General features: G+C 40.7%; 2 protein-coding genes across 2 annotated transcripts; both read left to right on the forward strand.

Moving 5' to 3' along the window:
- Positions 1-26,527: 26,527 nt before the first annotated feature.
- Positions 26,528-30,687, forward strand: LOC140650519 (transient receptor potential cation channel subfamily M member 6-like). Its single transcript, XM_072858908.1, has 5 exons — positions 26,528-26,657; positions 27,020-27,233; positions 28,090-28,214; positions 29,001-29,172; positions 30,509-30,687. The coding sequence occupies exons 1-5, from the start codon at positions 26,592-26,594 to the stop codon at positions 30,685-30,687; spliced, it is 756 nt and encodes a 251-aa protein (XP_072715009.1). The 5' UTR covers positions 26,528-26,591.
- A 3,997-nt stretch (positions 30,688-34,684) lies between these two features.
- TRPM6 (transient receptor potential cation channel subfamily M member 6) lies at positions 34,685-90,305 on the forward strand. The gene is given in 29 exon segments (XM_072860933.1): positions 34,685-34,777; positions 41,341-41,475; positions 42,013-42,066; positions 44,462-44,602; positions 46,337-46,471; positions 47,521-47,801; positions 48,846-49,074; positions 49,679-49,834; positions 51,049-51,159; positions 52,623-52,757; positions 53,776-53,904; positions 56,019-56,277; positions 58,970-59,135; positions 60,844-61,043; positions 63,380-63,512; positions 65,268-66,412; positions 67,158-67,267; positions 68,208-68,334; positions 69,246-69,343; positions 71,716-71,774; positions 73,239-73,264; positions 75,045-75,095; positions 77,376-77,441; positions 79,787-80,073; positions 80,337-80,419; positions 80,960-81,165; positions 83,094-83,145; positions 89,074-89,180; positions 90,111-90,305. Coding segments are annotated over 29 exon segments (4,896 nt in total). The 3' UTR covers positions 90,233-90,305.
- The last annotated feature ends 18,471 nt before the right edge of the window (positions 90,306-108,776 follow it).

Consider the following 108,776-nt stretch of genomic DNA (forward strand, 5'->3'; position numbering starts at 1 on the left):
GTGTTAGTCCACACCAGGCACAACTGCCTGTAATCGCTGCAGGTGCTTGTTTTGTTCCAGTAGGTGTGGTCCTCAACACGTTCAAGGGCTCCAGCCCCGCAGGAGACAGTGATAACTGCTGAAGGGGTGCTGAGGTTCCTCCTTTGAGTTTTGTTTGTCAGTGTGGAAAAAGTGATACAAAAGGTGTGTGAAGAATAATAGGAAGATCAAGAACCTGAGTATTCAAAAGTTTGGGTTTATATCCACATTTAATCACTTTATGAAGATTTTAATTAATACACTGGTCGCATACTGGTTTCCTTGTACACAGGTTGAGTTGTTCATCGTCATGAGCTGTAATCCAGTTACTGTTTCTTTTTCACCTTTCGCTTTTCAGTAATGTGCTGATTACATATGATTCAAGTCTTCATAATTCAGGAGAGAATTGTTGGTTTCCTCTTGGCCCTTCCTGTTAGGTTTATCGCGAGTGCCGTAACCTTACCTTACACCATGAATTCATTTTCACAGTACCCTAAAAAATGACCAGGGAAAAACCTCAGGCTTTGAGGGGGGAGCAGAGGTGCAGACAAACCCGAGCTGAGTCTGGGATACTTGTGATCCGGTTTCTCGACGCGATGAGGAGCTCGGCAGGGACGAAGCAGAGCGCCGCTGGGCCCGGGGGGGAGCGTGTCGGGGCGGCCGCCGAGCGGGCGCTGAGCCCGGCGGTCGGGGCTCCCCGGCAGAGCGGCGGCGAAGGCAGCGCCGGTGCTCGGCTGTCCCGCACGGGGAAACCTCGCCTGCTGCCTTGGGGCAGCGTGCACCTTCCAGTACTGGGGAAAAAAACACGCAACCAACAAACAACCGAAAAGCCGGGGGTAAAGGACGGCGCCCCGGGAGCCGCCGCGCCCCGCCGAGGCGCCGCCCGCCCGCCCCGCCGCCGCGGGACAAGGATCGCCGGCGCCGGCGGGCATGGCGGCGCGGCGGGACCTGCTCTTCTCGCAGCTGGGCTCCGTCTGCCGCGGCGGCCGGGACCGGCGAGGGGGCGGCTGGCGGCACACGCCCCGGGAGCGCTGCGGGGCGGCGGAGGAGCGCCGGCCGCGGGCACCCCCGCGCCGAGCCGGCCGGGGCGGCCGCGAACCCGCGGCCCCGCAGGTGAGGGCGGTACCGGCGGGGACGGGACGCGGGCGGTGGCGTGGCCGGGGGCCTCGCCGCTCTCCGCCCAGGGCCGGGCTGCGAAGTCCCCCGCGGAGGGCGGCTGCCGGAGGAGCAGGACCTGTTGGGGCCGCTCCTCTTCGTCCTCGCCCGGGCCAAGCCCGCCCGGCCTGAGGGAGAGAGGCACCTTCGTGCGGAGCGGGTGGCGGGGCGGCCAGCTCACCCGAGCACGGCGTCTCGATGGGCGCTTCTGTTCCCGGTGGTACACGTTGCGCTCGCCGTGTCGTGCGCGGCATTTGAGCGCGTCTGTAAATGGCATCAGGCTTCGTCTGAAAGTCCAGGCGACCTGGGCAGAGAACAGATCTGTTGGACTGATGGCAAAGAGAAAACCTCAGGCTGCAGCGGGCTGTTTTGCCAATGACTTCATGTCCTGGTGTCGGTGCCGATTACCCCCCTGTGCTTCTGCAGACGGGGACTTGAGTGATTTTATACACGCACATTTGCTTGTATTCTAGTAGCCATGAGCAGCTTCCAGCAAAAAGGATTGCCAATGCTCCGAGCAGGACATCGCACGGTGATTTTCTGGTAGTGCCATTTGAATGCCGTGAGGTGTACAACGGTTATATGTAAAGTGAGAAAAACGCCTCTGGCTCTAGTAAATTTTCACTTCTTTTTACCATGATGCTAACTGAAGCCTTTTTTTTTTTTTTTTTATTTTAAAGATGAAATGTGTGTGATTCAGATGTCAGGGTTTTAAGAACAGAGCTCTGCTACTATAGATAAAATTGTGAGACTGGATGGTATTTCACACAGATCATGCTGTAGCAACATATCTAATGTATCCATTTCTGATATACTTGCTGATATAAGAAATATGTTTGCAGTGGAATATTCTTTATGAGTATTTCTGTTTATGAATATAATTTTCACAATACGCAGTATCTGCTTGTACACTAAGAAAAAAAGAGCTAGTGTTTTAAGTTGTGAACACCAGAAGTTAAACCACAAACTCCTTTTCTTGGTACCAAAATGGAGTGGCCAGTTTTTAGAGATTTAGTGTGTTTTGGAACTCCCAGAGGAATTGCAGCGTTACCTATAAGAATAAGCTCATACTGGTATGAGGCTAAAATGAGTTTAAGGAAGCATCATCATCATTTTTTAAATGAAAAATGTGCTCTGAAGTTGTGAAATCAGTTTACAGACTTTTCTTTGATAAGTTTATATTATACCATAACAACCTTATTTAAAGTAGTGTCAGGCTTATATAGTATTATTAAGAAACATGATAAGCAGCAAATAGGTTAGGTTATGTTTGAACCTAAGTTTCCTTAATCGTTCTGTGGCTTGATAAGGGACAAATGCTGAAGCTTTCTTGGCTGTTACAAGGTCAGGGGCACAGAAATTACCCAATAGTGAATGTGCTGAAGTACATTGTGCCTGGAAGTAACCAGTAACCAGGAGGAAAAGAATTGTGCAGAACTACCAGAGAAAGAAATTTCTCTCTGAGCTCCACCTTCACTTTTTTCTTTTTTAAAATATTGTACGGACAGGGAGAAGGTAATTGTTACCTTCCCCCCCAGTTTGTGACCACCTAATTGGAAGGCAAAAAGTCATGTAGTAGTTTTAAAAGAGCAGAAGGTAGGCGAGTGTAAAATTTCTACAGCTTGTAAAGGAAAATGAGGTCTCAGTAAACATCTGTGTGTCCATGCATGCACGCAATTGTGCAGTGCACACAGTACTCCACTCTGGGCTGCAGGTAACGTTTTCAAAAACATTTAAATGATGTATGTGCGTAGGTCCCAGTTTTCAAAAATGTTGTTGGCATGTAAGAGCATAGATCCCTCTGGGACCAGTCAAACTTTGTGTACCTCGTGGCTACTTTGTTTGTGGAGAACCTCAGGGGCTGGGCAGCTGCAGCATGTCCCTTCTCTGTCATCCCAAGGAGTTCTTGTTTGCCTCTGCATAACCACAGTGGCAGGTGCCCAGAGATAATAGAAAACAGCTTTCAGTGGTCATGGGGCCAGCATCGTCCTCAATTTACAGTATTGTCTTTAAAGTGGGGTTGCGGTACAGGATAGCATGTCAGGGGAAGGCTGCAGCGGTAAGAAGAGAAGGTCAATCCCTTCACATTGCTCTGAGCACAACCCTGAACATGACTGGTGTTACAAACAGGATGGCAGAGACCATGCTGGACTGCTGTGTCCCATCTACAGTGTCTATCAGTGTGGCTCTAATCTGGTTACATCTGCCAAAGTTGAATGAAACCTTCCCAGGAGGAAAAATCTATGTGAACTATGTGCAATACTCTTCCTACTTCTTTTCCTAAGTAAGACACTCCTTCATCCTGCCTTTTCATGGCTTGATTAATCTTAACTTTATTTTTCACTCAGTAGCACCATGTCAGCTGAAGAGGTGGGTCCCCCCACCTGTGATGCCCAACAAGCCGAAATATAGGCTCTCAGATGCTATCTGGGGAGGTGGTAGGTCCAAGCTGAGTAATCCAGTTTTTTGAGAATTGCACTAATGAGTTTGAGACTCTTCAGGCAGTTCACAGCACAACGGGAAGCTGAGGTGGCCATGATTTAGCGAGTCTGGATCTTCCCTCGGTTTTGTTTTCAGGCTGGCCCTATCAACTGTTGTGTAAAGCTTCCCTGATTCTTGTAATACGTAAACATATTTTTGTGTAACACGCATACTAGGTGAACCCTTGTGATCCACTCTGTATGCTTTGAATTACCAGTTCTTTTGCTTTATGTTCTCATCTCTAACATTTTACCTCAGTTTGTGAGAGCTGGTCATACCTTCTTCTCCTGCCAGTCCTGAAAGAAAAGAGGCCCCTTTGAGGGTCCATAGCTCTAAGTAAAGTGGTTAAACCTCAAGAAAGGCAGGATTTATTAAGTACTTGTCTTCATCCTTTCCTTGGAGCTGGCGTTGCTTGGTGTCTCTGCCATAGTGCAGTTGCTGGTGAGTGCTGCTCTGAGTTGTCCAGTTCCCTCTGTCCGTTGTGTGGGAACAGAAGGAGGCATCTAAAAACAGTTTCTGGCGTTTCTTGATGTTCTTTTCACTGGGACAGAAGCTGGGCACTGTCGTGCTGCATGTTGATAAATGCAAGTGAGAAAAAAGAGGTTTTTAAAACCCACTGGTGGTGTGACATCTTGTCACAGTTTCCAAATCGAATGTCCTTGGATTGCTAATGAAATGCATGCTTCTGTTTTGTTCTAATTGTTAAGTCTCAGTGATGCAAATTGAGTTCAGCCCCCTTCAGCGTTGTCAGTAATGATGAAACTCTGCACAAGAACCGTGACAGGGCAGATGCTCGCCTCCCAGCCTTCGTGGTTGCAGGTGTAATGGTCTGGAACTTGGTAAACAGCCGTGGCTGTGCCTTGGTGCTAGTACCGCGGTGTCAAAAAGTAACATATTTTCATTATAAAAGTGGTTTCCTCGCTGGATGTAGTGCTAGGGATTACAGAGAGGTGATGAGGGACTCGGTCACATCCGTAAAGGGTTGGTAGCCCGTTATGACTTTAGTGGCAGTTGGGTTAGGCTGCATTGCTAAGGTTGGACTGCAGATAAAAATTTTTACCAGCCTGACTGGGGTGCCACGAACCCAGGTTTGATCACAGCCCTACTGCTATAAACTACTGCATTTGTTTACATTTTATTGGCGCAATTTAACCCCCAAAGAGGGGTAGAGGAGCTTCTACTAGTACATCCCAAGTGCTGATGAAATATATTTGTCCCTCCGCCTGCTGGCTCACCAGCAGTTTGCAAAGGCTGGGTGGCTGTGCTGTGCAACCTCAGCCCTCTCTGCAAGCTCACCTTGTCCCCGCTCCTTGCAGCTCTCTCCTTGCCCCGTCTCCAGCCCTTCCCTCACCCCTCGTGCTGGCGCAGCTCACGAGACTCCAAACACAGATGCACCGGGGCAGCTTGGTGAGCAGGGCGTGCTCCCGGGAGGCTGGGTGGGCTTTGGGGCTGCCATCCTGCATAAAGGAGTTGGCAGTGGGATGGAGCAGAGTGCTTGTAGGTTGCAGGTGAGTGTGCCTGGGGCTGCAGCCTGGCGTGGTGAGGGCCAGGAGTCGCAGCCTGGCTCGGTGCCAGGAGGGCAATGGCGATGGCTGCTGGGTCGTCCTGTTCAGCCCAGCATAAACAGCAACCGCAGCTGCTCCTTGCTGCCCGGCCCTGGAGAAACCCAAGCCTTTGGGGGTCCCTTTGGCTGCTGTTGCAAACTCCAGTGCAACAAACCAGGTGATAAGGCTGGCGTCGCAGAATGTGCCTTGGCACACGAGGCCAAAGGCACAGAAAGACTCGGTGGAGAGCTCAAGCGTGTGTTCAGATGGCCTCTGTGCCAAAGGGGCAGGAGGACATTTCTGTCCCCACAGTCCCCGGCGGCTGCTCCCAGGCCGTGGCTGGCTCTTCATCCAGCTGGGTCGAGGCAGCTCTTTGTGGGTCTGTGGCGTTCAGTGGGTTAACGGTGTGGCTTACATTTGAAAGCAAGACAGCAGCGCAAAGGAAACATTTTTTTTTTTTGCAAGGTGGTGGGGTGGGCAGAGCCGAGAAGAGTGGTGAGCCGCGGCCAGGTGGGAAACACAGAGGTGGGACCATGCCTTCAGCCTCCTCAGAAATCATCTGAGCTGTGCTCCCTCTCTCTTTGGAAAATGAGATTTCAGTCCCGTGACAGTCTGCCTGTCTTGCAGCGTGTGCAAAGGCTGCTGTATGCAGCTGTCAAGCCCATGAAGATTTTATTACTGTGTGAGACAAGCAATGGAGCAAAAAGAGCAATGCTGGCAGGAGTGACAGTGAACAGTCATGTGGCCCCAGAGGTGAGCTGTATGGGTCACTCACATCGTTTAAACTTCATAGGTTTACAGATTGCTATCAAGCTGTGACTTACTGGGGCCCTCCGTGCTTCCTCCAGCTGAATTTTGCAAACTGCATTTGTTTTCCACTTTAGGTACTTTAGACATGTCCTGTCTTCAGAGAGTCACCTCTCTAGTCAATATTAATCCCTGTGTTGTGAAAATATAAAACAAACAAAAGAAAGCTCTGAAATTTACCAGCAGGTGATTTTCTTCTCTTCCTCCTCCTGGTTTAAACTGGGAAGAGCTTTGTGCTGTATAATTTTGAATCCTTTGATGGAGGAATGCGTTTGTAACCGCAGTGGGTGGTTGACCTCTGTGATCGCTCAGTGCCCGGTAGGTGAGACCCAGTTTCAAAAATAGCAAGTTGATTAGCTCTTTGCTAACATCAAGTGCTGAACAAAGAAGCAGCGCTGGCTGCCATTGATCCCCAAGTGGAAATCTGAGCAAGACTTGAAGCATTGTATTGACCCTCTGAGTAATACACCTGAAGCATCATTTCCTTATGGCTGCCTGGATTTTCACTTCTTTAAAATGACTTGCAACAAGATCATTTCAAAGAGGACATGTAACTTGCCTTGAATTTGTGGGATTTTCTGATTATATTGCATTAGTTAATAAAAGAAGACCAAATGCTTGATTTTCTTTGGGATATGGATGGTACTGGCGACTTCAAAAACATTGTTAGTGAGACAGGCGGGAGTGTTCATTAAGGAAACTCTGCAACTTTTTTTTCTGAAAAAGACACCGTAAAATAAGGCCGTTCTTATGTTTAAGGATTTATAATAATTTGCAAATATAGTTTGGATTAATTTGCCATTTCTTACTCTATTACTGTTGACTGCTCTTGTTTGCCAAAAGTTTTGTGTGTCTTTTATAATTTATTCTGCAATTTAGACTGTTTTCCATCAATTAAAGTCTTTAGAAGATGTCTTTCTGTATCTTTATGTATGACTAGCTTGTTAAATAATCCACATTTTATGCTGATCATTGAATTGGCTTTATAAGAGGAGATGATATACAGTATTATATTGTATTCTAATGCTGGCAATGTAAGACAAATGTCAGCTTTTAGCAAGATAGCTGCCGTCAGCTTTAAGCACAGATTTTGTCATTGCTTGTGTGGGCCACAGTTATGAAACAGCCAGATCCAAACTTTTCTCAACAATCACTGTGCTTCTAGAACAGTGGGTTTTGCAGTGGCCTATTTTAGGCAGAAGGCCAAATTATGTTTCCTGTCACAGAGACTTTTTGTCATTTCCAGCTGGGGAATGGACCAGGAAACCTGTTTTTAAGTAATTTGCAGATGTCTAATGCCAATATAGGACTTCTAGCAATGCTTTTGGGGCCTGTTTCAAGGATAGGGCTGACGAAAATAAATTGTGATTTCAGATATCTTGTGTTTAGCTCATTTGCAAAAGCCTGGGCTGTTGGCAGAAATATTAAGGTGAGCGCCTCTGTGGCCTTCCCCCTCTAGTCCAGTGCCATGGGCTGTGCAGGGGGACAGGAGAGTCTGCTTGGACCCTCCAGCTGCAAACCAGGGTCCCTCCATGAGCACCTGCACCCTGAGCTGGGTGTGCTCTTGAGGCAATGCTGTTTGATGTGTTTTTCCAAAATATTATGTGTTCAGGGATAGCAGAAGGGCTTAACTGATTAGTTAATAAACTTAAAAAGTAATAAATTAATTAAAGTTCTAGTCTTTCAGACTGGGCTAAGCTTTCCATTAGTTGGCTACCTCTGTACTCCAGGGGTCAAGCTGGAGCTTCTTTGACAAGGAGAGAATTTTGTATTTAGTGTTTCCTGCATTTTGTTGTAATGAACCCACTGCTATTTGCATTCAAAAATATTCTTCCAATTGTGTTGCGTGGTCTACTCTGAGATTGGAAGCAACATGTTGGAAAGCCCATTACAGTCAAAGGGTTTTTCTTTTCTTGGCTAAGTTTGGGATCAAAATATTGAAAACACTTTTATGAGCCTTTGATGTAAGGCCCCAGTCCAGAAAAGCTCTTAGGCGTACATACTCAGCTTTTAAGTGCAATTAATTAAATGTGAAAGAAAATGCCATAGCATGCTGTTGGTTGAAGGCTGAATTTATATATTTCTGAGAAGCTGACATGCTCCATTTCTGCTAAGGAAAATAATCTAAAATCTCTCTTCAGTATGACTGAAGATTTTTAAAAAGTTCTGCTGTCCCTCTCTGACTTGGGTCTGCATTTACCCTGCTAGCACAGGTGACTTCTCGTCTGTTAGTGTAGGTAGTCTGAGAATTCAGACTACATAGAAACATATTCTCATCTGAGAATATGTTTACAGTGGATGTGTTTGAATTAATTACTAGGAAATAATCACAGAAATTCTGCTGTGACCTGAAATGATATGTTATCTTTAAAAGGGGAAAACAGAAACTTTTCAGTGCTATTGAATCTGCAGTCTGCCTGCAAAGGCAGTTTGGGACTAACTGGTAGTTGTTTTACCGTTGGGCATGGTGAACTGGTGAACAACAGTGGAAGCATTCAAATGAAATTATTTGCATAATATTTTTGAAAATTAGTGATTAAAATTTTCTTGCAAATTCAATTACTTATAGTGCAGTATTTCCACAGATGTGCAGAGTCCTGAACACTTGGGCAAAGGAGTAGGTAAGAAAGATTGGAAGACCAAAAGATGCTAGTTAGTAACAGGTGTACTGATGTACTGTAGTGATGAAGATGAGGGGAACCACAGCATGTCTGTGTTACAAAGACAGGCTGTTGTCCTCTGACAGCATAGCCTGAACACAAGGAAATTCTAGAAGACCTGAGAGTTTGCTGAAAACCTCACATTAGGTTCATATTTTACTGCACTTGACCCTGGAATTTTACAATGCGTTTCTACCCTACATGGATCCAAAGTGGTGTTCTTTGTTACAATCAGTTGTTATATTACTTCATACCATAAGCATGCATGTAATGGATGCTGAACCAGAAAGTTTCTCCCCTGAAAAGCTTATTGAAGACAGCCTGTTAAGTTGGAAATCTCTTTAATGCTGGCAGTAGTTTACCAGTTGCCATGGGATGCAGAAATACTGCTGAAGTCCTGTTTTTCACTGTCGTGGTTTAGCCCCAGCCGGCAACTAAGCACCACGCAGCCGCTTGCTCACTCCGCCCCGGTGGGATGGGGGAGAGAATCAGAAGAGCAAAAGTAAGAAAACTCGTGGGTTGAGATAAAGACACTTTAATAGGGAAAGCAAAAGCCGCGCACGCAAGCAAAGCAAAGCAAGGAATTCTGTCACTACTTCCCATGGGCAGGCAGGTGTTCAGCCATCTCCAGGAAAGCAGGGCTCCATCAGGTTACTTGGGAAGACAAACACCATCGCTCCAAATGTCCCCCCCTTCCTTCTTCTTCCCCAGCTTTATATGCTGAGCATGACGTCATGTGGTATGGAATAGCCCTTTGGTCAGTTTGGATCAACTCTCCTGGCTGTGCCCCCTCCCAGCTTCTTGTGCACCTGGCAGAGCATGGGAAGCTGAAAAGTCCTTGACTGGTGCAGCAACAACTAAAACATCTCTGTATTATCAACACTGTTTTCAGCACAAATCCAAAACATAGCCCCATACCAGCCACTATAAAGAAAATTAACTCTATCTCAGCTGAAACCAGGACAGTATCCACCCCTTATTCCATACCATTTACGTCATGCTCAGGTCTCACAGTATCCAATACATTCTCATTACCCACCATCACCCTTCCCATCCTTTGATATAATACACACATATCATTCCCTTAGTCTATGGACCACCCCTACAAAATATTTGTAAAATGTCCATAATGTCCACAAAATGTCCACTGAGTTCATTTAGTCCATAACTTTGGGCTTCATGTCTTATGGTTGTTACTCAGGACAGGAGAGGTGGTGTGTTTCTTGGAGTTATTGGGCACCAAAGCCAGCTCAGCTCAGGTCACTGCTGCACTTGCACTGCTTCTTGTAAGGCTTCTCCTCCATTTGTTCAGGTGGTTCCGGCTGTAGTAATTCCTATAACATGCAACTCAAATCATGGGTTACAACAATTTAAAGGTATATCCATTACAATCTCCACCCCTGGTCCCTTTGGACCAGGATATAGGGTTTAACATCGCAACAAACTCCTCCCCTTGCCCCTAGCCTGGCTAGCAACAAGGGGTTCCTGCTATAGTAATTCCCACAACATGCAACTCAAATCCCGGGATACAACAATTTAAAGCTATTTCCATTACAATCTCCACCCCTGGTCCCTTTGGTCCAGACCATCAGGTTTAACATTGCAATGAAGTCCTCCCCTTGCCCCTGCTCCAGCTTGGACTTATCCACAGAATGTAGCCCCTTCAGAAGTAAACTTGCTCCAACATGGCCTCATGCACAGCCACTGATGCTTCAAGGTGTACCTGCTGCAGCATGGACTTTATCCACAGCCACAGATGCTTCAAGGTGTACCTGCTGCAGCATGGACTTCATCCACAGCCACAGATGCTTCAAGGTGTACCTGCTGCAGCATGGACTTCATCCACAGCCACAGATGCTTCGAGGTGCACCTGCTGCAGCATGGACTTCATCCACAGCCACAGATGCTTCGAGGTGCACCTTATCCAGCGCGGACTTATCCTTGGGCCACAATCCCATCAGAGGTATACCTGCTGTGGCACAGACATAACCTTGGCCACAGACTTTTCAAGATATACCTGCTCTGGCAGGGGCTAATCCATGGGCACAGACGCTTCGGGGTGTCCTGCTCCTGTGGACTCATCCACAGGTCACAGTCCCTTCGACTCGAGTTCACACCGGAGTTCCAGCCTGTCCAATACAGCAGCACAGAAACAGCAGCGATGCCCTGGCCATCTGCCAGCCCAGGCGCAAGGCCATCGCTGTTATCAAAATGTTCCCAGGCACAGCAGAGTAAGATGATCAGCAGTACAGCAGCACGGCAAGCAGTGAAAGCAAAAAGCAGCCACTAACGAGCCCTAGACTCTAACATACTGTAAGGCAGGCAAGCCTATGGCAAGCACAGAAGCCTGCTGACTAATAGCTAAGCAGCAATAACAGCTATAAATTCTATCTAGCACATTCAAATCAAATCTGTCGTTATCTCAAACCCTTCAAGCCCCACATTGGGTGCCAAAAAGGACTGTCATGGTTTAGCCCCAGCTGGCAACTAAGCACCATGCAGCCGCTCGCTCACTCCGCCCCAGTGGGATGGGGGAGAGAATTGGAAGAGCAAAAGTAAGAAAACTCGAGGGTTGAGATAAAGACAGTTTAATAAGGAAAGCAAAAGCCGCGCACGCAAGCGAAGCAAAGCAAGGAATTCCTTCACTACTTCCAATGGGCAGGCAGGTGTTCAGCCATCTCCAGGAAAGCAGGGCTCCATCATGCATAGTGGTTACTTGGGAAGACAAACGCCATCGCTCCAAATGTCCCCCCTTCCTTCTTCCCCAGCTTTATATACCGAGCATGACGTCATGTGGTATGGAATAGCCCTTTGGTCAGTTTGGATCAACTGTCCTGGCTGTGCCCCCTCCCAGCTTCTTGTGCACCTGGCAGAGCATGGGAAGCTGAAAAGTCCTTGACTGGTGCAGCAACAACTAAAACATCTCTGTATTATCAACACTGTTTTCAGCACAAATCCAAAACATAACCCCATACCAGCCACTATAAAGAAAATTAACTCTATCTCAGCTGAAACCAGGACATTCACTTAAGAATTATTAAGCATAAATTGATGATACCTGCAAGTCCACCTTAGCTTTTATAGCTCAGGAGGAGTTCCCAGGGGTAAAAGTTCAAGAGATACCAATGTGCTTATAGGCTGACCTCTTGTGAAATAGTCTTGAGTGTTAGCTTACAAGAACTCTGGCTGCATTTCAGGTATCTAATGTTCTTGCAAGTGACTTGCTCTATGTGTAGTTAATTTTTAAAAGGGTTTAAGATATTTTGAGACACTGTGCTGAACACAAAGGCTGGATTCTTGCAGTGGCTGTAATAAAGGGAAATTCTTCTTTCCCTCCCCTCACTGTGCATTTGAATAAGGGTTGGTCACACACTGCCCTACACTGACTTCTCACAGGTATACTTTCAGCTGAAAATGGTGTCTCCCTCCTTCCCAGGCACTGAAAAGCAGTTTTGGATCTGTTGGGTATTTCTAATTCTCGCCATCAGCAGTAAAGGCTCCTGAGGCAAATCTATTAGCCCCAGGATTATCTGTTGCTATTTAATGAGTATTTGCTTTCATCTAATTATTTTGAGGGTAACAACTAATTTCTTAACTGGAAAAAGAGTTATATGATGTGTAACTATACTCTTTTTTTGTGGAGATTCTGCCAAACCTGCTCAGTGATGCAAAGATACTGGCTCTAATAGTTAAAATCTTTAGGAAAACCCAAATTCTTGAGAAGTGACTGAGAAAAGTGGTTGTGTGTAGTGGATTCCCTACACACACAATGTGTGCAGAGCTGAGGTATGGTGCTTGAGAGCACTTTTCAGCTCTTGAAGTAGTGTTTTGGCTAAGACACAAGAAGGAAATTACTGCTCTCTGTTACGAGTATAAATTTGTTGCAGTTTTAGTAAGCAACTTAAAACTTGATTGTTCTGGTTAGTTTCCAGCATGACTGTACCTTGCCTAAATGAGCTAGCCTCTTACTTAAACTGTCTAGTCATTATATGATTTCTCATTATCTGCCCCTGTTTGGATCTACACAATGTGTCTATTAGGGGCAGTTGCTGCTATTTTGTCCAATAAATTGTTATATTTCAATAATGGATGAAATTTTTCTGACACAATGTGTGCCTTTTAATTTCCTTTTGCAGGGAATTGAACAGTGTCCGGAGCAGCATGCTGTTTCATTAGAAAATGTGTGTATCTGTGCCTTTCACACCAAAAGGGACATAAGTACTAAAAATTTGTTGTTTAGTATTGGCAGTGTAACCTAGTTTTCCTGAGTTTGGTACTCAACCAATGAACAGTGCTTATTGTCTGGTCTTGAAGGGGCTGAATGTTTCTTGCAGATCTTGGTTTAGTAAAGCTAATTCCAGAGCAGGACAAATACACATTAGCCTCTACTTATCAGTGTTTAATTGGTGCAGTGCATCTAAAGGCTTTGACTCTGGCAAAGAGGCCCTTCACGAGGGGGTGGGGTGGCCTGGGGCAGAAGAAAGCAGCAGCAAAAAATTGAAGCCTTCACCCGTTTGTGCTGGATGGGTGGGTGGTGAAAGCAGCGTGGGCACCAATACAGCCATGACCGCAGGGCTACATTGCCCGGTCTTCTGGGACAGGTGAGCCAAGCGCTGCATACCTGCTCGGTGACCCCAGTGGGATGGCAGCACGGTCACTTGTCTCGCTGATGGCACCCCTGGGTTTTGGAGGACAGATTACCTCTGTGCTAGGCTGGATTTTTAGGTTTTGTCTGCTCTCACTCCCCGTCAGCAAGGATTTGAAAGAAACGAGTGGTGCAGGTGTTTCTCTAAATCTTATGCTCTGATCTCTTTCTTTATTTCTGGAAACCTTAATTTTTGAACAGTAGTTATGTTTAACCAAATTTGACCTGACACTGTCCCTTTAATACCATCTTATGCAAGGATCTCAGACATTAAAGATATTGGAGAAGTGATTAAAAGCAATTTTCTAAAAACTACTCATGTGCCTTAAATTTCAGAGCCAAACTCTTGCCACTCCATTGACTAAATCAGTCTAGAAATCTCCAAAGCCTCTTCTGTGGCAGGGAAGTATAAGCAGCAATCCTAATCCTCAGACTGGCGAGAAATGAGAAGGCGAAACTCCCAAACAAAGATCTCGGGACTGTCTGGAAGGAAAATTGGAAGGAAAAATACAATATAAACTTGGATTCAGGTCTTCTGTATATCAGAACAGAAATTTGCAAGTCAGAAGGAACATGTAGGTGTATTTTTGTCTCCTTTAGGGGTTGGTGGTAGAAAGGATATGGGTTGATTCTGGCTGAGGTATATATACCTCACTGTAGTGACAGGAGAAATTTTAATTTGTTGTTGAAATTTAATTAAATGACAACAGTTTTGAAATGTTAGCCAGAGTTTTATGAAAGAAGGTATATGTTGCAGAGGTCTTTTACAAAGCTAGGAACCAAGAGCAAACAAACAGCAGTTCAGAAGTCTCCTCTTCATTTTTACTTGCCCAGCCCTGAAGTCATGGATGACGGTAAAAAGCGTAAAGGTTTAAAACGCTTTTCGTGATTACACAATTAGCTTAGAAACCTAAGTAAAGCCTTAGATTAAGAAATGAATGTTATTGTTATGGTGTAAATTTTACGTACTAAGTGAAGATTTCACCATATATAAAATTGAGAAGAGTGGTAAATGTGTTGCATCTCACAGTGTTTCAGTTTTGAAATTTGTGCTTCACAACATGAAATACAGTGATACAGTCTGGTATTTTATTTCTTCCTATGGTTGACTGGAATTTCTATATCTATTTTTAAGTAGTACCATCTGTTCAGGAAATTAATGAAAGAAAAAAATGGTGGACTTTGCAAACAATGTTTTTTTGCTATATTCATGTTTAACATTTGGGATGAAAATAAATGTTAAAGTTACAGGCTCCATCAGGATCATATCCAGATGATATGCTACCTAAGTACTGCTTTTTAAAATGTAAAAATACAGGAAGCAAGGAGGTGGAAGAGCGCAGCATAGGCAACACTCCAGCAAACTCTTTATGTAAATAAGCAAAGATTAATGTTGAAATACCTGTATGGGAAGATACTATGTTTCTTTGCAGGGCAGGGTGAAAACTCCCAGTACTGTATGAGTTGCACTTTGAAATGTTGTTTTCAGTCCTTTTTACTGAGAACCCTGAAGTGGAGTTAACTGCGATGAGTGTTGTGCTAGGGGAGTCTCTGTGCCACTGGGTGAGGTGCATCCCTGGAGCTTGCAGATTCAAAGGTCAAATAAATTTCATAGTCATCTTGTTCGTCTGAAATAAATGGGAATTTTGTCAATGAACTCTATGTAGCAAGGTCAGATTCATGGCACATGATCTGAAGCTGTAAGGTTTTTTTTCCTTTGGCTTTGTTGGACCTTGAGCCCGACCCATTGTGACTGGAGTGGCCTGTGGCCTGTCCTTACTGCCTCAGTTGCAGAAAAACACAGATGATTTTGGACCAAACTGAAAAAGGTTACACAAAACATCCAGAATTTTAAGTGCTGGTATTTTTGTCTTAATGCCTAGCCACCCTCCAAAATCCAGAAAAAGAGAATTTTTTGAAACAAGGTATGCTTTTTAGGAGACAGCTTAGATGTTCGAAAAGCTGATACTAGAGAAGAAGCCTTTTCATCTCCCATGTTAGATGTTGTAACTTCAACTCATACAGTGTATTGCCATCCCTGAGGACTGTAAGTTATATTTTGGTTTGAAATAACCACACCAAACAGCTGTTGTGTACCAGATGATCCCTCCTCCCTTTAAAATTACCAATTTGTGTTTCATCTTGTACTGTGTAACTTTATGATGAGGAACACTGAGCTTTGGATATAAAAACTTCTTTGACACCCCTTTTCAAGTGTATTCACATATGGATTAGCTGAGTGCCAGTGCCTTTCTCAACTGGCAGCATGTTTTGCTGTTGGTGCCTAGGCTGATGCAATGCTTCCCTGTTACACTGGGCTGTATATCTCCAATGCTGGCCTTCACACCTGGAAAGATACCCAGAGAATGCTTGATTTCCAGAATACGTCATGCTGGGGGTAAAGTAGCGCAAGGGAAGCTACCTGAGACTGGGGGATGCCAACAGCTTGCTCAAAATTACTTTGAACTACTAGTGCTCTTACTAAATTGAAGTGACAGCAGTTGGATGTTCTTCTCTCACAAGGCTGAGCATGTTGCCTCAGCAAATGCTGTAAGGCTTGTCAACCTCTTGGCCATTCTGTCACACCCTTTCCTGTTAATGAAAAGTTTAGTGAAATTCATTCTTATCCAAGGCATCCTATGACATAAAAAGATTTTTTGTTCCCTAGTTCTGATTGAAAACCAATTACCAGAAATAGTAACGGGTTTCAGAAAAATCAGAGTCCTGGTGTATTGTAGTATTAGAAAGATTTCACTGTTTTGCTTGGTAGCTCAAACAACTAGAATAAAGTGGTTTAGAAAGCGTGAAACAATACTGATTGCTAACAAGAATACTGCTGAAGGGTTTTTGAGAGCAGTGTGTACCTGCCCTCAGGTAATTAAATTTGCTTCACTGTTTCCAAGGTTTTTCTCTGGATTTAATTTTTGCACCGTGTCTTCAGTAGGTCTCTTTCTAAGATAATTAATTTTCTCGCATGCCTGTGCTGTGTCCAGCCCTGCGGATCTTCCACGCTGTTACTTCTTCATTCGAAGCTCAACCAGACACAATTCAATTAGTTGCTCCCAGAAGAATACGCATGCACACCAATACCAGCAAACTGCTTTTTAATGATCTCTTTCATCTTTGTCAGTGGGGGCCTGTTTCAGAGTGCTTTAAAACCAAAGGTAGGACTCCCATTAGTCTTGGTAGAAGCTGGGTCCCCACCTACAGACAAGCTTATAGTTCACTCAGGTAGCTTGTGGCCCTCCATAACTGCGTGACTGGCTGGGAGATTATGCGGCGGTATTTAGGGATGTGAAGCTGAAGTGAAAAAAACTCGAACGGGCCTGCTTTATTATGGATCATAATTCCATTCAGGAGATAAAAGAGCGGTAGTCTCTTTTATAAGAATTATTGCTGAACTCCATCCATGAAATGCTTCCAGCAGTACTCTTAATAAGTTGAATTACTGGCATTCTCATGAATTTAATTCTTTTCTAAGTCATTGTACGAAAGACGCATTTTACAAGCAAGTATGGAGACAAGTACTTACCATAAGTATTTTTACAGGGTAGACATTTTGCAGAGGAACAATTGGTTTTAAACATGAGGAGTAAGTAAGGAGTCAATATTTATTATTTGATTACTGTTTGCCTTGTATGCCTAATCATAAACCAGAACCCTACTGTGCCCCGTCCTAGAGAGCTTGCTGTCTGTGTATAAGGTAGACAATAGATAGACAGAGAGCGAGGTGAACATGAGAAACAATGAGACAATAATGGTCAGTATAATTGTAGTTACTCTTTATGATGAAATATCTGTCCATTGCATGTTTCATTGTGGGGGTAGTTCCCTGTGACGACAAGAAAAAATCCTTTGCTTCGTTTACTAAATTCAGTCCCAGAGATTTCAAAGTTCAGCATCCAAAAACTATCATTCCTTTCAGGGAATTTGATCCTGGTAGACCTGAAGAGAAAGAGGTTCAAAGACTCCCAGGGAGATTTTTTGAAAAAAATCTGCGTACCACAGTGGCTGCTCACTTTGCTCAGCTGCAACAGGCTTCACTGAGACAGTTTTCACAGTGTGCCAGGATGCCAGTGGAAAAAACCCACCTGACATGCAGTCTAAGTGCTAGGTCTTTGGTTCCTGCTTTTGCACTTCACTGTTGTCCTAGTTCAGCAAACATATAACCAGGATGAATCTATTCTTAACTCTGTTAAGAATAATAAAAGAAGGAATCAACCATCTCTTTTAGGTAAAAAGAAAATCTTGCTTTTTTTGACATTCACAGTTTTAGTAAGATTGCCATTTGCTAGTCTTCTGGCAAAAGGGAAGTGCAGTCCTTTAAGCAGTTCTGATTCTTACCATTTCCTCTATTGTACATGTGTTTGACAAATCCTCTAAATAATTTTCATGTTTATTGGTGAGGGGTGGGAATATATTTTAATATTGATCTTTCTGTGGAGCTGTGTAAAGCTTGGGGGTGAAGGGCTAGAACTGTTCAGAGCTGTAGCTTCAGCTTATAGTGTTTGGTTTCATCTAACATCATGACGCGAATCATTCTGAGTTATGTGTTATGCTTATACAGCTGTGTAGACATTATAGTGTGATTTTTGGCATTATGTTCTTAAGTTCAGGAATACAATTACATTTGAAATGTCTTTTCAGTCCCCCAAATCTTGGATTGAAGAGGTCTTCAGTAAAAGAGAATGCGCACACATCATTCCCAGTTCAAAGGATCCTCACAGGTAAAACAATGAATTTCACTTCCTTTCTGTTACATTGAGAAAGAATCAGAATAATTTTTTATGGGCATGATGTGTAGCTTGGATGAAGTCCTTTGCAGTTTTGCAATGCCCCAGTTAGTGCCTGCTGGTGTTTATGGGTTTTCACAGATACTGTCACCAGTATGTTTTAAATGAGGCTGTTTGTTGAGTTAGAAGTTGGCAACAGCTGACCTTCCTTGGCTCCCCAGATGTGTTGCTTTCAGCCCAATAACCAAAATTGTGGTATGGCATTCAACTGAGAGATTGAGTTACATGGAGTTACTGCTGCACAGGAATTCTTAATCCTGTACCACCATTTTCTCCCTGCCTCAGGATCATGCCTGCTGCTGATCACAGTCTTCTGAGATAGGGGTTTCTGCTCAGGCTGGCGTAGACTGTGGAAAGAGTAAGGAAAAGATCAAATCCTCGACCTGAGAAAGCAAACATAATTTGGCATTCCAGATTGTGTATCTAGTGGCTGGTGTTGCCTAAATAGACTTGGTGAGATCATGTTCTGAGGATGTAAGCTTGTAATTTTTATCATATTGTTTTGAATACATGGATAGTGTAGAGTAGATAAGATAGATAACTCATCTATGAAATGCGGATTTGACATACAGTCTGAGATGTAAAATGCCAAAGAAATCACTGAAATTAACTGGTACATCTTCCAGGGGTGAGTGCAGAAAAACACAGCCTTTAATGCTGTTGATGAGAATTTTTTCACAAGTGAATTGATATTTTATGAATACCAATACAGATGTTTTCTTTTATACAAGCATGTATTAATTATGCATCTTTTATCACAGGTGTCCTGCAGGATGCCAGGTGTGCCAGAATTTAATCAGGTAGGAGTGCATAAATATATATCTATGATTTTTATAATGAACTAAAGTTAGTGATGGGCATTCCTAGTCAAGGAAGTAATGACAACAAAAATAACCTTGCTCTTATATTGTCAGAGCAGCATTTCTGAGGGTGTGCTGGAGAATGTTTAGCATAAATCCGGGTAAAATAAATTGTATGATAACCTTTAATTTATTTGCAATAGAAAATTTTATCCAAATACTTTGTGTGGATGCGTGTGTCTTAATCTTCTCCTGAGGAATGAAAGGCAGAAAAGTGCCTTTAAATGGGAGCTATGTCCTGGGTGATATGAAGGCGAGTGAGATGAAAGCAATGGAGAACAGTAACAATTACGGAAAGAGGAAGAACAAAATAAAGGGAGAAGAAAGAGGGTAATAGAAACATCCCTGATGACAGGTTTTCTGAAGATTTTTTCATCTTCTCTGCAGTGGGCATTCTGCTTTTGGGAAGGCAAGCGACAAAAATAACATCACTTTGGTGCTTTTAACTCGTGTGTGGGTTTTTCAGACAGCTAGTATTTTGTGGCTTGTATTAATTAGTCGTTTGCAATCCAACATTTATTGTTCAGCTGGTGTTCCCAAACAGGTTTCAATACTGTATGTTTATGATAATAAATTATCAGTTGTTGGAACAAAAATTTTAACTTCCCTTGATATTTGTTTTGTGTTAAAGGCCTCTGAAGGCTGAAGCAACAGAAAACAATGAGTTTCCGGTAACTAACAAATAGCAAGCTGGTGCTAACTAGTCTTGTTATCTGCATGAGCATGATTATTTGCCTTTTCATGATGTTTCACATTTTATTTTGCTTCTAAGATTTATGTGAAACAGGAGTCACATTTTCCAAAAAGCAAATAAATTACTCCTTGAAATCAGATCACTGTAAAGGGCCAATATACAGAATGGTGTTGGCCTTGTAAGGCAAGTGATCTGCGCGGCATCTGTTCAGAGACAACTCCCTCTGAGGGAATGGTCGCCTGTTTATTTTGCTTTAGAGCAGAAGAACAGAGATTCAAAGATTTTTGCAGGTGTTCTGTATGGAGAAATGCAGGGAGGATTTTAATGCTTCCTGCTAACCTGCAGATACCCAGGTGGGTATCTAAGCTGAAGTTAACTTGTGCTTGAAAATATGGTGGTTTAATCTTGTCTAAATTGCAACTACAGCAGTTCTGCAGTCCTTCCCCTTCCCCGCGCTGAGTGACCGTGTTGTTATGTTGTCTGGGAAGCTCATTGGTATGAAAATTAACCTGGGGGGGTGGAAAACGAAACCAAGATTAGCTTTCCACCAGATCAGCCTCCTAATCAAATACCGTTTAGCTGCATGAATGAGAATACTACAGTGGGAAAGGGAGGAAGAGAAACTGGAAATGTGCACCCCACAGGGTGGGTTTGTTTTTTTCTTTCACCTTTTTCCGTAAAGACATCCCGTACCTTTGTGGGTTTTTTAATCTTGTAGTTGTTTCTTTCACTTTTTGTTGAGCATTTTCATGCTGTTTGAATTCATGTGAATCCTGTTTGTCCATCTGTCTATATATGCAGAATGTGTGTGGGTGTCTGGTGTTCATTTCAGTCAACCATTGTCTTGCAAGTACATTTTCCCAAATATTAACTCTTCTTGTCTTCTTGTGTATTTTAAGGTGTACACAGAGCTTTGTTCTAGGAGAATTTTTCTGTTCCTAAAAAGGGGAAACAATTTTCACATGAGTGTTATAACTGGTTATATTGTATTTATTAGATCAGCAATGAAACAGGTTTTGGGCCTCCTGAGATCTGTCATTTTCCACAACAGTCCAAAAGTGATGTGAATGTACTTGATGCCTACTATAATTTAACCTAATATTGTAGGCAAATGAAATCTGTTAATGGTTTCTTACTTGCAGAGAACTTCCAAGGTTTGCAAACAATTTATGAGTGGGTAATGCAATTATTTGCTAATACTAAGTAGAATTACTCAATTTAGTAGTTACTAATCAAAGTTGAGTAACTTACTGGCACCTTTGTCTATGCTTCCCTGGTGTATTGAAATGGCTTTTATCTACTCTTCAGTGCAGTGCTCACAAACACATCCCAGACAGCACCTAGACCAATCTCACTGCATGAATATTCAGGAACGTGGTGCTGAACTTCTGCATCCTTACACATCTGAGATGTTCTCACAAATTATCTCTATATCTGACCTTTTAGACATGTTTTTTGGACACAATCTGTAAAGTGCTGGCTGCTAGGGCACTGGGTTTTGTAGTCGGGCTACTGCAGTTTTTTTTACTTCAGTGTTGACCCTCCAGGTTTTCCCTTGTTGTTCAAAGCGTGACTTTTCCAGGAGTCTGCTTTTGTGTTACTGACATTGCTCCCTCCTTCACTAGTAGCTTAGTGAGCCTTTCAGGCAAAGAAGGTAAAGTCATTGCAAAGATGCTTTGAATCAACGCATATGATATATTTACAGGATCACAGGATAACTCAGGCTGGCAGGGACCTGGGGAGGTCTCCAGTCCCAGCCCCTGCCCAGAGCAGGCTCAGCCAGGGGCCCAGACTGGGCTGCTCAGGGCTTCACCCAGTCAGGGTGTGAAACCCCCAAGGCCGGAGAGAGCCTACCTTCCCCAGGCCCCAGCTCCACCGCTGGGCTGTCCTCCTGGAGAAAAGGCTTCTCCTTATCTCCAGCCAGAGGCTTCCGTGTTTCAGCTTGTGTCGCTGCCTCTCGCCCTCCCACCACGCACCACTGTGAAGAGCCCGGCTGCGTCTCCTCCATCCCCTCCCCTCGGTGCCAGGGATGCTGTTGGGTGCCCCCAAAGCTGTCCCTCCCCCCGGCTGAACCACCCCCGGTGCCGCAGCCTCTTCTCTGAGGGCAAGGGCTCCAAGTGACCATCACCAGGATGGTCACTCTCCCTGAAGTCCCTCCAGTTTGCTGGTGTCTCTTCTGTCCTGGGGACCCAAACTGGAGGCGGTACCCGGCGGGGTCTGACAAGCATCAAGCACAGTGGACAGTCCCTGCCCTCCCCTGGCTCTCGGGCCATGTCCTGCTCACACCACCCCAGGCACCGCTGGCCCTTGTTGCTGCCCGGGCACACGAGTGGCCCCGGCTCAGCTCGCTGCCCACCAGCACGCAGGGCCATGCCCAGAGCTGTCCCCTCCCAGGGCTGCACGTGCCCTCCGTCCCCTCCTCCGGGTCGCTGGTGGAGATGCTGAACAGGACAGGCCTCGCACAGACTCTGCGGGACCCCGCTCGATAGCGGCCTCCGGGCAGTGTCCGACCCATCACCCACCACCCTGTGAGCCCACCACCCAACCACGTCCTCACCCGCCAATGTGTCCTCCCTCCCAGACCGTAATGTCCCCGCCCAGGTACAAGAACATTGGGGAGACAGTGCCGAAAGCCTGGCTATAGCCGAGGTAGGTGGCATCTGCTGCTCTCCTCTCGTCCCCACGATTTTGTCGCAGAAGGCATTCAGCTGGGTCAGGTATGATTTACCCTCGGTAAATCCTTACCGACAGCTCCCCATCACTGTCTTCTCCCTGCTGTGCCCAGACGTGGGCTCGAGGAGGTCTCGCTCCTTGATTTTACCTGGGACTGATGGGAGGCCAGCCAGCCTGCAGTTCCTCCAGGTGGCTTTTGCCCTTTTTTGAAGGCAGGTGTAACATCTGCCTTTCTGCAGTTGTTGGGGACCTCCCTGATCTCCATGACCTTTGAGAGCTGATGGCGAGCAACTGCACAAGGGCATCAGCCACCTGCCTCAGCACCCTGGGGTGCAGCCCGACAGGTCCCAGGGACATGTGTGGGTTGAGTGCTCCCAAGTGATCCCAACTTGACCATCATCCCCAGCTGGTAGCTCCTCTCCTCCTTGAGCCCTGTCACTATGCACACAGCACAAAACTTTACAGAAAAAAACCCCAAACAGCTGTATGTAATGTTCTGCTTTTGTTTCCTCAACCTTCCTGAGAGCCTCTTAGTCTTGGCTTTTGACCTCCCAGGTAGTTCAGGAGTCCTTAGCACCTTGTCTCTTCCTGCTAGATGTCTAGGGAGAGCAAGCATGCCAGCGTGGAGCAGAGCATGAGCAATTTGGGAGATTCCAGTCCTTTTGAGTTCATACCTCTTGCTGTGGTAATCTCTGAGGTAAAAGCAGCTGCATGTACCCTGCACACCTGTGTGTTAGGTCTGTGTGCAGTTCCTCCACTACCTGCTCAGCATAACTGAGCTGAGTGCAGCTCACATCTGGGTGCATTCACAAGTAAAAGTTAAGTATGCAGCGCAAATGATGTTAATTACTAAAATAGTTCAGTGTTCATTGGGCCTCTCAGTTTCAAGGTTACTGCACTGATTTGTCTTGTCAGATGGTTAGTTCCTTTCTATAGGATCTCAGCTTTGAAAAGGCAGGTTGCTCTGGCTCTTGCTGCTCTAGGATGGGCTGCTGATGTGACCCTGTACGGAACAGTAACATATGAGATAGTCATTCTGTGCTCCTATTTTGATGATGGGCTGAAATTAATTCAGATTTTAGAAAATGTAATCCATTGATGATGAGCCTGATTGCTTTTCAGTGCTGTCCTTCCAAGCATTGGTATTTGCCGAGTCAGACAGTGTAATGTGGTATCTAAGTGGGTAATGTAAGGTCATGTAGTATTTAGTTGGGACTGCTATTGGTTCTCTGTCTTTCAGAATGACTCCTGGATGAAAGGTCTTGTTATTGTGAAACCACTCTAGAAGCAGTACAGTGACCACAAGGTATTTTCAGGACCAAAGAACAACAGGGTATCTATGTTTTTTCTCATCTTTCATCTAAAGATCACTTTTTCCCTGACATTTGCTGTCTCTTACCCTTGAGTCCCCACAAAAAACAGGCAGAAAAATCTGGAGCAAGGAGGCTAATAGCTCAGCTGTAGAGAAATTTGTCCTCTGAAGATCAATGATAAAATAAAAACTCTTTCTTCTGGTCCTTCCTTTGAGGTATGCGGGGAGAATCTTAAACAAGTATAGTCATTGGCCTTGTGCTCTTTGTGGGCAGATTTTATCCAAATCTGCTTCCGTTGTGCTATCTGCTTTGCAGCTACATTGCCCTGAAACACTTTTAGTTTAGGTATGTCTCTGTAGTGACTCTGAGTGTGGATTCTGAGTCTACATGTTATTTGACAACGTGATGTCAGCAATGATCTTCCAACTGTGTTGATCCCTCACAATCTTCTGAAATAGTGATTTAATTGTATATCTGTAAGTGACTTGCAGAATCACAGAATCACAGAATCATATAGGTTGGAAAAGACCTTTAAGATCATCGAGTCCAACCGTAAACCTAACACTACCAAGACCACCACTACACCATGTCCCTAAGCACCTCATCCAAACGTCTTTTAAATACTTCCAGGGATGGCGACTCAACCACTTCCCTGGGCAGCTTGTTCAAATGCTTGATAACCCTTTCAGTGAAGTAAAATTTCCTAATATCCAGTCTAAACCTCCCCTGGTGCAACTTGAGGCCATTTCGTCTCGTCCTATCACTTGTTACCTGGGAGAAGAGACAGACCCCCACCTCTCTACAACCTCCTTTCAGGTAGTTGTAGAGAGCGATAAGGTCTCCCCTCAGCCTCCTTTTCTCCAGGCTAAACAACCCCAGTTCCCTCAGCTGCTCCTCATAAGACTTCTGCTCTAGACCCTTCACCAGCTTCGTTGCCCTTCTCTGTGTGACTTTGTGTGACTGACTTATTCTCCAAGTTCCAGCTTGGATACTTTTTGCTTAGTTCATGAGCCTTGACCTGCTTGTCTTGGTTTGCCTATGAGGAGGCAAAATTACAACGGGTTTTTGATTTTGGTGTCATCAAAATGGGGTCCCTAGATCAATAGTTTGTTTCAGCAGCTCTGTGCCCTCTCTGCTAATCCCCCCCTTTTTTTTTTCTGCCACCACCACAGTGCAAATGGTTGTGGAGTCATGCAGTGAGCCAGACCGGGCAATACCTCCGGTTAGAGTAACTTGGCAATAAAAACCCCTCTGTGAGGCTTCCCCCCACCCCAGCTAGATCATTTCCTCTTAATTTTTCAAGGATTCAGTTGTGACCACATGCCTGACTTCTTTCTGGCAAGTCCCTGTATTTGTGTGATATTCTGCTATTTGTCTCAGCTAGGGAAAAGGTGTAGGTGGTCTAGGTTAGCTAATCCATGTTGAATTAGCTTGACAAAAATGTGGGCATTTTCCATAGTCCCTATTGCCTTCTGACTTCTAGCTAACCATCATCATACATGTGACAATAGAGCTCAAGTATTTTCTGCAGTGCTAGGCTTCTACAACTCTTTAATTCTACACTGAGTAAGATTGTTTAATTGAGTTATTAATTCCCCAAGAGTGTGGGAGGCTTCCTTCTCCAGTCTGCTTTTGCAGAGCATTAAATCTATCAAATGTAACTTGCCTGCGTTGAAAAACTGGAGTGCAAACATAATTTCATGGTTTCTGGGTATCAAAAAGTGCCTTTCTAAAGCAGTTCGCTTCCTTAATTTGCTTAGGGTTGTTTTGGTGTTTGTTTTTGTTTGTTTGTTTGCTTGTTATTTTTAATCTATTTCTCTTTCACCAGTTAGTTCTCATTCATCTCCACAGAAAACTCTCACTCTTTCTGAATATACCTCTTCAGGGTTTTGCAGATGTTGTTTACATCTAACCTGCCCCTAGATCCACAAGTAATACATCCGAGTCCCAAGGCAGTCATTGAGTTTGGGTTATTGGAGGCTGTTTGGTATCTTAAAAGACTAAAAGTGAAGAATTTATCTCCATTTCCCAGGGTATATTAACTTCTGAAATGTCTAAAGGAAAACTGGACTGTCAGATGTCACTATAAATTACATTGAAGTTAATCCTGTAGAAGAGACTGGAGCCTGTTGAAGCCTGTATGACAGTAATACTGATTGAATTTGGAATCTGGATTATTTAACCAGTTGCAAATGTTTAATGCTAACTGAGCTTCTGCTAAATTTCCCTTAATGTTGCACTTCAGTCCATTTATTTTGTATATTCACTTTGCTGGCATCCAAGGGTTAGTATAAAGGTCACCCTGAAGTTCTCTCTAGACTGAGGGTTGCGCCTCTCCTCCTGATTGATGATGGTAACTCCTAGATCTTTCTTCAGTACCTAGAATAACCTCTGGTAATAACCATAGCAAACCTTGGTGTCCTAAGATACTCCTCTGAAATCTCACATATGAGACCAGTAAATCTGAGTTGCATTGCTCGGGTCAGAATTGTTATATGGGACTCTCAAACTGTTACAGAGTCACACAGAATCACAGCATGGTTTGGGTTGGAAGGAATCTTTGAAGATCATCTAGTCCAACCCCCCAACTGTTATCAGTGTTTCTCAGGTAGAGAATAAATTATGTATCCAACAAAACATATTTATGATTTAAAGCAATGTCATTTTGCCATTGGTGAGATTTTTTCATCTGAGTTAATTTTTATTATATTCCGTGACAGCAAGCTACAATATCCTTCTTTGTAGAAGAAGTATTTGGGCTATTCTGATGAAGATCCTAGAGTTGCATGCAAGTGTGTTTGGTATAAAATAATTTGTTTATTTTTAACATGAGATGTTGCTGTGGACGGCTGATTGGAGATCACCCAGGAGTAGACTGCAGCTGGCCTGTTTATCCGGCTGCCCCACACAGAGATGGTGGAGAATGGTCTGTGCAAAAACACACAAAGATGAGTCCAACGGATGCATTTGGTACAATCAATTTTCAAGATGGAGATCACACCTACCATGCCAAGGTAATAGATGCTGGGTATACATGTCTGACTTCTTTTTATAATTTCAGCATAAGAAAAACAAAAAGTGGTTTTGGGTGAATATCAGATTGTCTTAAGAGAGCAGGGGAATCTAAAAGTAAGTCAGGTTAGAGTGTGTGTATGGTATTTTTACGTTGAACTTCACTGTGATCAAGCATAGTTTGTCTTGCTGTCTGTATTGCTCACTGATGTATTTTTGTGCTATCGTGTTAGTGGTATTCTGAAAGTTCTAATCCTTCACAAAATCTTTAAGACATTAATGCTGAGAACTTTGTAAGATGTTGCAGTTTCTTCTCTTGGAGTATGTAAAGGATGTTTATTTTATCCATTATTATTTCTTCCAGTATATTAGACTCTCTTATGATAGCAATTTGGATCAGCTGTTGCACCTAATGGTTAAAGAATGGCAGATGGAGTTGCCAAAGCTAGTGATCTCTGTTCATGGAGGCATTCAAAATTTCAAGCTTCCCTCAAAGGTCAAGCAGGTTTTCAGCAAAGGATTGGTGAAGGCTGCGGAGACTACAGGAGCATGGATAATTACAGAAGGCATCAACAGCGGTAGTATAATTATTTTTCTTTGTTTCAGTCTTCCTCTGGTGTTCTTTCTCTGCATACAAGCATATACATTTAGGGCAAATATAATTAAATTTTTTGATAATTTGTGATATTTTATCACAAAATGAAACTTTTTTTTTAAGGAACAATGCATAATTCAAAGAGTGACATCACATTCCTCTGCTGTTGACAAGCATTCTGAATATTTTAAATATTTTTTTTATTAAAGAGCAGAGTATTCTGCATGTAATAAGGAACACTGATAGTAGATAACCAGAACTCATTTGCAGTCAATTTTATCTGCTTCATTAAAATGTTTAGGTTCTGAGGACTGTGACTGGTGTTTTGTTTCAAAAACGGTTTCAAGTTTTCAAACCTAAATTTAACTTGTGTCTTATAATTAAGAAAGTTTTGAATTATGGTAACCCATTAATTAGCCTATTAGTATCTGAAACTCCCTGTAGACTACTCTCAAAAACTGAGGGGGTCAGTAAGCCATGGAACTGAAACAGTTTTACTTCTTTAGCTTTTATTCAATCCGGTGACTTTACAGGAGAACTGTTCTGTGCATTTATGTAAATAATAAAGGTTTTATGGGGGTAGAAAGCATGATTAGCAACATATATGAGTATATGTATTACACATATTACAGATATGTGTTGAGTTTGAAGCATTGGTGCATTACGTCTGAGCCTTACAATTTCTGCAGTGCATGCCAAACATACAAGTGGGGGGGGTGGTTTGTTTCTGCTTAAAACACAACCATAGAATAAATTAAATGATGAGAAACTCTTTTGTTGCTGTCCTGTAGCAGGTCTCCGAAAGTAAAAGAAAAATGATGATTTAATTATCTGTTTAGGAGTGTCCAGGCATGTGGGGGATGCACTGAAAGGTCGTGCCTCACCACACCTGAGAAAGATCTGTGCTGTTGGGATTCCGCCATGGGGCATCATTGAGAACCAGAGAGATCTCATTGGAAAAGATGTGAGTTGGACACATTTTAATAGCAAAAGCCATCATGTTCAGGGAATGTTATAGCTTTCTTACATACTTTATTTTATCCTTGCTTCATTTCACTGGTTTGATATTTTTTCTCAGTAATAGAGGCTTAGATTTTACTCAGCAGTAGAATTTTGTGGCACGTTGAGGCACTGTATTTTGCTTTTTTGTATATAAATGAATAGTTTTAAAGTATTTCTCTTCTTACAGGAAATTGCCATTCCTTTTTGAAATTTCATAATTAATTAGGCAATTCTCTTGCGGTTGCAAATGATGTATTTCTATATTCATGTGATTCTGGATGAGCAATCAGGTTAATTGTATACACAAATAGGCTATTAATATGTGAGATTTTTATTAATAAACTAGAACTTTATGTGACTGCCAATGTGAGGGCACAATCTACATTACTGTCTAAAAACACTTGACAAGTAAGGTGAAATCATTCCTGATAAATGATAGTTCATGTGTTTTTAATGGGAATACACCCAGGAAAAATATGCCATTGTGTTTCGACTGTTGCAAAGAAAAGCAGGCAGTGACTCTGCCTAAGGACTGCAAGCCTTATCAGAAATGCTTTCTATGGTATTAATTGTGGGTTTGTTGCTGTTAAGAATCAATTGAAAACCTGTGTTTGAGTAGAGCAGCAAAAAGCATGATGGAGGCTTTCAGAAGATCACAATATGATGAAGAAATACATACAAGCGAGGTAACACAAATGATGATACTTTGTTGGTTTCTTTGAAGATCTTTTTATTTTGCTTTTCTTAGGTAGTTTGCCTGTACCAGACTCTTGGTAATCCACTCAGCAAGCTAAGTACCCTCAACAGCATGCATTCTCATTTTCTAATGGCAGATGATGGGACAGTAGGCAAGTATGGGAATGAAATGATGCTAAGGAGGAATTTGGAGAAGTACATATCACTTCAAAAAATACACACAAGTGAGTACTGCTGTGGTCAGCTTTATGACAGTAAAACCTGCCCTAAAAGTTGTGGAAGTACTTGACATTCCGTGTTACATCTTGTACATCTTCATTTGCCATAGATTTCACTGAGGTCGAAAGTTAGTAATTGCACGTGTCTTGAACTCTGAATATCAGGAAAATGAAAAGAACAGCATTTTTATAAAGCTTTATGCATTTGGGCTAACTTGCATTTTGGTTTCTCAGTTGTAGAGACACCTAAATGACTCAGATTTTTTAGTAAGTATTCATCATTTACTCACTTCACAGTTTTGTGTGGTCTCTATATCAGCACTAGATAGTTTCCCAGTATTTTGCCAGGTGGAAAAATTGTCACATTCAGTGGAATTTGAATCCTCCTTTGCCTGTTCATTACTTTTATCCTCATCACTCTTCTGTATTGCAAGCCTGTGACCTCCTCATGTACAGAAACAAAGACTGGTTGCGAAAGGAATACCTTCAGCCAATGTTTGTTTGTCAGATTGTGTAACTTCCATTGTTTGCCTATACAGTAACTTAGTTATGGTATAGAAATCATGAATGAAATATTTATTACATAGACAAGTATTTCTTTTTATGCACTAGATTGTATAAATTATTTGTGGAAGTTCACTCTTACCTAGATTTACTGCTACTACCAGTCTAATAGATTTAAATCTAGATTTAAATCTTCAGTTATGTTAAAAAGACATTAGCAGAGCTATGTTGAATCCTTGTTTCCTTTATCTTCTCACATTATAGTATTTACAAACTTAGAAACTTACCCAATTTTTAATGTGTTCATATTTAGAGCTTCTTAATCACCCTCTTATCTTTTCTTGCTATGAATTTTTGCAAGTCAGACTTTCTGTTGTTTTTCCATTTCTATTGGATCTTATTTGAAATTTATTTCTGATTGTTAAAAAAAACACCCTGCTACTGTAAAACTTGAGAAAGTGTGTAAAGAAGTGCCTGATTACTTTTCTATGTGTGTAGCTAAACAAATTAATATTGACGACATTTCACATGCCGTCAATGTCCTTGTGTGTGAGGGCTATTGTAAAGGGCAGAGGGATATTCTGAAGGATGCTTCTTCTTTCCAGTGCTAGGGCTACTTACAATTTCACCAGGAGGTTTTCATGGTCTTTTTGATCTGGTTGCAGAAGTTCTGTGAAAGTCTTAAAAAGTACAAGTCAAATTAGACATATTGAAAGCACGATTTCCTCTCCACTAAACCATGTGTGAGACTCCTTCATGAGTATTTATTTACAAGATGTTCTGATTTCTTTGTGTGACTGAGACCTGCTTGTAACTGGTTAGGTGTGTTTTGAAACAGGAATGGGCCAAGGTGTACCCGTAGTTGGGTTGGTGGTGGAAGGAGGCCCCAATGTGATCCTAATGGTGTGGGAGTACGTGAGGGCCAGCCCAGCTGTCCCTGTGGTGGTCTATGAGGGCACTGGCAGAGCTGCAGATATCCTGGCTTTTACCCACAAACACATGGGTGATACGGGGTGAGTAGTGGCATAATGCTCCTCCTGCTTGGTCTGTTGTATTGGGAGGGACCTGAAAATGCCTGTCTCAAAACTGCTGAGATAATTTCTAATGCTTCTAGTAATGACCCCGCCATGGTCTTTTGCTGGCTTTTACTTCTGTGAAGTGAGAGCAGAGTTTCTTCCTTCCCTGCTTCAAACTAGCGCTGAAAGAATTATTCTGCCAAATTTACTAAGGCTTTTTTGAAGAGGAAAAAGAATCTGCATCTAGCTCTTTTGAGTTATTATAAAGTTTCTCACCTTTGGCAAGGGACACTGCTGGGTGACCCCAGAGTGCCTGCTTGGGTTTTGACTCAGTCCTTTCTCCTGCCATCAGTATTGTGTAAGTGGGCTTGGATTTGGGTTGCACAAAGCTTTTGAGACTCAGGCTGGGGCAGGAGAAGGACTAAGGTTCCTTGGCTTTGGCTTTGGTTTACCTGGTGGTAACCCAGATCTGTCATCCTCGTCTAGGTGTAACTCTTTATGTTACCTCCAGTGCAGCCTCAGCTGCAGACTGTGTTAAACCTACCTTGATGAAAATTTTATGTCCAAAATGGAAATGTATATATATATATTTGTATAGCAAATTAATATTTTTGTGAAGGTTTTTCAAAACCAAAAGAGCTTTTTAAATAAAAAATCAAATTTTAAAAAGGTGGCCTGGGCTCGTTCCAATGAAAAAAAATGAACAATTTAATAAACTTCATATCCTAATTGTTTATTTATTATAATTTCTAAATATTCTTTTGGGAGGGTGGTATTTTTCCCTAGTGTGTTGTATTGAGAGCTTTTTTCTTTGCTTGCTCTTTCTTCCGTATTTTTGATCTTTAAAAAAAAAAATCCTGCCATTTCAAAAGAAGAGGAAAATATGGACAGAAAGGTTAACAGAAAGATAAATGAGGGGAAAAAAGATGGGAGAGGTGTGAAGCCTAATGAACAAATAATGAAGAAGTTAATTTTATCCCTATATAATTATTGAAAGAAAGAAAAAGTTTTCTAAACTTTTAGTGATTTTTATCTCTATATTCACAGACAATCCTTTGAAAATTGTTAACCTTTTCATTTGTCCTGTTTCCAATAGTATATATGCATGGTCAGAACTAATGCCTGTGTGAGTAATAATTTACGTTATGAGACGCCTTTGCTTTGTGTTGTTGAAAGAAGGCAGGAATATGTCAACAGAGAAGTAGAAATAAAAGAGATTTCTCATATGTCTCTGCTTAGCACAAGTTTCATCTTTTGCTGAGGTGTCATTTGGGCTGGTAAGAAGTAGCTAAATATATACTTATTCTTGCTTCCATATTTGTTTTTCAGGGAGCTGCGCCCTCAAGTGAAGGAGGAGGTCTTAGTGATGATTCAAAACACATTTAGCTTGGGGCAGAAACAGTCCAGTCATCTATTTCACATTTTGATGGAATGCATGGAGCACAGAGAGTCCGTGAGTGGGGTTCACGCTCTGAGTTTAGGACTTCTTCATTTGTTGTTACACTTTTTGCTCTTTCTGTGCTGGGTTGATGTGGGCACAGCAGTTGTAGAAGTAATAGTGTTATTTTGAATATAAAGATTACACAAAGGTGTCTGTGCTAATTTATATAGTGTAGCTCCACAGAACTTGTTTAGTTAACTTCTCAAGTCTCAGTGGTTGCTTGTGAAATGACAGCCTTTCTGATTTTAGTAAAAGGCCAGACATCTTTGGTTTTGCAGGAAGGATCAAATAGTTCCTACTTTTTTTCTTCTCTAGTAGTGTCTTATTTGTAATTTAGAAATTTTTTGCATCCATTCTTCTACTCATAACAGAATTGTGCTAGAACTTGTCTCTGACTATTGAAATATACTTCTGAAATGTGCTGGCATGTTTAGCGGCTCAGGTGCTCTTTTGCAAGTAGAATCATAGAATCACAGAATGGTTTGGGCTGGAAAGGACCTTAAAGATCATCTAGTTCCAACCCCCCTCCCATGGGCTGGGACACCTTCCACTAGATCAGGTTGCTCAAAGCCCCATTCAACCTGGCCTTGAACACTTCCAGCAATGGGGCATCCACAACTTCTCTGGGCAACCTGTTCCAGTGCCTCACCACCCTCACAGTAAAGAATTTCTTCCTAATATCTAATCTAAATCTACCCTCTTTCTGTTTAAAGCCATTACCTCTCATCCTGTCACCACAATCCATGATAAAGAGTCCCTCTCTAGCTTTCTTGTAGGCCCTGTTTAAGTACTGGAAGGCTGCTATAAGGTTTTCCTGGAGCCTCCTCTCCTCTAGGTTAAACAACCCCAGCTCTCTCAGCCTGTCCTCACAGGGAAGGTGCACCAGCCCCCTGATCATCTTCGTGGTCCTCCTCTGGACACGCTTGAGCAGGTCCGTGTCTTTCTTATGTTGGGGGCCCCAGAACTGAGCACAGTACTCCAGGTGGGGTCCTATGAGAGCAGAGTAGAGGGGTAGAATCACCTTCTTTGACCTGCTGGTCACACTTCTTTTGATGCAGCCCAGATGCGATTGGCTTTCTGGGCTGTGAGTGCACATTGCCGGCTTATGTCCAGTTTTTCATCCACCAGTACCCCCAAGTCCTTCTCCTCAAGGCTGCTTTCAATCCACTCGTCGCCCAGCCTGTATCCATGTTTGGGATTGCCCCGACCCATGTGCAGAACCTTACACTTGGCCTTGTTGAACTTCATGGGGTTCACATGGGTGCACCTCTCTAGCCTGTCAGGGTCCCTCTGGATGGCATCCCTTCCCTCTATCAACCACACCACTCAGCTTGGTGTCATCCACAGACTTGCTGAGGGTGCACTCAATCCCACTGTCCATGTCCCCAGCAAAGATGTTAAATAATACTGGTCCCAATATGGACCCCTGAGGGACACCAGTCGTCACCACTCTCCACCCAGACATTGAGCCTTTGATCACAACTCTTTGAGTGCGACCATCCAGCCAATTCCTTATCCACCTAGTGGTCCACCTGTCAAATCCATGTCTCTCCATTTTAGAGACAAGGGTGTTGTGTGGGACAGTATCAAATGCTTTGGACAAGTCCAGGTAGATGACATCAGTCACTCTTCCTTTATCCATCAACGCTGTAACCCTGTCATAGAAGGCCACCAAATTTGTCAGGCACAATTTGCCCTTAGTGAAGCCATGCTGGCTGTCACAAATCACTGCACTGTTTTCCATGTGCCTTAGCATACTTTCCAAGAGGATCTTCTCCATGATCTTGCCAGGCACAGAGAGAGAGACTGACCAGCCTGTAGTTCCCCAGGTCTTCCTTTTTAGCCTTTTTAAAAATGGGGGTTATGTTTCCCCTTTTCCAGTCAGTGGGAACTTCACCAGTCTGCCACGACTTTTCAAATATGATGGAGTACCAAGTATTTGTTATGGGAGTAATGAAAATTGTAGCAATGATCACTAAAATGGAAACTACCCAATATTTTTTTATTATTTTTTGTTTTACTTTATTTGAGTGTCTGTTTTCTAGTTGAAAACTGAGTAGGTAGCAACCATGTTGCATTTTTATATTTCTCAGCTTTAAAGGCTAATCAAAAGGAAATAGACTCATGTTGTTATGCAGTAGTTTGCCTGGGAGATGCCAGTTTGCCTGGGATGCCATTGCATTAAAAAGCAAAATGGTACATTTTCTGTCTGAAACAAAGGAAAATCACGTCTGGACCTTTGCCATTGTTTGTGTTGAAATGTGTATGATTTAATCTACCACAGCCCTTACCAAGAAGAAATAACTGCAGACTTCTCTGCCTCACCTCAAATAGTATACTTCTGCAATTCTAACAGATAACCATATTTGATGCGGAGTCAGAAGATCAGCAGGACATTGATTTGGCAATTCTGACTGCACTCTTGAAAGGTACCTATCTAAAAGTATGACCTGTTTTCATCTGACATACAGTCCCATTGGCTTACCTTTTCAAAGCAAAGGAGTAACATCAATGTGTGAAAACTGCTAGGTCCTTTGCTTGTTTCCTAGGTACAAATATGTCTGCTTCTGATCAGCTAGATTTGGCGTTGGCCTGGAACCGGCTAGATATTGCCAAGAAACACATATTGGTTTATGGACAGCACTGGAAGGTATTATTATCTTTTAGTTTTCAGAGTGGCTTTACACTTTATTATGATGAACTAATTTTCATATCATTCATGATTTGATTCATGATTTCATATCATTCATTATTTCAAATAATTTAATGATTTACATTTGTCAGGCTTTAATTAAGGAATAGTCTGATGCTTGGGGTCAGTCTTCTGGAGTAATCATCTTGGATTTTGGAGAGGCCTTATTCTTAAAAATGCAAAGTATTCAACTGCAGAGTGCATCATATGAAAAATCAAACACATTTGTTTCCCCAGAGAAGAACTCATATCTAAAATTCTTGTAGTTTTTGCTGCTAGCTTTTCCAAATAGTTTCAGTGGTCCTTCTGGATGTGCATTCCTCAAGCCTGTGTTGACAATCATTGGTGATCAACAATATTTCATTGTAGCCCAGAGTACTCTTTTCTCCAGGGGAGTAAACTCCAAAGGAGTGTTGCCTCTATTTTCCTAGCTCTAGACAGCAATACAGAAATCATGGTCCTTTATGGTGTTACCATGTAAAAAAAAGTCAAATTAACTATGGTAACATGGCATCATGACATTATTTCAGATACTGTTTCATAGGAATAGCTACAATCAATGCAAGCCATGATTTAGACCTACATTAACTATATGCGTGTGAAAGAACATACAGCAGCAATTGAATCAGTCTTATAAAATGTGTTTTTCAGGTTTTCAGATGTAATCCGGTATTTAAGTATAAGCCTCCCTAAGTGAGATTTTATGTACATACTATGATTTTTATAGATAATGAATATAAAACTGTATGTGCCTCAACACATGCTATTCCCATTTGTTATATGAGTAAATATTTTCTTCAGTAAATTATATCTGATGCTCCCAGAAGTACTTTTTAAGTTTTCCCTTCCAAGAATTACAAGATTGATTTTTCCAGTCCCGAGTGCCTTTTCCTCTTTACAATGTAAATTTTGGAAAATCGACAGTGAGTATATTTTTTTTTTGAGTGACCGTAGCTGGTTGTTTGACACAACAAAGGAGCTGAATTTATTGATTGTCAGTCTGTATTTTCCTCTGGTGTATAAGGCTGAATACATAGAGGACTATGCCTGAGATGTCTACAATTGGGCATCCATTAATTAAAGGATTTTTTGTTGTTGTTGTTACGTCTTTGGGCTCAGTTCACTATCTGTGAAGTGGAGATGATCATGTCATGTTCTTGCACAAAACCTGGTAAAAATAAATGGCGTCAAATGCCCACTGAAAGGCAAAGAAGGAAATTGCTGATTTCATTTTCAGGATTTGAACGGTGTGTGAATAATAAGGGATGTGCCAAGCCTGGAACAATAAAGTTAGAACAAAGTGTTAAAGAGCTCCCTGCTAAGAGAGCATCATTCACTCTGTAAACTGAGTAAGAGTAAGCTCTCTGGGGAAACATAGTGTATGATTGAGCAATGAATAATTGTACCATTATTCATGGTAATGAATTATCTGATAACTTTTGAGTGTTTGACTGCGTAACCTTAACAGTGTTTCTGTCCAACAGGCTTTTGTTTTTATGGAATATAAAAAAAAAATTTGTATACACAACCACATGTGCATATTTTTGCCTTTATGATTTTTTTTTACAATACCCTGTTATGTTTTGACTCTATGAAGAAAATGTGTTTTTCCTATGTCTTCTTTCATTGTTTTATAGCACATACATTTTTTTATTTGTGTTTGTTTAGTTTTTTGCCTTCAACAACTCTTCTGTGAACTGTTGATAAGCTTTATTGAAGCACATCTGTGTAAGATATTAAAGAAAGGGGGACACCATCTATCTTACTGCTTGAAATTCTGTACTGTTGGAGTAAGAGAGTAACATTATGCTTTTGCCATTTTTATCAGTGAAGATATATGTTGGCAAGGCCTGTGAGTCTGCATCATTCCTTTGCGTTTGTATGAGAAGTGTGGCAGGTGAAACTTGCTTTGACTGGTGAATTAATATAAATGATATAGTAATAGAATCATAGAGCCATAGAATAGAATCATAGAATCATTTATGTTGGAAAAGACTTTTAAGATCATTGAGTCCAACCATAAACCTAACACTACCAAGTCTACCGCTAAACCGTGTCCCTAAGTGCCACATCTACATGCCTCTTAAATACCTCCAGCGGTGGTGACTCAACCGCTTCCCTGGGCAGCCTGTTCCAATGCTTGATAACTGTTTCAGTGCAGAAACTTTTCCTAATGTCCAATCTAAACCTCCCCTGGAGCAACTTGAGGCCATTTCCTCTCATCCTGTCACTTGTTACCTGGGAGAAGAGACCGACCACCACGTTTCTACAACCTCCTTTCAGGTAGTTGTAGAGAGCAATAAGGTCTCCCCTCAGCCTCCTTTTCTCCAGGCTAAACAACCCCAGTTCCCTCAGCTGCTCCTCATCAGACTTCTGCTCTAGACCCTTCACCAGCTTTGTGGCTTTTCTTTGGACACGCTCCAGTACCTCAATGTCTCTCTTGTAGTGAGGAGCCCAAAACTGAACACAGTATTCAAGGTGTGGCCTCACCATTGCTGAGTACAGGGGAGTGATCCTTTCCCTAGTCCTGCTGGCCACACTATTTCTGGTGCAAGCCAGGATGCTATTGGCCTTCTTGGCCACCTGCGCACACTGCCAGCTCATATTGAGCCAGCTGTTGACCAACACCACCAGGTCCTTTTCCGCCAGGCAGCTTTCCAGCCGCTCTTCCCCAAGCCTGTAGTGTTGCATGGGGTTGTTGTGACCCAAGTGCAGGACCTGGCACTTAGCCTTGTTGAATCTCATACAGTTGGCCTCGGCCCATCAATCCAGCCTGTCCAGGTCCCTCTGTAGAGCCCTCCTACCCTCAAGCACATCAACACTCCCACCCAGCTTGGTGTTGTCTGCAAACTTACTGAGGGTGCACTCGATCCCTTCGTCCAGAGCATTGATAGGGATATTAAACAGAACTGGCCCCAGTACTGAGCCCTGGGGAACACCGCTTGTGACCAGCTGCCAACTGGATTTAACTCCATTCACCACAACTCTTTGACTCTTTGGGCCTGGCCATCCAGCCAGTTCTTTACCCAGTGAAGAGTACATCCGTCCAAGCCATGAGCAGCCAGTTTCTCCAGGAGAATGCTGTGCGAAGCTGAGTCAAAGGCTTTACAAGAGATCTTAAACTGAGAGTGTTAAATTTTGGTGGCTGTTTGCTACCTGATATTTTCATTTGATGCCTTCTGCTCTTTAGTGAAAAGGAGGCTGATGGGAGACCTTATCGCTCTGTGCAACTATCTGAAAGGAGGTTGTAGAGAGGTGGGGGTCGGTCTCTTTTCCCAAGTAGCAAGTGACAGGATGAGAGGAAACAGCCTCAAGTTGAGCCAGGGGAGGTTTAGATTGGATATTAGGAAAAATTTCTTCACTGAAAGGGTTATCAAGCATTGGAACAGGCTTCCCAGGGAAGTGGTTGAGTGACCATCCCTGGAGGTATTTAAAAGACGTGTAGATGTGGCACTTAGGAATAGGCTTTAGTGGTGAACTTGGCAGTTTTAAGGTTGGACTCAATGATCTTAAAAGTCTTTTCCAACATAAATGATTCTATGATTCTATGTGTATGGGAAATAATGAATAACATTTTCCTAGTCCCCATGGCTTTGACAAAGATTTTAGAGAACTATTGCATAGTCCCCCCTTCTTCACTCCTGGCTTTCCCAAGGTGATTATCTGTTCAGTGTTTCCATATTTCTGACAATCTTTTCTGCTCTTCTGTGTACTTTTTTCAGGTCTTAAAGTCATCTTTTGGGATAGGCAGACCAGCAGTGTACCCAGTAATCAAGCTATGGAGGTCTTCACTGAGACATTTAGTGAAATACTAATATTTTATACATTATTCTGTATACATCTAAGTATAAATCCCAATAGTCAATACGCCTTTTTTACTTGTTTCCAACTTATATCCAGCTTACATTCATGCTTTCAGAAGATATGTCCACTAACATATTTTCTGAGTTAATTTCGAGACTGACGTGCAGGTAGGGTTGTTTCCCAAATGCGCATTATTTCACATTTACTAATACTGAATTTCACCTGTTTTTCTGTCTGGTTAGCCCATACTATGAGATTTTTATGCATATCTTCCCAATCAATTTTATTATTATGAATATTTTTGTGTCATCAGCAAATATTGTCAAGTCAGTATTCAATATGTGGGATTTTCTTGGTCTCCTGCCACTATTAATAATCTTTTTCACTACCATTTGATCAGTTATTAAACAATTGGAAAACCTTTTGCCTTGTGACAGCTTAATTTGTTTAGAAGTCCTTCAAGAAAGCCATCATCAAAAGCTTTTGTGGGTATACAAACGTACTGTATCAATCGAACAGCCTTATCCTCATTGTCCCTGCCAAAATTCTGGTAGGGTTCTGATTTTGTTCTACAAAATAACTGCCTTGCTTCCTCCTACTCTACTGTATTTGCCCATGTTGCTATTATTGCTGTTCTTTATTGTAGTTTCATTATATTTGTCCTTACAAAGTTCTAACTGTATTGATATGCCATACTTTGACAACTTGTACACTCCTTTGTCTTTTTTAACAATTGGCATATTTTCTACTGTTCCGTTCTGCTGTTAGCAGGGCTGATTTCAGCTATAGTTCAGTTCCCTGGGAACTCTTAGGTGAATACCACCTGGTCCTGATAATTTGCTACCACTTTACGGATGACTTCTATAATCTTTTCTACTGACACTTCAATTTGACACAGTTCCTCAGATTTGTCTGCCATGAAGAACAGCTTTGATGTAGGACCTTTCCTAACATGTTATGTAGCGAGCAGTGAGGCAATGAATTAATTTACTACTTCTGCAATAGCCTTATCTCCTTGCGTGTTTCTTTTATACCTTGATCATCCTCTGGCCTTACAGATTCACTGGCAGTCCCCCTACTCCTGCTCCTCTGCTTCTGATATGTTTGAAAAAGATCTATGTACCTGTCCATATCTATTTCAGTGCAGTTGTTCATTATGAATGAAAAGTCATTGTCAAATAATGAGTATGTTCTCCCCTTCAAGTAAGATGTAAAGAGCTCGTAATAAACAAGCCTTACATCTCTTGCTGCTTCTCCAAGCAAAAATTAGAATGACATAAATAGTCCTTAAAGTTTTTCTTTTGACTAAGCAGGAAAAAAAATCTTAAATAACAATATTTTCTTCATGCATTGTAAAGAATAAAAGAAAAAAGAAGAAAATGCACAAGCACAGTTTTAAAGTTTGCTTTTGACTTAGTTGCCTTCTTAATTAAAGAGGAGTACCCCTCCGACTGTCAGGGTCTGCCAGACCTGCAATTGTCAGGGTCTACAGTTGGTGCATGGTTATCGTGGTTGTGTGTTCAAATTTTGAATTAGATATTTAAGCAGCAATTTTTAGGTGATTGTCCATGCAGTCTTAGTATTTTTCTGTCTATTTAAGTGTTTTAAGGAAATATGCACAATTATGCACAGATTGTGGCCATTTCTTTTTAGAACTCTGGTCCTAAAAATTCAGAAGGTAAAGGTTGTAATCAGCTGCAACTATGTTTCTGCTTAAATGTCAGCTCAATCTCAAATTGACTTTACAACAAAGAATGTCATTCTAGTAGTTACCAGACGGCTGTCTACACCTCTTTAGACACACTGCCAGTGCAAGGAATGACTGCTCGAGGAAATTTAATACAAGAATGGTCACTTTGAGATATTTCTGGAAGAAACACTGATAATTCAGGAACAGTGCCCAAGTTTTCTCTTCACGTGTGACAATTCTGTAATATTTATTGGTCATCTTTTAATATCACTACCGCCAAATGTTAATATGTACATGGAAAGGACTAACTTCATATGCCAAGTTAGCACTAGCACCTGCCCCATTTGTGTGCCAGCATCCTCATTCTGCTCACCCTACTGCGTTTTCTGTGTATACGTATTCTGTAGAAATTCTTTATATGGATTTGTATGAACCTCACATGTCCAACTCCTTTGCTATTTTGCATGTAGAAATCCTGATGAGCTCTGTGCAAGTGCCATCAGTAGAGTGCTTTCACTGTTTGGACACTGTTGTAAGTAGAGCTCTGCTTCATGGTGTCTTTGAGAGAGTTTATCCTAACGCAGATTCTCTCTCATATTTGAAAAGAAGTCTGCTTTAAAGAACTTCAAGTTCTATAGAGAGATCTTGAAATACAGTACCTTGAAATGGCTTTGTTATATGTCAAAAAAGAAAGGCTTCCCTCCACCCCCTGCATTATCATACATTAGCTTCTGAAGTGAATTAAATAGTAGAGAATGTATTATCAGAGTCTGGTTGTAAAGTTAGATTTGTAGAAGTCTCTACAGACGTTGGGTTTATGGAGACTCAGTTTTACTCCCCCTCTCTGTTGGATTTTTTACTCAGATGCTTCCTCCAGCATATTTTTCTTTTGTACTATGCACTTTAAATGTATGTAAAGACAAATCATTGTGATAAAGAGATCCCTAGCTGTTCAGGAATGTTTTATTTATTTCCAAAAGAAGATAATAATTTTCTAAGCTTTTCCTTCATCTCTGTCCTTCTGGAGGTTGGTGCCTTGGAACAGGCAATGCTGGATGCTTTAGTGATGGACCGTGTGGATTTTGTGAAGCTGTTAATAGAGCATGGAGTGAACATGCACCGTTTTCTTACCATATCTCGTTTGGAAGAACTCTACAATACAGTGAGTATTCAAAATCCCAGTGTACAACTTTAGATAAGAATGCCTAGAAAGAATACTCTTTTGCTTAAGAGATTTGATAATTAGGCCACATTTTTATGAAGGATTTTTGAAAGAAAATTGAAAATTAACGGGTTTTGATAATTTTTGATTGTAACGTTAGATTTTTTGATTGGTGTCCCAGCTTTTTATTTTCAATTTATTGACATGAACGAGACTGATTACTCACCTGAAGCTCACGAGAAATATGTTCTGATTTTAATCTGGTATGTGATACATGCTTTTCTCTCTGAAAATGATATGTCATTTAACCAAAGTGTTACCAACTTCTTTCTAGAATATGTCAAGATTTAAGATGGTAGAGGTGTTGCAGATTGGTGTTGAAATGTTTTTGAAGAGATTTGTGGGGAGAGTTTGAGTGGGGAGAGTTTGAATCACAGTAGCTTATCCTGAAGATCTTTTAGCTGCTTTCTTTTACTGTATTGATTTTCTAATGTAGAGTGACATGTTTGTTTACTGTCTTTTCTTTTCACACCACAGAAACAAGGACCATCTAATCTACTTTTGCACCACCTAGTTCGAGATGTGAAACAGGTAATAGACATAGGAAAAGCTGGGGAGCAAAAATGGTAGATTAGAACTTCAGTGTCCACTGGCACACTGCTGTTAGGTAATACAGGGGAATTTTAGGGATAGAAGTGATGGGTTCATGCTACACTCCTATTTCTACTAAATGGTTTTATCTTCATCCGACTGATCCCCCTAAGCAATTAACTAGCATACTACTACTGAATGCTCCCAAGGCTCCTGTACCTTAATTTCAAAGCCAAGCAGTTTGTGTAGATAAGACTCTCTCAAGTTACTGAAGTGACATTATGAAGAGATTGTACAAAAGACTTAGTGAATTAGTGCAGTAATTATGCTCATTGCTTTAAGGTTTTCTTTTTTTCACCAAAGCTAAAAAAATCTTTCTTTGTTGAGCAGTAACAAAAAGATACTGTGACAAGTTATAATATTATTTTAATGTGCTGCATTGCCTAGGAGAACAGAAGGTGGCAGTGGATGACTGCTGCATGGAGCACTGGCTCCGTTAGTAGTTTAGTGGCAGCTTTGTTATTTAGCTACACAGTTAATTTATTTAGTGTTTCTGCTATCTATTGTACCTCACAGCGCTGCTTAGGCAGGAAGGGATGAGCTGTTCCTTCTGCATCTAGTCTCCACTGCAGGAGATGCCTAGATTCAAAACTAGATTAATTGGCTAATTCTTTCCAGGGTATGAATGCTAAGATAAAATCATATGGTAAGTCTGACTATTTGCAGAGTTCTGTGATCTCAAGTAGTGGGTTTTCTGGTATGATTTTCTTATTGTGGGTGACTTTCATGTCAGTCCCATTGATGGTTCTGTAGATAGGTGTTAGGGTATTCTGGTCTCCACAGCACGCTATTTTCTGTGTTTTCCCATACTGATGGACATATTTGAGGTCTAATTTATGTGCTAGATCTGGACGATCTCAGTGTTGAAAATACATTTAACTTTTCCAGGCTGAGAAATCTGTCTTTCTCACTGATACTGAAGTGATTTGCTCCTTGATATGACCCCTCTCCTAAAACCCATGGCCTGGTTACATCTCAGGACACTCTGGGAAAACTCAGGGTGTGATCTAAAGGGAAACTTTTGTCATTTGAAATGTAATAGTGGAATTTAGGTAGAAAATGGGTGCACAATTTCAAAACTTTCTATGCTGTTGGGTAAGCTAAACTCAATTGGGACCTGCAAACAGGTCTAAACACTGAAAAGCCTTTTTCACCTGAGCTTCTGTAAGTACACATAAGTGCTCTGTGAATGAGTTCACAGTAGCTAGGACAGTCGCCAGAGTGATGTGACCATGGATTTCAGAATATTTCCTCCGTTAGTGTGACCAGCTTTGCTGCTGCTACATTTGAATGGAGATACATTGCAGTGTGCCCTGATAGCATAAAATATGCTTTTTAGTGCAGAGAAGTATCTACAAGTATAGCTAGTCAGAAATACTTGCCTATCTCTCAATGACAGAGCTGGAAAGCTCTATCCTGTGAGATGTGCTTTTTCCCCAGAGTGCTCAGCATGTTGGTGCCTTTTGTTCCCCAGAGCTGGGTGGCCTTAGCTGGCTGTACTGAGCCTTGCCACTAAAGTCTATTGAAAAAAACCTCAGTCTAATGAAGAAAATGACTTTTCACAGTCTGAAAGGCATACACCGCTAGGAATACATAACATCTCTGATCCGATCTATGTACAGGCCCATTTTTCACTTCCAAGAGTTGTGGTTTAAGGTTTTACCAATAATCTTTAAAATCTGCACGGAAGATAATCTGTTCTTCAGAGAATTTATCACAAACCTTGTGTCTTGGAAGGACAGTGGAGGTAAACTGGGAAGCAGTGTTGCTTTAAACACAAGTGGTGAGAGACTCGGAAGGTACAGCTAATGCATGTGCAGCTGCTGTCCTAGTTGTCATGACAGTCTTGAGCCTCTACAAGACATTACTGGTCTCCAGGAATTACTCTACAACATTAAATACATGCTTCATCCACTTCTTAATTTTAAATTAATGAACTAGTTTAATGAGAAAATCATACCATGCTAGTTTTCTCTTGTTGTGAGAAGAAGACGATTTTTATCAGTCTGTCTGGCTGTTGGTGATTAACCTGAAGAACCGTTACCCTCACTGTTGAATGCAGCTGGTCTTGTGAACATTGCAATATACATCCCTATGCGATGTGGGTGCAGTGGACTGTAGGCATCACACTTTTCAGGCTGAAAATGTGGATCTGCCTGTGTTCTCCCTCCTAGGGGAGTTTCATATGTGTAATGAATGTGTATGCTTTCCTGACAGATGCAGGAGCTCTCAGCTGCATCTTCTTCCAGACTGTCCTCATAGTCGTCGGGCTCTGACATGGTTCAATGTTGCATATAATAGCATCATGAAATGCTTGTGACATTTGGTGTTTCAGAATACCCTTTCCTTGGATTACAAGATATCACTGATTGATATTGGGCTGGTGATAGAGTACCTCCTTGGTGGAGCTTATCGGAGCAGCTACACAAGGAAGCATTTCCGAATTCTTTACAATGATGTCTACAGAAAACACAAGGTAACTTCTGTGAAATGGCTACCACTAGTCACCAAGAAAGGCCAAAATGTGACACCTGAAAATAGCTCAGGTTGTCATTGTGGTTTGTCTGAAGAGCATCAGTTAAATGTGTGCCATGCTTGGCTGTTTTATGAATCTCTTTGCCAACTGTGGAGAGATTGCAAATAAAACAGACAAATCCCTCCCCAAACTATTCCCTGCTCCCCAAGACCGCTGGTGATCATTAAATTAACTATTAGTTCAGTAACTTTACTGTCATGTCTGGTAGCCAGGTTGTGTTCTTTGTCTGTCATCCATCAATAAAGATTGACAAGGCTGTACCAACCACCATTTTCCATTTTGTGAAGCAGTTGCATGTTTCTGCTCTTGCAACTTGAACCACATCACAGAAATACTGAATTCAACAGGCATTGAACTAGACTTAGAGCATGTCAGCATGGCATAGTGAAGAACAACATGGAGATCTCTGACCCAAGTTTTGAGCAAATGTCTTACCTTTTAGAAGTAGTTCAGTGCTAGTGGTGCGTATTCCTGCCCAGGCCAATGAGCTGTGTTTGCCTGGCAGAGCTTTTTCTGTGATGCACTGGTCATCACGGGGCAGTCTCACGCTGGATGTGCCAGGCTGCACCCATGGTGCAGTGGCTTTGTGCAGGCAGAGGGTTGTGCTTGGACATGTGTGCTGTTCTGCACCTTCTAGATGCTTAAGGTGTTTCACTGTATGGCATAGCATTGTGCCATGTTTGCATATCAGTAGCATCACCTCTACAAACAAACTGCCTCAGAACAACAGTGTGCAAACATACTAGCACTTTAATTTTCCCCATTGACTTCCCAAAACCAATAACTTGAAAACAGCCTGAACTTATCAATAAATTCGCTGAATATCATTCCCAACATCACAGAAGGAGCAGATTTACCGCGTAAGCATTCTCCCCAGCTTTCGGGGTAGAACTGGACTTTGATTAAAGTACTTCCGTATGTTAAAAAACAAGCAACAAAAGCCTCTTATCCCCATGTACTGCTTTCATGACTAATAGAAGAACCTCAGGGTGATGAGGGAAAATGAGAAGAACTAATGAAAACCATTACTTAGAGTGAATAGAAACACAGAGGCAGAGCTTCCTGTGTGTCACTGGCTTAATACAATGCTCAAAAAGGGATATTTGAGCAGTTGTAACACTCTTCACTGTATCTTCATGAAATATGACCTTAACAGGGATGGCTGAAACCACATGATCATATAACTAGGAACTGCAGGGAAGAGCGTTAGTGATTCAGCTGGTAACATTCTTCCCTCTCAGTCAGCACTGAACAATACTAGGGATGCTAGACATGCAATCCTTTGGAGGAAATGGCCAGCAAAAAGTTCAGAGAACTGTCTTTTAAAAGGCTTATGGCACTTTTTGTAAGGTTAGGCAGTCAGAAGAGCTTCCAGGTTGGGTGATTCCAATCTGGTGCAAGCCCTGTTGTTGTAATTGGTGGATGCTATTGGGGAAATCAGTATTTTGAATTTAGAGGTTCAGAAAAATATATATTTTTTAAATTAGATGTGAAACAGGCTATTTTTTCCTTGATAGTATAAACTCCAGTAGTAGTTCTAGTGATTGCTGACTCACTAGTCTTTGAATAACATCAATTTCTACAGGCACCATTGCAATCAGACATAAGTACAGGCAAACTTCTCTCTAATTTGCATTTGTTTCCTTGTGTTTTATGGTATGCCTTTGGATCTAGAGAGTGCTCTCCAGCTTTTCTCAGAGCCTGTCTCATTCCCTTCATCAGAGTAATCAGACAGGTAGCAGAATGGGATCTGCTGAAAGTACTTTGCATTCTCAGTTCTTCAGAACAGCACAGCCTTACAAATACAAGGTAATATAATTGCTTATTCTAGACCTTGCTTCGGACATATTAGGCTGCTAATGATTTTACTGAGAGATTTTAGACATATGTTGGTCAGGCTGCTAGTTATCATAATTGTACTTAAATTCCAGTGGAAGCAATGTTTTATTGCTCACTTCATGAAGTACAGGTCTTGCAATTTTGATGTTGAAATCAAGCTCATACTCCTCCTGTGATACTTTTTAACTTCCATCCATTTGTTGCTAAGGTCTTTCGTTCACTGAAATGTAGTCTCACCAAATTTCTGAACATCATGCATGGGTTAAAACTCTTCTTATTTGGAAGCAACGGTAGGAATTCTCTGACTTTCCTGGTGTTTTCTCATGATTGCTTATTAAAGTAGCTACAGTAAGCCTGCTAACAAGAGATACAGTTCTGATATCTGGAAAATGATGACAGAGTATTTTCTTTCAAAGAAAGAATGATAAAAGAGCAAAGATCGTCACATGCATATATCTGACAGACAAGACATAAAGTAGAATGAACTTAAATGGCTTTATTGGAATTAATCTGAGCCAAAATGAACCCATTATAGCACTAAGACAACCTCACTTATACCAGTAAGACTTTTTCTTTGCCTTTAATGGAGAAACATCCAGACACGGATGTATATCAAGTTTACATTACAAGTGTGGCAGACGGTAAAAATTGTCTTTAAGTATCACAAGTCCATGGTGTATATTTCAGTCTACTGATTGCTTTTTCTCCTGTCATGCCACAAGTACAAAAAAAGAGTGAAAGTAGGATCTTGGTATCATGGGGTTTGGAGACTGCCTAACACTATGGAAGTGGAGGCTATAAATGGCATGGGTACAGAGCAAGGAGTGTTTTTCTTCCACTACCAGCTTCTTAGCACTGATAATCTAAATACGATCCTAGCTGTGCTTTATGACTTAAATGTATGTAATGATCAAATAGTTTGCTACTTGCAATTCAGATTTGCGTGCAGTTTTATTTACATGAATCTGAACCTCAGCTGTTACTGAGATTTTCTTTTTTTTTGAAAAACAAATTTATAGGAAAAATCCACTGCTTTCCATAAGTGTAAGAAGAAATCAAAAGAGGATATAAACTTTGGAGAGAACTACGAGTCATCTGGCTTTATCTACCCCTATAACGACCTCCTGGTTTGGGCAGTATTAATGAGAAGGCAGAAGATGGCAATGTTCTTCTGGCAGCATGGAGAGGAAGCCATGGTCAAAGCCGTTGTGGCTTGCAAACTCTACAGGGCGATGGCACATGAAGCTAAACAGAGCAACATGGTGGATGACACTTCAGAAGAACTCAAGAAGTACTCAAGGTATGAGTTCTCCCTTCACTTCAGTTAATAAAGTTCTACAGTGCTTAGAATGGTTCGATATTTTCCTAATCCACTAAGAGTTTGTAAGGTTAGTGGTGCCATGGACTACGGAATGTAAAAGAAATACTTTCAGCTGCCCACTATTCATATTATATAATGGAGCTATGTATTAGCGTGCAGTCTGGTCAAGAGTTAAAGGAAAGCTATTAGCATGTTATCTAGTTGCATATTTGAGAATTAAAATATAGGTGAGTAATTTGTGGCTCACTGTCTGCTAAATGGTCAAGGGGAAGATTGAAATTTCCCTTACAGCTTCCCTTCCAGTTCAACTTGTTAAAAAGCCATATGGTACATATGTGTGGTGATAAGCAAACTAAAATTAGTGCTTAAATGCTGCTCTGTTTAAGACCTAAAGAAAAATGTATGCTGAAATAACTGAGTGAATAAAAAATGAAGTAGACCAAGAATGTTCTTCAAGTTTGTAGTTTCATATTAGTGTTTTCTGGTAGTTTTTCTTGTTAATGACATATTGTATGCTTTGTAGACATCATGCCTCAGATTCAGAGTACAATAAGATGTGCTGTCTTGTTTTGCATGCAGCTCCAAAGCTTAATTTAAAGGAAGGTGTATCTTCCTTGAGGAGTCTTCCCTACAGAGGTGTTTAAGAAGCAGTGTAAAAGAAGAGGCTTTTGCAACTGCCTGCAATGCTTGCCCACAGGGGTGATGAGTCTGTTGTTGAAGGAGATACATAGAACTTCATAGGGTCCATTTTGATCGTTGAGTGAGATTAAGAATAAAACAAGAAAATAGAAAACAGGATGACCCTAAACCTTGTGATTAGGACTAAATAGTTAGATTTACTTCCCAAATTATTTTTCACTAGATATGTTGATAAAGCAACAGGAAAAATGGGAGGAGGCATACTTACTGAGATTGTGAGCTGAACTTTAGTTAATGGAGTTTTCAAACCAACCTCTTTGCAGCAGTGATTCTGAGTTTTGACTGACCCCAGTTATATTGACTGTTAATTCCTTTCTGCTCTAGGGAATTTGGGCAGCTTGCCTTAGATGTGCTGGAGAAAGCATTCAAACAAAATGAGCAGATGGCCATGAAGTTGCTGACCTATGAACTGAAAAATTGGAGCAACTCAACTTGCTTAAAACTAGCCGTGTCTGTGGGGCTGCGGCCTTTCGTATCCCATACTTGCACACAGATGCTGCTGACCGATATGTGGATGGGACGCCTGAAGATGCGGAAGAACTCCTGGTTTAAGGTAACATCACTCTAGGTTTTTCTGAGCATTTAGATGCTGTTTAGATGCTTTATACCTGTCTTTGTGGTTATGAGTTTGTGGTTATGTCTAATGCAGCTTCAGACAGATGTGCTTAAGCATGGATTGGAATGTGCACATCTGGGAGAGAAAAGAAAGGCGGGGAGGGAAGACAGTACTTGCTTCTATTTTAATTCTTTGCAAAAGCAGCTGTGGGATGACATTAGGAGAATGCATTTTGTGAGGATTTTTTTGCTGTTCCCCTTCTCTCAACACCCTTCAGTCTCTCCTCACCTCCTCTCACTGCCCCGCATTGCTGGTTCTCCAGCACAGCTGCTGATGGGAGGAATGCCCTCCGGACATAGGGAGCAGTACCTAAAGTAACCCAGATACTATGACACTCTTCAAAGCCACAAAACAGTCAAGAGCAACACACTTTTTTGGAGGCTGTAGGAGTGTGATACAGAGATTTCCTGCACCAGTGGCTCCCTCCCAGGCCAGTGGAATTGCACTGGGTTTGTGCTGGCACCATGCATGGCTGACTATGGCCTCAGGTCTATGCTATCACTGCTGAATTAATTTCCTGAATCTTGTGTGTCTCTTTTAGGTCATTATGAGTATTCTCCTGCCTCCCACCATCTTGATGCTGGAGTTTAAAAGCAAGGCAGAAATGTCTCATGTGCCTCAGTCTCAAGACTTCCACCAGTTCACATGGTATCATGGGGATCAGAGCCCAACCAGCTCTAAAGACGCCTTGTCTCTGGTTAGTCTGTGATGATCAGTCATTTGTGTGTTAGAGTCTGTCTGTTTACCACAGTATAATCCTGAGGAGTGAGGAGAAGGTGATGAGCTGGAAGTGTTGGGGCCCAAGTCTCAAGAAGTAGGGGTTTGATCCCTTGTTTGGATACAGTCTGAAGTGACCTTGCACAAGTCACTTCATCTGTCCTCGGTGTTGCTTCTGTACTGGTCATAATGAGAAAATCCTTCCCAACCTCACAGAATTATAATGAGATTATAATTATCTATCAGTTACACAGGTATTTTAGGGCACAAAGTCTAAGCTGCAGATAAATACCTACATAATCTTGTATACCAAATAATCTAAGAATGGTTTCATATCATACACAAAATCACATCCATAAAACTCAATTCAGGTTGCCCAGTCAAGCTGTCCAAAGCAGGGAAATAGCAGAACTGGGGCAGTCCAGGTCCCATCTTCTTAAACTCACTCCTTCCTCCCACTCTGCCTGGCCAGCAGCCTCTGCCCCTCATCTCAGCCACAGCCTCTCCCCCTCTCCATGTCTGTCCTTTGCTCTTAGTCTCTGCTTGAGATTTTGTTTCCTGAATTACATCCTAGCCCTTCCAGAGGTCTAGCTCCTGCCCTCCTTGTTGCAAAACAGGGTATCTCTACTTCTGCATCGCTTGAGCCTAGCAGAGACGCCATTTAAAGCACAAGAGAAACACTGTGCTTTTGATTTAGTCACCTGAACTGAGTCCTGAAACACTCTGCAGGGACCTGTGGTTGTGCAAAAGTCCTTCTTAGGCCTGTCTGTGGAGAGTCTCCAGCATAAGTGAAGTCTTTGCCTTTTAAGATCTGAATTACCCCAGACTTCTGCTAAGCAGAATTGCCTGTCCTTTCTTTTTCTCATTCTCCACAAAGCATTCCTGGAACTGAACATTTCCAAAAGTTTTCAGTCTGAGGTAGACAGCAGACACAGGGAATTTCGATCCAAAAGGGTAAATGTTGGTGAGGTGCTAACTAATGACAACAAGATTGAAAATTGAGAGCTGTAAGACAATTTTTTTTTGCTCTGCTCTGCTTATCTTACAGCAGATAAGCATTGTAGATTTCTTGGGACCTTCTCAGTTAACTTGCAATTTGTGTAAAATAATAGAGAGCGGATTGTCATTGAGGGCTTTCCCAGCAGCATGGTAAGCCTTTCAATGCCATGCTTGTGTTTTCTTTCTCTGATGCAGAAAAATGCTCGAAGCCGTTATCTCCTGCAGTGCCTGTCTAGAATAGTCAGTTCAAAAATGCTTTTTATGGGTATCATAGGTAACAGCTATGATACAGAGAACAGGCCAATTGTAACTATTTGCAAAAGGACCACCCCGGCAATCTGGTAGACGGCAACACAGCAATGTGCGTAAGCACTTTTCTGACCTGCCTCAGGCAGCTCTGCTTCCTTCCTGCCCTAGCAGTAAGCTTAACTTCAGATTTTATCTAATATAGAGTGTTGTTTAAAACAAAAGGCTGAGCTACCACTTTTTCTTAAATACCCTGACATGAAATGTTATAGAAAAATGTACAGAAAATTTCAACAGTGTACATGTGCCATATAGACCATCTGTCACACACAGTCATAAATTCCAGTGACCTGCTGCAGCTGGAAATTGCACTCTTTCATGGGACTCTCTCCTTCACTATGGAGGATCTGATGTTAACACATTGGGATGATTCTGTGTATCAAATTCTCTGGTTTAGCACTTTTCTGAGTCAAATGTGGTGAAAAAGAAATCAGTTTTCCCATGATAACCCAAGGAAATGTTGTGTAGTAGGGATAAATATGTCACATAAAAAGTGCTGTACTGCAGATGTCTAGTAGCAGTTTTAGCATTGATATTAGCCAAGGCAATTGGTCAGCATTGAAACAAAACTGAACAAGGTAGTTTGGTTCCCTCAGCCTTGCCCAGCTATTAGCTATTTATAGTTCCCCCAGGCCTCTCTCCTTCATCTCTGAAAACTCCTTTCAGCACCTTCTGGTTTTGTAAGTTGCCCACTGCTGTGTGTCTGCAGCTCTTGGGCTCCAGCGGCAATCAGATATTTGTATTTCAGAGGGGTACTTGGACAAGTGTCAAACTCTGGATACAGAATCAAGTGTGTTTGCTTTTTTGGTTTTTTTTGTTTGTTTGTTTGTTTATTGGTTTTTATTTTACTGAAGGTAATAAAGAAGTTACCTATATTTTTTGTAGAAAGATCTTTGTAAGAGAATACTTATTTCATCCACATCTTCTAATCAGGCGTACAATACATCAAAAATAGCAAATAGATTCTGTATTTAGAATTTCACTGTCTTGACATATTCTGTGCAACTGTATACATGAGAGGAAATGTGATGCTTATTCCCTTATTTCAGAATGTGCCACAGTTGTCAGTGGAGTTCTAGCTAACACAATTATGTCATATTGGGACTTGTAATTGATCTGTATTTCGCAGACAGGGAAAGTGAGACACAGAGTGATTAAGTGACTTTGCTTAAAGACTTAAAGAAATGTGTGGCAGAAATAGGAGTGGATTCAGGTCTGCTGACACCTAGTCCACTGCCTGTAGTCATAAGAGCAAACTCTAAATGCGTATTTATAGTGGAAAAGTATGCATGTTAATTATTGCAAATGAGATGGTTGTAACCAGACAAAATCAAATTACAGTAATGGTTTGTATATTCACAACAAAGCTTAAATGTTTGTGCCTGTCTTCCCTCTAACATGACACAACCTTTGCAATCATAGACCATGGTTACTTACTTTTAAAATGCTGTTTCCTTTTAAAGAAGGATTATGATGTGGAGAAAGTTGCTCAGAAGTCTGATGAAAGCCAAGTAGACGGTGGACAAGGAAACCTGCCTAGCACTAGAAAAATCTATGAGTTCTACAACGCACCAATTGTCAAGTTCTGGTTTCACACGGTTGGTCATCACTCTAGAACTTGGATTGCAAAAACCTGCCTTTGATCCTTCAAATACCACTTGATGCTGCTTTTACTTTGCCTAGCATGGATTTGCAGCCACTTAGTGGTGGAAGTGGGTGGGAAGACATTTGAATATTTCTCTCACAATTAAGTGAAAAGTTTTTCTGCTAAAATCATGCAGCTGCATTAAAAAAAAAAAAGAACAAAAACCCAATTATAAGGAACTAAAGAAAAACCGAGCACAGCTTTTTACAGTCCTTAATTGCATATGTAGAGATAGATTTGAAGCTGGCCTTAAATACCTTAAATACCTCCCAGATATTCATGTACCTCTCTTTAGGAACTGTTTCTGAAGGAGTGAATATTAATCTGTAGGAGATCATTTGCTATAGAGAAATATGCATTTATTAAATCAATTTTAGTAACTAACCTTGTGTCAGTAGAGCTTAGGATATTTAAGATCAGGCTGCCTGTTGGGTCAGACCGCCATGTACAGGATGTCACTTAGCTGCTTTATAGGTTGTTGATCTATTATCTCAGATACATTTATAGCATGTTCTGGTACCTTTAAAATATGTGCTTTCCACTTGATACTGGTCTTCCTGTGTTTTGGAAGGCACTGATTAACCAGCAGTGATTTCACGTAGCTTTGAGAATTGTTACTTGCTCCTACAGAGGGTTAGGATAAAAGCATAGCACTGCCTTTACATTCAAGTAATGGTGTGCAGATAAAATAGTCTGTCTCATATATGGGTTTGGGACCTAGGTGAATATGCGCTGCAATAGTTTGTCTTCTGCTCCCATTTTTTAGCACTAAAGCACCAATTTCCAAATGATGTTTAAGTATATTCCCATAAAAAATACTTTGGAGAACTGGAGGAAAGATTTTGGGCTCAAAAATCTGATAGTGCCCCAGTAGTTTGAATACATATAGTCAGGCTAATCACCTGTTAATATGTGCAGAAATTTGTTGGGAGATTTTTGCGCATATGGATTATATACAGTGTGTTTTGTAGATGGCGTACATGGCGTTTCTCATGCTTTTCACTTACACTGTGTTGGTGAAGATGGAACCAAGACCGAGTGTGCAAGAGTGGCTTGTTATCATTTATATTTTCAGCACTGCTATTGAAAAAGTCAGGGAGGTAAGCTTTTCCATTCACCCTTCTCCTCTATAGAGGATATATTATAAACCAGTGAATAGCATGAAGTGAAGAATGCCAAATCCTGCATTCTTTTTGTAGAGAATTTAAGAGAGGAAAGAATTACACAGGGCATTTATTTCTGAGAAGTCTTTTATTTGAAGACCAGTACTTGGGCTTTGAAAGTGCATCTTAAAGTTTGTCCTTATATTTCTATTTTTCTGGGTAAAGCCAGTGGTAATGTGCAGGTTGCTTGAGAGTGATTGTGCTGAATTGAGATTTGGAGCCCCAATGTAGGCACCTGTTTATTAATTTTTTTGAGTGGACCATTAGATTTCTTATAACAAATATAGAATTTGTTTTTAGATACTTACTTTGAGTGTGGATATTGTTATCAATTAATAGGTGTTATGTGTAGAATAATCTATGGCTCTCCATCGAGTCTACCTGACCCTCTATAAATAAAACTGGAAAGAAGCCACCACCAACTTTTAATGCTGGATTCATAGAGCATGGATAAATGATATTCCAATCAAAATTAATCACAATTATTTGCAGTTGATTAGATCTGATTCAGATTATATTCTGAACATAACTTGCACTCCAAACCTGAGGTTGGGAACAAATGCAGCTATGTATTTCCCAGGTTATTGTATCTGACTGGACATATCTTCACTGTAGAATTGGCACATAGTAAACAATAGTAGGGTGAATTGTCTTTTATATGACATTTGAAATGCTGTACTTTTAGAGGAATAAAACTGCAAAAAAGCAGTCACAGTTCTGAGTGAAGGATGCTGTTACAACAGATCACTCAGAAGACTGGGACATCAGTATGAGAGAGGTGAAGGATTTCAAGGGGTAGCAGAAATTCTGGGAATATATTGAAGCTTGGATAAACATACAAGTTCTGTGGCTGCATGAGATGAAATTGAAAAAATCTACACAAGGATTGTCTAGCTGAGAAAAAAATTGAATGTGAAATAGCAGGTACTTTGGAAATCACTGTTGTGCTGTTGCATCATGTTGATGGTGGACAGTGGAAACATCAGCTCTTCTTCCTAGTGTTAACATTCACTGGAGGCTTTGAAATTCATGTCTTCTACTTGATTTTCTTTGTCCATGTACTAGTTCTGGTCTGCGGGCAAAGACTTTGTAGGACACTGTGTCTTACACATGCAGCTAATTAATTGCTGAGGGCCTTGTTATATATAACTGTAAACCTCTATTTCTCTAGATTGTATCAACTAATTGTTAAAGCCTTAGGCCCTGATCCTGCAACTAGTTCCTCATGTGAGTTAGTCCAACTGAATTGAGTAGGATCACTTGTTTACATTAATGTGTTCATATGCCTAAATTCTTGCAGGATCAGGGCGTAACGTTTAAAAATTTCTCCTGTGCTTGGTACTTATCAGTGTGATCTTACATAGCACTGCATAATTGGCCTCACTTGTGCAATGTGCAAAGGTTTTATTTATGGCCTCCCAAAGATTCCACTTCACACATTTGCTCAGTGAAGCTTAAAATCCCTTTGGGGCACCTCACAGTTCAAGGAGTGAACATTTCATTCTTTACCTTGCTAGTTGCCAGCACTCCTTTTTTTAGCATGTCCTTGGTGGAATACAAGGATCTTTCTTTATATTTTCAGTTTGAAATAAAAAGCATTAGTTATTTTCCCCTCAGCAAGGTTAGGTTGGTACTTTCCATGACTTAGGGGCTTTTGAAAGGGCTGTTTGAGGTCATGACCATTCCTGTAGAAAATGGTTGTTAATTTATAATGATACATATGCATAACAGTTCTATACTGGCTGCTCTTTTCTGCTGAGGAATGTGCTCTTTAGTGGATGGGTTCAGGCTCAGAAGACGTTTTTCCTTAGGAAGAGATATCCTATTTGGTGTGGCATACTTGAGCAATACAACACTATAGATTTAGTACAAACCTCATTAATGGTGAATGGCAATATGCAGTACATGGGCTAGCAAAAAAAAAAAAAAAAGAAAAGAAAAAAATGATCCATTCCAAAATATCATGAAACAGTTCAAACAGAAAAGGTTAAAGAATGTATCTGTGATTTTAATTGAGTTTTGTTGGGTTTTTTTTTCCACATTCTACTCAGGTATTTATCTCAGAACCTGGAAAATTCCGCCAAAAAGTGAAGGTGTGGATTTATGAATACTGGAATTTTACTGATTCTATAGCTATCATCCTGTTTATGATTGGTTTTGGCTTGCGCTGGTCTGACCCCCCTGTTCAAACTGCAGGGAGGCTACTTTACTGCTTGGATATAATATTTTGGTATACTCGGCTCCTTGATCTTTTTGCTGTGAATCAGCATGCTGGCCCATACCTGACAATGATTGGGAAAATGGTAAGTATTATGCTTTGGAGCAATATTTTTGTAGTTAAGGCATCTATTGAGGAATGTGGAAAGGTCAGAAGTGAGAGAAAAGAATGATGATCAAAGGAGGGGTCACCTAATAATTCATAGTGAATGTATTACCTGAAAATACCATGTCTTTTTCTGTTTGTGAGTTGACCATAATCAGATTTAAATTCTCTCTAATTTATTCATTATTTGAATTTATTCACAAAAGCCATTTTTGCTTTGTTCCTTAGAGAAGGGTTGCATTTGAATTGAGTTTCTGATCCAGCTTGATAATAGGGGGAGGAAAAATCACTGTCTCTTGCAGATGGGCTCACTACTATAGATAATTCCCCTACCTCTTGGAAACGCTCTCATTATTATTTTACATTTTGATTCAAATAATTATATCCCATTTTAGCAGGCAAAATTTCTCTGAGATCAAAGTTAATTTTTTTTCTCGTTTGGTATAAGAACTGCTGCTGAACTGCTGCCTAGTCTTGAGGGACATCTGCAGATTCCCACTGTAATTTCCCTCAGTTATTGGGAACTATCTTATTAATACTTTTATATTCTGTCTTGCATAGTAATTCCAATTCCGTGTTAGAAGGCAAAATAATTTTCACTGCTATTTCTTGCTCTCAGTTTGGAAGAAATACCACTGAGGAAAACCACCATCATAAGGTCTCTGCATTTTTGAAATCTTGCTTAAGATCTTAAGAGGGACTTGAGAGGCAAGTAGGACTTGTGGCCTTTTTGGTCCAGGATGACTTTAACTTCTATAAAATACTTGGGTAGTCCAGGTCATAGAAATAAAATATTTTTATTTCCTCCTGCATATTAGATTATTAGCCCTGCTTTTTTATTCTGATTTGTAAAAGCAGTGATTGATACTCTTCTCTAAAATGTATGTCTCCTTTACATATAAATAACACAGCTAATTCTTTCATGCGAACATGTCTTCCAGACAGCAAACATGTTCTATATTGTGGTCATGATGGCCATAGTCCTGTTGAGTTTCGGAGTGTCACGAAAGGCAATCCTTTCACCAGAGGAGCCTCCTTCTTGGACTCTGGCACGAGATATTGTATTTCAACCCTACTGGATGATGTTTGGTGAGGTCTATGCTGGAGAAATAGATGGTAGGTAATTTTCACACTACAGCTCAACAGCTTAAATTTAATATGTGCAGAAGCATGTCCACTTTGGGCTACTAGAGTTTTGACCACATATTGAGTCTATTCTTTCTCAAACAATTTTGATTCCAGTATATGTATGTCCTTAATGAGTAATACTGCATGAATAAAGGTGAAAATATTAATTTCTTTCTTAAAAATAAAGATTAAGCTTTAAAACCTTAAAATTTAGCTTTTCAAATGAAGTATATTGCAAAGTTCAGAGCAAAGCACATAGGAACTAATACTAAGCTAGTTCATGTTCAGAGGATCTGGCAGTGAAATGAATTTCTAATTAGGCAAACCCAAAGCTGCTGATCTTTTGGAGAAAAGTCTACAAAGTTGCCTTAAAGGAAGAAAGAACAAAGGGGAAACAGAAAAGGAAAAATAAGAAAGAAAAATTATTTTTCACCATAGTAAGAGTTACCTGGCATCATTCTTAAACAGATAAACATAGGAAAAAGAGAACCAATCAATGTAAATAGGAAAAATATTATATCTTGATTATGGCTTTGACCTTGTCTCAGTAAGAGAGAAGAACCAGGCACTCCAGGAGGTATTTCAGCAGTACAGATGGAAGGCACTCTCATGCTGCTAAGTGATGGGTACAAGTAAGACAGTCCCTAAAATAGAAAAGCAAGTGTACAGATAGATACAGATATTTAAGATACATAGTTCAGCATAAGACCTGGTTCATTAAAATAATTTAAGATGTTGCATCATCCATTATTATTGCTGAAACAGTCACATGATGGCTATGTATTTTGGTCATATAAGTCAAAATTCTTTTAATGAAAGCACACTGTTAAGTTTCACAGTTTAATCCATTTAATCATTTATTAATGCTAAACCTTTAGAAATTTGACACTTGCCAAATAAAGCTATGACTTCTCTAAAGACTCTTTATGCTGTGGAATATGTCGGAATTTAGGCTGCTGCCTTATAAATGTGTTTTAAAATTTCCTCCAAGGTGTAAAATTCGATTAAGAATTATAAAGACTGGAACGTATTTATTTTGACCATTTAAAAACATTAAGAGGGATCCCTTAATTTCTGATTTGTTGCTTCATCTCACAAATATTCATAGCCATATATTCTTTTGCACATGAGTTAGTATGATCTTACCAAAGGTCTAAAGGAATAACACTCCAGTACTGATAAAGCAGCCTTTGCTCTGTATCCTTTCCACAGTGGAGTCAGTGAAAGCTTTGCTTTAAGGATCAAAGATTTGGATTTCAGTTTACTTGAATGTGTGCCATCTCCCAGATACATTTCAGCTGCATCATTTTCCCCCTTAACAAAAAGTCAGCATGACTGGCATAAGAACTGAAATACATGAAATGGTGTCTGCAACTTCTGCATTGCAATGGAAACTATGGGGCAGTAGTATCATGAAGAGGTCTCAGATGTCCTTTACATGGAGGTAGACTTTTTAGTTGGAAATTTAGTAATGTATCTCCATGAAAATAATGAAGACTATTCTGTTTCTTGCTGGGGCAAATGAGGAGCACATGCCATTGCTGTGCTGTGCTCTGCTCTGATTTCCATACCAATCATGCTCTGTATGTCCTTCACTTTCAGTCTGCGAAACCAATGAAGACTGTCCTCCTGGCTCCTTCCTCACACCGTTCCTCCAAGCTGTCTACCTCTTTGTGCAGTACATCATCATGGTCAACTTGCTTATTGCTTTCTTTAAGTAGGTACCATGGTATATTGCTGCAAAAGCAAAAGCAACTAATAGATGTTCTGCGAACACTTCCACAAAAGCCCTTCACCAAAAAGGCCCCAGCAGGGGCATGTTGATGGTGGTTGTTACCCCATCTTTCATGGGGGTCTGGTGAATAAAAAAGAATGGTGGAAGCAAGAGGGTGGGAAGAAGGGGATGGTGAGCAGACACCTAAACTCTTTTGCCATGTAAACAGAATCTGACTCTGAAAGTGGACAACTCCAGTTGGCAAACAAGCAACAGTAATTCAGCTCTGAAGTATTTTGTCCTTTGTTCCTAAAAGTTGTATTTGTTGTGCTGAGAGCCTATATAATGTTTGTCATAGGGTAGCCCAAATTTTAAATTGGCAGATAAGTGGAGAAGGTATGCAAGGGCAGAGGATAATGACTTTGTAGGAGCATGCTCCTCCTTTAGGAAATAATTTGAAAATTCCTGTTGTTTGGTGCAATTTTGTATGTTCTAGACTGAAATCTGACTGTAGTGTTTTTAATTATCTACTTTTTAATGTCTGATGCCAGAGTACGAAGGGTCTTTGTAGTAATTCTATAGTAATTCGTAGTAATTCTATAGTAATTAATCAGTGTCTTTATAGTAATTCTACCCTTTCAAGTTTTAAGAGGGAAACCCTTGTAGTGGATCAAGTTCTGTAGAATATTAGTAAAGAGCAGTCTAACCCAGGTAGTTAATTATTTTTTCCTAGAGCTCTAATATTTCTGGGGAAGAAAAAGTCAGCTGTAGGTTAAAAAATTTTCAAATGAAGAAATGTACTGATTAATATTCAAGAAAATGGAATGATCAAAACTTGTTCTATTCCCACTTCCAATTAGAAATCTCTTTTCTGAAATTGTGGCAAGGCATCAATTTTTTTTTTAACACACAGCTGTGAAATTGTAATTTGAATTATTTCTAGATTTAAACCTTCAGCAATGATGATATGTTAAATCTTCTGCCTAGTGATTTCGTTGTTCCAGAAGTGGGACCGAAAACGGGTATGAGCACTATATTTAATTACAATCCCAGAAGCAAAGCTGATGTTTTTGTGATTATATGCTGGGTGTGTAAGTACGATGGTGCAACTGAAATTACGGTGCCAGAAACCACAAAGTTGCTTTCCTGTACTTGGGTCTACAATAGTAGATACAGGAAATTATTCAGTGCAACAACAGTCATGATTAGTAACATCAGAGCTCCAAAGAGTACCCTGCAGAAGAATTGCTCATGTAGCTGCCTCTTGCAGCAAGTGTTTTGTTTAGGGGCAGTGCACTGAAGAGCAGCAGAACTGTTTTGTTAACACTCTTCCCTTAGCCTGACTCTTACATTTAATCCAGTCCAAAGAGGCAGACAATGTTGAATTCTCAGTTAGGCTATGTATTAAAGTTTAAATAATCTGGCTGAGATTTCAAAGCGAGTTCAGGGATTTTTTTTGCCCAGTTCCCATTAATGTGAATGGGAATTGGATCTCCAAATCCGTTAGGCAGCTTTGAAGATCTCGTTCTCAGTGCACTAGCTGCAGGCACATGCTGCTGCTTTGTTAAATGAAAGTTGCTAAGCTGATTTACCTCACTGGAGGGATGGGACTTTTCTTCAGTGTCAAATTAGATCTGTAGACAAGCATCTTGTGCTGTATTGGGAGTATTCCTCACAGGAGCCCTCCTTCCTCCTTTATGTCTCTTCTCAGTAATGTTTATTATGATTTGAAATCCATATCGAACAAGCTCTGGAAGTACAACCGGTACCGCTACATTATGACCTATCATGAGAAGCCATGGCTGCCTCCACCTTTCATCCTTCTGAGCCACATTGGACTTCTGATAAACCGCATCTTCCACCATCGGCCTCCAAATGAGCTGGATCAAGAGGAAGGCGATGTTGGACTAAGTAAGCAGAGCTAAGCTGGGGACCAAAAGGAATAGCTGATGAGGAACGTTTTGCCAGACTCCCATCACTTTGTAGCTCAGTTCCTCCTCCTAAAAAAAAAAAGAAAAAAAAAAAAGATATTCTTCGGGTAGGAGGCTGTTTTCATTTGCAAAACTGAATTTAACCTGCCTGTCTGAGAACTTTTGTAGGAAAAGTGACTAGGGGAACGCTTTGCTTTGTATTTGGCTTTTGCTGTGCTACATACTGTGCATCAGTCAAGTTACATCACAACTCTGAGCTGAAATACAGTGACAGCAGGTTTTTGTGTAAGATAGAATAGCCTCATTTTGAAAGTAAACAATACTGGAGGTATACATTTCTGTACATTTGTCCTGAAAAGACCAACAATTCCTTTTTAATTGCCCAGGGAAAGTAGCCACAGAGCCTGAGGACAGAGGAGATCCAGTGATGGCAGATGCAGACAAAGAGCACAGGGGCCTCCCACCTCCTCACTGCCTCCTTCCCTTTGTGCACTGGCTCACCACTGCACCTTAATCCCACCTCCTTCGCCCTTCCCAACCTGGACTTCTCCATCCCAGGGTCCTTCCTAGTGCCTCTTTAAGGCAATGCCAGTTCCCTGTCCCATTGTTGCCAGCTCCTGCAGCTCTGCCAGGAGCAGCCCTAGCCATTGCGGGGAGGGAACCACAAGATGTGGGGATGGGAATGAATGCTCAGTAGTGGGGTTTGGTGGTTGGTGGGGTGAGGCTGGGGAATGGGGCAGAGGAGAGGCTGGTGGCTGTAACCTTATCTAAGAAAACTTGGGGGAATATTAGCACGTAGTATTATACAGCCTCATCCCTTTTGATGCAATGTACATCCTTGATGCCTGTTAACAGAGGTGAGCAGACCCTGCCTAGGTTATGCTTCACTTAGGATTTTCTCTGCTGAACATGAATCCCTGAAGATATCTGGCACACTCAAAGGTGGTTACAAAGTTAAAAAATGGGCTTAGCTAATCAATGCTGAGCTGCTTTACTGCTGCTCCCAGGCTCAGCTCCTCCATCATGACTGGATACATCAGCCTGCCTTTGAAGTACCACTGCTTATTTTATATGCATGGATAGTGTAAGACACTGATGTAGCATGTGTCTTACTTGTAAGGTGCATTAGGCACAAGGAAAACTGAAACTGCTTAGCACATCTAAAAGTCCTTGGATAGACGAGGGCTCATGCCTTGCCTACACTTCTCTCAGAAGGAGACTTTTTTTCCTCTTTATATACCTTTGTGTCCCTTTTCTATATGCCTATGCATTGCTTGATAAGTTTCTTCTACTTAAATTTTGGTGTGGTTATAATTAACTGGTTTTAGCAGTGAGGATCCAGTGCCACCCTGTGGAAAATCAATGAAAATACCAAGATACAGAGAGTAAAATCTTGCAAGCAAGAACACAGATGCGTTAGGGGGCCTAGGAAGTGATCAAGTCTCATTCGAAGTGAGAGGGGGACCCCAGAACACTGTGGGGGGCTTCCCTGCTGAGCTGTGCATTGCAGCCGAGTACTACACGCTTGTAGCAAACACTGCCATGTCGCTTGGCACAGATACCCCTCTAGCAAGTACGGTGAGGACCCTGGTATGTAAAAAAGGAAAGAAAAAATGAGCTTGGAAGGTGTGGAATTTGGATCAGAGAAGCAGCTTTCCACCGTATGCATTTCTTCATACTGACTTATAATCAATCTGCTCTCTCAGGAGTCTTGGTGTGCTAGCAGAATAGCATCATGAGCAGCCCAAGCTGTGGAGTTTTAAACTTTTGAATGTGTTCGTTTTCACCCAGTAATCTCGCTTAATGTTTTATACATATGAACATGTGAAGCAATTAGGTGAAAAAAAGCTTTGTAGCTTTGAATACCTGAAACGACTGTAATGGTTATAGATGACTAGTCCTAAATGAATGCCTGGACCAAATTATAGTGAAATCTTTGTAAGTCTTACATATCTATATCTAAGTCTTGTGAGTCACACATATATAACAAAATACAGGAAAAATTTTGGGAGAAAATACGTCTCTGTGAGCAGCCATTTGGGTATGTACTTTTGAGGCTTTAAAAGGGAGTGCACTGGAATTTTTGGCAATGTGGTTTTGCTCCCTGTCTAATGAAAGATAACAAACACATTTACATGTATTTGGCATGTTGAGTCTTTATACATAAGGCCAAGTTCATGGAGTTAAGTCTGATTCATTCTTGTCAAGGGAGGGGGAGGAAACATGTTCTGACAGTTTTCTTTTTTTCTCATGGGTGCTTATAAACAATTGCATTTGTCAGCATGCTTCATACCAACTCCTACCTCCTTTGTTCAGAGCTGTACCTGAGTGATGAGGAGTTAAAGAAACTACATGACTTTGAGGAACAGTGTGTGGAAAAATATTTTCATGAGAAGAATGAAAGCCTGAGTTCCAGTGACAGTGAAAGGATCCGTCTGACAACAGAAAGGTGTGTTTTCCTGCAGATTTGTGCTCTTTGTGTACATTTGTCGTCTAAAAAGACTGATAAGCTAATGCTTTTGGAACAGGTTATGGCCACCGTGAACATGAGGAGCAGTAACACACAGAGGCCTTGCTAATTTGATGGAAATGTAATGCATCTGTTTGAGCTGCATGGCAGGCCTGTCTGGGAAGCCTTGCTGACAGAATTACATCCCCAGATGTGTGCAGTGTGCAGGTGGTTAAAGGGGTACAGCAAGGTGTCGCTCAGTTTCACTTTTGCAGACCAGGTAGCACCACAAAAACATTGCAGAGTATGGCATACAATACATATTTTTATTTAAAGGCTTAGCAGTGTAGGAACGCTGTGAGAGTGTTGCTTGTGTTTGAGTGTAGCTGCTGTTTACAGAAATAACAGTATAACCATTGTAGCATTATCTGCCCTGTAGTGTCTTAGTTTGCAAAATGTCAATACACAACTGTCAACAGGGTTTCAAAACTCTCAGTATTGGCCTAATTTAGCTTTCTATTGAAATCAATGGCAAAGCTGCCATTAAGTTTAATGGGAAGAGTTAAAGAAAGTGAGCACTATGAAAAGTCTTACTGAATGCCAATAACATCTAATAAATTTGTTTTGCCTGGAGAAAGATAGCCTCTTAATCTTTGCCTGTTCATAATCTTATTTTCTGCATACTAAAACAAAACACACAAGCAAAATAAATGTCCCCTGTAAAAGAAATAAAATAAGTAGCTTTGTTCAAAAGCTGCAGAATCGATTACAGCAAGAAGATTTCATTTAGTGGATAAATACAGATCTGGAAAGGAATTTTTTTCTGAGTGCAAAGGTGAAACACACTTCACAGCAGTGCATAACTTTAATACAAGAAATTAATTACATGAATAAAATATTTTGGAACACTAGTCTTTGATTTTATTCAGCTATTGGTTAAATACGATATCTTGTAGTTACTCAGTGACAAAGGAAAGGAGCAACTTCTGCATATTGCCTGCAGCTAGTTTATCATTGTCTTAGTGATAGAGCACCAGAGAGAGTATCTTCGGGAATCATGAAGATAATGATTTGGTTAAAATGATATCATTCCAGGCCAAGAAGTTCTTGCACTGTTCACTGGGGATTTGAAGACCATAAAAAAGGCTTTGCTTTTTGGGCAGCTGAATTTTACCTGAAGATAACTGATGGCATCAAGACATACAGAATCTCTTCCCAGAGGCCAAATAGGTTGTTGGGAAGACCCTTTTCCCAGCAGTCTCCCGTATTTGAGAAATGCAAGAGTATCTGTAGGTTTGTGTGAGCCTTGTCCTTCTCATGCTTGCACAAGAAATGTAGAAATGCAGGATGACTGGCTGACAAGAAGTATACTTTAAGCATTTTACATTTACAGCAATAGCCAATGCAGCATTTCCAAAGCTGTGTCCCACTGTCCATGGTTTAGTAGTTCTATGGCAGGGAATGGACATTAGTAGTAAAATAGCGGTTTTTAAAATAGATACTCCTTGGGCAAAAAGCCTGTTTCCTTAAAAGTAACTGGCTGTTAGCCCAATAATCTGAATGACACATTGTAAGTCTGGATGGGTTTTGCCAAATACAGATACTCATGGGAAAGGAAGTCACCATTAAAAAAAAAAAAGGGCAATTTGAAACACTGCCTTTTTGAAATCTGTTAATAGCTTCCTTCATCATCTGGCAAACAGAAGTAAAGATCTATGTTTCGGTATTTTAATTACCTTTTCTTTTTCCACCTAGAGTGGAGGAGACATTTCTGCAGCTTAAAGAAGTGCATGAGAAGGTATTTTATATCAAGGAGTCTTTACTCTCCCTGGACAGCCAGTTAGGACATTTGCAAGACCTGTCTGCCTTGACAGTGGACATCCTGAAAGTGCTTTCAGCTGTAGACACCTTGCAGGTGGAAGAAGCCTTACTGGCTGACACAAAACATCGAACCTGTAGGAAGCTGCCCCATAGCTGGAGCAATGTGCTGTATTCCAAGACTTTGAGCAGCCTGGAGTGTCTGTATGACAAGAAGTACCACTACTACAGCATGCCACCCTCCCTCTTACGGAGCTTGGTAAGGAGTCAGTGGCCATCAGAGTGCAAAGACCACGTATTGAGGACTGAGAGTAACAAAGTGGTAGAAGACAGCTCTCGAAAGATAGAAATAGAAAGTGACACACTCACTTCAGGAGTATCCTCTGAGACTAAGTCAACCCCTAGATATGGACAATTTTTGCTGGTTCCCCCTGGCCATCAGGGAGGGTCTTTCTCTGAGGATGTCACCTTAAATTTGTCCTTTTTGAGCACTCCTGCCAAGTACAGGGACGATGCATTCAGAGATGAACTGCAAAGCAGCATTGTGGTGCAGCAAAACTTGCGGAGTGTCAGCCTCATTGGAAAAGAGCCAGAAGATTATCAATGGAGCCAGAGAGACTTTGTTACTCATTTGCCATCAGAAAAGACTAACACTGTAGGTGCTGATCATCCTCTTGGTCTCCAGCCATCGCTGGATACTGAAGAGAGTGAAGCACCCTCCTGTGATGACAGGGAAGAAACTGAAGGTGGTTATGTGAACTGGGGATTCTCTGAAGGTGACGAAAAAGGGGTTTTCAGCTCAGGGAAGAAACAAAAGAAGGCCCTGTGCATACATTCCACCTATAACAGTGACTGCAATTGCACGGGTGGTCCTCCCAGGCATGTCCAGATAAGAGAATCAAAGTCCTTCTCCTACAACTCCGACAGGTCACATCACAGCAGCATCATCTCTCAGAACAAGCTAAAACGCAGCACCTCCTTCTGGATCAGCCCACTCTGGAGGGACTGGAGTTTCTGCAGGAGCAACAGTTTACAGTCCCCTAAGAAAGAAAAAAGAGGGAAAACCTGCAAGGCCATAGGTGGTAATTATAAAACACTACACCTGTACAGTATCTTTTTCTGGGAAGCACAAGACATTGTAAAAATGTTTCCTTTGCACCCAGGAGGTATTAGCTGCAGTTGAGGGTAGTAGCAGAGAGGAGAGTAGTAACAGTAGAGGAGAGACCAGAGTTACTCCTTCACTTCCTTTATGCTGGGTCTGACTGCTGAAGAGAATTTCTGAAGTGTGCCTGGTATCCCAGCTGCACCACACTTGTGTGTCAGCCACCCTGATTCTCCCCATCTCATAGGATCCCTATGGCTGTGGCTACATAGCCGGGGTGACAGAGGGACTGTGCTCACTCTGGGGAAGTCTCCTGCCCTAGGGATGCAATGCAAGAGTTGCAGGAGCCAAAATAAATTACACAATCCCTAAGAGATACATTAGCAGTATCATAGGTTGGATGGAAGCATGGAGAATGAAGAGGTATACATTTTTATAGCCAGTTTAAAACCCTCCCTGTCCACCACCGAATTTGCTTACCAACAGTTAAAATATAGCAGATTCCAGTTCTAAGTATGAATAGTATGAGATGATGGATAACATTTGTTGTTTTATATCTTGTGATGGTGCACATCTTTGCACTGAACTGCATGAGTATTGGCTTTGGGTGTCACAAGTCTTTCTCAGCTTTCTTTGGAGATCTGCCAACTCTCAGTCTTATCAGATCTTCTCTTAGTAAATAAAAGCTCTGTAGCTTAATGGTGTTTTTTGACTGTTTCCCACAGAATCTTTACCATCCAGTGAGCTGCACCACAGTGAGGCAACAAAAGCAAAAGAACAAAACAGAGACAGAAAGTCTGGGAGAGGAAAGAATCAAAAACCCCTTCAGGTGCCGGTATGTGCAGATGCGAGAGAATCACATATCCCATAGCTGTCCTTTTAATTCATTAAGAGCAGTTCTGCATTGTGGCTTAGTTGAAAATCTATAAATTTAAAATGCTACACACAAATTGGGGCGTCTTTTTTGTGTGTCTGGCCTTGGTTTAATTTCCCTTTTGTTTGAATGTGTGGGATTTCAGTTTTGAATGTGTTGAAGTCTGTGGACTTTGCTACATAGTATACCAGGGGTGTTATTGATTTTACGCAGAAAGGAATCAGTCCTTGCACTTTAGCTGGCAGGAGGACTTGGGGAGGCTTCCTATGATCTAGGGTAGACGGAAGGAGTGGTGAGCCACATACAGGCGGTGTGCAACTGTAAATAAGCAAGCCAAGCCTCGTAATGTTGTCTCCTGCCTACAAGAGTCCCGCAGTGTTTTCTCGGAATCCATCAAACATTTAGCACATTGCAGACAGCGTGCTGATTATGTCATATGTATGGGGCAACTTTTGTAACTGTATGTATGTGTATATATATAAAAATCTATTTATAAAGTTATAAAGAGATTCCCAGGATCTTTGTCAGCTGGAAAGAGTTATCTCTGTTTAATGAGATGAAAGCTGAAGACTGATTTGTTTACATAAGATGCTCAGGTCAGCAACAGATCTTAGACTTGAACTTTGAGACCTAATGCCCCTCAAGGTATTCTGAGGGACTTCGAACTTTGTTTTAAAAAGCTGTAGTGCTGGATCTTTCATCAGTAGTATTTACTAGACAAAAGCAATGTGTCTTCTGCAACTTGTAACAAAAATGGGAAAATCTGTTTCGCAGTTGGGAGCGAGTTCAGTCATTGGCACTTCAGTGATGCTCTGACAGGCCACGTCATAGGCTGTCAGAGGAACTGCAGAGGTGCTAGTCATCCTGTAAATCGAGTGTCGTTTTGTCTGTGTCTTGCCAGGTGATTAGAGTGGATGGTTGTCCCCAGAACACCCAAGTGAGCTCAGAGCCCGCAGAGATCAATGTCTGGGATGAGCAAGAGAAACACAGCAAGAACTGGCTCACTGTGTCTAATTTCAGTCAGCTAAGTATGTGCTATTTTGCAGATGGTGAAATTCAGAACAGCTTTTAAAAAGAAGCAGTAAATAAAAATTCACAAATTCAAAGTGTCATCCATCACTTTCACCTCATGGCATAATTTTTACAGAATTAGAATTAGATTGCAGGCACACATGATTTGGTTATTTGCTGTGTCATTGCAGAGGCAAAAGGGGCATAGGTTGGATGGAAGGTCAGTTAAATCTTTCTGGGAGTTCTGCCTGACTCACTTGGGAGATAGTAGAGTACTAATCCTCAGGAATAAGTGGGAAGCAAGGAGGATGATGTCCTTGTCTCCTCTCCTGAGGTGTCTTATAAAGTGGCATCCTGGCTAACTGCAAAAATAAATTATCTTGTGAATTTCTCAGGGCATTTACACTCAGAGGTGGTGCTGCTATACTGTACCTGCTGGCAGATCCTCTGCATGCATTATTCATTACTCATTGCTCAGAAACACATCCTCCAAAGGGAAGAAATGAATTCTGTATTGCTTCTGTGGGAATGAAAAGGGAGTGGCATTCTTACTCTTCTTTTAGTAATTCTCCAGCTCTTTTATTCTCAGAAACCATTTGCATAGTTCATCTTATCTTTCAGCTTTGCTGTGATGCAGCTCACTGACTTCATCCTGCGAGCTGCTGGGAGAAGCACCAGGGAATGCTGTGACTCAGCACAGCATGGTCTGAGAAGGGCTGCGCTTCTCCAAAATCTGCTGACAGAGAATGGAAACAGTCTGTTTTAACCCTATGAAATTCTGTTATTGCTTTTATAGCCCATTACGCATTTGCTGGGGCAATATGGTATATAGGTGTTTATTTTATAGCACTGCATAGGTGTTTAGTTTGTAGCAGCAGAGCTGTTCATTTACACTCTGGGAATACCTGACGCCTGCTCTTTTGGCTAGGTTTGGAACGTCTCAGTTACATGCACCAGAAAATGAAAAATCAAGACATTGGTAGGCATACCATACCATTCTGTGATTACCTGAGGCATTCTCGAGAGGTAAGACCTGAGATTACACATCCTAGTCCGTAGTTTTGGCTGGGATGAGCCCAGGGTAGCTCTGCTGATGTTCCTGGACTTGCCACTATAGGTTCTTTGAAATATAGGTTCATGAAATACCTCTTCAGAGATGAGAACCTTTGTTGTCTGCTGGCACAGTGCATGTGTTTGAGTAAATGAATAATTTAACAGCTGTTAACACTCTGTTAAGATTATTGAAGTAGGATATTAAATAATTGAATAATGGAGTGGTTCTGAGTATGAAGAGGTTGGTCAGAAATGACGCGTGTGTTGATGTTTCATTAGGCAATGAGTGAGCACACAGCTTGGTCTTGAACCTGTGGGCAGAGTCGGTCAGCAGAGTGAGGTAAATTTTGGGAAGTTAGCTACATAGGCCTTAGTCTGTCACACAGAGATAGTTATTTCTTGCAAAGTGGGAGTTAAATATTGGTAATAATAGCAAAGCTTAGATTTCTTAACCGCTGGCTTATAAACACCATATCTTATTATTTATCAGAATTAATTTGCAGCTCCGTAATTTAAAGGTGCTCTGCCTGTGTAAATCAACATAGGCTCATTGACTTTGATGGAGCTAGACCAATTTATATTTCCTGAAGACTCGGGGCAGGAAAGTGGATTATAGAAACTTCTATCTGTTTTAAAATGGTGTAGCTAATGGAAGAAAATATATCTTTTTACTACATTGTGTAGGGGTATCTCAGAGGTATGAAAGGAAATGAAGAACAAATTAAGAAAAGGAACTGTGAAATAATCCTTTCCTTTTCCTTTTTCAACAGCACCCTTCCTTGCCTGTTTTACTTATAGCACTCTTCGTTATTAAAATGGTGGTCTTCAAAAGCCTAGCTTATTTTTCACTGTAAATGCTATGAGTTGCTTTTTTTTTTTTTTTTTAGGAATAAAAATAAACTAGATAGTTTCAGATCTGCTGTTCTGAGTGCTGTAGAATTTGCATCCCAAATACCAGCGAAGAGAGCTCAAATCTAAATTTTAAAAATGGCATTTTTTTGTATGAAAGAGTGGAGAGAGAGAGAAATAGAAATAACTTTACTGATTTTGTATTCTGTAAAACCTGAGCTTGGAGTCTAAATCAATGAATCTTTGAAATGTGAAACACAGGGTCAGACAAGCAAACTAAAGGTACAGTCAGGGAAACTGTGTGAAGGAACCAAATAACCTGGTGTTTCAAAACTCATATTAAGATGTCTTGGGTAAAACTCAAGGGTGGATTTTTAAAGTTCTCAGAAAAATTCCACTGATTACAGCAGGATTGGAGTTAGGCCAAAACTAGTCACTTCCAGAACGCCAACTTCAAATTATTTATTCTTTCAATACACAGCCTCCAAGACGCACTGAGTCGCTATGCCTCTTCTTAAATCCTGTCTGGGTTATGAGAGTTTATCTCTGTTTAATGAGATTATCGCTGAGATGTAACAATGTTGCTGCATCCAACTGTTCTGCTTGGAGTATGATATATTTTAAAGAAATGTATTTCCTGAAATGGTGCCTGTCAGATTTACCCATTGAACACCAATGGTTCAGAAATCCCTCCTGATGGGTAGCAGGGAGCAAAGCAAGGGTGTGTGTAGGAAGGTTTTGGTTTTGTTAAAGATTTTTTCATCTGCAAAGCAAGCTACAAGGTAAAAATAGGAGTAAAATAAAAAAATTGTGTGTTAAGTTTCAGATAATATTCAAAGCTGAATTTTAGTTAAATTATCTTTAAACTTTGTTGTCTTTGAACTTTTCTGGGGGCTCTGTTTCTTTTGAGGATTGAAATCTTCCTGACTACTATTAGAAGAATAATCCCGTTTCTGACTTGCACATTAGTGGGACCCAGCTGGCCCAATTTTCCCTAATATGGCTGGAAGTTTAAAAGACTATTTGAATACTTCTTTAATTATAAGATCTGGAAAATATGTGATCTAAATATCATTGGAATGCTGCTCAGTCTGTTACCTTCTTCTGTTACAGAGGTTTAGGGTGCATTTTATTTTCAAAAAATATAAGGCCTATGCCTAAATCGGAATTTTCCCATATAAAGAGAGTTCTCTAAAACTGTCCCTATTAGAAGACCTTTAACATGCTTTTGTGAGTATATTGAGGTGTAGGTGGGTACCTGAGTATTTTATTCAAATGTATGGAGACAGCATGGAAAACTGTAATGTTAGCAAATTAGTTCCATTTTAGTGTAGATATGGCAATGCTGTGATTCACCTGCCTGTCAGTGTCATTATCCGTGCTAGCAATAAACATAACAATAAGTGTTTTCAAAATTGTACCTTTCTGAGTTGCACAGTGTGTATATGACAGCAATGTGCAGATTTTACCAGTAAAAGTATCTTTCTTCTTTACAGGAGTTGAGTAATAGCATATTTGGAAGCACCAAGAAAAGTAATCTGAACAGGAACTCCTCGTATGTATTATTAGTATATTAAGATATTCATCACATGCTTTTAGAAAGAGACTTCTATACTTTCTGCAGGTTTCCACTTCAGTTCTGCAATATACTTAGGATGAGAAATTTATGTGAAATGAAGAGTTAAGGCAATTTAGTCTGTTTAAGTTTCTTTAAAGGAAGCCTTATTAATGGAGCTATAGGAGATCCATTTAAACAAAGTGTATAATTTTAGGTGGAATAGACACCTCTTTTTATTTTAACAATAATACAATTTTCTAATTCAATCACTAAGATCACCATAGCATCTTTAACTAGCCATTATTCCAATCTAGTGAGCGTGAAAAGTTGCTTTTGCTGTGCAAATTGCATGTTTCCTTTTTTAATAATCAAAATACCAGCAGCTTCTGAAAGCTTCTCTCATTCTCTGATTAATCTCTTTCGTACTGAGTCTGCACATTTACAAAACATTTAGCTTGGTTTTCTTAATGGGTTTTCAATAGTTATTAAGCTTTGATTATATTTAGTGAAAGTATACTGATTTCAAAAGTGTTTTCAATTTTATTGTGGGATTTTTTGCCTTTTTCTTTTCCAGCTTGGTTGATCATTATCTTAATATTGGGGGTATTTTTTCCACATGTGGTGCTGTCTCTATATTCCTTTTCCTTTTCTTTCTTATTTTCATCAATTTCTTTTGTATCTCTCTTACTTAGTAACACTGTGGATGTAATATATAAAAGACATTAGAAAGCTGTCACATCCTGTGTGATTTCACCGTGGGAAGAGGAAAAAAGATACTGTGTTTTTTACCCATCCTGTGGTTGGTTTTTTTGTTTATTTGGTTGGTTTTTTTTTACCCAGTCATTTATAGGCAGTAGGCAAACTGCATACTTACCAGCAGGACTTACAGGCCGTTGAGTGGCCTGATTCTGTCACTTAGTCTGTTGTCTTCAGTGGGATCTCTGTGGTCTGTGAGGTGAATCATATCCACTGTCTTCTGTAACAAAGACTGCTTTAACTTTAATGCTGATGCTGTAGTCTCTCTGCGGCCTCCCTAATCCAAAGGACCATCAGTTTAAAAAGTCTGTTTTTGTGCAAGCAACGGTAGTGGCGTATGTAGCTCTGAATACATCTCAGCATTGGTTGAAAAATGAACAGTTGTGTATGTGATTGAAGTGGTCTTTAACTGATACTGTTATTGCAGTGTAAACTGTATGAACAGTGGTGCAGAATCGTAAGAGCAGCTCAACATAAAGCAGAGAAAGAAACATGCAGAAAAATGTGGCTATTTTTCAGTAACTGAAGATTATTTGCTGATTGTTGCAATGAACAAAGTTGCACTGAGAGTTATTTTGTTTTATGATTGCTGATCAAACCTTTGTGAGTTTTGCCTTCACATAGATGACATCTCTTTATATGTACCAGTGTTAGCTTAATGACAGAAATTTTGGAGTAAAATAACAAATGTTTGCTTTTAAACAGGCTGAGAACTTCTGAGGAAGCTGACAGTAAGTTTTTGGTTGCTTGTCACTCATTTTAATTCTTCTCTGCAAATCTCACTCTGACAATTCTGAAGTACAAAATCCCAAAGGAAGTTAATTTACTATAGTTGGAGGGTTATGGGAAGATGTTAAACTATTGTTTCATATGTTAGTTACTAATTCGTGCTTTAAAGTGAAGGATTTTTCTTATGAAGACATGTTTTTCTCATGATAACTGCAAAATCTTAAAAGAAAAAATCTATTTTTACTCTAGTCTGCCCAGTAAGGTTGTCCTTTTCAGCAGGAAGGAACTCTTTAAGATGATGGTGCTGCTTTCATCCCTGAGTTAAAGCAGGGTGCATACCTGAGGATAGATTGTGATATAAAATTTTTAATGAATGCTTGATTTTTCAAGTTGCAGTTTGGTGTAATTCCTCTGTTTGTGTGGTTTCCCTGAAATTATGAAATCAGGGAAGGACTGAATTTATTATGAAATGGCCAATGAAGAAATTCAAGGTTACAGCGAGGAATGACTTTGTTCCACGAAAGTAGAGTGCTAGTTGACTTCACTTGTATTTGTTGCCTTTTAGTCTATCTTCCAGTTTTCCTGACATGCCACTTAGCTGTAAGAGTCTGAGCAGCTGGGCATCTATCTTTTCTTGAGACTAGTGATGCAGAAATAAGTCACTCTTAGACTTATCTCCCCTTCAAGCGCTGCTTGTTTTGGGTCCAGCTGTGCACAAAACACTGCAGTGCTGAAGCACACTGCTGCAAGCGTAGTGAGTTGCGGGGCTACTCTCTAGAGCCTACCATTGCTTTGATTAAGATCCAGTTTTCCCATCCTCAAAAGGAATGACTTAGCCCCCATTCCCCTTTTCATGTTTGTTGTTTTACAACAGACGAAATGCAACAAAACTCATTGGGTCCAGCAAGAAAGAGAGCAAAAGGGATCTTGAATCACCAAGGGCACTCAGTGGAAATTCTGGCCCTTCCCCCAGCATCTATTTATGGTTTTTTGTTTCAGATCTCTTTTGCTAGAAAAGGGAATATAAGCAAATAAAATACACCAAGAAAAGTGTAATGTTCAAGTATTTTGATGAAGATTCAGTTTTGATTATCTTATTTTTCAGAATTAAAAGTAGTACAGTATACATATTTTCTGAAATCTGGCATTTTGAAGGATTGTTTTCCAACAGAACAAAGTGATTTCATCTAATTAGTGGAAACATGCTCATTAATCTTGGTTTTATTAAAAAGACTTTTTATAAACAAAGATTTTTGGACCAAATTTGATCTGGCTATGCCTGTTAAATATATAACCACAGAAACTGTTTGTCTGTTTATATTTTAACAGCATTTTAGATGTTGTGGGTTAATGAGACAGTATTATTATAACTTTGCTGTAATAGTATAGTTAATGGAATGCTTAATGACTGAGGATGGAGTTGGAAAAATCATGCCTTTGGGAGGCTGTGAAGCATGATGGACAGCAAAGTGCTTTTAATATCCCAGAGGTGTAATTGGCTTAGAGAAGCTACATGTCCTTGAGGTTAATATCACAAGTTTCCCACCATTTCTCTGAATAAATAAGTCATCTGGCTATATTACATTGATAACTGAAATCTGCCAATATACTGTACATTGTAACGTAGTTAAAGCCTATTAGTAATTCTTCTCTTCAGAATGCTGAGACAGTAATTCTGATTAATCTGTTTCATGACAAACTCTGGGATGGAAGAAATTCAGAAATCATGCATTTATCTCTGCTATGATAATTAACGTAATGATCCTTTAAACATTATTTCAGATGTCTTTGCCTGCTTGAAAACATCTCAAGATCTGCATCATCACTACTCAGGTAAGCAGGAGGCACCAGAATGATAGCTGAGTAATTTAACAAATTAAAAAGAACAGTAGTTCTTTCCTTGTCATCCTCTGTGATTTTCACTTTGAAGAGCTGCACAATTGCCCAGTGCTAAGAAGGTTCTGTATTAATTCATGCCTAACACTCCAGTGAGGAAATTATGAATTATTTTCTTACTGCTAATTGCTCCATTCCGGGTATTTCTGGTAAATCCAGAGCAGAATGTAGATAATCACTTTCAAAATATCAGTGGAAACAGTGAATAGAGCTCCGATTCCTGGGGGGGCAGAAGAGGCACTCATTTGTTTATAGCTGTCACTTCCCCTCACACCTCCCACATACTCCTTTGTACTTTCTGGAATTGGTTTCTTCAGTTAATTGGTCCTGTACTACTTAATCTGTGTTTATATACCTATGAACTGCTGGAAATCTGGCAGGGAATAAATCATTTGGATGCTAATTGCCTGCAGTCCTGTCTTTTCCTGAAGTGAATATGCACAGATTTTCCCACAAGGCTTGTATTTAAGTTTTTCCCGGAGAACTGTGGAGAGCTTGCCAGTAGATGTCTCTGTTGCCTGTAGGACTTGGCCTCCGTTAAAGGGAAGCCTAGGGTAAACCAGAAGCACTAGCCTCCTGAAGTTCAAAAAACTATGCGATTTTCACTGGGAATAATACCTCCTGGTTTGTAGTCGGTATACAGGAGTAATTTCTCTGACATCGTGGCATTGTTGCAGTGATTAATTTGGCTCTCGTCAGGCATGCTATTTGAGATTAGGTAGGACTTTTTAGCACAGATGAGAGTGGTTTCCATTATGAGTTGACAAACGTCTTGAGAGGTTTCCAGTGTAGGTTTTCTTTCCTCAGGAAGATCGGGATAGAATTTAGCCAGCTAAGCCCAGAAGTTTGATACTAAAATCCTGCACCATATACTGCTTATGCATTATTTTTGCTACCACGTTGTGCAGGCAAATACAGTTCTGCCTCTCTGCATGTCCAAAAGAACTTGAGTTTTGACCCAAGTTCAGCAGCTGGTATGAGTCCACTTCACATTGCTTCTGGAGGCTCTAGAGTTGGTGCTGGCAGGGTCTGACAGATGGCACAGGTCTGGCAGCTCCTCTGTTCACATCCTTGTCCCTGCTATGCGCTAATTTTGTGACTAGAGCATGTTCCTAGTGAGGCATCAAGGGAGGACCTTGATTTTCACTCCATGCTCCAAAACTATTCAGGCGTGTTAACCAATGCCTGTTGAATTCGGAATATGTAAACAAGGCTTGAAGTGGAGTCTGAAATGCAGATCTTCTCAAATAAGGACCCTAATTCATGGGTTGGCATGTCATGGGTCCCCTTTGCTCTCTTCTTCTGGGCAAAGTAATCTCTAATTAATTTCTGCACAGAGAAATAATCTTAAAAGGAAGGACAGACAGTGTCCAAGGTCTAGAATAGTCTGCCATCAGGGCTTTTTGGTTGCTCTGCAGAGAAACACAGCTCTGCTGTTGTTCACTCTCTGCTTTGGATGCTAGTTTTGTCTTCAGCCATTGAATAGGGCAATTAGGCAGTCAGCACCATAGCATCCGAGTTGCCTCCTTGTTCTACTCTTACCCTCTTTGTGGCTTACTTCACACCTCTCTCCCCCTTCCTGATAACTGAGTCATTGTGAGGACAAATCCGTAAATATTTAGTTGGTGCTCTGAAGTTTTGAAGGTGTTTGCCTGAGAAATAAGCTGCTAATTAGGGAGATATAATAATGTTACTGATGCTGTTTGGCGAGGAGCCCAGGTGAAGAAACAATGCTCTGTGCAGGGCAAGCTTGGATTTTCCTGTGATGCCTTGCTAAATCCCCAGGTGCATCTGAGCCTGACTGAGACCGGCAGTGAGGGCAGCGGGGGCCAGTGCATCTCACTGGCACAGTGTGAACATTGCTGCACTGGAGCTGTCAGGAAGATGAAGTAGTGGCAGCCCTTGGTGGCAAGAGGAGGATGAAGAGTTAGCAGAAGCAGTTCTTCGCCAGGGTGCAAGGGGCTTATCCCAGAGAGCTTTTTCCTTGGAAGAAGGGAATCAATGAATGGGGGAAAGAGTGGCAGCTAATGCTTGTGAGATACCATGGGCATGCAAAGGGGAGTTGCTAGCTGGGTAGAATGGTGATCAGATCTAACACAGGATCACACTGCAGCCTCCTTGGCTTTGTACTCTACAGTAAAGTGCCACCAGATGTTTTTGAAACTCAGCCAGCTTGTTGTTTATTCAGTATAGTAGTGAAATCTATGTTGTTTGCAGCTGTTGAAAGAAACAACTTAATGAGACTTGCTCAGACCATACCATTTACACCAATCCAGCTCTTTGGTGAGTACCAACTTCCTGGTTATATTTTTTGCTTTATAAATAGTCAGTGCATTATCTTTTTAAAGACTGTGTTGGAGAAATTTACTTGAATAAATTTCAGCAATTCTTCTTTTCTAAAAGAGATGAACCAGAATAGAATTGTAGTCATGCAGGGACTTTTGGAGGTCGTCTGGTCCAACTCCCTTTGCGGCCAATTCAGATCACATTGCTGAGGGCCTGTCCAGTTGCATTTTGAATGTCTGTAAATGGAAATTTCTCAGCTTTGCTGGACAACCTCTTCCAGTGTTTGACTGACTTCATTGTGAACCTAGTATTTTTCCCAGTATTTGTTGGGATTTCCCTTGCTGTAGCTTGTATCTATTGGCATTCATGTGATTACTGTCAACCTCAGAGATGAGTCTAACTCTGTCTTCTCTATACCTATCATTAGGATAGCTGAAGACAGCAAAAATGTTCCCCTTAACCTTAATACCTGCATTCTCTCTCTGTTTCTCTCTCTCTCACACGCACGCACATGTAGACATAGGTATAGGATATCCAATCCAGAGGAAAACCAGGTATTGGTTAAAGGGCACTACTCCTGTACCTGGTACAGAAGACTTGTAGTGTAGCAAGGAAAAAAGAACTGTGCTGAACTGTAACTGAAGACTGGTAGAGAATAATACATAAATTGTTTGGGAGAGTTCTGAAATTAGTGTGCAGTATTGGCTTACGGCAGCAGAAGCTCTACCTCTAGACACGTGAGATCTAGGTGCCTTCTCTTCAATGGGTAGAATATTTTGTCTCACAGCAACTAATTGCTGATACTTGCAGCATCATAGGATTTCTTGGGACCAGATTGCTGCAGATAATTAATATAGCTATGAGCATATTGAACATTCTAATCTTTGGAGCTCCCAGGAGACACCTTTCTAGGTATTAAATTGTCAAAAGATAATAAAATTAAGAATTAATGTAAGATTAAAAAATGTGTCTAGTTATAGTATCTTTATTCAAGTGTCTGTCTTTTATGTAAGACACTGGCTTTTCCGTTGCTTTATTTTAAATTAAAATGTGTGCAAATTGTGGTGTTCGACAGCATCTACATTTGTGCTAACTGGTGATGGTAGGCTCAGGAGCAGGGAAGAAATCTACTAATCTGAATCCAGTTTGTCCTTCCTTATGCCATTCTTTGCCATTTTGCAGATGTAGTTACCTCATCACACTTGCCAGTGAAAACCTGTTTCTTATTAATTAACACTGCAAATACTATGAGTTGCAGGAAGGAAAGCCAGGTTTAAAAAAATTGGTCCACTTTTCTGCTAGTTTACAAATGATGGCAGCAGAAAGGTGTCTTGCTTAGGCTGCAAGAGAGGAATGCTATTACAACTATATAGGGAAACAGAGTGCAACTAAGTTAAAGCTCACCAGGTTTGTTCTGCTTTCAGAAAAATGTTATTAGCAGGAGCAGAACATCTGAAATTTTGGGCAGTACAAATAACACTGGAATTTCTAGGAGAAAGACAGATCTTATTTTAAAACACCAAAACTGTAAACTTCCTCTTAATTTGCTTTAGCTCGTTCTCCTAGGATTCCTTTCTCCAAGGAAAGTAATGTCCTTTTCAATTTAATTTCTCTGGCTCATCGTGGCCAAGTCACCACTTTTGAAACAACTCAGCTGTCTGTCTGTGTCAAAAGGTGGCACTCTCCAGCCCTTTAATTTTGTAGTCAATAACTATTACAAGCTGTGCGTGTTTGTTTGCCTTGTTTATTTGTTGTGGGTTGTTGTTTTTTTTTTTTTTTTGTTAAGCACAGTTACAAGGAAAATACTGTGAGTGTTCCATGGATCTTGATTAACTTAAAGCAAGTCTTACTAAAAATTCCCCTTCCACATAAGTGCATATGCAGAGGGAGCCACACTCAGGATATTTAAAGTTCATACACTGGAGATAAAATAGTAACCCTGTAAAAATAAGTACTTTTAAAGCTCAACCATCTTTAAGTACTTAAAAAGCTGTGGCAAATTAGTTTGATTTATATAGACCAGAATATCAATGAGCTTTGCTTGTGTGGAAGTGTGCAGGAGGTCTTAAATTAATCTCTGTTTAGAGGCTGAATACAAGCTTTCTGGACCACTTAGGTTATCACGGTAGATCTTAAGCAGAATGTATGTCGTAAGTAGTGTAAATTTAGGCTGGGGAAGTTTTCACACAGATGAACAGTAATGATAAAAAAGCTCTCTTTTGAAGTGTGGCTTACAAAGGTATGTAAAGTGGTATGTTATTTTAAGATACCAAATCAAAATGCAGTTCTCTCCTGTTTCTGCAATGTCTGACTTCTGCTAACAAAACTTCCTTTTGTTTAAGCTGGAGAGGAAGTGACGGTCTATCGGCTAGAAGAAAGTTCACCTATGAACCTTGATAAAAGCATGTCCTCCTGGTCCCAGCGTGGTATGGCTGCAATGATCCAAGTCTTGTCACGGGAGGAGATGGATGGGGGTCTGCGGAGGGCCATGAAGGTCATTTGTACTTGGTCTGAGAACGATGTATTAAAGTTGGGACAAGTATTTATTGTGAAGTCTTTTCTGCCAGAGGTGGTTCAGACTTGGCAAAAGATCTTTCATGATGGCACAGTGTTACATCTCTGCCTGAGGGTGAGTTCAGACCTGAAGGCACACTGACTGGTCTAACCTGTTGTGTCTTAAATGTTATACTGCTTACATGTGAATGTCTTCAGCATGGTTGACATGTGGTTTGACGTTATCTTTTGGAAAGGAAAAAAAGGTTTTGAGGAAGTTATATCTCCCATTTGTAAACAGTATACAACCAGGTGTGTGTTTGTTTGCTTGTTTTGACAAATTCATGGCACCTTTATTAATGAAAATTAAAGTAATGTTTATAACATTATTTTCTTCAGGAGATCCAACAGCAAAGGGCTGCCCAGAAGTTAATCTATACCTTCAATCAAGTGAAGCCTCATACTATTCCCTATACGCCAAGGTAAAATCACTGTCTTTAAGTATTAGGTGCCAAAGGTTTCTCTTCTCCGCTGTCTCCCAGGTCTAATGCAGCCTTCTTTTCCATAGTGGGTTGAAATAGCTGCTGCTTAGACAGTCTAACGACAGTTAATCAACTTTTTAAGAGGAAAGGTAGGCAGCTTTGAACTTTGTCTTTATAGCTACATGTGATGGCAAAATAAGCTTCTTCATAATGTTGTTCCTTAGACTTAAGCAAGAATTGCCTTTTATACCATTAACATAAGACAATTTGATTTAGCTCATTTACAGTGGGCTGGAGTAAAGCAAATTATGTTGTTTGTCCATAAACTATACTTTCTGATCAAGTGCTTTGTTTTGAGAGTTATCAAATCAAGAAAGCCTTTGTGCTGGCTACCATTTGGTACCTCCTGCTGTTCAAAACGCTCCAGCTAGGGAAGGCGTCTCCTCCTTTTTGTATATATGCTTTTCATCATGCTGTGCGCTGACTGTGAGGGTGTTCATTACCCTGCCAGCTGCTGATAGACAGCATTTATATCTACAGGTTCCTGGAAGTTTTCCTCATCTACTGCCATTCAGCGAACCAATGGCTGACCATTGAGAAGTACATGACTGGCGAGTTTCGGAAATACAACAACAACAATGGAGATGAGATTACTCCCAGCAGCTTGCTGGAAGAGCTGATGCTGGCCTTCTCTCACTGGACCTACGTGTACACCCGTGGGGAGCTCCTTGTCCTGGATTTGCAAGGTGAATGCTAGCATGGGATCACTATTTGAAACCCAATGAAAAGCAATTCTCTCAAAAGAGAATGTAATACTGAGGAATGGGCCTAATTCTGTTCTCATTTACATACTGGCAAAGCTTAAGAAACCCCTGGATATCTGTTGTGTGGCACTGATAAATGAGTATCCACAGAAACACTCTGGATTAATGTAGGTGTAATGGGAAAATAATTTGGCTTCAAATATGTCTAGGCTGAATGGGCAAAAGAGCAGGTAGATAAAGTGTGCAGGAGCATTTCAGCCAGCTCCAAAAAACCACTCCACAGTTAAGGTATTTTTATTAAGATATATAAATAATACAGAGATTCAAGCATACCGATGTATATATGCACACTTAATGTATGTGTATATCTGTCAGAAGAGTGCGAACTGCTATCTGTATTTTTTATTTTTCATATTAATAAACCTGTAAGCAGTTTACATAGGCTGCAAGCCTGAATGCTATTCACAAAGTCTGGTGACTCCTTCAAAGAGCATGTGATCACCTTTCTGTACATGTATAAGTAGGAACATGGCATATTTTAAAGAGATAAAACAGTTGACAATGTTCAGAAGATGAACAGCACCCATCAAACAGTATAAACACTATTGTTTGTCATTTCTGTCAAGGGAAATGTGTATGGGTAGACAGAGACTTAACATATTTACATTTTACAGCATCCAGAAGCTGTGAATTACAAAAAGACATGCTTATTATGCAAAATAAACCTATAATTCCATCCTTCCCTTCATGTGGTTTTAGCTGCACATGAAAAAAAATACAGAAAGAGTAAGTGTGTCTTCACCATAGCCTACTAGAATTTGTCTGAAGTTTGCTTGGGTTTATTATACAACTCTTGACAGTTCCAGACCAACTGTGTTGGCTCAAACATGGAGAATTTAAACATCTATGTAAATCTCATCAAGACTGGAGCTTCAGTTTCCATCTCAAACAAACTGAAATCTGCTCTAGTTTTGGCCTCATGTTTATCTTGTAGTTCTCTAATCTGGAGTTTAGGAGGAGTACAAGGGCTGCTCCCCTTGGAGTTCTAATAGGATTAATCTCTATTACCATTTACTATAGAATACCAGGGCCATCTCTGCATACATACACACCACATTTTGTCTAATTTACATCAACTGAAATGAACTTCATTGAAGAGTATTGCAATTTGGGAGTATTTCAGTCACAATATGTTATTCCATAACCTTTACTGATGTTCATTGCAGAATATAAATTTACCATCAGTGGCCTATTGAAATAAAAATAATTGCATATCATATGATCATAGACTTTTTTCATTAGTGTAAAAGCACACCTATTTCCTCAGATATAAGAAAAGAGGTTTTTGGTAAAATGGTAGTATGTCATCAGTTTGGGGAAAACTGCAAAAACTATCAGCATTCACATATCATAATGAAATTATTTAATATGCTTCCATGGCCACCTAGAAGAAAAAAGGGATAACAGACCCAAGCATTTGCAAATCACTAAGTTGTGACTTGTTGTGTTTGTTACCTTGAAGAGAACGTATATCTGAGAGTAGATCTATTGATATCAGTAAGATCCACATCTGATTAATACCTTTACTCCAACTTAAATAGCAGTCTTATGGTTGGTCACATTTTACTTAGTTGAGCTTCAGCATAATATTTAGTGCATTTGCATAAGCCTTCCGTCTACATGTAAATAAACCTCAAAGCAGCTGAAGTCAGGACTGTAATAAGAACTCTTTGTTTGCCAATACTTAGCAGATTTTTATACTCATAGCATTTTCTTTTTAACTCATGACCACTTTAACTATGACACTTTATGATCTACAAAGAAAATGGATAATTGCATTTTTGTTAAGTGACAGATTATGAAATCATGACTACCTTCCTTTGTAACACACACTGTTGATTTTGTTGTAGGTGTTGGGGAAAACCTTACAGATCCATCTGTGATTAAACCTGAAGACAAAAAGTACGTTTCTTTCTGATGAAATTGTCATTCACTTCAGTTGTTCTGTCAACAGTCTGTATATTTAGGATGGTTTTTGTGTTTTGTGTGAGAGATTTAATTATTTTTCACATGGTGTTTGGGTTAAATGAAGGTATGATGGCAATGGAGAGACTACGTCCTCCGCTGTTTTTTGGAGGACTGTGGACTTGGGGGCTGTAAGTGTCCCAGCTCCCAACATGTGGTGAGCAGTGTATGAAAGGTGGGGAGAGTCAGTGTTGCTGTGCTGGGAGCACAGGAGTTTTCAGGGCTATGCAGGGAGAGCAGGAATGGGAGACGGAAGACCCTGTAAGTCTCTTCACAAATTTGCACTGAAGGAGGTCATCAGTAACTTAAATGTGACAGTCTGTTTTCCCCTGCCTGGTGGAGCACTGTTTCATGGAGTATATGGGACCACAGTGGCTTAAGAGGATGAGGAGAGGGCCTCTGGATCTCTGATCTTTCCAATGGGTCCTAGTGGTGCATTTAAGCATACTGCATGTTACAATCTCAGAGCTGTGACATGGAGATGGTAAATCATGTGTGGAAAGTTACAAAAACTAGAGAGACTACACAGAAGTAGCAGTCTGCCTTCATGCATCAAATTCAGAATCAGAACCATGGCCATTCTCCCATCCTGCGACCTTGCTCCTTGCTGGTATTTGCTGTAGCGAGAGGAGAAGCAGTGGTGTTGATGGTTGCTGTCCTGCAGGGTCCTCTTCTCTGGGTAGTCTTCCTAAACCCACACATCTCCCCAGCTGTGCCCTGTCATCCCTGCCCTTCCACTGTCTTGTGCTCAGCTTGGCTCCCTCTTGCTCGGCTCATGTCATCTGATTGAAGGGGTGCCTCATGGTTGGCAGGAAGGAAGATATAAATATGAATAGTCTGATTTAATACAAAGGGCAATTAACTATAGAAATATCAGATGACTTCCCTAGAACTCAGAACAAGTTAATTTTGGAAACAGGTTCTTAGTTCTGGAACCATTATTAATATTTCATTAATAAGATTAGTAATAAATGACTGTATTAATGTTATATGAATGTTTAATTATGAATGTAGGTGTATTGGCCATATAATATTTATTTTGGAAGCAACATCAAAAATATGCTGAGCACCTCACAGTGGCAAAAGTCTTTGCCCTAAGTAGGTCATAGGACCGTGACAAAAGGATAGCTTAGGATAGAGGCAGAGAGGTCAATCATGTAGTTGTTCACTAGATTTTAGCAAATATTTTTAAGGTATTGCTATAGATGTATTAAAGTCTGGTTTGCTACTGTTCAAGTGGATTTTTTTATACCAGTGGTAGCATAAACTGTAGTAGTTATTAGTGAAGACTGTGGCCAGTCATTGGCCGCAGTACTTCACATGGCAACTCAGCTTATCCTCTTTAAAATAAAAATAATATTTATCTACATTGTCTTGAAGCTTATGTTTATTAGTGTCCTTCTGGATTATTTTTGTTATTAAATAATTTTGTCATGCTTACTAAAATTTGATCACACAGATCTCATTTTCAGAACTTTTTGTTGTTTTGGTTTTTATCATCTGCAAAACAGTCAAGTCCTAGTTAAAGAGCAAGTGTTGATTAATTAATCAAAACCAGCTTGATTTTCTTATGTTCAGGGAAATCTTCAGAACAGCAAGTTGTGAAACTATATTGTTTTGATTCAGGGATCTAAAGGAATAAGGCAATGAGACCGTGGATGGATTCTGTAAGCAGCTAGCAGATACCCAATTCTAAGAAACACTTTCTAAAATAGTAATAACAATAACAATGTAAAAGCACTGTCTTTGCTCTAACCTTCATTTGCTCACAAGAGAAACATTTCTGGCAGTAGCAAGATCTGGTTTAAGTTTTCATTTGTAGGTGAGACATTTAATCAAAACCTGTGCGCTGCCTCAAAAGTTGCTTTGAGCTTATGTTCTCTTACAAGCCCGAGAGAAAATAGATGGCATCTGACTGACAGGGCTGATTCAAATTTTAGCACTACTTATAGTTAAATTATTTATGTTTTGCTTCCTTAATTCCATTGATTTAGTGGCTCATGTCATTATCTTGTAATGAGTCTTTTCTTTCATGCATCCTGCATGCTGTCTTGAAATGGACTTTGTAAAGGCAAAATGTGACCTCTAGCTCTGTGATAGTGCATTGTGTCTTGGTTTTATATACAGTACCACGACAAAAATAACAGATCTGTTTGGAAAGCATGCCTCATACTGTGACATCTCAGACAGGTCCTGAGCTGATGTAAATCGGTGTAAGTTTATGGGTATTTAACATCAATTGAAGATCTGGCCATGTGGACTGCATAGGTTGTATGAAGTGATAAAATGATGCAAGTATAACGTTCACAAAGATTTCCTTTAAAAGCAGAAGTAATCAAGGCACAGGAGCAAGGTCGTGACACAGTGCAGTCCCTGGAGACTCCTGTACCGCCCAAACGTTGGGAAGAATTGCCTCATAAGCAGTACTCTGGATGCTGTTGTTAGTGTGTACTACTTGCCAAATCCACAACAAAGTCCACGCCGGTAAAGCTTTCACAGACACTAGGTACAGAGTGTCTGTAGAGCAGATTCAGAGATGAGGAAAATAGTGGGCTGAGTTTCAAATTGGAAAGAACTGATGCATTAGGCCTGCTGAGAGAGGTGAGAAAAAGGGCGCTGGCAGTCAAAAATCTCATTACAAACATGTGAAAAGGAGGAGTCAGAGGTGCTAGGTCTCTTACTCTCCCATTTGAAAGCTCTCAAGCAGATAGTGATGGGCTGAAGGGTTTAGTAACGAGTGGAGAGACGTTCTCTGAAACTACTCATTAGCATGTGTTTTGAAGAACAAATCTATTGAATATTTACCAAGCTGTGCACTTCCAGCCAAACAATTTACAGTTGATTTGCTGCCAGTAGAAAAAACATCTGCGTGAACTGAACCTCTTCTGCAGAAACCTGCACAACTGAAACAGGGGGACTGGGACCTAAATCACAAACACTACTGAATAAATGACTTGGGCACCTCCCTGGAAAGGTGCTACTTGCCATGAAGCTCCCCCACAGTCCTTTACCTTCCATCAGTAAAGGCCTGTAAATGTCTTATTGTCTGCTTCGGGCATTTGTAGCTCTGGACTATAAGGAGCACTCTTTGCAACAGCACAGTCTGTGTTACCTGCCTGCTGGCCAGGACCACTCTGGTACAATCCGGTAGGCATTTATGGAGCATAACTATTAGGTAAGGCTCTGCACAAAAGGAGGAGCATGTTTTGGTTTTTTAAGCCGATTAGCTCACATTAATGCACCTTGTCGTGGTTTAGCTTCTCTCGGCAACTAAGCACCACACAGCCGCTTGCTCACCCTCCCCTCCTGCTGGGATGGGGGAGAGAATCAGAAGAGCAAAAGTAAGAAAACTTTGTGGGCTGAGATAAGAACAGTTTAATAACTGGGAAAAAAAAAAATTGTAATGAAAAGGAAAACAACAAGAGAGCGAGAGAGGAACAAAACCCAGGAAAAAAACCAAGTGATGCAACTGCTCACCACCCGCCGACTGATGCCCAGCCAGTCCCCGAGCAGCGATCGCTGCCCCCCAGCCAACTCCCCCCAGTTTCTATACTGAGCATGACGCCATATGGTATGGAATAGCCCTTTGGCCAGTTGGGGTCAGCTGTCCTGGCTGTGCCCCCTCCCAGCTTCTTGTGCACCTGGCAGAGCATGAGAAGCTGAAAAGTCCTTGACTGGTGTAAGCACTGCTTAGCAACAACTAAAACATCAGTGTGTTATCAACATTATTCTCATACTAAATCTGAAACACAGCACTAAACCAGCTACTAGGAAGAAAATTAACTCTATCCCAGCTGAAACCAGGACACACCTGCTTGGGAAACAGGAAAGCTGGGTGCAGTATTTTTCTCTTCTTGGACCAAATCAGACCTTGAATAACCGGGAGAGTGACCTTGTTTATAAGACATTTGTTAGGGTTAGAAGGGACCCAAAGAGTTCAGCTGGTTCTTCTGCACCAGGTCATTCCTGGTTTTACAGGTCTTGTACAGACAAGTCTTACGTTCTTCCAAGGATGACCTTAAAAAATTCCCAGAGCATCTGTTTTCAATAGTTTGCTATCATTACTGTCTGAAAGATTTTTCCTGATTTCCTTGTTGAAACATTTCTTTCTGGTTCTGTCTACTGTCAACATAGAGAAAAAAATTTCAACAAGCTCAAAGATAGTCGCCATCTTCTCCTTCAATTTATTTTTTTTTCTTTTTACACTACCCCCTAATGTTTTCATGTATGTCATGATTTCTAGACTGTTGGTCATTCTTGTTATTTTCCCAATCTATCCCCTTATTTCTTGAAATAGTTTTCCAAATTTAAATGAAGTATTCCTCTTGAACCATTGCCATGCTGGGTAGAGAGGAAAGATTACTTTACGTGTGTTGCAGACAGTGTCCCTGTTTATCTCACAACAGTGTGAGAAAATTATCAGTCTGTCTTGTGCCATTTGCTGCACTTTGCATGGAATAACAGTTAGATCAGAGGAAGTATCAGAGTGGTTCTGTAGCCTTGGAGTTAGTGAAGTCTTCTCAATTTCCTATGCCTGCCCAAGCAAATACTTAAGTATGTTGTATTCTTACTGGCATTTTACCAGATTATGCTAAGGGATAGAAATGGCTATATAGCATCATGTCATTTAAAGTGTATATATGGCACTTAAATAGTATATCACTTCTTGCCTCGTTTGATGTACTAATTTGCAGTAAAGGCTGATTAGATGAGTCCTTCAGATGATCCAGGAGACAGATAGTCTTTAGTGTCTGCCAGAAATTTGATAGATACTAAGTTTTCTATAGTAGTTTTGGCTAATCATTGCTTTTCTCCTGTGTGAAAGGGGAGAGTGTCATATTTGAAAACTGCTTTCTTTAGAGAGAATATATTTTGTTAGTGTGGAGTACAGATAGATTTGAGAGAGTTAAAATCTTCTTCTGTAGCTTCTCAGAGCTGTAATTGATTTCAGATTTTAAAATGTGTTGTTTCCACTCTGCATATCATTAAAATAAAATACTAGCATTCATAAAGTTTCTTTGGAAGTGTTTCTTGTGTGCTGTGTTCTGTGATGTCTAGAATGTCAATTAAATTCTTGAGAATAATGGTGGAGCAATATTAAAATTAATGAACACTGATCTTTCAGACTACATTAAGAATCTGTTATAATTATGTGGTACTTCTAATACATGTGTGGATATAGCTTGCTTCTGTTTGTAATTGTGTCAGCTTCATTCGGAATATGCAATACACTTCCACAAATGGATCCCCTAGTAATGTTGCTGAATTGGCCTGAGTGCAGACACATGGAAATGAGCATAGGAAGAAGCCAATAAATTTTAAAGCCTTGCTTGTCAGCAGTGTACTTTGGTTTTTTTTCTGTGCTGCATACTGATGTGACTAGGGCTCTGCTTGTTTTTGGCTTTCTGTTCTTAAATAAGGTAAAAGTAAGTCCTTGCTAGTTCTGGTTTGTTCCCAGGTGCCTACTGTCAAAACCGGAACCAAACCATTTGCTTGATGAGAATGAACGGTGGCTGCAACAGAGTCACTCAGATTCTGGCGTATGTTGCCTGAATGTCACTGTGGCCAAATTTTCTTTGAGCGTTTTGGTAGGAACTTCTGTGTCTGTCCTGTCTCCCTTTAGAGCATCTCTGAGATGCAGCAGGAAGAAAAAGTAGTGGGAGGTATATGTAGGCTACTAATACTTACCAGAATTGGCAGTTTTCTTGTCCCAGAGCTAAGAAACTTGTGATGTGCACTAAGCTTTGATTGTCTTTATACAAAGGGCTAACATCTCTGATTTAAAAACTAGAAAGCATCATCATCTCTCTCCCCGACAATTGCTGCATTTTGAGTTCACTGATGATTTAATACTATTTCTTTTAGATCTGGAAAGATGGTATTTGGACCAGCAAACCTAGGAGAAGGTGCAATAAGAAACTTCATCACAAAGCATCGTTGTAACTCTTGCTGCAGGAGGCTGAAACTTCCTGGTATGCAAAGTAAAGATTAATTTTTAATCTATGTATAACTTTTTAAGTGCAAGGAAGTAAAGGGCTAGGCGTGCTATAAAGAACTGAAATTCTGTTGAGCTGAAAGATTATAGCAGGCACACTCTCTCTGTGCAAAGGTGGGTATCAGAATATTGCTCTTTTACCTTGCACTTTTGCCCAGCAACTGTGTAAGGGTTGGAGCCTATCAACCTGATGTTAGCATTCAGCATGCAAACTTCTACCCATTGAATTGTTTCCTTTGCTTTGCAAAATGGTAGCTCATTTTTCCAGGGTCATCACTACAGGTAACATCAGCAATAATTTTTAGAATGAGAAAGAGGAATGATCTAAAAATTGTCAATGCATTAGCCAGGGAAAAACTCACTGGAGGTTTCCTGTCCCTGGAATAGGGTCCTGTACACTGCAGCCCTTACTTCTGCTTAGTTGGATTGCCTGTTGTTCATGTTAGATTTGATAGAATGTGCTTCTGTTTGATGTGGGGTGGATTTAAAAGACTCAAAGCCAAAACAGATTGCTGTTCTGGATGAATTTCCACTCACCTATTTTTTTCTAGGGGAAAGCTCCTTCCTTTCAGTGCCTACATGGAGTAATAATTGCTGTTTGATTCTGAAACAGAAACTGCAGTGATATTGGTTTTGATTATTTGTGTCTGTGGTAGGTAGAGATAATAGAGGGGAATATCAGCTGAATGAATACAGTCAGGGAAGGTTCATTCCTATCAGCTCACACCATTTTGGTTCCACATAGGGCTCTAATCCCCCTGGCTCTGATTTGTCCCGCTGCAGATTTTCTTCCTCCTGGAAACGGCTAAGAGGCTGCCACCAGTCACTGGGTTGGACACTGCCTGGGGTGTACGTGCTTTTCAAACATTTACTTGGCTGCACAATTGAATTTATTTTCTTGCCATAGATTTGAGAAGAAGTGACTACACACTGGAAAGGGTCGGTCCAGCCTTCGAAATAGAAATGGAGACAAGCACCAGAGAAGCTGACAATGAAGACGAGCCTTTGGAGTATGACACGCGCCTGTGAAGCGGTGGCTGTGAGCAGAGCCCATGTGTTTGTGTGCTTGAAAACCTGCCCCTTATCACTGCCATGGGTCAGTCCAAAAGAACAAAACGCAGGTGCCTGAGTGCAGCATGTCTGCCCTTGACAGACTCTATAGTCAAGGAATAAAAAAAATTGTCTTTACTCCCCTTCTGTGCACTTGTGCTGGTCTTTCCTGTACAGTTCAGTGAATTGCCAGGAGCAGGTCACCCCTTAGCTGGATGAACTGTTTCATCAGTGCCTTTTTTTGTTTTTTGAAATGGGGATTACAGTTCCAAACTGTGCTTTCTTAGGAAAATGACTGTGACAAGATATTTCCAAGGGTGAGTGATTTGATGTTTCTCTCTCTGCTCTTTCGTAAATAACTGAATGAATACACATGTGCAAATCATTCATTTTCAGAGCCCGTTCAGCCCCATGCTCACTTTTCCTTGGGCATCGGAGACTCTCTAGGAAATTGCAGAAATATTTCTCTTTATTGTTGATTTTGATGCAGAGACAAACCAAGAATGTATGAGTAATGAATTAGTGGTTTAAACAGTAGTCACTGATATAGCAGGTAGACTGAAAAATTTCGTGGGAGCTTCACCTTGAATTCTTTTCACGTACCAAGAACAAGTTGAACAATGAAGGGTTAGAGTATTGGACCCACATTTTGAGTTGATGAACTTGATAAATCTATGACCTTTAATACAAACATAAAGAACAACCTTGAATGTGATTCAACTTTTAACCAGGACCTGCCTTTCTTTATAATATTTTAGCTTCAGAATATTTTAAAGTTGTAATTGGCAACAAAGATTTTAGAAGTCACAAAGAATAATGTGTTCTGTTTGGTATTTAACTTCCTGTTGTCAATGTCAGGCTGTACGTAGGACTTTCGTTTAACAGTGGTGCAATTATATGTATGCTTTTGCAGCATCTGCATATTTCTATTGATGTCATCTGTTTCCAGTAGAAGTTCACAAAACACAAAAATCAATTATGTGCAATATGATTTTTCTAGAATAAAGATTGAAATGAAGTGCTCAGCATAAATATCTCTAATACAACTAGTGTGTTACATTTCACATCTATCATTAAAGAAACTTTGTACTTTTGTATTGAGTAGAAATACCTAATGTTGAAATGTAAGTCAACAGAAAACTTTATACTTGAATAAGAAACAAAATCGTATTTCCACCACAGCTGATAGTAAATTTTAATGCGTAAGGGGCCTATTTCTTATGATCTATCATTCATTTGGTATATTTAGAAAATGTCTATGTAGACATAGGAATTAGAAGTTATATGTTCCAAGTTTTTATGTTATTTATGATACTGATGATGGCATTGAAGTAATCACCTACACTATGTTCAACTGAGATGCCTTCAGTTTCTGAGAGCATCCTGAAGAGATTCTTCTTGCTTTTTATCTTTTTAAGGATAGTTTTGCAAGATTATTTTTGTGGAAAACCCCTGCCTTTTTCCCTGTTAGGTTATAGTATTCATTTTGCAAAAAATGTACTTCCCTTTGGCTTTTTTGGAAGCAATTCAATGTATCAGAAGGCTTCACCTGTCTGTGAAAGAGATTATTTAATTGCATCTCTGCAGAATGATGGTGGATTTTGATCTCTTTGCTGGTAAGGCACTAGTTCTGCTTCCAGTGATTATCATCTTAAAATTTGGCTTTAGGGAGATATGTGCTTACATGCATACATATATACTTTAAAGACAGAACTTTCTATAAAGGATCTCTAACTGTTAGTATGCCTTATAGTTCAGTTAAGTTGAATGACACATAAATGTATCTTTAAAGCCAAGGACAATTTAAGTCCTGCCCTGATAGTGTTGTTTTTCTCAATCATTGCCATAAATTCTGAACACATACATATTTGACACAAAAAATAAACTCCACACCAGGCTGGGCCCGAGTACCTTTTCTTTCTTTTTAAGTTTTGAAGGTATACACAAGTCATACTTCAGATGATCTTTTCTTGACAACCCTCCTGTTGCCTTCAAGAGTGAGTGGCTTCTGCATTCAAAGCAATACTTGTGAGAATTCTTACAGCATATAGTTCAGTGTAGATTCATCTTACTCCTTCTTGTTATGTACCCATCAAGGTACATACTGCCTTCCCCTCAGATTGGAGTTCCTTGCAAGATGCTAATCTGTTTTAAAATATAGTTGATATAAACATTTTTGATATTTACTTTTACTCAGTGTGAAGTATTAATGTGATGAAACAAGAAAAGGAGCCATTTGAAATCGTTCCATTATATACTTGTATCCTAGCACTAATTTTTCCATGCATGGAGACACTAAGTTAGAAAATTCCAGTGATTCTGCTGGTTAATTAATTTTGCCTTACCTTTCTTTTTGCACTTTTTTGGAAGGGCTGATTCACATTTCACTAAACTGTACATTTGGGTATTTGGATAGAAACCTTTCCCCCCCAACTTTGTCATAGTTCAGTAATAAATTATAATGAAAATAATTTGAAAAAGTTATTTTTATTTCTTTTGAGTCCTCAGTGTCTTTCTTACTACAAATTCTGTACATTCTTTAAAATGTCTTTTGATGTCTAAATACTGACCTCAGGTTGATGCCCATGCCCACTGAAAACATGAAAAAAACCCAGCAGTCTTTAACAGGAAGAGCAATAAGCCACATACTAAAACTATGGTGCATGTGGAATGAAAGATATGCAGGACAGCATTCTTTCTCTAGCTGCTTGACAACTCGTGTGGAAGAGGAAATCTTGCATGTCAGACTGTAGGGTTTTCTGATTATTAGTTTCAGTGTTTGTTTTTGCTTAAAAGCACATTCAGGAATTTATTTTATACTTCTGGTGGGTTCAGGAAAAAAAGTCTTGCTTACTTTGCTCAAATAAGTCAGGCAGTAACATTCTGAAAAAATAAATTGAAACCAAAGTATTTATAAACTCACATTTTAATATGAGTTTAAAAGATGCTTACTTAGGAATTCAGTTGAGATTACTCAACGCAAAATGTGTTTCTGGCAGCTACTGCATTGGAGATGTAGCTTAAACATGAAAAATATTCAGAAATTGCAAACCTCACTCTCAGGAAGGCTTTTTTTCTTTTCTTTTATTCGTAGTTGTGGTGTATTCGGGGTTATGCATTTATTGTTAGTGCAATAAAGACAGAAGGGATATTACATCTATATTTTCTAGAAATGTATTTGTATTTGTTGTGGTTTTGTCAATCTATTTCATACGGTTTCAAAAGAATAAAAAACACATTTTCAAAATGTTTCTGTTCTTGATTGGTGTAGAATGGAATAATATGTTTCCAAGCACTAGGGGAAACAGGTGAAAGTAACATATGGAAAATAATGCAGTTATTTTAATTTTTATTCTCAAGGTAATAAACAGGTATTAATTCTGTATTTATTGTGGTTACCAGCTCTCCTTTTGTTTTAATGGTGTAGTAGCATTAGTTTTATTCTTGTAGTCAATATGCTTGCAGCAAGAATATTTCCACACCTGTCCAATAAGTAAAAATTTATTTTTACAGAAGCAGAAAGTAGATACTTTATGAGATGTTTTATTTATTTATTAGATCATAATTTATTAGATGTTGAATAAACTTTGGATTTTTTTTTGAGTTGAGATGCATGCTCGATTCTTAGAAAACTTGGTAGTTAGTAAACAAATTCACTGTTGCAGATTTAAGAAAAATAAATATAATCACTTTAATGTGACAGTCTTATTTTTTACTCTAATTCTAGATCTGTGATGTAAAAAGCCTGTACAGCCACTAGTGTAAACAAGGAGCTGATACAAATGAGTGGCGTTCCATTGACTTCATTGTCAAATGTGTTATTTTATATCAGCTACCTTTTATATCTGTTCTCCATTCTTAGGATATTGATCCCAGTCACTTTTTGCTTGAAAAAGTGATCCCAGAAATAAAGAAAAGCCTGTCTGGAGTGACCCAGGCCTTCACATAACCTGCGATCACAGCAGAGTTGTCAGCCCTTTCCTTGTTGCTAGACCTTTTGCAAGATCCGTTACTGCTTTTCAGCTTTTCTTTACTGTATTTGCTATATCTTGAATTATTCTGGAAGACAGTTTGATCCCCTAATTTATGGTAACTGTTGCTGGGGAAGAAAAATTTCAAACTAAAACCAAACGAAAGCTATTTTCCTCTTTGATATCGAAGAGCGTGTAAACAGCTGCAATGCTCTGTTCATTTGTCTACCTGGCATTAGTTCTGTTCACAGGGACAGAGCAAATAAAGTAGTGTTTTAAGATAACCTGGGTCCATTTAGATGTTGGTGTTTAGTTGTGATAAAGTGCTGAACATTAAAGAAGAAAAATCAGAGAAAAGTCCTGCAGAAAAGCAGTGACTTGGTTGACTAAAGGAAGCCTGGCTGTGTTCTTTGTGTCAGGGATTTGGGTAGATGGCTAAAACCTTCCATTTCTCGGGTTGTCATTGAACAAACATGATTTGGGTTTTGACACTGTGCAGGCAGTCCAACATACCCATGGCTGGCAGAACAGAAGAGGAGATGAAAGAGGAGGAGGAGGAGAGAGAAGAGGAAGAGGAGGGGAGGTTGAGGCTCAGAGAGCGGTCTCCGACTTCTGAGCCTTTCTCCTGCTGTTTTTCCTGACTGAACTCTCATCCTGCAGAGATACTGCCAACATCACCTTGTTTCTGTGGTCTGTAGCATGAGGCAGGCTTTACTGAAACATAGAGCATTTGTGTGTACCGTGCATCCCAGGTGGCCTGGTTTCAACAGGAAAGTGTCTCACCTGATGATGAAAAAAAGAGATGCTTCTCCTCAGATGACCCCTGCTATGAAATTTGAAGTATTATCTGACCTCTGAAAATGTCTGAGCAGCAAACTGTCACGTCACATGAACTAGGACAAACTACTCCATTAAATCAACACTGAGCTTTAACCTCACAATACACTGGAGAGTGAAATTTGGTCAGACTGTGAGATCCTACCTGGGAAATGAGAAGAATATTCAATTTCAGAAAACCTCTGTGGAGCAGCTTGGATTAGTAGCTAGCCTTGTATAACCATCTTCCACAATACAGGGAATGGATTTCAGCTGAGATGACCAGTAAGCAGAATATAAATGCTGAGATTAAACTCAAGCTATATAGGTTGCCCCAGATCAAACCAGGAGCTGACCTCACCTGAACCTGCAGCAAAGTGAAAGTGTTGGATCTGACTGAGCTCAACTGACTGTTGGACAAAATGAAAGTAGATGACCACAGATTCTCCCAGCCTGCACCCACATAGGGAAGGACGTTTGAACTCTTGTGGCAACCCCCTCAAATTAGGCCTGTAGCTGAGATTAAATAGGCATAACGCACAGAAGAAGAGCTGACTGTGACCACTCTCAATCTTTGAGAAGCACAAAAAGGCTGGAGTTGACCTGTGAGGAACCTTAGCAGAGTATAGAGGCAGAGTATGGCCACAAAATAGTGAAGAGAGAAGAGGCCTAAAATGGATCTCAGATATCTTCTTTGCATCAAATTAAGGGACTGGAGAGAGGAGGCATAAATTTAGAGGTTCCCATTGCACAGCAACTGACCAAGGAGAGCAAGGGAGATCCAGGATGGTCTTCAAAGTCCCTGTAACAGCAAATGAAAGCTAGGGATGGCCACAAATTACCACTGTGCTACTGACTGGATTTCAGGTTGGTCTCAAGTGACCCTAAGGAAATGTGGTCTGAATTAATTTCAGATGACCTCTGGGCACCAAAGGAGGCCAGGCTGATCTGGCCTCATTTCAAGTAACTGATCAGAATTAAGGTTGATCTCAGATGACTCCTGTACAGGTTAATTGGTTCTGAATTTGACTTCAAATAGCTTGTGGAATGAAAACAAGGGCCAGGGTGACCCTGGGCAATTTATTGCATTTTAAGATGACCTTCAATGACCCCAGACGTCAAATGAGAGCAGCATTGACCTCAGATGACCCCCACACAGATCGTTGGCTATCATGTTGTCCTCAGGTGATCCCTTTTAGCTAATTTGCTAGCATGTTGACCTCAGATGAGCCTTGGGGCTCAAACAAGGGCGAACTGGACCTCAAGTGAACCCCATAAGTAATTAGAACTCATGTTTACCTGAACTGACCTGTGTTACAACCATGAGGGTTGACCTCAGATGACCCTGCAGTGAGAGTTGCATCTCCAATTGACCTCAGATGACCTCAGACAGGAAACAAGGACTCTGATTGACCTCTAATGATCCCTTGGCACCAAATGAGGGCCACGTTGACCTCAAATGACAAACCAAGCAATTAATTGGATCTCAGGTTTACCTTAAATGACCTCTGGGAACTGAACAAAGGCTGCACTGACCTCACACGAACCCTAACAGGCTCTCTGGTTGACCTCAAATGAACCCTGGCTGTTTAATTGGATCTCAAGCTGACCTTAAATGATTGCCCCTCCTCCAAATGAGAACAGTGTTGACCTTAAAGGACCTCTGTGGAGGTAATTGGATGTCAAGTTGACCTCAGATGATCCTGGGCTCCAAACAAGAGCCTAGTTGACCTCAGACAACACCTTGTATATACCTGGGTCTCATGATGATGTCAGATGACACCCACCCCAGACAGGTTAATTGGCCCTCAGATTGACCTCAGATGACCTTATGGCAGGTATTTAGCCCTCAAGTTGACCTCAGATGACCTTCCTGAATAGCTGTGGTGACCTCCAGTGATCATGGGCAGGTTATTGATTTTCATGTTAACCTCAAATGACCCCAAGCAGGTACTTGGATCTCATGTTCACCTCAGATGACACTTAGAGCCTCTAACTGTATCTCAAGTTGATTTCAAACGACCCCTAAGAAGGAAATGGGGGCTGATATTTGTCCTTATGTGACCCCCAAATAGGTAAGTGGCTCTTATATTGATGCCAAATGACCCCAGGTTGCAAAAGCAGATCCATTTGGCCTGAAATGATTTCTAGACAGCTGAATGGATCTCAGGTTTACTTAAAATGACTCCTAGGCAGCACACAAGGACTTTGCTGATCTCAGATGATCCCCTTGTCAACTGGTTGCATCTCAGGTTAACCTCAGATGACCCCTGGACAAAATATGAGGGCTATTTTCACCTTTAATTGATATTAAGGTAGATCTCAGTTTACCCCTGTGAAATTCACTGGATTTAAATTAGAGTTTAAATGACCTGCTAGGCAGAAAATAATGGCTGTGATTGACCTCACATGACTCCTTGCATAGATAAGTGGCTCTGAGGTTGACCTGAGGTGACCCCTGGTCAGGCAATGAGAGCTGGCTGACCTTGAATGACCTCTGTGCAGCTAATTGCATCTCACATTGACCTCAGATGATCTCTGTAGAGCAACTGACAGCCAGGACTGTCCTCAACTCATACAAACATAGATTAGCTCAGTCTGTAAGTGTCCTCTGAAGTTCATCTAGTCCAGCTCTCTGCACAAAGCAGTTAAAATTAGATCGTGTTGCTCATGCCCTTTCCCAGGTAAATTTTGCTTTTTTTCCAACAAAGGAGATTTCACAACTTTTCTTGGCTATCAGTTCCAGTATTTGATCACTCCTGCTTTATCCTTTAAAAAAGATTTCCATGTATCTAATTGTAATTTCCTTCATTTCAACATGTCTCCACAGCACCTCTAGCTGTGGGGCTCCTAGAAGATCCCAGATACATTTTCTGCTGGCTTCACTCCTGTCTGTTAATGTGTTTCCTGCTGCCAACAGCTCTGATTGCCAGGCAGTGCTGCAGTGATGAGGTGATCTGACGTCAAGCCGCAAAGCAGAGGCTGCAGGTCTGGGTCTAGTCAGGTGTGGAGCAGGTGCAGGCAAAAAACAAGCTTGAGGGCCTCAGCTCCCCAGAGAATAGACAGGGTCCCCCAAAAGGCCCTTTGTCAAGTAGCTCTTTTCACAGCGATCTGATCCCAGGTTACAGCTGCACTGTATCAGAGCATATGCAGCTTAACTGCTACAAGTGAGGGGAAGAGATCACAGAGCTTGCTGGTGCACTGAGGGCCCTGACACCCATTTTACCACAAAGGTTCTCTGTTAACTCCGGTTAGCTTTTTTGTTCACTAAAAATGTAGAATCATAGATCCTTTTTTTCACTAAAAACATCAGGTCCTTTTCTGAAAAGCTGCTTCTCGTACAGCTGGGCTCCAGCCTGTACAGCTGCATGGAGTTAGTCCATCCCATGTGCAGGACTTTGCATTTGCTTTTGTCACACTTACAATGTTCCTGCTGGCCCGCTTGTTTTCCAACCTGTCTGTGTCTGTCAAATAGCTGATGCATCAACTACTTATCTCAATTTGTTATCCTACATTAACTTGCTAAGAACACACTCTGTCCAATCATGCTAGTTGTCTATCTGTAATTTTACTTAATTTTTTGACAGACTTCCTAATAGCCCTTGATCCCAACTTACGTGTTTCCCCAGCGATGTGCGCTGAGGCCATGTGGCTGCACCTAGGACCGGTGGACGCAAGGCAAACTGGAGCTATGGCTGACTTCAAACAACCCCTGAGTGGCAAAAAAGGAGAGTTGCTTTCTTCAAAGGACCACAGTGCATCAAACTGAGGACAGTAGTTTACTTCAAATGGCCAACGAAACCTGGGCAGCACTTAAACTGAAAGAACCTCTGACTGTTAAATTGGTGTAACATTTGAGCTGCTCTGTGTATTGTATTTAAGAGGACAGCAGAAAGAGAGAGCTCATGCCGGGCATGAATCTCAGGCTGCACTCAATCTCAGGTAACCACTTCATACAAAAAAAAGTCTTTCCATTTCCATGGGCCTTGTTCAAGACAGTGCAGTTGTGCTTGACTGCAGCTAACTGCTCTGGATACAGATGTGGCAGGAACTGATCTCTGGTAATGCCAAATAGCAAACTGTATCTCACAGTAGCTGCCCTTTACTGCTAGTTGTGTGGAGAACTGTATCAGTATGTTACTTCAGAGAACCTCAGATCACAGAATTCATCAGTGTTTGATGTCCACCAATATCCTCGTCAGAAGACTGAGGTAGTATTTGACCTGAATATATCTTTAAGCATGAAAATTTTAATTTGCTTAACTTCATTTACCTCCACTACCAAACTGTGGCTCAATTGTTGACCTCAGATAATCCCTGAGCAGCGTATGTAGTAGACAGATTGATATCTGTTGCATCTGACCAGTGGTCTGGAAGAATAGTTAAATTATGCTGACCTAATTATAAAGTTTTGGGCAGGTGGGTTTAACAGTATGTCTACATATGAAAATAGGGCAGCAATTGTCCCTGTTTGGGCCCTACGCTTATTCTTGGGTATGATTAACATTTGGACATCCTGGTTCAGTGAATTGGGTCAGCAATTGATTTTTATTGACCTTTGAGCTGTAAACTAGGGCAGGCATTGACCTCCAGCTACTCAACGCTGGCCACAGATGACCTCAGAAGGTCCAGTGTGAAAAGTCTGTAGGACTTTATGTGATCACTGTAAAGATGGTTAGTGGCAGTTCATTTCAGCTAAACTGAATGTAACTATTAATTTTTAGCAGTGTTTCCTGAGTAGTAAATTGGGACAGTAATTGAGCTTTGGACTCATGACCCCTGAGCCCATGTGTGAGACATACGATAGCATTTAATTTCACATTGTCGCTGAATAATGAACTGAGGAAGTAATTGACCTCATATGAGTCCTTTGAATTGGAGAAGTAAATGACCCTGTTGCATCCTAAGCAGCAAAACAGTGCAGTGACCTAGCTGTAGTCTGCATCCATAGTTAACCTCACTTGACTTCATTACAAGAGGTGGTGGCTAATAACAGGTGGCTAATATCATAACAAGATATGATCTCAGTTAATGCCCCTTCTCTCACATCTGAATTTTGAGATTTAAATTAGGCCAATGTGTTGAAAGTTAATGACATCTGAACAGCAAACAGGGGCTTGCAGCTACCTCAGGAGAGCTTGAGCACGAAAGCATGTTGGAGCTTAGCCTCAGATTTCTGCTGACTAGGACATACATTCTGCAAGTTACTTTTTATGAACATGAATAGGAAGCTGGACCACACAGCTGCAATTGCTGAGGTCACTCGCTACCAGCTGTGTGGTGGGCTGTCTGATGATTGGCATGTGGAATCCCTGTCCTATGCTAGTGTCTCACTGCAGCTGCAAACGCAACATTTCAATCTTCTAAACTGAGGACTCTCAAAATGTCATTCATAGTTCTACGTTACCCATTAAAGACATCACTTTTACACAATTCTTGGTAAAAATCAGGCCAAAAGGCAGCCCACAACTTTGCCATTGACTTCAGTGGAGCCAGGATTTAAACCCAGACATCAGTGTCTGAGTAAAGTGTCTGTCTACCTAGCCATCTAACCCTCTCTCTGAACCTCTCCTGCTGTTTTCCTCTCCCCTAAGACCCACTTGGATCCATAGCTTTTGGGTACTATCAGAACTTCCAAAATGCCTTTCATTCTGAAGAAAGAATTCCCAGTGAAAAGGCAGCGATATCTAAACCAGCATATCTTATTCTGTCCATCCCACAATGTAAGAGTATCAGAATTATTGTTCAAATCCCCTCTAATAGTTTCTGTCTAATACACCCTTCAGAATCCAGACTAAATCCTCATGTAGTAATATCATATTAGGTTTTCTACCAAGCCAGACATGAAATTAACTTAATATTTGAATGATGGAAGCATTTGCTGTGAAGTTCTGCACCTTCTGCTTAGAGCACTGAACTACTTTCCATCAGGCAGATTCCTCAGAGGTAAATACAGCATGAGTATTTCTGGTAGGATGACTGAGGTTGTCTACTTCTTGGTCCCTTAATTACACAGCAGGTCTAGTCTCTGTGATCCAGCCTGCACAGGTGCCAGTGGTCATCTTTTGTCAGCTGAAAGTTACACTCTCGGCTTGTGTGGACCTACATGATTCTCTGTATTGTTTTGATTTCAGGATTAACCAACCTAACAAAACTTTTCTGACCATTGCATATTCTGCATGAGTAAAAATGGCCTTACAGTAATAGGCCTGAGCCACAGAAAATCTCAGATAGCATCAAGCAAAGATATTGTCCTTTGCTGCTCCATCATTAGCCTAAGGAACCTGTACACATTCCAGCTACACGTATGACAGGTGATACCAGCCAGAAAGGATATTAACAGTACAATCACAATATACAAAATGATAAAGTATTCCGTATTTCAAAGAACATCAGCCTCAGCTTCATGCTAACTTATATTTGTTACCTTGCTTTGTATCAGAAATGGAAAAGCTTTTCTCTCCTGCATTCCACAATATGCCAAATACTTTGCCAGATGTCTTGCATTGTGTGATATGCTTTCACCTGGACAGAATGAAAAGTTTCTACTTCAGGTCCTATTGGAAACTCAAACTCTCATATGTATTATGTACTTGGCTAATCCCTCCTTGGATGTTTAATGTTTCCTTTGCTGTAATAAACTTTGAATTTATGGAATACCAACCATGTTTCCTAGGTGGTTCAAGTGTACCCTGATAAAATACAAATGTGTAGCCACTGGAAAAGACTTAAGGTCAAAGTTGTAAAAATATGCCTCTCCCCAAGTTAGACGATTATCCCTCCTTACACACATCATCAACTCTTGTAGTTACTTTAGTCCTACAAGAATATTACAGTCATAGGGCATAGATCAAACTACTCTCACTGCAAATGTGCCTGTGCAGAAAGGCTTATTACTGTGCACTGGTGTGTGTGGCAATGTGTGAAGGGGAGAGTTTGGTAAGGGTTGGGATAGAAGACTGGTATTCCCTTGGTGGGCAGAGCTAAGGTGATGGAGTGTGACTGCAAGTATGCCAGACTCACTTTCTTCATTTAGTGAAATTCTAGCATGGAATAGATATTGATCTAAAATTAATAGACTTTCTGGAGAGCTACATAGAGCTCTGATGTTCAAATTAAATTTCTGTAGACACGTCTATATTACTATCGTTTAAGTACATAATAGATCATTATGAAACAAATTGGATAGGCTAAGTATCAGCACAGAATGGATTTGCTGTCTTTTTCCTCTGTACGAATGTGTACACTAATTGGAAACCTTAGGAATCCCGAGAGAGAAGTCAGACAGCTGGCTGTTTACCCTCTGTGTGCCAGCAAATTTCAGATAATTACTTTCACCTACCTACATTCTTTCTTTCATTGAATTAATATAACACAATTATTTATGTGAATAAGGATGAAATTGTGCTTTTTGTGGACTTTAAATATAACAGTGTTGCTCCAGATCCATGGAAGCACCGAAGACACTGACACAAGAATAGTTTTAATTTTTGTACTTTTTTCCATCAACTGTGTTTGATTGCTAGGAGGAAGAACTGGAAACCAGCATGTCAGGGATACACACTTTTAATCACTGGACAGCCACTAAAGATTTTGATTTACCACTATTGACTGCCATTAGGTGGGCATCAGGCCTTAGTTTTCTTAGGGCATGGCACCTTAATAATTAAAGAGTTACTTTTGCATTACTTCGTAGTTAATGGGATATATTTTTCAAGCCTTTTCTGGTCTCTAATCCTATAGCCTCTCTTAGCAAGCATACAAATTCAACACCAGTCTCCTTCACTTCAGTCTCAGACTATTACTCTTACCCACGATCTTCATTTTACATGGTTCATACTACTATTCCTCACCTTCTGCTCTCGATCAGGCACTCTTATCTTGGTCTTCTGGAGCATGACCTAACTGAAGGCCTCATTTTAGCAATCTTTCCCATACCTCACTCTCCTTTCACATACTTCAGCAACTGTGGCCTCAACTTCTGCCCATACGCTTTAATTCCCTTGTCTATCTCACTACCTCTCTGCCATGGGATCAAGTCCTGGATTCTATCTGAATGTCTGAGTCTTGGCCTCAGCCACGATGCTTTGGGCCAACCACAAAAGGGAGCAACAGCAGAGAATTTCTGCCTCACCTTGGGAACATGTACTCAAAACAATAAACACATGAGGAAGCTGCTACTGTGTTTGCTGCTCTGTGGTATTTGTTTGAATGCAAACACAAAGTTGTTTGCTCTTCCTTCATAGAAGTCTAAACTACTGCACTTTTTTCCATGGGCTGAAGCCTCTATGGTCATTTTGGGAAGCAAGCTGAAATTTTTTACCACTATAATAATATTTTAGCTCTTCTCTCAACAGCCTGTTTTTCTAGAAAACCAGATGAAAGGTTTTGTAGCCAGAAATGGGCCACCATGTTGTATGGGACTTAAAAAAAGGAATGGAAATCTTAGCAGACATCATGATTTCCTTTGTTTCTTCTGGGCCCTCCCTTGAGATTTCTTTTCTCAGCTGTTTCACTGGGATTGCTCTCTTTGAGTCAATACCTTCTGTAAGTGCTATAACTCTCATTACAACAAGCTCATTACTATTTTCTTGGGCAAACTGAACCTTAACTCCCTCTCAAAGGTGGTGGCAGAATGACCCACTGGCTCCTGTGAAACAGAGAATCATTTAATATAGGACCTCCCCACCTCTATTCAATGTTCCAAGTGTGACCAAAATATTAAACAACACATATGTGCATTAGTTTGGCAGATATCAAGCATCTGCTCTGTGTCTTTCATGGAACGGTGTATCTCGAACAGAGTCCTTACCACAGGTAGGTCTGCCTACGTGACCTTCTCTTTGTCAAACCCCTTAAACCTGAAAGGAACAGCACACACAGTTCCTTCCAGGGCATGAGGGTAACCTTCACTCCCCAGGAATCCTGCTTTACTGAAGCCAACACCCTAGTAATACACAGTGGAACACCCATACATCAATCTTTTCATGAACCTCCCACATGCTTGTTAGCCACATGCCATTGCTCCTTTCTTTCTTTGTCATCTTTCTTACTCTAAAATTGTTGTAAATAAGACTTAAGGACCAAGCTGGGCTCTTCATGCATGTAAAGCAGGAGTAATGCATAGTGTTCTTTGTTTCCTGCTGAAAACTAGTAAAAATCTGATGTGCTCTTCACCACAGATTGCATTTCAATGCTGGGGGAGACAATTCCTACACTCAGACATTTATAATAGTATAAAATGAATAAAATGTCTTCTGTTGGTATCTCTGTTCTTTAAGGGTAGTCGAACTAAGCAGCCACCTGTTTGTTGAAATAATACAGAGGGCAAAAGAGCACATTTTCAAACAGAAACACATACTATTATCCAGCAATGATTAACCTTTTGATTTGCTCTGTGTTTATTTGGGTGCTAAAACCTTTTTTTCTGTTTTTTAGAATCAGGCACATAATTTGCACAGCAGTTGCACTTGGCTTCCCAATACTGCTGCTTATGTGAGGTTGGGCTTGAACTGTGAGAAAACTGCATTACTTTTTTCAAAGCTCATATCCAGTAGCTTCTTGGCACCACATCTACCCAGCACTGTTTACATAACCAATTACTCCAATAGCACGAGTTTGGATTTTTGTTGTTCTTCTTTTCTTATAAATAAGCAGACTCAATGGCACACAAACAAAAAAAAAAAAGAAGCAAAAAAAAAAGACAAAAAGAAACAACAACAAAAAAATCCTGTCACAAGGATTTTTGGAGATTGTCATGCCTGTTGTTAGGAAATCGGATTATATACTGCAAAATCCACACCTGTGTTTTTCAGCATTCACTTTTGGGTACAAATCCCTTCCTCACAGATCAGTCCACCTACCTGCCTGAGCACAGCTAGAGAATCTGTGGCCCAAGGGCTTGTAGCACAACTGTGAAAAGGAAATATGGGTTTACAAAGAGATCCCTTCCCTCTTCTCAGAAAACTGAAATCAAGGGTACAGCAATGACATGTAATTGCAGCATGCAGGGTCCACAATGTGGAAGAAATTATAGACAGTGCTGGTGCCAGCTTTCCAATTAAAATTTAACAGATATTGTAAAATTAATATTTCCTTTAGCAAGCATTTGTGTTACTACACCCCTGCCCCAAACAAAAAGCCCAACAATACCACCCCTCCTCAAGCCTCAAAACCACTACAAAAGTAAAAGTCCTTATGGATGTTTAATATCCAATTCAGGAAAAGACAAAAATATATGGAAATAAAATAATAAATAATAAGAAAGCAAAGTGAGTGGGAAGGAGAAAGGAAAAGATCTTTTATTTCCAGCCTTACAATGTTAGGAACTGCAGCCTTGCAGTTAGCTACCTCCACCTGAACCCAAACCTTTCATGTTCTGTAAGCCTGCTGCTTCATTCAGGGGCATGCAAAGGTAAGCCTTCAGAAGCAGTGATATAATGACTGTATTTTTATATTATGCCTGCATATTTATATTTATCTTATAGATATTATACATAATATGTATTTAATATATGTATATTTATGTTATAGATGGTATATATAAAATATACATATACTTAATATATTATACTATATAATACTATATAATCTCGTATTATTTATATATTATTATATATAATATATAATAACATTATTTCAATTATATATTATCATATATATCATATATATATGATAATTACTGTGATGGTGTAAGGAATGAGGTACTTGTATTTTCAGATGAGTTTACTGCAACAACTTTCAAGGTGGGGCTACAGGTTTTTTGGAGCAGCTGAAGCTTATTGCTTGGCTAATAAGTTCTGAAATGTGATGCGTAATACACAAAATAAAAAAATCACTTATAAAGAGCAGCTGGTAGTGTGAAAAGTCTTTTTTTCTTTTTTCGGACTTATATCTCATACTAGACCACACCTGAAGCTGAGGGTTCAGACACAATAGTTAAGGCAAGTTTAGATGCCCTGTGAGGACAGACCTGTAGCTTGAATCCAGCCTGAGGTCTCAGGTGGACTGAACTTTTGACAAGCTTCTTGATTTTGGTAGGATCTCCAGGGCCGTCTGACTGTCATAGCTTAGCAGCTGCCTCCCAGTAATTATTGGTATTTGGAACAATTACATCCCCTTCCTTTCCTTGGAACAGCAGTACTGGTGTTCCCTTCACTCACAGATTGCAAAATGGCTTATAGAGCTGCAGGAAGCCTGTTCTAAATATTGTCAGTCACTTCAATTTTCCAAGCTCAAGCTTACACAAAAATGTTTTCTGTGCATGATGCTCTCTGTACCAGCCTAATGAGTACAGAGAGAGCTCTATATGCTCACTTCTTGCTATAAATATCTGCTGTTTATTAGATATTGTGTTCTATTTAGTTTTCTCTCTTGAATTTGCAGTTGCATGCATTTTACTTCATTACCTAGTGGAAAGTCCAAAAATGCAGACATTAACTGGTTATTTCTGGCAGCGTGCCCTCTGCTCAAATCATAAGGCACAAGGAGTAATATCCTTTCATCTTCTCTTGCTGTTCTAGGCCATGCTGAATTGGAACACCCCAGTAAGGAGAAAGACTCCTCCTCTGTCTCCGTCCTGAATTCCAGTCCCCACCTAGATGTTGAACTCAGGTTAGTAAGAAGGATAGATTAAGGCACCGAGCTCCCATGCTGACTCCATGAATGCTTTTTTTTGAACTTCTCCATTATCTGAACAGCTCTGTTAACCAAACCTATTATCCTTCCCCCTTGGTTTTCAAGTTGAGAAAGGAAAAGCAACTTCTTTAATGGCCCACAGACTGATGATTAACATTTTACATGTCCCTGCTGGTAAGTAAAAGAACTGCTTTGTGGACAGTGAAAATGCCAGAGAGAAGGAAGCGGGAGTCAACTTATGTTATTAAGTTGTACTGCTTCATTAATCACAATCTTTTTTTATTGCATTGCTCAAAGCCAAATCCATTCTACTTCTCGGGAATGGGTTAGATCAAAACCAAGTGCTCTTAATGCACCTTTGACATCTGGCCTAGCAGCTGGCTATCTGCTAATATTGCTCTTAAGAAATGTCAGGAGCCACATTTACTGTGACCATTCTAGCCCTTCTGATTTAAGCTACTGGAGAGGGCAATGAATTACCTTAAAGGAGCTCCTCTGGAAAGCCCTAAGTTTTATTCTGGACCCCTGCCAGCCTCACTACTTCATGAGTATGAACAATCAGACAATTGAACTGATTTGACTTTGCCACTCCTGGAGTTTCATTGCCTTTAACCTTGGGATGTAATGATGGTAATGCCATGCTAAGTGCCTCTCCTACCAGGGGGAATAGGGTTTGTCGGCTCAAGTAGGGCACCCATTCTTGTTAGCTGAAAACTGCACTGATTTGCAGTGAGAGGGGAAATAGATTGAGCATGATTAATACCACTTTGAATGCAGCTTATTTTCTTTCAAGGCTTTTGAAGGTGGGAAGCACCCAGATGTAGTTATTTCTTTTTTAATTGTAAGCTCATTACTAAACAAGGCTGGGCTTAGCTTTTTTTTTTTTTCCTATTTTTTTTTTCCCTGAGAAATTCTTTGATGTCTACTAAAGACTCAATAACATCAGCCTAAAAACCTTGTACCTTCCTGCCTCCAGGCAGGGCAATGATGACTTGGTTTGATTATGGGCTGCATTAAATATGGAAGCAATTGTTCCTCTCTGATGAAGGTGCTGTGAGAGGAGAGTTTTCTTTTCCTAGCAGTGGAAGGTAAAGAAATAAGAGCTGGTCAGTGAAACTTTCCATTCCACATCAGGGAGGACATACTACAGTGTCTTCATCAGATCATCAACAGATACTATGTTGCCTACTTTCTTTCCTAGTTATTTTCCACTGCCCTCTCATGTCGTTACCTGCTTCTGACTCTCTGACTTGGAAAGAAGCTGGAAGATGGATGAATACAAAACTGAATAGCAGTTTAACAGTCTTTATGATAGCTTGGCCCTTCTCAGACTGAAGGCTTTTGACAGAGGCATCAACTTCCTCCGTGGATGTTGTGGTCAGAAGAGGCTCTTGTACTCCTCTGTTGTGACCAACAGGAACCAGAGACTCCTGTCCAACATTACCCAGACTATTGACCAGGAACTATTGTGCTCGCTGGGGCCTCTACAGGGACCCTATATGCTCTAGGTGGAGCCTTTCTTGTCATATTGCAACCTAGAAGCTCTGACTGATATTTCCTAGCAAATCTCAGCGTGAGAGATGATGGGGGCTTTGGTTAATGTGTCAGCCTGTGAACCACATGGTGTAGGGACCAGCATGCATTCACTGCTGCCATTCCCACAATCATTAACACCCAGCAAAGTGGCAGAGTGGATGCTGGTGGCCTGTGAGACCTTAAATGCCTGCAGCTGTCTTCACCAGCAGGTGAGGACCAGAGACGTAATTCTTACATTACAGTTAAAGAGAAGAATGAAAGACCCTTTGGGAGAAATTGGTCCAAAAAGTGCGGTCCATCTTTGCCCACTGAGAGAGCAGGGAATGCTGGGGAACATCTCTGAGGGCTGAGTCTTACCAGGGGAAGGGAGAGAGATGCTGCTCCCTCTGTGAGCTGGATGCAAGTCCAGAAGCTGAGTAGCTCTGCTAGCACAGGGATGTGTTCTGGTTAGGAGTCCTGCCTGACAGTGGGAGCTACTGTGGCACAGAGTTGTAATGTGTCAATGGGCAGTTGGTGGCTTTTGTTGAGAAGGAGGGAGGAACTTCCACAGAAAATTCGCACCT

The sequence above is a fragment of the Ciconia boyciana genome, chromosome 4 (assembly GCF_034638445.1).
Source record: "Ciconia boyciana chromosome 4, ASM3463844v1, whole genome shotgun sequence".
Classification (NCBI taxonomy): domain Eukaryota; kingdom Metazoa; phylum Chordata; class Aves; order Ciconiiformes; family Ciconiidae; genus Ciconia; species Ciconia boyciana.

Excerpts from the sequence above, each read along its gene's own strand:
- LOC140650519 (XM_072858908.1), top strand. The coding sequence starts at position 26,592 with ATGAGTCCAACGGATGCATTTGGTACAATCAATTTTCAAGATGGAGAT. Across the intron at positions 26,658-27,019 it reads ATCACACCTACCATGCCAAG|TATATTAGACTCTCTTATGA; the intron begins GTAATAGATGCT and ends TATTTCTTCCAG. Across the intron at positions 27,234-28,089 it reads TACAGAAGGCATCAACAGCG|GAGTGTCCAGGCATGTGGGG; the intron begins GTAGTATAATTA and ends TTATCTGTTTAG.